At 40.5% G+C, this 144179-nt stretch overlaps 5 protein-coding genes, 2 long non-coding RNA genes and 5 pseudogenes across 8 annotated transcripts; 5 read left to right on the top strand and 7 right to left on the bottom strand.

The window, feature by feature from the left end:
- Window positions 1-25017: 25017 nt before the first annotated feature.
- Window positions 25018-25957, bottom strand: LOC114078775 (olfactory receptor 10A3-like; annotated as a pseudogene).
- An 8792-nt stretch (window positions 25958-34749) lies between these two features.
- Window positions 34750-35229, bottom strand: LOC114098163 (olfactory receptor 10A3-like). Its single transcript, XM_071617135.1, has one exon. The coding sequence runs from the start codon at window positions 35227-35229 to the stop codon at window positions 34750-34752; it is 480 nt and encodes a 159-aa protein (XP_071473236.1).
- A 12863-nt stretch (window positions 35230-48092) lies between these two features.
- LOC114098162 (olfactory receptor 10A3-like) lies at window positions 48093-49145 on the bottom strand. Its single transcript, XM_027942270.2, has one exon. It carries the CDS (start codon window positions 49143-49145, stop codon window positions 48093-48095), a length of 1053 nt encoding a protein of 350 aa, XP_027798071.2.
- Window positions 49146-53463: 4318 nt separating this feature from the next.
- On the top strand, window positions 53464-54005 carry LOC139701312 (cilia- and flagella-associated protein 97-like; annotated as a pseudogene).
- Window positions 54006-54024: 19 nt separating this feature from the next.
- Window positions 54025-54821, top strand: LOC114098161 (cilia- and flagella-associated protein 97 pseudogene; annotated as a pseudogene).
- A 10141-nt stretch (window positions 54822-64962) lies between these two features.
- On the top strand, window positions 64963-66695 carry LOC114098180 (serine/arginine-rich splicing factor 2 pseudogene; annotated as a pseudogene).
- A 3565-nt stretch (window positions 66696-70260) lies between these two features.
- Window positions 70261-71241, bottom strand: LOC114098266 (olfactory receptor 10A3). Its single transcript, XM_027942416.2, has one exon. The coding sequence runs from the start codon at window positions 71203-71205 to the stop codon at window positions 70261-70263; it is 945 nt and encodes a 314-aa protein (XP_027798217.2). The 5' UTR covers window positions 71206-71241.
- A 1494-nt stretch (window positions 71242-72735) lies between these two features.
- On the bottom strand, window positions 72736-120066 carry LOC114098174 (uncharacterized). The gene is made up of 2 exons (XR_011708562.1): window positions 119998-120066; window positions 72736-73028 (listed from the first exon to the last, which is right to left on the bottom strand). It is a non-coding gene; the product is annotated as an uncharacterized lncRNA (long non-coding RNA).
- Window positions 76285-77248, bottom strand: LOC114098159 (olfactory receptor 10A3-like; annotated as a pseudogene).
- On the bottom strand, window positions 94560-97986 carry Nlrp10 (NLR family pyrin domain containing 10). The gene is given in 3 exon segments (XM_071617134.1): window positions 94560-96374; window positions 96377-96556; window positions 97698-97986. Coding segments are annotated over 3 exon segments (2013 nt in total). The 3' UTR covers window positions 94560-94830.
- Window positions 105622-113122, top strand: Eif3f (eukaryotic translation initiation factor 3 subunit F). Its single transcript, XM_027942288.2, has 8 exons — window positions 105622-106017; window positions 108926-108996; window positions 109241-109320; window positions 109761-109898; window positions 111442-111533; window positions 111952-112088; window positions 112216-112329; window positions 112896-113122. The coding sequence occupies exons 1-8, from the start codon at window positions 105639-105641 to the stop codon at window positions 112971-112973; spliced, it is 1089 nt and encodes a 362-aa protein (XP_027798089.1). The 5' UTR covers window positions 105622-105638; the 3' UTR covers window positions 112974-113122.
- On the top strand, window positions 118407-122796 carry LOC114098173 (uncharacterized). Of its 2 annotated transcripts, XR_003583692.1 has the most exons (4): window positions 118407-118717; window positions 120573-120728; window positions 121587-121736; window positions 122675-122796. It is a non-coding gene; the product is annotated as an uncharacterized lncRNA (long non-coding RNA). The 2 variants fall into 2 exon arrangements; XR_003583691.1 differs by lacking the exon at window positions 122675-122796 and having other exon boundaries at window positions 121587-122012.
- Window positions 122797-144179: the final 21383 nt, after the last annotated feature.

Raw genomic sequence — 144179 nt, 5'->3', positions numbered from 1 at the left:
AGTCAAACAACAACAAGTGCTGGCGAGGATGTGGGGAAAAGGGTACACTTGTACATTGCTGGTGGGACTGCAAATTGGTGCGGCCAATTTGGAAAGCAGTATGGAGATTTCTTGGAAAGCTGGGAATGGAACCACCATTTGACCCAGCTATTCCCCTTCTCGAGGTCTATTCCCTAAAGACCTAAAAAGAGCATGCTACAGGGACATTGCTACATCGATGTTCATAGCACCACAATTCACAATAGCAAGACTGTGGAACCAACCTAGATGCCCTTCAATAGACGAATGGATAAAAAAAAAAAGTGGCATTTATACACAATGGAGTATTACTCTGCATTAAAAAATGACAAAATCATAGAATTTGCAGGGAAATGGATGGCATTAGAGCAGATTATGCTGAATGAAACTAGCCAATCCCTAAAAAACAAATGCCAAATGTCTTCTTTGATATAAGGAGAGTAACTAAGAACAGAGTAGGGACAAAGAGCATGAGAAGAAGATTAACATTAAACAGGGATGAGAGGTGGGAGGGAAAGGGAAAGAGAAGGGAAATTGCATGGAAATGGAAGGAGACCCTCAGGGTTATACAAAATTACATACAAGAGGAAGTGAGGGGAAAGGGAAAAAATACAAGGGGGAGAAATGAATTACAGTAGAGGGGGTAGAGAGAGAAGAGGGGAGGGGAGGGGAGGGGAGGGGAGGGGAGGGGAGGGGTGATAGTAGAGGATAGGAAAGGCATCAGAATACAACAGACACTAATATGGCAATATGTAAATCAATGGATGTGTAACTGATGTGATTCTGCAATCTGTATACGGGGTAAAAACGGGAGTTCATAACCCACTTGAATCAAAGTGTGAAATATGATATATCAAGAACTATGTAATGTTTTGAACAACCAACAATAAAAATTTAAAAAAAAAAGAAATATAAGGGTACACTTTAAAATCAATAAGGAAATCCTGTCATTTGTGACAAATGAATGAGGCCAAAGGACATTTTACTGGGGGAAATAAACCAGGCACAGGGCAACTATCACATGATCTCACCTACATGTGGAATCTATAAAAGTTGAACTCATAGAAACAGAGAGCAGAATGGTGACTGCCAGGGGCCCAAGAGTAGCTGGGCTGTGGATGGGGGAGATGCTGGTCACAGGAGACCAAATTGCACTTAGATGAGAGGGATGAGTTTAAGGGACCTATTGTGCAATATAATAACTACAGTCAATAATAACATACAACAGAATGAGTACAGTTGATAATGTTATATACACATGAAAATGACTCAGAGAGTAGACTTTAAGGGTTCTCACCACAAATAAGAATATGAAGTAATGTATATGTTAAATAGCTTGACTCAGACATTTTTCAATGTATACATATTTCAAAATATGTTGTATGCCATAAATATGTACAAATTATTATTATTGTTGTTATCATCATCATCATCAGGGATTGAACTTAGGGTTGCTTAACCATTGAGTCACATCCCAAGCCCATTTTATTTTTTATGTTGAGACAGAATTCTGTCATAAAGCCCACCATGGAAGTGAGGGTAACTGGGAAGATATTTAGTTGGGTAGATTGCTACCTCCTCCCTAAAACTGGAGTTCTGTTACAACAAAAAGCAAGAAGTGGAGCTAGGATAAGCAATGAGCACTGCCTACTTTTATTAGCACTGGGCCTGAAAGGAGGATAACCATCACCAAACGTCTCCCCATAAACCATATTACATGGTCTCTGTATTAGCTGCTTTCTGTTGCACTAACAAAATACACAAGAATGGGTACTTTATAAAGAGATGAGGTTGGGGGGGACCCAACATGGCTGCCGGCGAGGAGGCAGCTCTTTCAGTATCTCCACATTAACGGGATCAGAGGGACCCATTAATACGCCTCGATTCTACCTGCTGAGGAACTTCTAGCAAAATTCCGCTGAAAGGAGACCTGCCGGGAATTAGTAAGTTTATTAGAGGTGACAGTTTGTCCCAGACGAGTGAATCTCGGCCACGCGGCGCAGAGGTCCAGTCCCGCCGGCCGCCGCCGAACGGCCGCCGCCCACCCGTTGCCGCGAACGTTCGAACGGCCGCCGCCTGCCTGGCTCTGCAAACGGCCCCCGGCGGCCCGGCGCGGCGAAGGGCCCCCGCCCGGCCCAGTGAATGGCCCCGCCCTCCCGGCTCTGCGAACGGCCCCACCCGGCTCGGCAAACGGCCCCCGCCCGCCTGGCTCTGCGAACGGCCATGCCCGCATAGCGAACAGCCCCCGCCCGCCCGGCTCAGGAGGCGATGTGAAGGGACTCTAACCAAGCCTTTATGAAATAGCAAACTGGGCACTAAAACCAGAGATTGAGTCAGACCAGAGACAAGCCAGTCCCCCCCCTCCCTTTGGACACTCCAGCAAGGAGGCAGGGGCCCGCCATAGCAGAGAGGGGAAGTCACCAAAGTTCGGCCAACGAGATTCCTTCCCAGCAGAATCTACTTTAGCAGGTGTGTGGCTCCCACCCACATCAGATACAAACAACTGGGAAACTTCAAAAATCTCTCCGTGGGCGTGACCGTAAGGTCCAAGGGACTCCCGACCCCCAACTCCCCCTACCGCCAGTGACGTGGGCGTGACTGTAGGGGCGGAGGGAAGCAGAGAAGACTCCCCACCCCCAACTCCTCCTACCGCCAACTGAGAGGGTGTGACGGTAGGGGTGGAGGGAAACAGAGGACACTCCTGACCCCCAACTCCTCCTACCGCCAGCAGAGTGGTCGTGATTGTAGGAGCTGAGGGAAGCAGAGGGGATCCTCGACCCCCAACTCCCATTACCACCAGTGGCGACACCCAAGTTCTTAGCCACCAGCTTCCGAGGGCGTGCCCACCAAAGGGGTCCGGAAAAATTAAACTATTGACTCCCAGACCACAGCTCCATAGCACTGGGGCTTAGATGAATGACAGAGAGAGTGCTCAGTCGTTCGGGAAATAGGGCACACGGTGGGGCTGAAAGTGTAACCAGATCCTTGGCGAACCGCCTCCAGTGGGCAGGACTTGGCTGGCTGGCAGGAAGAAGGGGAGGAGGGGCCGTAGAAGTGAAACGGTTCTGGACGAACAGGATTGAGAGACTCCCAGGAGCCGCCTTACAGGGATTGCTGTCGACACATAGAGGGCAAGACTCAGCTTGGAGGGCACAGCTCTGCCTACTGGAAGAGAAGGAAATGGATCTCTAAGACCTAATTTTATTTCTTATTTTATTTTATTTTATTTTATCTCTCCCCTCTTCCTTCTTTCTTTCCCCTTTCAAGTTTTATTGTTCTTTCCATTCTCCTCTATTCTATCTATCTCCCTCTCCTTCTTTCTTTTCAAGATCACCTTCCTTCCCCTTCCCCCCAACTTTCATCCCATGCATTACGTCCTCCATTACGTGTAATTGTCTAAATGCAAATAGGTGAATGTTTTGAGGCCATCTATACGGCTCCTAAATACCTAGCTACTACCAACACCCTGATCCAATCGACGGTTAGTATTCCCCCTTCAGTAGAGCAACCTTATAAAGTAGCCAAGACATACTAAACCTTATACCTTCATAGCACCTAACCTAAAGTCCTAAGAACAAACAACAAATCACTATATGCATACAGAATCCGGAAGCCCTTTATAAATTGAATGAATCAGCTTTAAACTACAATAAAGCCCAACATCTCTAGGCATAATCTCCCACCACAAAGGAGAGACAACAGAGATATACAAAGCCAAAACAAATGTATGGGAGAAAGCAGTTACAAAGCAGTCAAAGAGAGCTGGAAAGTAACGTGAACAACATGAAAAAACAAGGGAAAAAAGGATTACAGACAATGCAGGACAACTTAAATCTACAGGAGGACCTAGACGCATCAGAAACATGGACAGGGAAAGAAATCAAGGCATACCTAACTCAGATGGAACAGAATATTAGAGAAGACATGAGACAGCAAGTCCAAGCATTGAAAGTATATTTTGAAAACGAACTAAACAAACAAATTCAAACTGCAAAGAACGAGCTTTACCAGGAGATAGAGATCTTAAAGAAAACCAAACAGTAATCCTAGAAATGCAAGAAACCATAAACCAGGTTAAAAACTCTAACGAGAATATTACAAATAGACTAGATCAAGTAGAAGTCAGAACATCAGATAATGAAGACAAAGTTTATCAACTTGAAAAGAATATAGTCAACACAGAAAAGATGCTTAAATCTCACGAGCAATCTATCCAAGAAATATGGGATCTCATAAAAAAACCAAATTTGAGAGTCATTGGGATAGAAGAAGGCACAGAGGTTCAAACCAAAGGAATGGACAACTTATTAAATGAAATAATCCTAGAAAACTTCCCAGAGATGAAAGATGGAATGGATTGCCCAATCCTGGAAGCCTACAGGACCCCAAACATCCAAAACCGTAATAGACCAACTCCAAGACATATAATTATGAAGATAGCCAACATACAGAACAAGGAGAGAATATTAAAAGCTACGAGACAAAGGAGGCAGATTACATTCAGGGGTAAACCAATTAGGTTAACGACTGATTTTTCATCACAGACTTTGAAAGCGAGAAGATCCTGGAACAATGTATTTCAAACGCTGAAAAATAATGGATTCCAACCAAGAATACTGTGTCCAGCAAAATTAAGCTTCAGATTTGACAATGAAATTAAAATCTTTCACGATAAACAAAAGCTAAAAGAATTCGCAGCCAGAAAACCAGCACTGCAAAGCATTTTGGGCAAAATACTACAAGAAGAGGAATGGAAAAATAGTGCCCAAAACTAACAGCGGGAGGTATCTCAGTAAAGGGGGAGGAAAATAACCAAAAAGTAAAAACTAGCCAAACTAAAATAAATAAATAAATAAACATGACTGGAAGTACAAATCATATTTCAATTGTAACCTTAAATGTTAATGGCCTCAACTCACCAATCAAGAGACATAAGCTAGTAACCTGGATCAAAAAAACAAATCCAACAATATGCTGCCTTCAGGAGACTCATATGATAGGAAAAGACATACACAGGCTGAAGGTGAAAGGTTGGGAAAAATCATACCACTCACCATGGCCCTCGGAAGCAAGCAGCAGTGGCCATACTCATATCGAATAAAATCAACTTCAAACCTAAGTTAATCAAAAGGGATAAAGAAGGACACTATATCCTGTTAAAAGGAACCATCCACCAACAAGACATAACAATTATCAATTTGTATGCACCAAACAATGGTGCGGCAACGTTCATAAAACAAATTCTCCTCAAGTTCAAGAGTCAAATAGACCACACAACACAATAATTATGGGTGACTTCAACACACCACTCTCGCCATTAGACAGATCCTCCAGACAAAAGCTGAATAAAGAAACTATAGAACTCAATAACACAATCAATAACCTAGACTTAACCGACATATATAGAATATATCAACCATCATCAAGTGGATACACTTTCTTCTCAGCAGCATATGGATCTTACTCAAAGATAGATCATATATTATGCCATAGGGCAACTCTTAGTAAATATAGAGGTGTGGAGATAATACCATGCACCATATCTGATCATAATGTGTTGAGAGCCACAGCCGAAGGGGCCCCAGCAAACTTTCAGACTGCCAGCTGATGATTTGCTCACAGTGGCCCCAGCAACATCTAGCTGATTGGCTCCTCTTCGGTGATGCTCATTGGGCTGTTTCCCTGCCCTTTCAGACCACGGAGCTGCTCATTGGGGGACTTTTTTGGCTCTGCCCACGCGACCCAGCCAATCGGCCTCAAGAGCAGGAGGATTGTGGGAGGTGAAGAGGCTTGTGTTTGAGGGAGAGGCTTCTGGGAAGCCGGTGGTGGCAGTTGGGCTCTGAAGGTTTTCCTGAGGAGCTTTTTTATTTGGCATGTGTGGTTCTAAAAATAAAGTTCGTTTGTTTTGACAAGTGGCTCCTGAATCGTGCCCAGCCAGACAGCGGCATTTGGTGGGCTGCACGGGGAACGACTGAGGGTAAGTGAGAAGGTAAACTGCTCGCTTCTGAGGGCAGGGCAAGAGGATGGGTAGCCATTTTAAGATTCTTCTTTTGTTATTTTGTTTCACTCTTGTTTTAAGTTGCCTGTCCCTGGAGATGTGTAAGATGGAAGAAAAACCGCTCACATCAGAGGAACAGATAGGGAGATCATAATGGAATGAAACTGGAAATCAATGATAAAAGAAGGAAGGAAAAATCCTGCATCACATGGAAAATAAACAATATGTTACTGAATGATCAGTGGGTTACAGAAGACGTAAAGGAGGAAATCAAAAAATTCTTAGAGATAAACGACAATTCAGACACAACATACCGGAATCTATGGGACACAATGAAAGCAGTTTTAAGAGGGAAATTCATTTCCTTGAGTTCATTCCTCAAAAAAAGAAAAAACCAACAAATAAATGAACTCACACTACATCTCAAAACCCTAGAAAAGGAAGAGCAAAACAACAGCAAATATAGCAGAAGACAAGAAATAATTAAAATCAGAGCAGAAATCAACGAAATTGAAACCAAAAAAACCATTGAAAAAATTGAGGAAACTAAAAGTTGGTTCTTTGAAAAAATAAATAAGATCGACAGACCCTTAGCCACGCTAACGAAGAGAAGAAGAGAGAAAACTCAAATTACTAACATACGGGATGAAAAAGGCAATATCACAACAGACACTACAGAAATACAGAAGATAATTAGAAAGTATTTTGAAACCCTATATTCTAATAAAATAGAAGACAGTGAAGATATCGATAAATTTCTTAAGTCATATGATCTGCCCAGATTGAGTTAGGAAGACACATACAATTTAAACAGAGCAATAACAAAGGAAGAAATTGAAAAAGCCATCAAAAGACTACCAACCAAGAAAAGCCCAGGACCGGATGGGTATACAGCAGAGTTTTACAAAACCTTCAAAGAAGAATTAATACCAATACTTTTCAAGCTATTTCAAGAAATAGAAAAAGAAGGAGCTCTTCCAAATTCATTCTATGAGGCCAACATCACCCTGAACCCAAAACCAGACAAAGACACTTCAAAGAAATAAAACTACAGGCCAATATCTCTAATGCACATAGATGCAAAACTTCTCAATGAAATCCTGGCGAATTGAATACAAAAGCATATCAAAAAAATTGTGCACCATGATCAAGTAGGATTCATCCCTGGGATGCAAGGTTGGTTCAATATACGGAAATCAATAAATGTTATTCACCACATCAATAGACTTAAAGATAAGAAACATATGATCGTCTCGATAGATGCAGAAAAAGCATTCGACAAAGTAGAGCATCCCTTTATATTCCAAACACTAGAAAAACTAGGGATAACAGGAACTTACCTCAACATTGTAAAAGCTATATATGCTAAGCCTCAGGCTAGCATCATTCTAAACGGAGAAAAACTGAAGGCATTCCCGCTAAAATCTAGAACAAGACAGGGATGCCCTCTCTCACCACTTCTATTTAATTTAGACCTTGAAATACTAGCCAGAGCAATTAGACAGACAAAAGAAATTAAAGGCATAAAAATAGGAAAAGAAGAACTAAAAATATCACTATTTGCGAAAGACATGATCCTATACCTAGAAGACCCAAAAGGGTCTACAAAGAAACTACTAGAACTAATAAATGAATTCAGCAAAGTGGCAGGATATAAAATCAACACGCATAAATCAAAGGCATTCCTGTATATCAGCAACAAAACTTCTGAATTGGAAATGAGGAAAACCACCCCATTCACAATATCCCCCCCAAAATAAAATATTGGGAATCAACCTAACAAAAGAGGTGAAAGATCTATACAATGAAAACTACAGAACCCTAAAGAGAGAGATAGAAGAAGATCTTAGAAGATGGAAAAAATGTACCCTGTTCATGGATAGGCAGAACCAACATCATCAAAATGGCGATATTACCAAAAGTTCTCTACAGGTTCAATGCAATGCCAATCAAAATCCCAACGGCATTTCTTGTAGAAATAGAGAAAGATATCATGAAATTCATATGGAAAAACAAAAGACCCAGAATAGCAAAAGCAATTCTAAGCAGGAAGTGTGAATCTGGAGGTATAGCGATACCAGATTTCAAACTGTACTACAGAGCAATAGTAACAAAAACAGCATGGTACTGGTACCAAAACGGGCAGGTGGACCAATGGTACAGAATAGAGGACACAGAGAACAATCCACAAAATTACAAATTTCCTATATTTGATAAAGGGGCTAAAAGCATGCAATGGAGAAAGGATAGCATCTTCAACAAATGGTGCTGGGAAAACTGGAAATCCATATGCAACAAAATGAAGCTGAAACCCTTTCTCTCGCCATGCACAAAAGTTAGTTGAAAATGGATCAAAGAGCTTGATATCAAATCAGAGACTCTGTGCCTGATAGAAGAAAAAGTTGGCTCCGATCTACATATTGTGTGGTCGGACTCCAAATTCCATAATAGGACGCCCATAGCCCAAGAGTTAAATACAAGTATAAACAAATGGGACTTACTTAAACTAAAAAGTTTTTTCTCAGCAAGAGAAACAATAAGAGAGGTAAATAGGGAACCTACATCCTGGGAACAAATTTTTACTCCTCACACTTCAGATAGAGCCCTAATATCCAGAATATACAAAGAACTCAACAAATTAAACAATAAGATAACAAATAACCCTATCAACAAATGGGCCAAGGACCTGAACAGACCCTTCTCAGAGGAGGACATATAATCAATCAATAAGTACATGAAAAAATGCTCACCATCTCTAGCAGTCAGAGAAATGCAAATCAAAACCACCCTAAGATACCATCTCACTCCTGTAAGATTGGCAGCCATTATGAAGTCAAACAACAATAAGTGCTGGCGAGGATGTGGGGAAAAGGGTACACTTGTACATTGCTGGTGGGACTGCAAATTGGTGTGGCCAATATGGAAAGCAGTATGGAGATTCCTGGGAAAGCTGGGAATGGAACCACCATTTAACCCAGCTATCCCCCTTCTCGGTCTATTCCCTGAGGACCTTAAAAGAGCATACTATAGGGATACTGCCACATCAATGATCATAGCAGCACAATTCACAATAGCTAGACTCTGGAATCAACCTAGATGCCCTTCAATAGATGAATGGATAAAAAAAATGTGGCATTTATACACAATGGAGTATTACGCAGCACTAAAAAACGACAAAATCATGGAATTTGCAGGGAAATGGATGGCATTAGCGCAGATTATGCTAAGTGAAGCTAGCCAATCCTTAAAAAACAAATGCCAAATGTCTACTTTGATATAAAGAGAGCAACTAAGAACAGAACAGGGAGGAAGAGCATGAGGAAAAAATTAACATTAAACAGAGATGAGTGGGGGGAGAGAAAGGGAGAGAGAAGGGAAACTGTATGGAAATGGAAGGAGACCCTCATTGTTACACAAAATTACATATAAGAGTTTGTGAGGGGAAAGGGGAAAAAAAACAAGGGAGAGAATTGAATAACAGCAGATGGGGTAGAGAGGGCAGATGGGAGGGAAGGGGAGGGGGATAGTAGGGGATAGGAAAGGTAGCAGAATACAACAGTCACTAATATGGCATTATGTAAAAATGTGGATGTGTAACCAATGTGATTCTGCAACTTGTATTTGGGGTAAAAATGGGAGTTCATAACCCACTTGAATCAAATGTATGAAAGATGATATGTCATGAGCTTTGTAATGTTTTGAACAACCAAAAAAAAAGAGATCAGGTTTATTTAACTCCAGAGTCCAACATTTGGCAGCCCCTGAGACTGACCTTTGGTGAGAGTGATCACAACATGGTGAATGGCATCATGGTGGGAGGACCTACAAGGGGTAGAGACTGAATGGCCAGAAACTGGGGAGGATGAGTCTTGTTCTTTTTATAACAACCCCCTCTCACAGGAAGTAATGGGGGCCCATGAGAAGTCCATTACTCCCTTCCAAGGGCCTCATCCCCAGTGGCCGAATTACCTCCCACTAGGCCCCAATTCTTGCAAGTTCTACCCCCTCAACACTGCCACACCAAGGACCTAGCCTCCAGTCTATGAACCTTTGGGAGACAAACTGCATCCCATCCCCACAAGCTCCAACAAAGCCACCAGTGTAAGAGCAGGATGTCCCAGTCTACAAGTGTGTATGTGAGGGCAGAGGAGGGTTGATATCAGAGAGCACTGGAAGCAGCCAGAGCCCCCATTCCGGAACCTCTCTGATGTCACACTTGTAGTCATGGTACTCTGGGTGCCAACCCAGGAGAAGGAGCGGTTGGCTCTCATTTGTTTGAGAGCAGGCAGCGAAGCATGACTGTATCAAACGACTTACTGTCCCCACCCCAACCCCCAGCCAGATCCTGGCTTTTCTCGAGCCCTTGGGCTTGTGTGATTGTGGCAGCCCTGGTGTCTCTGAGCACAGTATTCTTCACATTCACGTGAGTCTCTGAGTCAGCTGTCGGGTTTCTCATCAAGAGACAGATGAGAAATAGACAGTGAGAGTGCAGAGGCAGGGAGGAGGAGGGAGGCCAGGAGGGGAAGGAGGATATTTAGTGAGAAGCACAGAGATGTGGGGAGCCTGAGGCTTTGGGGGGGGGGGGACTGTGGGAGGATGGTAATGCTGGTGACACTTGGTGGAGGGAATGGGGTCTGTCTCCTTAAGCCTCATGGGGGCTCTGGGTTGCCCCCGACTAGAACTCAGTCTGGCCCTGGTTTCAGATGCCGAGCACTGGTGCAAAATGGAGAGTGGGTTTTTCCAGTGGCCTCAGGCCTTCTCTGCCTACTCAGTTTATATAGCCTCATTTCCATGAACATTTCAGACCCAGGCACCTTACACAGAGGTAAGGCCTCAGACCCCTGGGAGAGGGAGGTGGTACCCCAAGGGCTGGTGCCTACAGGGGCCATTTCTAAAGGGCTGGCCCTACCTGTGGCCTCAGGATCCCTTCTTACCCTGTTATCATTACTTGGGCCCTGGCACTTCATTTCCCAAGCCACTGAAGTGTGAACAAACAGAATCCTGGAGGTTTTCCAGTTGCTTTAGAAGGGAGGACCCGGCAAGAGAGTCAGCAGGCTCTTCCAACCATGCAGTTCACCCTTCCTCCTTCCCATTTCACACCCAACTCCAAGCACTGATCACTATCCCAAAGGGGGGAGCGCCACATAGAGCTCTTGTGGCTGGAAAGCCCTTCTCTCTGTTCCCCCATCTGAGTGGTCAGCTTGCTAAACAGGGACCGGGATTCCCCTGCCCTCGTCCTCCCCACCTTCTTGTTGCCCAGTGATGCTATGGGGCAGCCCGAGCATCAGAGTGATGCAAGGGCCCCCTCCACTGCCCAAACCTCTTCCCCTGCCAGGCGCCTTCGAGAAGGATACTGAGGCTCCATATATGGCACGAGTGAATGGCAGGTTATACCACATGCCGTGGTGTCCCATCTGTTATTTTCACCGCCTGCCTCGAACCTTCCACTGCAAAAGCTGTGACATCTGTGTGGAAGTGAGTGTTCCTCCTCCCTGTCCATTCACCAACCCGTCCCCGGGCACCTGGCCAGGACCAGGAACCTCACAACATGAGTGGGCCAGGGGTGGGTAGGAGACCATCTTCCCGAACTGCTTCTAGTGGCATATAGACGTCATCACTTTAGTGTCTGCTCCTGCCCAGGGAGGCTGACCTTGCTGGCACAGGTGCTGACATGCAAAGGGCATCCCCTCTGTGCTGAGCCTGGTGGAGTCAGGGGGAGGAAAAGCAGTGACTGTCCCCTCTCCTGGCTTGCTGATACTAGACCCCCAGCCCTTTAGGCTGACTGCTGCCCTGTCCTGGGAATCTTTGCCTGTATTGGTCTGGGTGTCCCAGTTGGAGGGTTTCCTGGGTTCTGAGTGCATTTCTCTGATGTGCCCACCCTGCTCGGGTTCACAAGTGCAGACAGCTGGTAGGGCAAGGGTGTTTATTTTCATCCTTATCCAGTATCTGAGCAAACAGAGGCCCAGAGTTGTTATATCCTGCTCCAAGTGACACCAGGCAGGTTTTGTCTCTAAAGACCTCACCCAGGACAGGTGACCTGATGAGCCATGGGGTCCTAACTGTGCTCTAACCATGGAAATGCCAGGTTCTCCCTGAGATGGGAACCCGTGTGTAGGGCCAAGAGCAGGTGGCCTAGACGGCTACGTTGGGATGGGGGGGTGATGGGCCTCAGGATTAGGGGGTGATGGAGGCCAGTCGGATCGGGACCCTGAGTCCTCATTCCTCTCTCCTAGGAGTTCGACCACCATTGCAGTTGGGTGAATAACTGTGTGGGGCACCGAAACATCCGGCTCTACCTGCTACTCCTCGTGACCCTGTGCCTCTATCTGGGTACTGTGCTGGCCACCTGGGTGCTTTTCATCATATGCAGGAAGCACATGGCATTTCTGGACCAAACCATGACGTATCCACAGGGTCCCAAGGACCCACACTGGGAAGAGCTGGTGTGGTGGGGAGGGAGGGGCAAACATCGGAAGACGGCGGGGTGATGGGGAAGGGGCTGACGTGGGCGGGGCTAGAGGGAGAAGTCACTTGGGAGGACCTGTGAAGGACATGTGGAAGGCCAGTGGGGTCAGGGACATGGGCGAGGTAGGATGCCCATGGAGTTAAGAATCTAGGGGGGCCACAGAGTAGGGTAATGAAAGTTGAAAAGGGAAAGGTGGGAGGACAGTGTGGTGGAGTGAGGTTTCCCTTGGGTGTACTGGACTAACTGTCCAGTCCAGGGAGGGAGAGCTGGTGGGTTGTGCTAGCTGGGGCAGGAGGGAGGGAGGGAGGAGTCGGGTTGAAAGGCGGGGCCAGGGAGGAGCTCTTCCATGGCTTCACTTCTTAGCCTGTGCACAGCATCCTAGTGGCTGTACCCGCTGGGGCCCTCCTGCTCCCTCCCATCCTGCAGTTGTTCATCAAGGCAGTGGCGGTGGGCACTGCCAGGCGACCCTATGAGGATCAGGTAAGTGCACTGAGTGCGTGTGCCCTTGGCTGTGTGGAGACATCTTGCACCTCTGGAATTAGGCACTTTGTGCGCTTTCTCCACTGCCCTTGGCCCTGATGGTGCCTCATGAGTTCTTCCAGACCCACCTCTAAAGATGCAGCTCAGATATCTCTATATGCTGGAGCTTGGTGGCCATTCTCCCTCCTGGGTGCATTGCATTGAAAGCCTACTGTGTGCTGGGTGTGCTAGGTGGCAGTTATTTAAGGGATGGGTGTAGAGGTGAGTAAGTACATCATGCACTTGTGTTGATAAGCAACCAGCAATCAGAATAACACCGGGAAACACCCAGGAACACTCTGAGCGAGGGGTCAGTCCTGAGTGGTGTAGCAGACTGGAAGAAACTGGGAGTTTGCTGAAGCCCACACTGCAGAGTAGAACATGCCACTCTCTGTGTCCTAGGTGTGCTTTTGGAGAGGCAGACAGGAGGGCATTGACTGTGAGAGGTACAATTTTGCAGAAAGGCACAGAAATCCAAAAGTAGGGTATTAACAGAATGATGGTGAAACAGATCTAGTTCAAGCACAAGTTGGCATGGGCAATGAGGTTGACTCCATAGGGGTCAAGATTACAAAGGCCCAGAAATCCAAGCATGGAATTTTGTTTTGAAGAAGTGGAAATCTGGGAACCATGGTAAAATTTTGTAAAAATGTCATTTATTGAGGGGTAATTACAAACAGTAAAATTCACCCTTTTTAGTCAATCGTTAGGGATTTTGACAAATGACATCATGTACTCTCCACCAAGATCAAGTTAACCAGTTTCATTACCCCAGAAAAATCCTTTTATCTCTTGTTGTCATTTTCTCTCCCTGAGTCCTTGTGGTTTTTCTTTTTCCAGAATCATGCATAAATGGCGTTGTGGGCTTTCTAGTCTGGTCTCATTCACTGAGCACGATACATTTGAGATTCATCTATGTAGTTGCTCATATCAGTAGTTTATTGTCTTTTGTTTCTGTGTAGTATTGTATTTCCCTACAGATTTTTTAAACATTCACCAATTGAAGGATTTTTACTTTGCATCTAGTTTTTGGCAGTATTTTTGTTGGTTTATTTTGTTTTGTTTTTGTACCAGGGATTGAACCCAGAGGTGCTTAATCACTGAGCAACAATCCCAGCCTCACCCCACTCCACCCAAAGCACCCTTATGTTTTCTTTTTGAAAAATTTTTTAAATTTTGAAAAAGGGTCTTACTAAGTTGCTTAAGGCCTTGCTAAGTTACTAAGTTACTGAGGCTTTGAACTTGCCACCCTCTTGCCTTAGCCTCCCAAGCCATGACAGGCATGGGGAACTGTGCCCAGCCAGTTTTGGGCAGTTATAAATAAAGCTGCTACAACAACCATTGGTGCATAGACATGTGGACATAAGTTTTCATTTCTGTTGGGTAAATTGTTAAGGGTGGCATTGCTGAGTCATAAGGTAAACATGTGGGACTTGTTAGGAAACAACTGTACCATTTCTACTTTCTACCAGTAATGAATGAGAATTCCAGTTGCTCCACATCCTCACTAGCTTTTGACACTGTCATTTGTTACTATTCTTTTTTTGTTTTCAAATTGTAGCCGTCTAATAAATGAGTTGTGGTATCTCATTAGGGCTCCAGTCTGTATTTTCTTAATGCCTAACGATGTTGAGCATATTTTCATGTTTTCTCAGCCTTGGGTATATTGTTGGTGAAGTGTTTGCTCCAATCTTTTGCCCATTTAAAAAAAAATGTGTTGTTTTCTTATTGAGTTCAGGACTTCTCTGTACTGGATTCAGATCTATGTTTTGCAAATCTTTTCTTGCAATTCATGGCTGGTCATTTCATTTTCTTCATAGCATCTTCCATAGAGCAGGAGTCCTTAGTGTTGCTGTTTTCCCAATCCTGGGGATTGAATCGGGTGCTCGACCACTGAGCTTTTTCCCCAGCATTGGTTGTTGTTCACTCTGAATGGACCTTATGTCCTGTGTGAGGAACAGTTTTATTGCTTTCCTTCCCATCTGTGTGTCTTTATTGCTTTTTCTTTGACCATCCACTAGGTATGATAGGAATGGGCATCTCTGCCATGGGATACCTTTAGTATGGCAATCACTTGACTAAGCTCTTCCAGGAAGACTGGTGGTCAGCATCAGTGAGGGAGGGGAAGCTACAGACCCCAAGACAGCTGAAAAGACAGAGGATCCTCTCTGCTCATCACCTCCCATCCTTTTGGTCAGCACCCCACCACTGCCATATGTGGTTCCCTCCCACCTGTGACTCCTGTGCTTGGCCCTTGTTCATCAGCCCTGTGGTCTGCCTGTCTTCTCTCTCCAGCTTCACTCCATCATTGAGTTTGCCTGGCAGCCTTTTCCCTTCCTCTATCCTGTGGTTTTCCAGCCCCAGGTCAGGCCATAGGCCATTGTTCTTCCTCCTCTGCTCAGAATGAGGCCCTCCAAGTCCAGGATCCCCAAGTCTCAAGGGACCTAAATGTGGTCTGCACTCTAAGATTCACCAGACAGGGCTCCTTTCTGTTATTGGAAGCACTAATTTCAGGCACAGATCCCATGCTCCAACTTTCATTCCCACCATACTCCATTCCCTGAATTCAGCTCCTCCTAGAGTTACTTGCTTGGTGGTTGGTGGCAAAGACTCTGGTGAAGACCACATAAGTTCAAATCACAGCTCTAGAACTGACCAGCAGGGAGACCCTTGGGTATGCTACTTAGCCTCTGGTCACTCAATTTCCCTATCTATAAAACAGGGAATTGTGGGTTAATTCATGTAAACCACATGGAACAGTGGTTGGTACCAGAAAGTGCCCTATGTGCTGCTGTTACCATTACTACCATTCCTTCCCGTGGTCATCTACACATGTTTGTGCCTCATCTTAAAAGCCATACAAGTCTCACCCTTAACATCCCAGGCCTCCACTCCACCTGTTGTACCTTCTGGGCCTTATTTCCTGAAAGAGTTGACCTTGTCCACTAGCTCACCCTTCACTTCCTGGGCCAGGTCAGCCCAGCCCTTGCTGTCAGGATGATGCTCTCATTAATGGCCAAAGCCAGCTGACATCTTCAGACTACTCTTTCTGAACTGGACACAGCCTCTGAAGCCAGAAGTAACTGTCTCAGCACTTAACTCTCTGGGCTTCTCCTCTGCATGAACCTGGGTGCTGTGATCTGGGTTGCCTACATGGTTAACATGATACCTCTCTCTGCTCTACCCTGGCCACTCCCCACGGTGCTCAGAGCCTTGTGTTGCAGCTGCCCTCACCACTTAAAGTAGGCTGGCCGTGCTGTTTGCAGGGTGCTTTCCATCCCCAGTGCAGTGACTCTTCTTTATTTTTTTGCTACTCGGTATTGAACCCAGGGGCACTTTACCACTGAGCTATATTCCCAGTCCCTGCTACTTTTCATTGTAAATCAGGGTCTCACTAAGTTGCTGAGGCTGGTCTCAAACCTGCCTCAGTGTCCCAAGTCACTGGGATTACAGGTGTGTGCCACTGTGCCTGGTTGGACAGAAGCGTTTTTGACACCCTAAAATATTTCTGGCTGAGGGTGATTCTCCGTGGTAGAGTGTGTGCTTAGCATGTGCAAGGCCCTGAATTCTTTAATCCCCAGCAACAGAGAAAAGAAATCTGAATGAATGAGTGAACCAACAAACAGAAGAATCAACATTTGGGGATAGAAGGAAAGAGAGAAAGGAACAGAGAGAAGCCTGGCGCCCTGATCCCCCAAGATAAGGGGAAGAAGGAGAGGCAGCAGGAAGTTGGGCAGAAGATGCCACTGGATTTTGTTCCTGTGGAGTGTGAGGGTGTTTGAGACACAGAATTGGAGCAGGAGCCCCAGGAGTGGAGCCAGTGAGAGAGGCTGGTCTGGGTGCCTCAGAGCTGTTGGATTCTAGTTATGTGTGATAGGGTTCCATGTGGGGGGAGGAAAGTATTCAAATTTACTGCTCAGTTCTTAGAAATTGATTAACTATCATTCCTTAAGCATTTTCTATACTTTATGTACAATCAGTATTTTCTATACATGATATAGATCTAATCAAACATTCTTTCTCTAAGTTGAAAAATTCTGTGATTTTTTAATACTCTGCCATTAATTAATTAATTTCTTCTGGTATTAGGGATTGAACCCAGGGGTGCTTTACCACCAAAGTTGCATCCCTCATCCTTGCTATATTTTGTTTTGAGATAGGGTGTCACTAAATTGTTGAGGGCCTTGCTAAGTTGTTGAGGCTGGCCTTGAACGTGCGATCCTCCAGCCTCAGAATCCCAAGTCCCTGGGATGCAAGGTGTGCCCCACTGCACCTGGTGGTATGCTCATTTCTTAAGTGCTGTGAACACCTTAAAGGAGGCAGAACCTCACAGAGGACAATGATTCACGTTGCTTTTTTGGACATATTCCAGTGCTGTTCTGATGTGGAATCGTCTTTCCTTCTGGTGGAGAAGAGTGTTTGAAGATGAAAGTCTTCATGTGTAGGCCATGGGAGAATTAGTGTGGATAGAAGTGCTGCTGGGCCACTTGCCATTATAACAGAGTATTTGCTACCTAAAGCTCATGAAGTTGGGGTGAAACTCAACCTGGTCTGGAAGGAGGAGGGGTTGATGCTGACAGATGGACTCAGGGGAAAGAGAAAGTAGAATAAGGGAGAGGAGAAGCCAGTCAGTGTCCAGGGAAGGACATGACCTTTGAGCTTGACCTTTCCTGCTTTGTGTACTGAAGGTCTTCAGCTCAGATTTTCCTGGAAAATCTGATTTTTGACTAGGGAAATATGTCTGGGCATCCCCTGCTGCCACTGGCCTCCCAGATAGTGAAATTCAATGAAGGTAGATTTTTAGAAAACATCGAGAGTTAAGAGAGTAAAGTGGTGACACCATCTTTGGATCAGTTGAGCAGAACAGCACTAGAAAGATCTTAAAAGGTACCTGGAAGGATGAGGTGAGAGGACAGGTGTGGCCAATAGAGACAGAGCAAGGATCCTGCAAAGGGAAGCACAAGGGGATGAGGAGCCCTGAGAAGGCAGCAGAGGTGGGTGCTGGGTCAGTACAATCCGGGGAGAGCTGCTCACAAGCGGGTTGAGGGAGGTCACTCTTCCTAGGAGCCTGGGAAGGCAGGAGCCCTGGATCACTCTTGGAGCCTTGCCTCGGGCCCAGGTTGAGCCCTGGCTTAACTGACCCACTTCGCAAGGGTCACTGGGAGATGGCCTTGCCCAGTCCTGCTGATTCTGAGCTCCTATTCCCTTCTTCATCTCCCTCCAGCACGATAACCCTTATAACCAGGGCTGCATAAGGAATTTCTACATCACGCTATGTGCATCCTTGGGACCCAAGTGAGTTGGTAAACCAAGGGCTCAAGTGGTGGACCCTGGGGCTGGTGGGGTGGGGTGAAGCTGGGTCTATTTCCCTGGTCTCTGTCCGCAGCTCCCAGGCCTTAACACTTCCTGTTCCTTTCCTTTCGGGTTTTCTCCAGGGCACTCTGGGAGTTTCTGGGAATTTCACTCTTCCTTGGTGTTTTAGGTTCTTGCCCCAAGAAATGTGGTAGAGGGTAATGGCAGCCTGGATAAGGCTCCTGGATGAGAGCCCTGGGCTCTGTGCTTTCCCAGCTGAGGGGTGAGTGTGGTCAGGGAGACCAGGCCAAGGTGGGTAGTGACTACTTGCATTTGGCCTGTTGCTTCCCAGGTACATGTCCGAGGCTGTTTGCCTTCAGATGGAGCAGGACACCAACTGGAGGCCAACCTGACATCATAAAGACCTCCTTGGGCCCAGGTCTGCAACTCAGGCCCCCCCAAGATAAGTCTGCACCTTTATAGAAGGTAAGGAGTAGCGGGTGAGCTTTGGAACATGAGGGTCTGTGGTTGCACAGAAGCCCCTGATGTTGGGCTGGCCCTGAAGCTAAAGCACTTGGAGCATAAGGAGTGAGATTATGGACCTGGAGGGAGCAGGGTCCAGGTCACAGGGCTTCAGAGCACACCCAGGTGTCCCTGGATAGAGAAAGAGAAAAGACTGCACTGCTAACTAGCTGGTAGGCCTTGGGACAGTCCCTTACCTTCCTCAGCCATTAATGAGGTCTGAGACTAGTCCAGTAGCTTATAATGTTTTAAAGGAGATTCTTTTTTTTTAATTGGAAATTTTTACTCAGTCCCATGTGAAACATGGAGTGCAGTGGGCTGGGTAACTCCCAGTGCCCCCCAAGGGCCCTTGCAATGACTTGTGGTGCCAACCCTCTCCTTTTTCCTGCCTCCAGGAGCTGAGGGACTTGACTGTGAGCAGTGGGGTGGAGGTTAGGGAGAGCCCCCAGGTACTGACTCTGTGTTTATCTTCCCATCAGCCCAGTGCTACAGCATCCCACCAGGTGATGCCAGGATGTGAACCCTACACGGAGGTCTCTCGGGCCTGAGCCCCCCCACTCAATCCCCTGTTGGGGGTGCCATGACCTCCACAGTTATCTAATCCTTATAAAATATATTTTTTGTTGCTTTTTATTGCTTCTCTGCCTGTTTATTCTATGTTCAGAGAAGCGTGTTTCTCTGTGGGTGTGGGGAGGCTATGAGGGCTGGGAGGCTGGGACAGAGCCCTCCTGGAAGGGGAGAAGATCCTTGCTCTCTGGAGACCCAAGCTCAGGAACCAATTCTGTCTGGCTTTTTGACCTTGGGCAAGACACTTAGCATTTCTCTCATCCTTAAAATATGGAAACAGTAATAATCACAGTGACTGACCTGGCTGGCTTCCTGGCAAGGGCTGGAGATGAGAGGAGAGAAAACTGACCAGCCTAGATAATACCAAGTGCACCTCAAACTACTCCACCAAATAGAAATGGAACTTATTTATTAGTAGTTCTAATTGTGTGTGCACGTGTGTATTCTGTAGGATTGTGTGTGTGTGTGTGTGTGTGTGTGTGTGTGTGTGTGAGAGAGAGAGAGAGAGAGAGAGAGAGAGAGAGAGAGAGAGAGAGAGAGAGATTGATCGTGTGTGGTACTGAGGATCAAATCAAACCCAGGGCTTTATGCATAGTAGGCAAGTGCTCCACCACTGAGTTACATCCCCAGCCCTTTTTTATTTTCAGACGTGCTCTCACTACATTGGCCAGGCTGGCCTCCAACTTGTGGTCCCCTGTCTCAGCCTCCACCATAGCCTCCCAAGTTACAGGAGTTAACTGCCATAACTATCTTAGGGATTTCTATATGCAAGATCTTTCCATCTGCAAGTAGATAGTTTTTCTTCTTTCTTTCTCACCTGGATATTAAATATTTTTCTTGCCTAAATTCTGTGGCTAAAACTTTTAATAAATATAAGATTTTTCATAAATGCCCTTCCTAAGGGTGAGGAAATTACCTTTTATCTCTGTGTGTGTCTCTTTTAAGTATGGAAAGGTATTAGATTTTGCCAAATGCTTTTTCTGCACCAAATGATCATGTATGATATTTTTCTTCCACTATTAATGTGGTGTACTACAAATTGACATTTTCTCCAAGTTTTGGTGTTTAATAATTAATAGCTTGACTGACCAGGTCCAAGACACAAAAAGATACACTATGTTCAAGAAACTGGGGGGAAATTACTCTATAAACTAACTACATAGTATGTGATAAGAATGGGCATTATAATATAAAACCTTTCAACACATAGTAGTTAGCTGCAGGAAACCATTTTTAGCTTAGGAAAATGGTATTCCAAATTTCAGTGTAAACTACTAGCAAACTTCAATTCCTTTGTATGGCAACTATCATTTCTGTTTTCAAACTCTTTCACCCCAGCCTGAGTTATAAGGTCTGGAGTGGTTTTTTTCCCAATCACAAGTGTGATTACCAATAGTGTCGATTCTTACAATGATCTGATGAGACATGGTCTGACATGTATCTTTCATTCATTGCAAGAGCACCACCAAGGTGATCCTGCATGATGCTGGAGTCAGTCTTGGCCATCTCCCCAGTTTCCAGTTTGGTAATGATGTCTCAGACTATCTCCTATAAAACATTTTTTTTTTTGGGGGGGGGGGGGGGAATGTACTAGGGATTTAACCAGGGGATGGTTTATCACTGAGATTTGTCCCCAGTCCTATTTATTTTTTATTGAGTCTCAGGGTCTCACTAAGTTCCTGAGGACCTGACTAAGTTGCTGAGCCTGGCCTCAAAATTATGGTCTTCCTGTCTCAGACTCCAGAGTTGCCGGAATTATAGACACGTGCCACCATGCCCAGCTATACTTTTAAATGTTGAATCATTTTTGCGTTTCTTGGATAAATCCCAGTGGCAATGATACATAATATTTTTAATATGCTGCTGAATTTAGGTTGTTAAGTTTTTTTAAATATTTATTTTTTAGTTGTAGTTGAACCCAATACCTTTATTACATTAATTTATTTTTATGTGATGCTGAGGATCGAACCTAAGGGCCTCGCACATGCTAGGCAAGCACTGTACCGCTGAGCCACAATTGCAGCCCCAGTTGTTAGGTTTTTTAAAAAAGATTTCTGTATTTAATACTTATAAAGGGTATTAGTCTTAGTTTTCCCCTGTGATGTCTTTGTTTGGCTTTGGTATCAGGGTAATATTGGTCCTGTAAAGTAAGTTGGGAATTGTTCCTTCCTCTTCTACTTCTTGGTAGAGTTTGAGAAGGAATAGTGTCTATTTAAAGTTTTGGTAGAATTTAGCAGGGAACCCATAGTTTTCTTTAGAAGGGCCTACTAGCTTGTCAGTCTTATTGATTTTCCCCCTTACTACATTTAGCTGTTTTAGACTATATTCTATTTAGTTATTGGTTTTTAAGAATTTAAGTGCAATTCTAGTATCAGTTCTATTGACATTATGAAATACTGCCTCTTGCAAGAATTTCACTTTGTAATATATTGTCATTGCAAAAATATTTTATGTTGCAGCTGAGATTGGTGGGAAAGGAAGATGCTAGTGTGTTATTGTTTTCCTTTGTTTCTTTGTTATTAATAATTTTGGGGTTTTTTTAGATTTACACTATAGTAGAGTGTATTTTGACATATTATACATACATGGAGTATAACTCCCCATTCTGGTAGTTGTACATGATGTGTAGTTTTACTGGTGGTGTGTTTATATATGAACATTGGAAAGTCATGTCCAATTCATTCCACAATCTTTCCTATTCCCATTATCCCTCTCTTCCCTTCATTATCCTTTGTGTGTTAGCACAAAGTGCAATGAACTTCTATTCTTCCCTCCCTTACCCCTCTTATTGTGTGTTAGCATCTGTATATAATAGGGAACATTCAGCCTTTGGTTTTCTGGGATTGGCTTATTGTACTTTTGCTTTAAAAAAAATTTATATTTTTAAATTGTAGATGGACACAATACCTTTATTTTATTTTTTTAATGAGGTACTGATGATCAAACCCAGTGCCTCACTCATACTAGGCAGTGCTCTGCCACTGAACCAGCCCCTTGCTTTGTTTTTCTGAGATGGGGTTTCACTGTACTGTTCTGGCTGGCCTCAAACTTGTGGTCTTCCTGCCTGAGCCACTGAGTAGCTGGGATTACAGGCCTATGCCACCATGCTTGGCTCAAGATGCCAGTTTTAAATGAAAGAAGATGTTTGAGTTCATAAGTAAATATTTTTGTGTTATGGTTTGTATGTGTGTGTGGGGGGGGGGGTGGTTTAATGTGGTACTGGGGATCCAACCCAGGTCCTGCCTCACATGTGCTAGGCAAGTGCTTTACCTCTTCATATGACACCAGTCCTTGTATGGGGTTTTGTTTACTACAAAACAACACAACTCTATGGATTCAGATGATAACAACCAAGAATTCAAAAAACTTTTTGTATTTGAAAACTATAAAAAAATTCAAAATACATGGTGCTAATATCAATAGATTAATGAAACAAAATGTCCACATACAGACTCTAGAGATCAACATGCAGGATGTTTACAGGGAATGATTTGGGGATAAACATCCCTGGTAGGAAGGGAAGGGGAGGAGAAGATGCAAGACTGAGCAGAGGGGAGTCACCTGAGGTAGGGGCCCAACAAAAGCTCAGCAAACCCAAAGGTCACGTGGCCCTTCAAAATTGTCCTGCTTTGGGGTACAGTGGCTGGGCCTGTATGCCTGTAGTGACCACTCCTTGGATACAATCTGTCCCTGGAAGAAGGGGAGGCAGCACCCAGATTTGGGGCTATCTCCCACCCACACTCCAGCAGCTGGGCGGGTAAGTTCTTCATTCTGGAGGGGAATCTGGGAGGCACCTCCCAGGGTCCACTCCGCAGATCTGAGTGTATATGAAGAACTCAGTGTCTGTTTAAGTTTTGGTCATGAATCCGGGAAATGAAATCTACTTGATAAGTGATGCTGGAAACATTGATTGTAACCATGGGGAACACACATGGATTAGACTGTTATCTCATCTTACCTGGCATTAATTTCAGATAGATTAAAGAATTCAAAGAAAAAAGAAACAATATACCTAATACTTATCCGCTTGAAGGAGAGGGAAATACAAGTAAACTTAGATGATGCCAATAAAATGATTAATAGATTTGATCACCTAAAACAAACATTTTGCATTCAAAATTTTACACAAAATTCAAAGGCAAACAACAAAACTGAGAACATGCTTGCAATAAACACATTGAAAACATTAACATGTATTCATTTATATTTGATTGATTCTTTGTTATCCTATCCTTTCCTCCCCCTTTCCTTTATTTTACTCCACCTTCTGCATTTGACATAAATAACTTGACCTTTGAATTTCTGAGTTTGGATTTTTTTCACTTAGCATGATATTCTCCATTACCATCCATTTACTGGCAAATGCCATCATTTTGTTCTTTTTAAAAAAGAAACCCTATACTTAGGTCAAAACTACAATGAACTACCACTTCACACCCACTAGGATGGCTATTATCAAACAACCAACCAACACCAGCACCACCAAACAAAAAGTGTTATCAAGTATGCGGAGAAATTGGATCCCTCATGCATAGTTGATGGGAATATGAAATATGGTACAGCTACCATGGAAAATACTATGGCAATTCCTCAAAGAATTAAGCAGGTAATTCCCATATGATCCAGGAATTCCACTCCTGCAGATAGATCTGAAAGCATTAAAAGCAATGACTTGAACAGGTATTTGCATATCAACATTCACAGCAACATTATGCCTATTTTCTACAGTCTTTGAATTTCCTGACTTACAGTGTGAACTTTTCAGAGAGAATAATTTCACAGGTGCAAATCTGGAACATTTCATACTTTGTCCTAATGATATATATATATATATATATATATGAGAGAGATATGCATTGTTGCATAAATATATAAATACCAAGAGAAATACAGTTTTGGATGATCCCAGTATGAGTCCATGAAGTAGAACTCATTTCATCCTGTAAACAATAATTCATTTTCTTACTGACTCGTTGAAAAGATTTTTCTCTCCAGAAAAAATAAAAATCACACCCACTATTTGTTGGTCTCTTGAGGTATAGCTATTAGTGAATTTCAGTGAGCCTCAGGTCAGTCAGAATTAGTTAAAAGCATTTAAAGAAGTAACTCTACAATAACAATTAAAATATATAAACAAGGGAAGGGTGTAGAGCACAGTGGTTGTACACATGCTTAGCATATGCAAGGCTTCCAGTTGGATCTCAACCAGCACACACACACGCACACACACACACACACACACACATATTTATGTGTAAATATCATTCATTCTATCAGAATGACCTTTGAGGAAATGATCATATCAAAATAAAAGCATCAATACATAGAAACCTATTGAACTAGATATTTATTGAAGCATAATCTTAATCACAATAGTCTGATAATAACCTGGATGCCCATAATAGGGAAATGCATGACTAGACTGTTGTATCATGTGCTAAGGAACTTAGTATCTCTTCAAAACAGATGATAACACTACAGTATTAAAAGAGAAGAATCTCCTGATACATTTCAAACTCAAGGAATACAACAATGTGAACTCATTAATATCAAGAAATGGAATCTGTTTTCATCATTTATTAAATTCAAACAGAGTTCTGTTGAGTAATAAGCAAATATATAGCTTCTTAACAAGTCAAACTGTGTGTAAAACCACCGCTTTCCACCATAATTTCACCAAAGCCCTTTTCATTTCATGGTTTCGCAGGCTGTAGATAAGGGGATTCTGCAGGGGTGTGAGCAATGTGTAAGCCAAAGACATCAGTTTCTTGGTTACTGGTGAGTAGCTGGATTTGGGCTGTAAATAAGTCATACTGGCTGTGCCATAGAAGAGGGTGACTGATGTGACATGTGAGGCACAGGTGGAAAAGGCCTTTTGCCTCCCAGTTGTTGATGGCATCTTCAGGATGGCAAAGAGAATTCTAAGACAAGAGTATCAACAAGAAAGGAAGCAATATAATCAAAATGGTGCCTGTGAAAGCATAGATTTCAAACAAGGAGATATCTGCACATACCAGTTCCAGCACTGCTGGGGTTTCACAAGATATATGATTAATTACATTGGGTCCACAAAAGGGAAAACTGAATACCCATGAGGTCTGCAGAGTAGCCACCATGATCCCTGAGACCCATGAGAACATTACTAATTTCAAAAACACCCTCTTGTTCATAATCATGGGGTAGGTCAGAGGATGGCAGATGGCAGCAAATCGGTCATAAGCCATTGCCCCTAGGAGAAAACATTCATTCACACCAAAAAGAAGAATGAAATACATCTGTGCAAAAAAGCCCACAAAAGAAATTGTAGTTTTCTCAATAGTCAGGACCACCAGCATTTCAGGCATGATGGATGCACTGAAACTCACTTCTACCACAGATAAGTTCTGCAGGAACAGGTACATGGGGATGTGGAGGGTCTGGTCCAGCAAGATGGCAGCTATGATGATGGCATTTCCCATCAGGGTCACCAGATAAATAACCAAGAAAACCCCAAAGATCTCGTCTTGAAGTTCAGGAAAATCAGAGAAGCCCAAGAGGATGAATTCAACCACAGAGCTTTGATTTTGTCTTTTCATTGCAGTACAGAAGCCCTATATTGTTTCTGCAGACATAATCAAAGAATAAAGTCACACTCCAAAGGCTGAGAATAGCAGCCTGAATTCTGTATAGAAATTCTAGCAGAGGATGAAATGAGGAAAACATCTTCCAAAAAACTGAGGTTGAAACATTTAGAGAAAGGCAAAATACTAACATTAATGACTATGTCTAATATAAAAGGAAACCTGAAGAATTCTTATTTAGAAATTTGATCTTAAAAGTGCAAAGTGCTATCAAGTTCTATTGCAACTTATACGCTATGTAGTTTTAAACTAAACATACCCTAAAGTAAATATAGATATTTTCTAACACTGGTTCTAATCCCATATTATTACCACAGGTATTTTTCATTTTATTCAATTTATGTATATATAAAAATGGAGAGTATAGAAAATATAGTATAATAAAGTAGATAAATGGAAAAAAGCTAATCCCAATATTTATAATAATTCAGTAATAGTGAATTTTATGTAAATTTATGTAAATATTCATTAGATTCAAAACCAATAAACTTTGTGTGACATTTAAAGGTGACAACATTCCACAAGAATGCTCAGGGAAGGTTGTATTCAAATGCATCTATCTCAGAAAACAACACTAGACTATGTGAATTGGCTATAGGCTTATTAATTTCTTATTGATTTCTGGCCAATTCTTTTTGGGATATACTGGGATATGAAATTTTTAGCCCCAAAGATTCAAGATTCTTCTTTGTGTCCATAATGATTTGAGGACAAACCCACTTTTTGGTCAATCTGGAGTTGCAATTTCAAAGTTTCCACTCTCTCCCACGCTCTCTCTTCTCTCACCCCAATCTCCTCATCAAGTGATTCATGGGCTCATTAATTATTCAACAAGCTCTGATGGACCTACCATTTTCTATACTCTGCATCATAAGCAGAAACCCAAACACACAAGCTAAAATAACTGTGACCCTCACCAGTAAGCTACAAAAAATAGTGTCCCAAAACTCTCTATCTTTACCCCTTATACAATGCTCTGTATTTTTCCATTTTTACCAAGTCACATTACATATACTTTTATACAAATCATTCCCACAGCAGTATAATCCCAGGGGCAAAGATTTTGTTTGATTCTTTGATATCTAAACAATGACCACAACAAACTCCAGTTTATTACACATTTTAAAACAATAATTTTAAACAAATAAATGGAATATATTAGGAAAATTAGACTCTAAAGAATAGTGTTAAAGCAAAGTGAAACCAGTACACAGCACAATTGAAAACCAATTGGCAAGTAATAATGGGGGATTTAGACAATTTAAATGAGGGAAAGATTACATGTGGATGGGGAAATGGAGATGACAACCACAGTCACAGGATGCCATGAGTGGAAGGGGCAGTAGGTGGGAGGAGGAAGGCACAGAGCAGGACACCTTGCTCATGGCAAAGGTCCTTGATGACAATACAACTAGAATAGAGCCTACTGTATCTTCTATGATGTTCTGAAAAACCAGATGGAATTCAGGAAGTAGCTGAAAGAGCCAGCAGGACAGAGGACCCCAGCGAGATGAAGATGAATGATATCCTAAGTGCAGATCTGTAGGGCATTAGCAACAGTAAAAGGCAAATGCTTTTTCCTGAGTTGGACCTTAGTCACATATTCAAATCAAATGCCTGTGCAAATCATGAAAATTTATATGTTTTTTTCAATAACAAAAAGCCTTTAAAAAATAGTAAAATATACTCAGGACCAGATAATCAAAACTCATTTTTAATGGCAGTAATAATAATAATAAGCAAAATGCAGACTTAGTTCCAAATATTTGAAGTGGATAGGTTTAAACATTTCCAAAATTTAGAGCATTTTTTAAAAAATTGGAAACCTTTGTAATACCAATTAAAAGTATCTTTTGAATAAAATATGTATAAAAATAGAGTAAGATAACTATGGTTCACAACAGCTAATTGCACAATTCAAAAATGTAGTAGGATTTAAAATGTGCCCACACAAAGAAATGATAAACATCTGAGGTTATAGAAATGCCAATTGAGTTTATTTGATCATTAAATATTGTGTGCATGCATTGGAATGGCACAGAATATATCATGAATATATGAAATTACTATGTGTCAATTACAAACAAGACATATACTTAAATAATAAAGAACAACAACAAAAAACCTATTCTGTGGTCACAAATGACCACAAATGCTACTCCCGCTTTTTATTTGCTCATTAGTTTATGCAATGTCTTCATGATCGAAATTATGATCTGCACTTTTCTGTTGAAAAAAAAAAAAGAAAAAGAAACTGAATAATTAAACCAATAAGTCTGCTTCAAACATTTCAGCTTTGCCTACTGAGCCCTAAGCACTGAAGTATGTCTTCAACAGCATCACCAGCCCTCACTGAGAACTCTCAATGAAAATAACCACTAACAGGCACACAAAAAGAAACTGCACTGTCTTACCCATTGACTCTGACTGTCATTTGCCTGCTACTTTAACAGCACTCTCACCACTGATCAAAAGACACCTGTTCATACATGCAATTTATTGATTCAGTGCACTGATTTTTGACTTCCTATGACATAGATTCATGTGTCCCAGAGAATCCCTTTGGAGAGAACTTGGAATGCTTCCCACAAACCTTCTCATATTTTGTATGAGAGTTACAGAGACTTGAACCTGGTCTCTCAGGGAAGAAAGCTCAAGAGAACACACATGGAGCGCCAGCCCTCCATGTGTCCACAGGGATTGAAGGCCTTGTACACATGAGACTCAACTATAATGCGACGTCTCCCAGTAGGAGTTTTGTGAAATCAGAGGGTGAATGAATGTTGTAAACAAGGAAAGAAGGGAGGAGTCCACGGAGGTGTGAGCAAAAGCAGGTGGCAGGTGGAGAATTCAACTGGACAGAATGCACAGTTTGGGCAATGGTGGGAATTAGTAAAGGCAAGAGGATTGAAGCCTCTGAGATTTAAGTCTGGATGCCCCTGAGCCCTGAACTTGCATATTTTCCAGAAGAAATACAAAGTCACTTACATTTTTGAGAAAAAGTGTCATTACATAATGTTGATTTCATGCATAGAACTTCTTGATTTGGAGTCAAAAGTTCTGGACTGGTTTATAGGACCTGGAGCACACCACTGAACTTCTCTGCTTCTATTACTTTCTATGTAAAAGAAAAGCATTATTATTAATCTCACAGGGTATATATGAGGATCCGGGATTCTTGGCTCAGTGTAAAGTGGCTAGAATAGTGAAGGGGACATGATATCAATTGCAGAGTTCTCTAGTCAGTACCTGAAATTCAGAGAAATTTGGCTATTTAATCAAGGATAGAGCTAGAGCTAGAAAAAATCTAAGGCCTTGATACATGGTATGAGGATGCTGGTTGGATGCCTACAAAGATTTTGTTTGCTAAGACTTCTCTGACCATTCTTATACTGCAACAGTAACCAACCTCTTACAATTAAGAGCAGGAAGACAATAGCATAGATGTGCCATCTGGTTTGGAGAGAAGTAGAAGGGTACCCCATTCATCTTATCACCTTTATGCCAGGCCTATAAAAAGGGGGTCCATCACAGCATTGCACAGCTAGGGAAACACTGAAGGGAACTAAACAACAAAGGAACTACACCCGTAAAGACCTGCAGGATCTGGTCAGCCTGTACCAATAAGGACAGGGGAAAAGTCATGGAACTGAATATGAGGGTATGGATGAGGAGGTTGGTAGTGCCACAAGATAAAGGAGAATTTACTGATTTGGTCCTGAAAAAAAGACAGAAAATCTGGCAGCCACAAGGCCTAGGGTTAAGACATACTGAGTGGATATAGAGTGTGAAGGTCCTGGCATCCCATGTTAACATTCAACCATGTAGTAAAGACTCAGTTATTGATTTTAACCAGCCTCTCTCAGCAGCTACTCCCTTGCTGGCATGCTGCCCATAAGAACTCTCTGTTTAAATACTTTGATGGATGTTTAGTGTCCACTCACACATTCACTAATCTCTTCTAATGAAAAGTCAGCTTTTAGTTTGAGTCACCGCAATCTGACCTGATGTTGTCAATTCCTACCTTCTTCTCCATCTGGAATGTTTGTCCCTTGATGTTTCAGCTGGATAATAGCAACAGCCATAGCAACAGAGAAGAAAGTTATCCTTTAGCCCAAACTACATGGTCACCATTTACCAAGACCTCTTCAATTTACTGTCTCGTCAGAAACACATTAGAAACCAAAAGTCAATTGCCCTTTTCTTATTAAAAAAGAAAGCATTTGATAAGCACAAACTCTGTCTCAGGCACTGTGTTAGGCAGGTGGGGCACAGTGGTAGACAGATTTTTTTTTTAGTCACTGTTATCACTACTTATCAAATGAAGCCTTCCAGCATTACACAGATCACATTTAAATGCTTGAGAAAGACTCAAGATATAAGTGTCCTACAAAGGCCAGGGGGAGTATTTTGATCTACAAACTGTACATGATATTAAAAAGGCAGCTGTAAATGTGGGACTACAGATCCCACATCAAAACTTACGTGCTGTTTCCTTCTTCTACTGTCTCTTCCACTTCCCACTGTTAAGCAAGAGTGGGGACAGGTAAAACTCTAGACATAAAGAAAATGGCCTGCAATCAGAATGAAGATTTAAAAAAAAAACAGATTTTGTGCCAAGAATACTAACTATATATTAATAGTAAATTTCAGGCTTATTCCTGAACTTTATCCTGCTCAGCTAATGGTGCCTGCACTATCCCTTCTTCCTTCTATCACATGGAAAATACCTCTGTTTATTGTCCTAGCAACCATTACAAGGTACATTTAGGGAAAAGGAAAGTGCATTCTGTTTCATAAAATAAAACTAAAATTAAATGGTATGGAGTAAGATCCAGGAGTTCAGAGAAAACATGAAATGGGTAGTTGAGAGGAGATCCAGGAAGGCCATCTTCAGCAGATGACATTTTAAGGAAATCTGAAGAAACAGCAAGAATTATCCAGCTGAAACATCAAGGGACAAACATTCCAGATGGAGAAGAAGGTATGAACTGACAACTTCAGGTCAGAATGAGGTGACTCAAACTAAAAGCTGACTTTTCATTAGAAGAGATTAATGAATGTGTGAGTGGACATTAAACACTTATCAAAGTATTTTTATAGATTTATGTTTTTAAAATTCACTTATTTCTTGTTTATGTTGATTGAGTTTGAAAATTTGGGGCCAACTTCAAAACCCACACAGCAGAATTTCCAGAATTGGTCTCACTAAAAGGCATGAGATTTAAGTTAATGTTGCCAGAATTACTGGTATTAAGAGTAGAAACTTAAAAAGAGTCCTTATCTCAATGCTACCGAAAATAAAAGACAGAGATAAGCCCAACCAACTTCAAACGACTCTCTGGTTAAATATTTTGTTTAGTAATGGGTGTTTAGTGTCCACTCACACAGATGATTCTTTTGTTTTTAATCTCTTCTAATTTTTGACACAATTGCCTAAAACCTATGTTGAAGAAACGATAAGCCTTTTTAACAAATGGTACTTGAAAAACTGGATATCCACATGTAAAAGGTTCAATCTGGATCCCTCTTTCTCTTTCTCACTCTACACAAATCAATTCAAATTGGATCAAAGACCTAGGAATAAGACCAGACGTCATACAACTGCTAGAAGAGGACATAGGAGAGACTCTAACCTATAGGTGCAGGCAACAACTTCCCCAGAGGACTCCTAGAGCTCAGGAAGTAACGCCAAGACTCAAGAAAAGGAATGACACCAAACAAAAAAGTTACACAGCAAAGGAAACAACAGCAGGAAGAGAAACCTTCAGAATGGGAGGAAAAAATCTTTGCCAACTCTCCTGACAAAGGATTATATATATAATCTAGAATATATAAATAACTCAAAAGCTCAACACCATACAAACAAGTAACCGATTCAGTAAATGAGCAAAGGAACTTAACAGACCCTCCTCCAGAGAAGTATAAATGGCAATTGTATGAAAAATGTTCAACATCTTTACACATAAGGGAAATGCAAACCAAAACTATGTTGAGATTCCATCTTAACTGAAATAACAATAAATTTTTGCAAAGGTGTGAGGAAAAATCCACTGTTGGTAGAAAAGTAAATTAGTACAGGCACTATGGAAATCAAAATGGAAGTTCTTCAAAAAACTAAACAGGGAACTACCATCATATCCTGCTATACCACTCCTTTGTATCTATTCAAAAGAATTACAGACAGCATATTTTAGATACATGCCTTCCCTTATGTTTATAGCAGCACAATTCACAATAGCCAAATTGTAGAATCAGTCTAGGTGTCTGTCAACAGGTAATGGATAAAGAAAATGGGGTATATGTACATAATGGAGTTTTATTCAACCACCAGAAAGGAAGAAATTATGTTATTTGAAAGAAAATGGATGGAATTGAAAAGAATTATGTTAAGAAAAATAATCCAGACTCAGAAAGAAAAGTGCTATATGCTTTCTCTCATATGTGGAAGCAAGAGAGGAAAAAGAAACAGGGAAGGACCTCATGAAACTAGAAGGGAGCTAAATAAGGTAGAGAAAGGGGTTCAGAGGAAGGGAGGAGGGGAGGGCAAGGGGAGGTACTGGGGAATTAAATTGATCAAATCATGTTATATACATTTACTAATATGCCACAATAAAAGTCACCATTTGGTATCATTAACATGCACCCCAAACAAATGACAGATACGTTATTATATTTCCCAAGATTGTTGAGATTAATTTTAAAATAAATAAATAAACAAAACAAATGGATCCTTTCGGACCAGCTGTTTGTTGTCAAAGTTATGACTAAATGGAGATTCAATATGTCTCTGGAATCCTCATGTATATGATTAAATCATTGGAGTTCAACTGCTATTTCTTACCAGGGACAGAGAAATACCTAATGGTTGACTTCAGTGACTGAAAGTCAAGAGATCTTCCAGTTAACTGTATTTTCCTCAAAGCATTGATTCACTCATAAAGTAAACATATTAACTCAGTATATGAGTGAAAAAAAATGGAAAAAGAATAAAGTTATGTATTTTAAGTTTTGCATTGTGCTTAGATTTTGGCATTTGAATATTTTATTCCCTCAAAGTCAGCATTTGATCAGTCTGTCTATATAAGCGGGAAACTTTAGGACACAAAATTGGCTGATGCCAATCAAATGCTCTGATGAAAAGAATATAAGACAATGTTCAAATAGGGTTCAAACTGGTGTCAATCTTCTGATGAAATTTCTTTTAGTGAAAATTTGATTCATTTTAAGCCTCTATTTTTCACTTTTGGCAGAACTACTGATAAACTTAAAAATGGGTTTCCCACACTGAATGATGACTTCAAATGAGAATAGTCTTTTACATTTTATTGCCATCCCTGGCACAGGAGTTAAGTAACACTATGTCAGTGTTAATCCAGGAGAATGATGAGGTAACTGTTTATCTGGTACTTTACTATTCTCCAGGAATAGTAAATAGGACAGTGAAATAGGACAAAGTATGAAATGTTCCAGATTTTGCACCAGTTAAATTATTCCCTCTAAAAAATTCACACTATAAGTAATGTGATGGAAGTAACACAGAAATTAGACATAATTCCCTAATCATATTGTGTTCCCACAATAAAAAATTTTAAAAATCATGTCTTGTTTATAAACACTTTGAGGACACTTTGACCTACAAAGAAAAATTCAAAGAGAGAATCTAAAATAGTGGTTATGAGTAAAATAATACTTAATATTGCCACATGAGAATCCAGAAAATGTATGCATCATTGCACAAGTCTATGTAAAAGATATGTGTAAAAAATACCAAGAGAGGGGCTAGGGTTACAACTCAGTGGTAGAGCACTTGCCTGGCATACATGCGGCACTAGGTATGATTCTCAGCACCACATATAAATAAAATAAAGATCCATCAAATATATATACATATATATATATATATATATATATATATATATATATATATATATATGTATATATGTATATATACAGTTTTAGATTATTCCTGTGTGGTAGAGATAATGAAGTAGAACCCATTTGAGCCTGAATACATACTTCATTTTCTTACAAACTCTTTAAAAAAATATCTTTAAAGAAATATAAATCACATACACTATTTGTTGGTCTCTTAAGGCTATAACGGTTAGTGAATCCCAGTGAGCCTTCAGGTCAGTCTGAACTAGTTACAGGCATTCAGGGAAGTAACTCTAAAATAGCAATTAAAATATATAAACAAGGGCAGGGTGTAGAGCACAATGATTGATTCCATGCTTAGCATATGCAAGGCCTTGGGTTGGATCTCAACCAACACACACACACACACACACACACATATATACATGTGTATGTGTATCATTCGTTCTATCAGAATGACATTGAGGAATTGATCACATCAAAATAAAAGCATCAATACATAGAAACCTATAGAATTAGATATTTATTGAAGTATCATCTTAATCACAATACTCTGATAATAACCTAAATGCCTATAATAGAGAAGGACAAGACTGTTGTATCAAGTGCTATGGAAACTTTATCTATGAAAAATAAATAACACCACCACAGTAGTAAAAGAGAAGAATCTCCTGATACATTTTTTAAACTCAAGGAATTCAACAATGTGAACTATTACAAAAAATGTAAGGTTATCAACATTTCCAAAATTCAAACGTAGTTCTTTTTAGTAATGAACAAATATCATATAGCTTCTGAACAAGTACGACTGTGTGTAAAACCACCACTCTCTGGCATAATTTCACCAAAGCCCTTTTCATCTCTTTGTTTCACAGGCTGTAGATAAGGGGATTCAGCAGGGGTATGAGCAACGCATAAGCCAATGATATCAGTTTCTTGGTTGCTGGTGAGTAGCTAGATTTGGGTTGTAAATAAGTCACACTGGCTGTGCCGTAGAGGAGGGTGACTGATGTGATATGAGAGGCACAGGTGGAAAAGGCCTTCTGCCTCCCAGTTGTTGATGGCATCTTCAGGATGGCAAAGAGAATTCGAAGGTAAGACAAGAGTATCAACAAGAAAGGAAGCAATATAATCAAAATGGTGCCTGTGAAGGCATAGATTTCAAACAAGGAGGTATCTGCACATACAAGTTCCAGCACTGGGGGAGTCTCACAGAACAGATGATTGATTTCATTGGGGCCACAAAAGGGAAAACTGAATACCCATGTGGTCTGCAGAGTAGCCACCATGATCCCAGAGACCCATGAGAACATTACTAATTTCACAAACACCCTCTTGTTCATAATCATGGGGTAGGTCAGAGGACAGCAGATGGCAGCAAATCAGTCATAAGCCATTGCCCCTAGGAGAAAACACTCGGTTCCACCAAAAAGAAGAATGAAATACATCTGTGCAAAACAGCCTGCAAAAGAAATTGTAGTTCTCTCAAAGGACAGGACCACCAGCATTTCAGGCATGATGGCTGCACTGAAACTCACTTCGACTACAGATAAATTCTGCAGGAACAGGTACATGGGGATATGAAGAGTCTGCTCCAGCAAGATGGCGCCTATGATGGTGGCATTTTCCATCAAGGTCACCAGATAAATAACCAAGAAAACCCCAAAGATCTCTTCTTGGAGTTCAGGAAAGTCAGAGAAGCCCAAGAGGATGAATTCAACCACAGAGCTTTGATTTTGTCTTTTCATTGCAGTACTGGAGCCCTATATTGTTTCTGCAGACATAATCAAAGAATAAAGTCATGGTCCAATAACTGAGAGAAACAATCTGCATTCACCATGGAAATTCTGGCATAGGATGAAAAGAGGAACCCATCTTCCAAAACTTACATTGAAACATTTGGTGAATGGGAAAATACAAAGATTAATAATATTAGTAAATCTTATCAAACATAAAAGTAAAAATAAAAAATTCTTAGTTAGATATTTGATCTTAAAAATGCAAAATTCTATCAAGTTTCTATTGTTAGTTGTACACTATGCAATTTTAAAGTAAACATACCCTAAAGAAATATAGGTATTTTCTAACACTGGTTCTAATCTCATATTACCACACGTATCTCATTTCCTCATTATTTGTAAATATAACAATGAAGACTACAGAAAATAAAGCAGATAAATGGAAAAAGCTAATGCCAACTTTTGATAATAATTCAGGAATAGTGAATTTTATGTAAATTTACTTAAATATTCTTTATATTCAAGACTACTAGAACTTTGTGTGACATTGAAGGGTGACAATGTTCCACAGGATACTCAGGGAGGGTTGTATTTTAAATGCACCTGTCTCAGGTAACACCTCTAGACTATGTGAATTGGTTTGGGGCTTATTAACTTCTTATTAATGTCTGGCTAATTCTGTTGGAATTTATTGGGATATAAAATTTTTAGTCCCAGAGATCCAAGACTCATCCTTGTGACCATGATGATTTAAGGACAAGCCCACTTTTTGGTCATTCTGGAGCTGCCATTTCCAAGTTTCCACTCTCTCCCACTCTTTCTTCTCTTTATTTCCCAGTCTCCTCATCAAGCACCTCATGGATTCAATAATTATTCAACAAGCTCTAATGGATCTACCATTTTCTAGACTCTGCAATATAAGGAATTTGGTACAGACACAATCTCAACAGAAACCTAAGCATACTACCTAAAATAACCTTGACCCTCATTAGTAAGCTACATAAAATAGAACCCATTATTCCCCCAACTCTCTAGCTCTACCCCTTACATATTGCTGTGTATTTTTCATTTTTATCAATTGACATTACATATACATTTATACAAATATCATTCCTACAACAGTACAATCCCTGAGGCAAAGATTTTGTTTGCATTTTAGTATCTATACAATGCCTCCAACAAACCCCAGCTCATTACTCATGTTAAATAAATAATTTTAAAGAAATAAATGGAATATATTAGGAAAATTAGACTCTAAAGAATAGTGTCAAAAGCGTAGTGAAGCCAGTACAGAGCAAAATTGGAAAACAAATTGCAAGTAATAACAAGGGCTTTAAACAATTTAAATGAGGGAAAGATTACATGTGGACGGGGAGCTGGAGAGGACAACCACAGTCACAGGATGCTGTGGGTGGAAGGGGCAGTGGGTGGGAAAAAGGCACAGGGCAGGGCACACTTGTTCAAGTCAGAGGTCCCTGATGGCAATGGGACTAGAATGGAGCCCACTGCATCTTCTGTGATGTTCTGAAAACCAGGGGATAGTCAGCAGGGAGATGAGGAAGCCAGCAGGACAGAGAATCCCAGCGAGCTGAAGGTATATGGTGTCTTCGGTGCAGATCTGTAGGGCATGAGCAACAGCAGAAGGCAAATTGCTTTATTCCTGATTTGGACCATAGTCATATTATCAAAAGTCTGTATAAACCATGACAGTTATTTGTTTTTTAATAGCAAAAACTCTCTTAAAATTAGTAAAATATACTGTGTAGGACCAAATAATCAAAACTCATTTCTAATGGCAAAATAAAAATACTACTAATAATCATCATCATAAGCAAAATGTGAACTCAGTTGCAAATATTAGAATTGGATGGGTTTTAAAATGTAAAAATTTAGAGTAGTATTTGAAAACAAAGGAAAATTTTGTAAACTGATTTAAATTATGTTTTAAATAAAAGTATATTTAAAAACATAGTAAAATAACTATGGGTAACAAAACCTAATTGCACAATTCAATACACTTAACTAGAGAGAATTTTAATGTTGCCACACAAAGAAATCATAAACCTCTGAGGTTATAGAAATGCCAATTATATTTAGCAGATGAATAAAAATTGTGTGGATGTATTGGTATTACATAGTATATATCATGAATATGTGGAATTACTACATGTCAATTACAAACAAAACATAAATAATAAAGAGCAGCAATAAAACTGTGATGTGGTCACAATTGACCACAAATGCTGCTCCCTCTTTTCATTTGCTCATTACTTTATACAAAGTTTTTATGACTGTAATTATGAGCTGCACTTTTCTCTTGAAACAAACAAAAAAGTAACTGAAGGATCAACCAGAAAGTTGCCTTCAAATATTTCAGCCATGCCCACTCATTCCTGAGCACTGAGACAGAAGTATCACCAGCCTTCATTGAGAACTCTCAATTAAAAAACCACTAACAGACACATGAGCAGAAGCTGCACTGTCTTACCTATTGACTCTGACTCTGTCACTTGCATGCTACTTTATCAGCACTCTCACCACTGGTAAAAAGACACCTGTTCATAAGTGCAATTTAGTGACTGAGTGCACTGTTTTTTTATCTCCCATGACATAGAATCATGTGCCCCAGAGAATCCCTCCAGAGAGAACTTGGAATGCTTCCCACAAACCTTCTCATATTTTGTAGGAGCGCTACAGAGACTTGAACCTGGTCCCTCAAGGAAGAAAGCTCAAGAGAATACACCTGGAGTGCCAGTCCTCCATATGTCCACAGGGATTGAAGGCCTTGTACACATGAGACTCAACTCCAATGTGACGTCTCCCAGTAGGAGTTTTGTGAAATCAGAGGGTGAATGAATGTTGTAAACAGGGAAAGAAGGGAGGAGAAGGGGAGGTGTAAGCAAAGGCAGGTGGCAGGTGAAGATTCAGCTGGCAGAATGCACAATTTGGGCAATTGTGGGAATTAAGTAAAGGCAAGAGGATTGAAGCCTCTGAGATTTAAGTCTGGATGCCCCTGAGCCCTGAACTTGCATATTTTCCAGAAGAAATATAGAGTCACTGACATTTTTGAGAAAAAGTGTCATTATAGTTTATTTCATATATAGAGCTTCTTAGAGTCAAAAGATCTGGACTTAGAGCACACCACTGAACTTCTCTGTTTCTATTACTTTCTATGAAAAAGAAAAGCATTATTATTAATCCCAAAGGGTATATATAAGGATCAGGGACTCTTGGCTCAATGTAAAGTGAACAGTGAAGGGGACATGATATCAATTGCAGAGTTCTCTAGTCAGTACCTGAAATTCAGAGAAAATTGACTATTTAATCAAGGATGGAGCTAGAGCTGGAAAAAATCTAAGGCCTTGATACATGGTATGGGGATGCTGGCTGGATGCCTACAAAGATTTTGTTTGCTAAGACATCTCTGACCATTCTGACACTGCAACAGTAACCAACCTCTTCCAATTAAGAGCAATAAGACAATACCATAGGTGTGGCATCAGGTTTGCAGAGAAGTAGAAGGGTACTGAATTCACCTTATCTCCTTTATACCAGGCCTATAAAAGAGGGTACATCACAGCATTGCACAGCTAGGGAAGCACTGAAGGGGACTAAAGAACAAAGGAACTACACCCGTAAAGACCTGCATGATCTGGTCAGCCTGTACCAAAAAGGACAGGAAGAAGTCATGGAACTGAATATGAGGGTGTGGATGTGAAGGTTGGTAATGCAACAAGATAATGGAGAGTTTACGGACTTGGTCCTGAAAGAAAAGACAGAAAATCTGGCAGCCACACGGCCTAGGGTTAAGACATACTGAGTGGATATAGAGTGTGAAGGTCCTGGCATCCCATGTTAACATTCAACCATGTAGTAGAGACTCAGTTATTGATTTTAACCAGCCTCTCTCAGCAGCTACTCCCTTGCTGTCATGCTGCCATAGAACAAAGTGGCCATAGCAGCAGAGAAGAAGATTATCCCTTGGCCCAAACTACATGGTCACCATTTACCAAGACCCCTTCAATTTACTATCTCTTCAAAAATACATCACAAACCATTGAGTAGGCAGTGTAGGACTACAGCCATACACACACTTAAAACCATGCTAGAATTAATGTGATCTCATTTCACTTTGTAATTTTTTAAACACAAATTTATCCAATTCTATATGAATGCAAATAACACCAATGCATAAATTAAATATTTATATCAATTTTATTATGTAATAAAGACTCAACAAAAATAAATTTGATCTAGGTTAACCGTCATAAACCCCAAAAACAGTGCACATAGTTCATGACTAGAAGCATGAATGATCTATCCCCAAAAAGAGACAAATATTCCACACATCCCTAATGAAGCAGAACATGTGTACCTAATCTTAAATAATATCACACAATTAATTTTATTCATATTAAGTTTAAAGTAGTCATGATAAACTGAATATTGAAGATTCCATATTAATTAAACTAAGATTATGTTGAGAGTTAATCAGAATTTTTCTTCACTAATTTCCCACTAGACATGATTGTTATATTCTTAATGGTTCAATGTTTCCTTTTTCCTCACAATTGTGATGCACAATAAAATGCAGCCAAGATATTAAGTGCTGAAAAACACATGATCCCCATTTTTCCAATAAACCACTTATGGGGCCATGCAATTTTCCTCCGAATTTAACCCCATAGCATCTTCTTTGAAGAGTAAGTGATATACAGTAATCAATAAACACACACACAGCTACCACCAAAATGCAAATGGCAACAGCCCAAACAATCGTACAAGCCAGATTGGGATGCACAATTGTATCATTAACAAAAGCTATCAAGTTATGAAAGCTGGAACAACAAATCAAGAAACAGAGAAAGAAATATGTATGTATATTTTTTTACACCAAAGTTGCTGCTCTTCTGAACTCACATGTGTGATTGCCTGTAAATTCAGGAGTCATCTAGAAACTATGAACAACAACCCAACTTCCAACTCTAAGAGAATTCTCAAGCTGCCCCTTCATCTCAAGCTGCCCCATCATCCATCATGGAAAGGTGAACTGGGCGACCTCAGGAATACAAGTTCCTCCCAAGAGGAGTTCAAGAAGTTTGAAAAAATTACTTGGTGAGTATATTACAAACATCAGAGGATCTCTAAAACCCAGAACTTGCTCTTAACTCTGAGATATGGAAACTCCATGATAAACACATCATTTTTCATATCACAAGAAATGGAATATCTCCTTTACTTGGCCACACCAGTGTCCCAAGAGATACCCTGTATCTTTGCATGTGACTGGTCAAACCTCTTGATGGAGACTTCCATGTCCAGAGGGCTGAATCAACACAGGGACACTCAGGAAGGCAGCTGAGGAAACAAACCCTGCCACCCACTAGCCCTCAGCTGTGAAGCACTGGAAGGGCTTCCTCCTGAGGACTGCTCTGCTACCAGTTCTCCTGGATTATTTCTGTGACTATGCCAGACCCTGCTCCAAGGGACCAAGACTTGAAGCTAACATCTTGACTCAGACTGCTCTCTTCTTATTCATGAAGAAAGTATTTGATACGTACAAACTCTCTCTCAGGCACTGTGTTAGGCAGGTGGGACACAGTGGTGGACAGATTCTTTTAGTCACTGTTATCAGTGACTTCACTGTCTACTTATCAAATGAAACTTCCAGCATTACACAGATCACATTTAAATGCTTGAGAAAGACTCAAGATATAAGTGTCCTACAAGGACCAGAGTGTCGCGACCCCTTGCCCGCAAGGAAGACGCAACTCAGGAATCTTCTTTCAGCAGTTTATTCAGGCCCTTGATATTTCTTCTTCTCTTTCCCGGATGCCCCTCCCAGCCTTAATAAAGCATCTCAAGCTCCAATGCAAAGCTGCCACGTGGAGCTTTCTCATAGGGTGATAAAGGATTACGTGCCAACTCTCCAAAAAAGGAGTTGTTTATCACAGGCCACAGTGGAAGCCGGCGCCATCTTCTAATGGCGGCCACGGTCTATAGGAACGGCTCACCACAGTTCCCCCTTCTGTTTTATAAAACAATGCAGGCGAAAGTAGAGGTCCTATCCCACTGTGCAGAAGTGGCTGCAATGTATGGTTCAGTCCTAAGGAGGCGCCTTCCCCAGACCTGATCCCATATCAGCCGACGCCTTTTTTCGTAGGGCGGGGCGTGGACGTCAAACCCGCATGCAATAGGACATGCTTTCCTTGAGGTCCGTTGAGGGATCACTCAAGTGCAGTGCCTTGCCTCGCATCCTGCATCGTGACGACGATGAGAAGTAGGATAACACAGGTAGCCTGGTAATGATGACAAAATTTAAGTTGGCAACACAATCCCTAAGCCCCAGAGGAAGGTAAAGAGTCTGTAGCCGAGAAGAAAGACCAGTCCTGAAACCCATCTGCATGCAATGGTAACAAGACCTGCAGAGTGCAAGGGCTATTCAGTACCGGGAGAGCATAAAGAAGAGGACATGCCAATCCCAGTGCAATGTGAAACTAACTTGGGGTGCAATGGCCATGCCCAGAAATCACTGTTTAAGATGTGCAAGCCAGATTTGTGGAGAAATGCCATTTTCTAAAGCTGCAAGAGCTTGTACAATCATAGCTTTCTCTTGCGCATGGCGAGCTTTAAGGCGACAGAGAAGCCACAAACAAAGTACAACACTGAAGCAACACATTGCACCAAAAATGCCTACCCCCACCCACTCTTTGAAGAAGGAAAAAGCAGAAGATATCCAATCGGTGAATTGACCCAAAGTCACGGGATCGACACGGGTATTATTCAAAACAGCAATCTGAGTTAGTTGAGACTGGATCAAGTCTTCCGCTGCCATGGACCAATTTCCGGCCAAATATTCGCCAATGATGCGGGAGGCATTCCTGGAATCATTAAATCTGACAGAGGTTATACATAAATGTGCACGTTGATCAATACAACCCAAATTTACTAGGTCAGACAGTTCCTCAACTTGAGCTTGAAGCAGATCTATCCTTTGATTAGCAGCCAGAATCCCAGATAAAATGTGTTGATTAATTTTACTTTGGGATTCAAGTATGGTGGATGTTTGTTGAATAACCTGATTAATAGTGGCAGCAGTTTGTACTTGGCTGGCCATGGCTACTCCAGCTGTAACTGCTGCAGCAGCAGATACCGCCACAGCTGTCACTATAGCTGCCGTAATTCCAAAATCTCTACAGGTTCTAATCAATTCAACAATAGGAAAGGATTCTGGATCTGCAGTAACCGGGATCGGGACAAAGGTTGGAATTTTCATAATCACTGCCGTAGTCCAGGAGCCATTCCAACACTCAGACAAGTAGCAAGTAACATTAGAACAATTAAGCATCCCCTGTAATGTAACATTAGCCAAAAGAAACAGGAACGGAGATTGGAGACAGACTGCTGCGGAGGGTAATGTAGCATTAGATAATTGTGAATTATTTGCAAAAATTTTAAGCCTCCTACCTCGCTCCGAGTCTTGGGTAATGCCAGAAACATTAAACAGCCAACTTTGGACTCCTAATATTTCCCTGGGGAAACACAAGCGCGGACTAGACTAGCCCAATCTGAGGGAGTCATACAAAATCTAGTAAGTCCCTCCACCTGAGTGAGAGTGAAAGCGGCATCTATGCCATAAGTGCGGACGGATTCTGCCAAGGTTTTAACTATCTTAAAGTCTAAAGGCTCATGATATCTTCCTCTATTATTGTCCTGAAACACCGGGTACACAAGTCCCATATCTGTATTAACTGTCCTCCAAACTTGCGCATGAAAAGATCTCCCGGAACCTTGGCTCCCCCCCACATACGGGGGTGGGGCAACAGGCATCATATCTTCTTCTAAATTTTCAACCTCCTCCTCCTCAGAATTCTGTTGACCAATATTAGATCCCTCCCCCTTCTTACAGTAGGCATGCGCGCCTTGTGTCTCCTTTTTCTTCTTTTTCATTTTTATCTTATGTAGTTGTTGCAACAATATATCAAGGTCCTCAGAACACTCTGAGCTGCTTGTGTCCTCAGATGTTTTGAATTCGGTCAAGTCTGGATAGAGCCTTCTCCTATTTTTATCTTCAGGCTCTTTTGCCTTCTCACTACTGTTACTTTTGATACTCTCTGCCACTTCACTATGTGATCCTTCAGATTTTTCCTCATGTAGTTGTTCAAGAACGGCCTGACCCTCACTCACAGCCTCTTGGCATTTACCATCTGTTATACATCCTCTAACTAACTTCCAAAGTGGTATAACACCACCCTCTAAGGTGCCTTGCTCACAAGCAAAGTCAAGATCTTTGCCTAATTTATCCCAACTAGGTACAGTAAGGCTGCCCGAAAATGCAAACCACGGTGCAGCGATATCTATCTTCTGTAAAAATCTCTGTAAAGTACTATGTTTCACTTCCAGGCCCTTGGAACGCAACAGGCCATCTAGGGCCAGGAGAAGCGGACTTGAAGATGCGGCACCCATGACACAACAACAAAGGAAGCACAAAAAACAAAAGCGAAATGACACAACAAAAGAAACACAGAAAACAAAAGCGAAAGTACACAGTGCAGCTGCAATAAAATGTAATGCTCTCTCTTTCTTTACAGAGGAGCTGCCCAGCTTTGGTCGCGGGTCCCACTTACTAGGGACTAACCCCGCTTTGGTCGCGGATCCCACTCACCTGGGACTAACCCCGCTTTGGTCGCGGATCCCACTTACCTGGGACTAACCAGTGCACCACCCCTGACTACTGAAAGTTCTGGTTCCCGGGTCTCGGCACCACTTGTCGCGACCCCTTGCCCGCAAGGAAGACGCAACTCAGGAATCTTCTTTCAGCAGTTTATTCAGGCCCTTGATATTTCTTCTTCTCTTTCCCGGATGCCCCTCCCAGCCTTAATAAAGCATCTCAAGCTCCAATGCAAAGCTGCCACGTGGAGCTTTCTCATAGGGTGATAAAGGATTACGTGCCAACTCTCCAAAAAAGGAGTTGTTTATCACAGGCCACAGTGGAAGCCGGCGCCATCTTCTAATGGCGGCCATGGTCTATAGGAATGGCTCACCACACCAGAGGGAGTGTTTTGATCTACAAACTGTACATGCTATTTAAAAAGGCACTTATAAATATAGGACTACAAATCCCACATCAAAACTTATGTGCTGTTTCTTTCTTCTACTGTTCTCCTCCATTTCCCACTGTTAAGGATGGGTGGGGACAGGTAAAACTCTAGATGTGAGGAAAATGGTCTGCAATCAGAATGAATTTTTTTTTTTAAAAAAAAAAAGCAGTTTTTTGTGCCATAAATACTAACTATATACTAATAGTAAATTCAGGCTTATACCTGCACTTTATCCTGCTCGGCTAATGGGGCCTTCACCTTCCCCACCTTCTATCACATGGAAACTACCTCTGTTTATTATCCCAGCAACAAGTACAAGGTACATTTAGGGAAAAGAAAAGTGCATTCTGCTTCATAAAATAAAATTAAGATAAAAGGGTATGGAGTAAGGTCCAGGTTTCAGAGATAACAGGAAATAGGTAGTTGAGAGCAGATCATGGAAGGCCACCTTCAGCAGATGACATTTTAAGGAGATCTGAAGAAACAGCAAGAATTATCCAGCTGAAACAGCAAGTTACAAACATACCAGATAGCGAAAAAGGCATGACTTGACAGCTCCAGGCCAGACGGAGGTGACTCAATTCAAAGCAGAATTTTCATCAGAAAACATAAGCAAGTGTATGAGTGGACACTAAACACCAATTTAAATATTTAAACGGATAGTTATTACACATTTACATTTTAAAGTTCACTTTCTTGTGTATGTCAACTTCAAAACCAGCAGAAAGTGATTTCAAGAATACATCTCACTAACTGGCATGAGATTCAAGTTAATGAAGGTTAGTTAACTAACCTTCACAATGGGAGGAAAATTAAAGTTAATGTTAAATTAATTAATGGTTGGTATTAAGAGTAGAAACATAAAATAAGTCCTTCTGTCAAATTTATATAGAAGAAGAGACAAGTAAGCCCATGTAGCTTCACTCATCGTATTCCTTTTTTTAAAAACTCATCTGATTCTTGACACAATTGCCCAAAACCTATGTTGAAGAAATGATAAGCCTTTATAACAAACGGTGCTTGAAAAACAATATCCACATGTAAAAGGTTCAATCTGGATCCCTCTTTCTCACCCTACATAAATCAATTCAAATTGGATCAAAGTCCTAGGAATAAGACCAGAAGTCATGCAACTGCTAGAAGAGGACATAGGAGAGACTCTTACCTATAGGTGCAGGCAACAAGGACTCCTAGAGCTCAGGAAGTAATGCCAAGATTCAAGAAAAGGAATGACACCAAACAAAAAAGTTACACAACAAAGGAAACAACAGCAGGAAGAGAAACCTTCAGAATGGGAGGGAAAAATCTTTGCCAACTCTCCTGACAAAGGATTTATATCCAGAATATATAAAGAACTCAAAAGACTCAACACCATTCAAACAAGTAACCAATTCAGTAAGTTGGCAAATGAACCTAACAGACGCTCCTCCAGAGAAGAATAAATGGCAATTGTGTGAGAAGTGTTCAATATCTTTACACATAAAGGAAATGCAAATCAAAACTATGCTGAGACTCCATCTCAACAGAAATAACAATGTTTGCAAAGATGTGAGAAAAAGGAACTGTTATCCACTGTTGGTGGGAAAAGTAAATTAGTACAGGCACTATGGAAATCAGTATGGAGGTTCCTCCAAAAACTAAACAGGTAACTACTGTAATATCCAGCTATACCACTTCTTGGTATCTATCCAAAAGAATTACAGACAGCATATTTTAGATACATGCTTTCCCATGTTTATAACAGCACAATTCACAATAGCCAAATTGTAGAACCAGTCTAGGTGTCTATCAATAGATAACAGATAAAGAAAATGGGGTATATGTACACAATGGAGTTTTCTTTAACCATCAGAAAGGAAGAAATTATCTCTTGACTGAAAGAGATCTTCCTGTTAACTGTATTTTCCTCAAACTATTGATTCACTCATAATATAAACATATTAATTCAGTATATGAGTGAAAAAATGAAAAAAAATAAAGATTAAAATAAAAATCATGTATTTTTAAGTGCATTGTACTCAGATTTGGGCATTTGAATATTTTATTTCCTCAAAGGCAGTATTTGATCACTCTCTCTATATAAACAATGAGGAAACTTTAGGTCACAAAAATACAATGAAAGAATTTGCTAATGCCAATCAAATGCCCTCATGAAAAGAACATTGGATGGCATTCAAATGCGATTCAAACTTGTGTTTATCTTCAGATGAAATTATTTTACTGCAAATCCAATTCATTTTATACCTCTAATTTTCACTTTTGGCAGAAGTACTGATAAACTTAAAAACGGTCTTTTAACAATGGAATAATCTTTTACACCTTTATTACCATTCCTGGAGCAGGAATTAAGTAACATTTCAGGGTAAAAGAATAATCTTAGAGAATAGTATGGTGTGTGTTAAAACACATGTGATACAGGTAAACAGGTACCTTACTATTCTCTGAGAATAGAAAAGCATCAAAGAATGAAACTTCCACATTTTACACCTGTGAAAATATTAACCCTGAAAAGTTCACACTGTAAGTCATGTGATGTAAGGGCCATAGAAAATAGGAATAATTCATTAATAATATTATTTTCCCAAAATAAATTGTAAAAAATCATTTATTGTTCACAGATAAATTTGAGGGCAATTTGACCTATGAAGGAAAATTCAAAGTACTCTGAAATAATGGTCATAATGAAAACAATACTTAATATTGCCACATGAGTATCCAGAAAATATATGCATCATTCTGTAAATATATGTAAAAAACACCAAGAAAAATACATTTTTGGTATATCCCACTGGGAGAAGTAGAGCTCATTTGTGCTTGAAAATAATAATTCATTTTCTGATTCATTGAAAAGGTTTTCTATCCAGAAAAAAAAATCACACACACTATTGATTGGTCTCTTGAGGCTATAGCTGTTACTGAATTTCAGTGAGCCTTCAGGTCAGTTTGAACTGGTTACAAGAATACAAGGAAGTAACTCTACAATAGCAATTAAAATATATTAAAAAGTGCAGGGCATGTGGCACAGTGATTGAGCACATGCTTAGCATATGCAAGGCCTTCAATAGGATTTCAACCAACACACACACACACACACACAAAAGTGTAAATAACATTCATTCTAACAGAATGACTTTGAGGAAATGACCACATCAAAATAAAAGCATCGATACATAGAAACCTATTGAACTAGATATTTATTGAAGCATCATCTTAATCACATTAGTCTGATAATGACCTGGATGCTGATAATAGGGAAATGCATGACTAGACTGTTGTATCATGTGGTAAGGAAACTTAGTATCCCTTAAAAACAATGACAACACCATATATTAAAAGAGAAGAATCTCCTGATACATTTCAAACTCAAGGAATTCAACACTGTGAACACATTAATATCAAGAAATGGAATCTGTTTTCATCATTTATTAAGTTCAAATAGAGTTTTCTTGAGGAATGAGCAAATCTCACGTGACTTCTCAACAAGTCAAACTGTAAAACCACCGCTCTCCGCCATAATTTCACCAAAGCCATTTTCATCCCATTGTTTCGCAGGCTGTAGATTAGTGGATTCAGCAGGGATGTGAGCAACTTGTAAACCAATGACATCACTTTTTTGGTTGCTGATGAGTAGCTGGATCTGGGCTGTAAATAAGTCATACTGGCTGTGCCATAGAAGAGGGTGACTAATGTGACATGAGAGGCACAGGTGGAAAAGGCCTTTTGCCTCCCAGTTGTTGATGGCATCTTCAGGATGGAAAAGAAAATTTGAAGGTAAGACAAGAGTATCAAAAAGAAAGGAACCAAAACAATCAAAATGGTGCCTGTGAAGGCATAGATTTCAAACAAGAAGGTATCTGCACATACCAGTTCCAGCACTGCTGGGGTTTCACAAGATATATGATTAATTTCATTGGGGCCACAAAAGGGAAAACTGAATACCCATGTGGTCTGCACAGTAGCCACCATGACCCCTGAGACCCATGAGAACATGACTAATTTCACAAACACCCTTTTGTTCATAATCATGGGGTAGGTCAGAGGATGGCAGATGGCAGCAAAACGGTCATAAGCCATTGCCCCCAGGAGAAAACACTCAGTCCCCCCAAAAAGAAGAATGAAATACATCTGTGCAAAACAACCCACAAAAGAAATTGTAGTTCTGTCCGTGGTCAAGACCACTAGCATTTCAGGCATGATGGCTGCACTGAAACTCACTTCCACCACAGATAAATTCTGCAGGAACAGGTACATGGGGATGTGGAGGGTCTGGTCCAGCAAGATGGCAGCTATGATGATGGCATTTACCATCAGGGTAACCAAATAAATTACCAAGAAAACACCAAAGATCTGCTCTTGGAGTTTAGGAGGATCAGAGAAGCCCAAGAGGATGAATTCAACCACAGAGCTTTGATTTTGTGTTTTCATTGCAGTACAAAAGCCCTATATTGTTTCTGTAGACATGATCAAAGAATAAAGTCACAGTCCAGAGGCTAGGAGTAGCAGACTGCATTCAGCATGGAAATTCTGGTAGAGGATGAAAAGAGGAACCCATGTTCCAAAAAACTTACATTGGAACACTTGGAGAAGGGCAAAATACTAAGATGAACAATATTAGTCAAACTGTCAAATATAAAGTAAAAGTGAACAATTCTTAAAAATCTGGTCTTAAAATTCAAAATGCTATCAAGTTTCTATCACAATTTGTATGCTATGTAGTTTTAAGGTAAACATACCCTTAAAGTATATAGATATTTTCTAACACAGGTTCTAATCCCATATTACCACAGATATCCTTCTCTTTATTCAATTGTTGTAAATATAACAATGAAGACTACAGAAAATAAAATGTGATAAAGTAGACAAATAGGAAAAAGCTAATCCAAATTTTTTACAGTAATTCAGTAATAGTGAATTTTATGTAAATCTACTTAAATATTCATTGGATTCAAGACAAATAGAACTTTGTGTGACATTGATGGTTTGACAATATTCCACAAGAATACTCAGGGAGGGTTGTATTTTAAATGCACCTGTCTCAGGTAACACCTCTAGACTATGAAAATTGGTTTTGAGCTTATTAACTTCTTATTAATGTCTGGCCAAATCTATTGGGATTTACTGGGATGTGAAATTTTTAGCCCCAAAGATCCAAGACTCATCCTTGTGACCATTATGATTTAAGGACAAGCCCACTTTTTGGTCATTCTGGGGCTACAATTTCAAAGTTTCCACTCTTTCCCACTCTTTCTCTCTCTTTCCTTCCCCAATCTCATAAAGCACCTCATGGACTCATTAATTATTCAACAAGCTCTGATGGACCTACCATTTTCTAAACTCTGCAATATAAGGAATTCAGTATAGACCAAATCGCAATAGAAACATAAGCACACTACCCAAAATAACTATGATCCTCGCCACTAAGCTACATAAAATAGTACCCCATTATGCCCCCAAACTCTCTAGCTCAACAACGCTCACATATTGCCATGTATTTTTTCATTTTTATCAATTGACATTATATACACATTTATACAAATATCATTCCCACAACAGTATAATCCTTGAGGCAAAGATTTTGTTTGCATTTTAGTATCTACACAATGCACCCAACAATCCCCAGCTCATTACACATGTTAAAATAATAACTTTAAAGAAATAAATGGAATATATTAGGAAACTTAAACTCTAAAAAATAGTGTCTAAAAGCGAAGGGAAGCCAGTACAGAGAACAATTGGAAAACAAATAGCAAGTAATAACAAGGGCTTTAGACAATTTAAATAAGAGAAAGATTACATGTGGACAGGGAGCTGGAGAGGACAACCACAGTCACTGGATGCTGTGGGTAGAAGGGCTGGTAAGTGGGAGGAAAAAGGCACAGGGCAGGACACACTTGCTCAAGTCAGAGGTCCCTGATGGCAATGGAACTAGATGGAGCCCACTGTGTCTTCTGTGATGTTCTGAAAATCAGGGGATATTCAGCAGGTAGATGAGGAAGCCAGCAGGACAGAGAATCCCAGCGAGCTGAAGGTATATGGTGTCTTCAGTGCAGATCTGTAGGGCATGAGCAACAGCAGAAGGCAAATTGCTTCATTCCTGAGTTGGACCATAGACATATTATCCAAAGCCTACATAAGCCATGATAATTATATGTTTTTTCAATAGCAAAACCTCTCCTAAAATTAAAAAATATACTTTGTAGGACAAAATACTCAAAACTCATTTCAAATGGCTATAATAATAAATAAATGAAATGTGTACTGAGTTCCACATGTTAGAAACTGGATAGGTTTTAAAATTTACAAAATTTGGAGTATTATTTTAAAATAGGAAACATTTATAATGCTGATTAAAAGCATGTTTTGAATAAAATTATGTTTAAAAACCCAGTATGATAACTATAGTTGACAACAGCTAACTGCACAATTCAAAAACTTGAAGAGGATTTTAAATGTTCCACACAAAGAAATGATAAACATCTGAAGTTATAGAAATGACAATTACATTTATCTGATCATTAAGATTGTGTGCATGCATCGGAATGGCACAGAATATATCATGAATATGTGCAATTACCATGTGTCAATTACAAACAAAACCTATACTTAAAGAACAAAACAAAACTATGATATGGTCACAATTGACCACAAATGCTGCTCCCTCTTTTCACTTGCTCATTATTATATCCAAATTCTTCATGATTGTAATTATGAGATGCACTTTTTCTGAACAAAATAAAAAGGAAACTGACAAACCATCAAACTAAAACATCTGATTCAAATATTTCAGTCATGCCTACTGATCCCTGAGCACTGAGGCATGTCTTCAACAGCATCACCAGTTCTTACTGAGAACACTCAATGAAAAAAAACACTAACGGTCACAGGAGCAGAAGCCGCACTATCTTACCTATTGACATTGACTGTGCGACGTTTACATGCTACTTTATCAGCACTCTCACCACTTATTAAAATACACCTGCTTGTAAATGCAATTTAGTGATTGAGTGCACTGATTTTTAACCTCCTATGAGATAGAATCATGTGCCCCAGAAAATCCCTCTGGAGAGAACTTTGAATGCTTCCCACAGAACTTATCACATTTTGTATGAGAGCTACAGAGACTTGAATCTGGTCCCTCAGGGAAGAACGCTCAAGAGAACACACATGAAAATATTATCTTACTGAGAAGGAAAATGAAAAACATGGAATGCCAGTTCTCAATATGTCCATGAAGACTGAAGGCCTTGTACACAGAGGCTCAACTCCAATGTGACATCTCCCAGTAGGAGTTTTGTGAAATCAAAGGGTGAATGAATGTTGTAAACAGGGAAAGAAGAGAGGAGTCAGGGAAGGTGTGAACAAAGGCAGGGGGCAGATGAAGAATTCAACTGGACAGAATGCACAGTTTGGGCAATGGTGGGAATTAAGTAAAGGCAAGAAGATTGAAGCCTCTGAGATTTAAGTCTGGATGCTCCTGAGCCCCGAACTTGCATATTTTCCAGAAGAAATATAGAGCCACTGATATTTTTGAGAGAAGGCATCATTACAGTTGACTTCATGCATAGAGCTTCTTGACTAGAGTAAAAAGATCTGGACTGGTTTATAGGACTTGGAGCACATCACTGAATTTCTCTGCCTTCTATTACTTTCTATGTAAAAGGAAAACATTGTTATTATTCTCCCAATGTATACATGAGGATCAGGGACTCTGGGCTTGGTATAAAGTGACTAGGGCATTGAAGAAAACCATGTGCTGTGTTTCAGAAGAAAACAGGGCTGGATGAACCTACAGACAATGTGCCTGGACCAATGTTCTCCTTTTCTATTTCTCCTCTCTGATTTCTAGGAGAAGCATCCCTCTCAAGACTGTTCTCTCCTCCTTGGAGCAATAAGGCTACCAATAACACTTACAGATACATTCTCTTTAATCTGTGTCCAGTAAGAAAAATAACACTAACCTAAGAGAAGGGGTTTTCATTTACAGAATCCAACCCAAGGACCCTTCCCAAGTCACTCACTACAGTCATTCTCCAGGAGAAGGGCCCGCTGTGTGTAGTGTGCTTTCCTTATTCACACCCCTACAATCCTACAGGGCCCCCTGATGGACCACCATGTTATATGTCCAGATGCCATTGACTGTATCACAGGTGTACACACTTTGTGAGAAGTCATAGTCATGTAGACAAACAATCATCATGTTTTTGCCTGTATTTTACATTTCCTTGAAAAGTGTGTGAATAAAATTTCAGACACATGTTGAGATAATAAAAAGTCATAATATTCATATTTATCTCTATTTCAAAGCTATTATATCATTGATACATAAGTAGTACAAATATAGAGACCATACCCCAGTATACTCAAAGTTTAAGAAAGTAAATACATAGCAAAGAAATATATATGGGAAGATTTAACTAATATTATTTTATTTAATAATGATAATGAGACTAAACATTGGATAAAAAACACATTTTATATCCTTCAGAGTACATTTCATCCCAAAAAATCTATGGAAACTTTACAAAATCTGACTTCTTTTTTCCAAAAGAAAATCTCAATAAATTTCAAAATCTTATTCATAGAAACAGCATTCCTTGCAATCAAACTGAAAAAGAATAAAAAAGAAATAATAAAAACTAATCTTTCCACACCGCAGCATGCTTGCAACCTTCCCTGCCATTGGGGCTCAGTTTCCCTCCCAAGAGACAGACAGCCATAAGCACTTGGGAGATATTTTACCATTATGGATTGCTTTAGAGATACATCAGAAGGTGACATAGACCATTCTTGCTTTGACAGTGACTTTGAAAAAGTAAAGAAATATGAAAGTAAGTTACTTTTGACAAGTAAAGTGATAACCCTGAAGAGAGAATAAATAAGGATATAGAAAAGAGAAATTTGAAATTTGGAGTACAAAAAAAGAGAGAATATTATCTTACTGAGAAGGAAAATGAAAAAAAAAAAGCAAAAATTTCTCCAGATGAACACCTTGTAGAGAATCGTATTATGCAAACCATTTCTTCAGGATCCAAAAAAACATTATGTATGCTACAATAGGAACTAAAACACACTTGCCCATTCCAAATAGAATTCCAAAAACTGTAAAAGAAGGTGAGGAGAATTACTATACAGATGAACAGGAAAACAGTGATGATGGACACAAACATCATAAGAGGTCCAAGTCAGCTAAACCATCTAATAACTCCAAATACAAACATGAGTAAAAAGAATGTCAAGGTTAGTTCCTCTCCCTCTTCTTCTTTGTCTTTGCCTTCCTCCTCTTGAAGTCCAGACTGTTCAGATGATGTCTCTGATAACTCCTTTATCAACTCCAGATATCAGCCCTGTTCCATCTTTTGAGTTGAATACACCAAATGACCAAAAAGTCAAAGCTAAAAGGCAAGAAAATGTGAGTCAAGAGGCAGATGAAGATGTTGAGGTTTTAAAAAATTATTCAAGGTATTTGAAAGCAGCCAAGAAAGTGAAAGAAAAACATGGGCCTGCTGTTGTCCCAAAGTCATCAGTGTTCAATTGTGATTTAGACCACAATGTCTTACATGTCACAATGAACCTGAATCATCTTTTAAAATCTTTTCTGCAATTAAATAAAAAGGGACCACAAAAACTTCATTTTGATCAACCCTCAGTAGTACCTAGGAAAAACTACTCTTTCACAAGAGAAGAGGTGAGACAGATTGATCAGGAAAATCAGAGACTTTTGAAAGAACTGTCAAGGCAGGCTGAAAAATCAGAAAGCAAAAGTACAATCCCCATTGATCATCCTTCTAAGTTATGTTATAGTGCTCTCAATGCCAGAAGCAGCAACAAAAGTTTGAAAGAGAAAATGTGGCTTTATTGAAAAACTTGAAATTATGAAGCCAGCAATGGGTATGAAATACTCAGAACAGCTAATGGACTACCATTGTAATATGGGATCATCTCCTCCTAAGGTCACCATCCTCCAGAAGACTAAGAACATGCACTTGGCCAATGCAGCCTATTAAGAGAAGAGAAGTTTCCAGGACATCCAGTGCTAACAGTGGTCTCAGTTGTAAGACTGAGCAATTAGTTTTTGACACACCCACAGGCCTATTGATATGACTTAACCCCCCCATGTCTGCACTGCTTAGTTATAAAACATTATTACTTTAAACATCATTCATCCAATTTTTTTCTTTTTCTTTTTTAAATTTGTCCATTTATTTTAATTAGTTATATATTATAGCACAATGCATTTTGATTCATTGTACACAATTGCAGCACAACTTTTCATTTCTCTGTACATGATGTAGCGTCGCACTCTATGTGCAGTCATACATGTATATAGGGTAATGATGTTCATCTCATTTCACCATCTTTCCTGCTCCCATACCCCTTCCCCTCCCCTCCCTATTCATCCAATTTTTATTGACATGTTTTTGTATATTACTATATTTCACTATGTTAATATCTAAAATACTTTTTTCCAGCAATTTAAAGTATATAACAGTGAGTTAATTTATTGTTTGTGATTCAATGAAAAATTGTTGTCAAAAGACAACAATTTAATGTAAAAACAGTATTTACTATGAGTGTGAATTTATATAAAATGTGTGTGGATTTATTAGAAAAATGGTAGTAATGCATGTTTATTTTCTCAGCATAGAAATTGATTCAGTTGTCATGTTGATAAAACAGTAGTGACAGTATCATTGCATGTTGGACCCAAGCTATTCACCATGTAGTTCTCATTTTATGTTATTTTCTTTTCTTACAAGCTTTAAACCATGAGCTTACCTCTTATTTGACTTTGTTTTCTATTTGCTTTAGAACTTATATAGTGAGTCACAACCTGATTTATGAGAGTTACACTTTGTTATGAAACATTCTGAAATTTGTTTTTATTGATGGAACTGATTTAGATTTGATGAGCAAATTGAAAGAAGCTTGTACTGGGGCAATCCTCACAATTTCACCAGAAGTACCTAGTACTTCTGTGTAAGTGCACTGTTAGGTCTTAAAAATTCTTTTAGCCATTCCAAATCCTCTCACACTGGGAATATTAGAGAGTTCAATGTAAAAGCTTGTCTTTTGTGTTTTCATTCATTCAGGTAAAGTAGTATTAATGATTCTGACAAGGGTGGTGGACTTTAGATTTACATCTACTTCCTTGAGACTAATTTGAGTGCAGACCAAATCAGTTGTATCATGAGCAAATACAAGGGTTTTTTTGTTTGTTTTTTTGTTTTGTTTTTGGATCAGTTAAATAGCTCCACCAGTTTGAAGAGCCAATAAGCAGGTTATAAGGTATTTCAGAACAGTGTGTTAAATGATGCTGTTAGTGTATTTTGCTGTGATTTAGTATTTATTAAGGGAGAAGAAAGAAAAGAGTAAAAAATGCTTTAGAAATTTCAGTTACTGATTGGCCTCTGCCTACCTGCATGGGATCCCAGGCCCAAGGTAGGCCCAGGTTCATCCTGCCACCAGCAAACCCCTGCCAGAACTCAGGCCCCGGCCCAGATCCACCTCCACCAACTAGAAGACACTGCTGGAGCTCGGCCCAGCTCAGGACTGCCTCTGCCAACTAGCAGACACCTGGAGGAGCTCAGGCCCAGATATGCCTCCTCTGACTTGCATGGAAGCCTATGCCCAGGGTAGGCTGGGTCCCCACCACCACCTGGGAGCCCGGGCCTAACCCACTTCCATCTTGGAACATTGCAGCCACTAACCTACCCCACACAGTAGCCTTTACCTTGGGACAACAGACAGGCACTAGAAGTATCTGCATCTAAGAGCAAGCATCCCAAAGCCAGTGTAAGGCCCACCCTTTCAGCCCCATCTCTGAAAGACCTTGCATCCATCTTGGGACACCTCCACTGCTATCTCAAGTTACCTCTGCTATTGCTGCCACCACCTTTAGTTGCAGTAGCATCCATCGTGGGACACCAGAGGGTCTAGAAGCCCAACACTAAGGTGAGACACAGATAAATCTGCACAGATACAACAAGATTACAGGGTAGAAACTGTAATTCCTCAGATCCACACTGCAAGAAAGGAAGACACATAGACAACATGAAAAAACAAGGGAGGAAAGTGCCCCATACAAACCAGGATACTACAATAACAGAACCCATGGACAGCGCAGTTGATGAAATGCCAAGGAAGAAGGTTAGAATGTTCATAATTAAAATGATCTGTGAATTAAAGAATGACCTAAATGAGCAAATACAGGCAAAAATTGATCACTCCAACAAAGAGGTAAGATAGCAACTACAGGCAACCATTGATGACACCAATAAAGAGATAAGGGAGCAAATCCAGGTAGCAAAAGATTACTTCAAGAGAGAGAGGGAGATTTTGAAAAAAAAAATCAGAAATCCTTGAAATGAAGAAAACAATAGACCAAATTAAAAAAACTCAATAGAAAGCATTACCAACAGACTAGATCACTTGGAAGACAGAACATCAGATAATGAAGACAAAGTATACAATCTGGAAAATAAAGTTGATCACACAGTGAAGATGGTAAGAAACCATGATCAGAACATCCAAGAATTATGGTATAGCGTCAAAAGATCAAATCTAAGAGTTATTGGGATAGAGGAAGGCACAGAGTATCAAACCAAAGGAATGCACAATCTCTTCAATGATTAATATCAGAAAATTTTCAAAACACGAAAAATGAATTGGAAAAATCAAGTACAAGAGGCTTATAGAACACCAAATGTGCAAAATTACAACAGATATACACCAAGGCACATTATAATGAAAATGCCTAGCATACAGAATAAGTATAGACTCTTAAAGGCCACAAGAGAGAGGAATCAGATATTGGGGAAGACTATTTCATATCTCAGCAGATTTTTCAATCCAAACCCTCAAAGCCAGGAGACCCTGGAACAACATATACCAAGCTCTGAAAGAAAATGGATGCCAACCAAGAATCTTATATCCAGCAAAATTAAGCTCTAGATTTGATGATGAAATAAAAACCTTCCATGAAAAACAAAAGTTAAAAGAATTTACAACTAGAAAGCTTGCACTACAGAACATCCTTGGCAAAATATTCCATGAAGAGGAAATGAAAAACAACAATGAAAATCAGCAGAGGGAAGTATTAAACTAAAGAAAAAAACGAATCAAAGGAGAAACCAAGTCAAGTTAAATACCAAAAATAAACAAAAATGGGTGGGAATACAAATCATGTCTCAATAATAACCCTGAATGTTAATGACCTAAACTCACCAATCAAAAGACATAGCTGGGGTGGGGTTGTGTCTCAATGGTGGAGCACTTGCCTAGCATGTGTGAGGCACTGGGTTTGATTATCAGCACCAAATAAAAATAAAAAAATAAAAGTCCATTGATAACTAAACAATAAAATTTAAATTTAAATTTTAAAAAAGACATAGGCTGGCAGATTGGATTTAAAAAGAAGATCTGGGGCTGGGGTTGTGGCTCAGAGGTAGAGTGCTTGCCTAGCATGCATGAGGCACTGGGTTCTATCCTCATCACCACGTAAAAATAAAATAAAGTTATTGTGTCGACCCATGACTAAAAAATAATTTTTTAAGAAAAGAAGACCCAAAAATATGCTGCCTCCAGGATACTCATCTCATAGGAAAAGATATTCACAGACTGAAGGTGAAAGGTTTGGAAAAATCATACAACTCACATTGACTGCAGAAGCAAGCAGGGGTTTCCATCCTCATATCAAACAAAGTAGACTTCAAGCCAAAGTTATCAAAAGGGATAAAGAAGGACACTTCACACTGCTCAAGAGAATCATATGCCAACAAGACATAATAATTATAAATATATATGCCCCAAACAATGGAACATCTGCATTCATCAAATAAACTCAAGTTCAAGAGTCAAATAGACCACAACACAAAAACTCTGGGGACTTTAACTCTTTCACCACTGGATAGATCTTCCAAACAAAAGCTGAACAAAGAAACTATAAAACTCAATAATATAATCAGTAACTTAAACTTACCTGATATATATATGGAATATTTCATCCTTCAACAAGTGAATACACTTTCTTCTCAGCAACACATGTATCATTCTCTAAAATAGATCATGTATTTTTTAAATATTTATTTTTTAGTTTTAGGTTGGCACAATGTCTTTATTTTATATTTATATGGTGCTGAAGATTGAACCCAGTGCCTCATGCATGCTAGGCCAGCACTCTACCACTGAGCCACAATCCCAGCCCCTAAAATAGATCATATATTATGCCACAAAGCAACTCTAAGCAAATACAAAAAAAGTAGAGATACTATCAGATCATAATGGAATGAAATTAGAAGTCAGTGATAAAATAAAAAATAAAAGCTACTCCAACACCTGGAGACTAAATAATATTCTAATCTATGAACAATGGGTTGCAAAAGATATCAAGGAGTAGATTAAAAAATTCTTAGAGGTGAATGAGAACACTAATCCAACACATCAAAATCTCTGGACACTATGAAAAAGTACTAATAAGAATGTTCATTCTTTAAAAGAAGAAAAAGTCAACAAATAAATGACCTAACAATACATCTCAAAGCCCTAAAAAAGAAGAACAAATCAACACCAAAAGCAGTAAAAGACAGGAAATAATTAAAATCAGAGCTGAAATCAATGAAATTGAAACAAAATAAATAACTGAAAAAATTGACAAATACAGTTGACTCTTTGAAAAAATAAATAAAATTGACAAATCCTTTGCCATGCTAATGAAGAGAAGGAGAGAGAAAACTCAAATTACTAACATGTGATTAAAAAGGAAATATCACAAGAGACACTACAGAAATACAGAAAAAAATTGTTTTGAAGACTTGTATTCCAACAAAATAGAAATTATGGAAGGCATCAACAAATTTCTAGAGTCATATAATTTGCCCAAATTGAATCAGGATGATATACACAATTTAAATAGATCAATTTCAAACAGTGAAATAGAGGATGCCATCAGAAGCCTACCAACCAAGAAAAGCCCAGGACTGATGAATATACAGCTGAGTTCTACAAGACCTCTAAAGAAGAACTAATACCAATATTCATCAAATTATTTTGTGAAATAAACTCATTCTATGAGGCCAATATCACCCCGATTCCAGAACCAAAGACACATCAGAGAAAGAAAACTTCAGATCAATATCTCTAATAACCATAGATGCAAAAATTCTCAATAAAATTCTGGCGGATAGAATACAAAAACATATTAAAAAATAGTGCACCACAATCGGGTGGGGTTCATCCCAGGGATCAATAAATGTAATTCATCTCATTAATAGACTTAAAGATAAGAATCATATGATTATCTCAATAGATACAGGAAAAGCATTTCAACAAAATACAGCACCCCTTCATGTTCAAAACACTAGGAAAATTATGGATAACAGGAACACATCTTAACATCACATCTTTCACCACTTCTATTTAACATAATTCTTGAAACATTGTCCAGAGCAATTACAAAGACGAAAGAAATTAAAAGGATACAGATAGGAAAAGAAGAACTCAAATGAGCACTATTTGCCGATGATAGGATTCTATATCTGGGAGACATAAAACTTCTAGAAATCGTAAATGAATTCAGCAGAGTAGCAGGAAATAAAATCAACACATATAAATCAAAGTCATTTCTGTACATCAGTGACAAATAGAAAGAGAAACTAGGAAAACCACCACATTTACAATAGCCTCAAAAAAATAAAATACTTGGGAATCAACTTAATGAAAGATGTGAAAGACCTCTACAATGAAAACTACAGAATGCTAAGGAAAGAAATCAAAGAAGACCTTAGGAAATAGAAAGATCTCCCTTGTTCTTGGATAGAAGAATTAACATTGTTAAAATGACCATACTATCAAAAGCACTATATAGATTTAATGCAATTCCAATCAAAATCTCAATGGTATTCCTCATAGAAATAGAAAAAGCTGTCATGAAATTCATCTGGAAAAGTAAGAGACCCAGAACAGCTAAAGTAATCCTTAGCAGGAAGAGTGAAGCAGTAGCATAACTATACCAGACCTTAAATTACACTACACAGCAATAGAAACAAAAACAGCATGGTATTGGCACCAAAATAGACCTACAGACCAATGGTACAGAGTAGAGGACACAGAAATAAACCCACATAATCACAGTTATCTCATATTAGACAAAGGTGCCAAACACATATATTGGAGAAAAGATAGCTTCTTCAACAAACAGTGCTAGGAAAATTGGAAATTCATATGCAACAAAATGAAATTAAACCCCTCTCTCTCACCATGCACAGAACTCAACTCAAAATGGATCAAGGACCTAGGAATTAAACCAGAGACACTGTGCCTATTAGAAGAAATAGTAGGACCAAATCTCCACCATGTTGGATTAGGCCTGACTTCCTTAATAAGACTCCTATAATGCAAGAATTAAAATCAAGAATCAATAAATGGGATGGATTCAAACTAAAAGCCTTCTTCTCAGCAAAAGAAACAAACAGTGAGGTGAATAGAGAGTGAACAGAATGGGAGCAAATTTGTACCACATGCATATCAGATAAAGCACTAATATCTAGGATATATAACAAACTCAAAAACACCAAAAAAACAAAAACTCAATCAATAAATGGGCAAAGGACCTGAACAGACACTTCTCAGAAAATGATATACAGTCAACAAATGTATGAAAAAAAATGTTCAGTATCTCTAGCAATTAGAGAAATGCAAATCAAAACTAGTCTAAGATTTCATCTCACTCCAGTCAGAATGGCAGCTATCAAGAATACAAATAACAGTAAGTGTTGGCGAGGATGTGGGGGGAAAGGCACACTCATATACTGCTGGTGGCACTGCAAATATGTGCAGCCAATGTGGAAACCAGTATGGAGATTCCTTGGAAAACTTGGAATGGAACCACCATTTGACCCAGCTATCCTACTCTCCTGTCTATACCCAAAGGATTAAAAACAGCATACTACAGGGACGTAGCCACATCAATGTTTATAGCAGCACAATTCACAACAGCTAAACTGTGGAATCAACCTAGATGCCCTTCAGTAGATGAATGAATAAAGAAAATGTGGTATTTATACACAATGGAACATTACTGAGCATTAAAGAGAATAAAATAGCATTTGCAGGTAAATGGATGGAGTTGGAGAATATAATGCTAAGTAAAGTTAGCCAATCCCAAAAACCGAAATGCCAATGTTTTCTATGATATGGGGATGCTAACTCATAATGGGGATGGTGGGTGGGGAACATGGGAGGAATACAGGAACTTCAGATAGGGCAAAGGGGAGGAAGGGGAAGGAAGAGGGCATGGAGGTAGGAAAGATGGTGGAATGAGATGGACATCCTTACCCTAAGTACATGTATGAAGACACAAATGGTGTGACTCTACTTTGTGTACAACCAGAGATATGAAAAATTGTGCTCTATAAGTGTAATATGAGTTGTAATTCATTCTGTTGTCATATATAACAAATTAAAATTTAAAAAAATAATTTTTTAAAAAATGCAAAAAAAATAAATTTCAGCTACTCTTTATGGGGTCTGAAAACAACTAAAATATAAACAAAAAAGAGAAATAAATTTTACCATTTGTTGAGGCTATTACCATAAATATTACCTAATTTTTCTGTTTTGCTTTGGTTTGGCTTATTTGACTGAATTCTTGAAATATTGTTGCCAGTCTCAGATTTAAAAGAGTACCTACTTTGATGGAATTGTTAGTGGCAATCGGGTATAATGTAGTTGACATTTGACATTTGAATATTTTTCTGTCAATCTATAAGCTCTTATTTCATACCAAATATGATATTTTACAGTTATCACTGTTTTTCATTACCAGCCTTTTCAGTATACCTTTACAATGTATAAGAAAGTTTTCATATTATATGACAAGTCTTTATTTACCATGAATTTTCTCTAGCCATGGCAATTTTTCTTTTTTAGTTTTCAGTGCTTAAGCTCTGTGACATGTGTGCTGCTCTTCCTTTTCTTAGAAGCTTTAGCAGTAAGGCAGATTACATCTTACTAACCATTAATTCATAATTTCTTGGCCTTACTTTATATTCATAGAGTTTGTTCAGGATATGGCACATACAGTGTGGGAACAATGGAATTTAAAAATTCTCAAGAACACAACCTGACTATAAGGATTTTCTGCTGCATCCTTTGGTTCACAATGTTCTTTGACATTATTTGATGCTTGGTTCTGGTGAACAAGATTTTATATCTGCTGTCTATATAAGCTTTAGCTGTACTAAACTAAGGTTTTGTTTTATTTGGTTTTTTAACTTATTGCACTTTTACTGTTTGTTTACAAACTTAACTTTAAGGATAAGATAATGCTGAATTTAAAACTCATCATTTGGACATTTACCCAAAGTACTGGGGATTTAACCCAGGGGCATTTTGCTACTAAGCCCTTTTGGCTTTTTATTTTGAGACAGGGTCTCACTCAGTTGCAGAGGGCTTCACTAAATCACTGAGGCTGGCCTCTAACTTGGCAATCCTCTTGTCTCAGTCTCTCAAGCTACTGGGATTACAGGTGTGCACCACCATGCCAAGCTAAATACTAACTTAATGACGTTTAGTGTTTATTACTTTGAAATAGAAAGTTTAAATATTGCTAATAACAAGGACTTGACTTAAAGTAAAAGTTTGGAAGAGCAATAATTCTTTTTAAACATAATTATGATTTTGTTGTCATGGTTGCACATACATGATGAATTGAATAAGAGTTGGAAAATTAGTATTCTCTGATTTAAGTCCCAGAACTTTGAAGTTGTGAGGGCTTACGGGGCATTTTTTAGTGAAAAACTCATGAGTACATTAGTCTCTTCATTTTCAAGAATATAGAGTAAAGGATGATCTGGCACTGTTTTGTATTTGGATGACTTGCACTTAGTATACATACTTTGAAGATTTAGATTTACATCTATAACTAGAAAGTATACCAGTCCAAGTTCTAGTTATGAGGTCAGATTCTTATTGAGAATTATTTTTATTTCTGTCAAATATTAAACTATTGTTGCCTCCTTTTTAATTAGATGCTGTGAAAGATTTTGAACTATTAAAAATGGATTTTTAAATGGTAGCACTCATCTCATATTTTCCCTATTTTCTTTTTCAACTTCCATAAAAAGCTTCCTTCTTGGCTTCTACTCTAACATTTTCTGATTTGCTTATTTAAAACAAAAAGGAAAACTAAAGTCTTAAAAGCAGAGAAAACAAGCTTAAAATAGAGTATAAACTCTTATTCTAATTTGAAATAACACACATGTATAGACATCACTGTTTTTACATCCATCAGAAATATCAGAAGGAATGTATATCACCAATTTAGAATAATTATTCCGTGGAATGGGACTGGGGATGAGAGTTACTTTTGAGAGAATTTGGGGAGATGAGAGTTTGAGAGTTTCGGAGAAAGCCTTTTGCAGTTTGTTTGTTTAATCATCTAGTTCTTGGATTTATTAAAGCTAGTTTTTTATTGGAAGTGAAGTTCGGGTTTTTAAATAACAAGTTAAAGATGTTGTCACTGTGCTCCAAGAAATTACCCCAAAAAACAATGAGACATTTGAATCTAAATGTCATATTTTTTAAAACAGCACATATCTTAACCTAAGTTATAACATGAGAGAGGAACAGTCAGATACAGTGAGAAAATAAGATGCATGTGATTCAAAAGGGATGCTACATGGGCAGTTCAGCCTCCTCCTCCAGAGCTGTGGTTCCAAAGTGTGAGCCCCAGGTCGGCAGCATCAGCACGCAACCAGACCCCACCACAGATCTGCTGCAAGACACACTTTGTATGGAGCCCAACCCTCTGGCTTAGCATCAGTCAGATTCTTGAAGGGGTTAAAATATACTGTTCTGATGTTCAGTATTTAAATTAAAGGCTCTTGAAAAACAGCAGGTGCAGAAGACCACACTGAACTTCACATTGATTCTGAAAAACAGAAGATAAAATTCCCATGTGGACGTGCAGCATCCTTACCCTCAAGGACGTTAGTCAAGACCAAAATAACTCCATACAACTATTGTTAAAATAACTCACGAGTTGCTGCTCAGGTGCTGCCAGTTGCGGAGCTAGCACGCCCGCCAGCCCGCCCCTCTTCCCGGCCTCTCCACGCGGAAAGCAGCTGCTAGGGCGCGGCGTCGCCCCCGGATCTGAGAAGACCGCTGCCTGCCTGCAGCGCGCGGGCCCGCCCAGGCCGTTAGAGTCTCGGCGCCAGTTCGCGGGGCCCCGGGCCGCCTCGGAGCCATGAGCTACGGCCGCCCGTCTCCCGATGTGGAGGGCATGACCTCCCTCAAGGTGGACAACCTGACCTACCGCACCTCGCCCGACACGCTGAGGCGCGTCTTCGAGAAGTACGGGTGCGTGGGCGACGTGTACATCCCGCGGGACCGCTACACCAAGGAGTCCCGCGGCTTCGCCTTCGTGCGCTTCCACGACAAGCGCGACGCCGAGGACGCCATGGACGCCATGGACAGCGCTGTGCTGGACGGGCGCGAGCTGCGGGTGCAGATGGCGCGCTACGGCCGCCCGCCCGACTCGCACCACAGCCGCCGCGGCCCGCCGCCCCGCAGGTACGGGGGCGGCGGCTACGGCCGGCGGAGCCGCAGCCCTCGCCGCCGCCGCCGATCGCGCTCCCGGAGTCGCAGCAGGTCCCGCTCCCGCAGCCGCTCGCGCTACAGCCGCTCCAAGTCGCGCTCCCGCACGCGCTCCCGCAGCCGCTCCACCTCCAAGTCCCGCTCGGCGCGCAGGTCCAAGTCCAAGTCGTCGTCGGTGTCCCGGTCCCGGTCCCGCTCCCGCTCGCGCTCCCAGTCCCGCTCCCGAAGTCCGCCGCCAGTGTCCAAGAGGGAGTCCAAGTCCCGCTCGCGGTCCAAGAGCCCGCCCAAGTCTCCGGAGGAGGAGGGCGCCGTATCCTCGTGAGCACATGATGTATCCGAAAGCAGCATAACAGAGGACTTGGGGAAAAAAGGACTACATACTCAGTCCATCGGTCCATCGAAGAGTCCTTGGAACAAGCAACTGGCTGTTGAAAAGGTTATTTTGTAACATTTGTCTAACTTTTTACTTGTTTTAATCTTTGCCTCAGGTGGCAAACTTCATTTTATGTGCCATTTTGTTGCTGTTATTCAAATTTCTTGTAATTTAGTGAGGTGAACGACTTCAGATTTCATTATTGGATTGGATATTTGAGGTAAAATTTCATTTTGTTTATATAGTGCTGACTTTTTTTGTTTGAAATTAAACAGATTGGTAACCTAATTTGTGGCCTCCTGACTTTTAAGGAAATGTGTGCAGCCATTACACACAGCCTAAAGCTATCAAGAGATTGACTCAACATTGCCTTCATTCCTTAAAATTAAAAACCTACAAAAGTTGGTGTAAATTTGTTTATATGTTATTTACCTTCAGACCTAAATGGTAATCTGAATCCAAATTTGTATAAAGACTTCAGGTGAAAAGACTTGATTTTTTTTTTAAAGGATTGTTTACCAAACACAATTCTAATCTCTTCTCTTATGTATTTTTGTGCACTAGGCGCAGTTGTGTAGCAGTTGAGTAATGCTGGTTAGCTGTTAAGGTGGCGTGTTGCAGTGCAGAGTGCTTGGCTGTTTCCTGTTTTCTCCTGATTGCTCCTGTGTAAAGATGCCTTGTCGTGCAGAAACAAATGGCTGTCCAGTTTATTAAAATGCCTGACAACTGCACTTCCAGTCACCCGGGCCTTGCATATAAATAAGGGAGCATACAGTGAGCACATCTAGATGATAAATACACCTTTATTCCCCTGCCCCCCCCCCACCCATGGTAAATCTGATCATCCTCATGTATGAACTTAAAATATGGAAAATGTTAAGGAAGCAAATGGTTTGTAACTTTGTAAGTACTTAAAAACATGGTGTATCATTTTGCTTATGAATACTCTGTACTATAACCATTGTTTCTGTAGTTTAATTAAAATGTTTTCTTGGTGTTAGCTTTTCTCAAAAAATAAAAAAAAATAACTCACATTTTAAGCCATACAGAATTCCTTGTAATAAAACTGAAAAGAATAAAAAATAATGTAACTGTTTCTTCAAAAGTTACCATGATTGCCCAATTCAATATATAACTAATCAACTTTGCTTCTCTGGTTATTCTTTGCTTTGTGAGAGTTTTCTGATATCTATTTCCAATCTATTTCCATCAGTTTAATGTTCAGATCCAGACAGAACACTATAAGTATGATGGTGTGTTTTTTCTGCTTCTACATTCTGAATGTACGCTAAATTTTGGAATCGTTGTAGTGACCATAATCGCTTGTTTAGAGATATGAGAACTGCTTAAGAAGGTTGGTAGTAAAGACTTCCCCAGACATGTTTTAAAACAGAGAGAAGCAGGTGGGCATGGATGACCAAAGGATCACATAGTCCTACTGTAGTTTTAGGAAGCTATCTTGCCAGTAAGGTAATATGGTACATGTGAATCCTAATCATCTGATGGCAGGGGAGCTGTGGAAGAAAAAATTAACTCATGGTTAGCATGAAGATTTACACTGCATTGTACAGCAAAGCTTCTCAAACTTTAAAGTGTGTCCATGTCACCTGGGGATCTAATTTAAAAGCAGGTTGGAATTCATGGAATCTGGCTCAAGATGGAGCTCCAAGTTTGTAAAGAATGTTTTGTGTTCTTCATGGGTAATTTATGCTGCCTTGAAACACAGCCTGTCCCCTTCTATAACCAAACACCTCACAGATAACTTGCTCAAGAAAGAACACAATCTTAGCAAACATGGGAGATGATTAAAAGGCCCCACATCACAGTAATACACAGAAACTGGAGAAGGAAAGGAGGGAAGGGACGAGAAAAGCAAACAACACAGAAAGAACATTCACTAACACAGCACAGAGCAGATGTAAATTGTCCCCAAAAATGTGTCTAAATATATTTAAAGCTCATAAAGTAACTGTCTCTATGGAAGGAAAGCATGAAATGAAAACTATGCCTGCTCAGAAGAATGCAGCAAAACAAAAGAAACTGGTAGCACCTTCATGGACAGATTTCAGGAAGGTGATAGTTTTAAAAATCTCAAATACAATGTTGATAGCAAAGATATTGATAAAGACAGAAGATACTGAAGTAAGGGCTAAAGACAGAAAAGAATTTTGAACAAAATAAAATGAAAATGAGTCATTAGAATAAAAACTGGCGATTGGGAAGCTAACAAAAAGATCCAGTACATACATAATTGATGTCCCTACAAAAGCAAAACACACTTAAAGTATTGACTTGAGGAATGGAGATTTGCATAGACTCCATCTTACAAAGTTTTGCAAAAATGAAATTATAGAGAAAGATAAAGCTCTTCAAACAGTGTCTATAATTAAAAAGCTAAAATTTGTGACAGATGTTTCTGATTTTGACTATTATGACAGCTAATATAATTATCTTTTTCTAATGTTTTTTAACTTATTTTTAAACACGGTCTTGCTATTTTGTGAAAGCTGACACCAAACACCTGGAGTCATGCAATACTTCTTCTTCAGCTTCTTACATAGCTGGGACTATGGGCATATGCCAGCACACCAGGCAACTAATTCTATTATGACTTATTCTTACAGTATCTTTAAATGGAAGGAATAATATTGTGATCAGCATCATTGATGCCATCATAATTATCACCCTTATACTATGCACAAAGAAGCTAATGTTTACAAAGTATTTGTAACCTGACAAACATATATATATATAAATAAACATATACAATCGGAGAAACATTATTTGAACCTCCATTATTTTATTCTTGCTGCATGTTCATTGCATTCCTATTAAGCCATACTGCTATGATATTTTATACATATTTAATTATAAATAATGAGAAATGTATACTTACTTTATAATTTCTAATTCATACAAACTTGCTCTTACCCACATAAGTTATTCCAACTTGCAAATAATTCTAGTACAAGTTGTTTTACCTTAACCACTAGAGTTGAAAACAAATCAGTATTAAGCAGCACTTATTTACATCTGGAAAAGCCTTGTGTGTAATTTCAAATGTGAACATTCCTTCTCCCAATTTGAGGCTTCCAAACACCAAATTTTTTAATACCATTGTAGCAGAGCTGGAGATATGCTCCTGAGATTCCTCTCTAAGAAAAGGTTTGCATAGTTACCAAGCATGTCTTTAGCTGACTGCTGTCATTTCCAGGTCAACCTCAGCTTTTGAGTCAAGGGCAAAAAATTTTTTTTCTTTAAGAAGAAATTCCTAAAGAGTCTCCAGTCAATGACTGGGCAAGGATCTAGCACTTCTGACCCATGTGGGATGCCCTAATGTATACTCCAGAGCTCCCCACTGGGCAAGAAGGAGGGCTGTTGGGAAGTAGGAGGACTCCTCCTGCCAATCCTGTCAGTTCTTTTCCTTCCCAGATGTTTGCACTCCTCACTGCATTTCAGAGTCAGTTTCCTAGAGATGCCAACAGCACAGAATATTCAATATAGTTGGGGGAATCATGCAGTAAATAGGGTTCAAGGACTGGAGGTGATCCAAGGACCGTATATAAAAGAATAATCAGTGAATTCCATTAGTTTCAACAGTAAACAACAAAAAAGAATCATTCATTTTTTAAAATAAAATGTTGGAGAGTATATTTTGGCCTACAGATGCAAATGCAACAAAAGTCTCTTAAACAGCACCTATAGGTGAAAACTATGATTATTCCTTCCAAGTGAGAGTTCAAGAAACTTCCCATATAGCTCTCTGGCAACCACCACTGCATAAATCTTTGAAAAAATACCAATATACAGCAGCTTGGTATTATAACATGTGTAACTCCATGAAGTGATCTAGTTTGGGCCTTTACAAAATAAATTCTTTTTTTTTTTCTTTTTTACTTATTCACTGAAGAGATTTGTACTACTGAATTAAAAATCACATCGGTATATTTGTAGGTCTCTTGAACTTAAAGCAATTGGTGAATCTCAGTGGGCTTTCAGGCCATTTGAAATAGTTACAAGCATTAGAAAAGTAATTCTGCTATAGCAATTAAATTATATAAACAGGGTGGAAGATATAGCACAGCGATTGTGTTCATGCTTAGCATATACAAAGCCATGGATTGGATTCCCAATTCCTATCTCTCTCTCTCTCTCTCTCTCTCCATAGACACATGTATGTGTACATATATACATATATTTATATATACATTTACAAAAAAAATTTATCTTCTCAGTCCACTTTGAGAAATCTAATCACACAAAAAATAAGAGCATCAATATATAACATATAGATAATTATTGAAGCATCATCTTAATAAAAATTGTCTAGTAATGACATGAATGTTCCTAATTGCAAAACTGATGACTAGGTTGTTTTACCATATGTTATAGAAATGTAAAAAAATAATAATGGTACAGTATTAAAAAATAGTATCTCCTAATATATTTTCAAACATGGGAAACTAAATAAATTAAGCATACTCCTACGAAGAAATATAATATATTTTCACTATTTATTAATTTAAATACATTTCAGTTGGGTAATTAATGAATATCACACAGATTCTCAACAAATCAGACTGTGTGTAAAACCACTGCTCTCCGCCATAATTTCACCAAAGCCCTTTTCATCTCATGGTTTCGCAGGCTGTAGATTAGTGGATTCAGCAGGGGTGTGAGCAATGTGTAAGCCAATGACATCAGTTTCTTGGTTACCGGTGAGTAGCTGGATTTGGGCTGTAAATAAGTCATACTGGCTGTGCCATAGAAGAGGGTGACTGATGTGACATGAGAGGCACAGGTGGAAAAGGCCTTTTGCCTCCCAGTCGTTGATGGCATCTTTAGGATGGCAAAAAGAATTTGAAGGTAAGACAAGACTATCAACAAGAAAGGAACCAAAACAATCAAAATGGTGCCTGTGAAAGCATAGATTTCAAACAAGAAGGTATCTTCACATACCAGTTCCAGCACTGGGGGAGTCTCACAGAATAGATGATTAATTTCATTGGGGCCACAAAAGGGAAAACTAAATACCCATGTGGTCTGCACCGTAGCCACCATGACCCCTGAGACCCATGAGAACATGACTAATTTCACAAACACCCTCTTGTTCATAATCATGGGATAGGTCAGAGGATGGCAGATGGCAGCAAATCGGTCATAAGCCATTGCCCCCAGGAGAAAACACTCAGTCCCACCAAAAAGAAGAATGAAATACATCTGTGCGAGACAGCCCTCAAAAGAAATTGTAGTTCTGTCCGTGGTCAAGACCACTAGCATTTCAGGCATGATGGCTGCACTGAAACTCACTTCCACCACAGATAAATTCTGCAGGAACAGGTACATGGGGATGTGGAGGGTCTGGTCCAGCAAGATGGCAGCTATGATGATAGCATTTCCCATCAGGGTAACCAAATAAATTACCAAGAAAACCCCAAAGATCTGCTCTTGAAATTTAGGTAAGTTAGAGAAACCCAAGAGAATGAATTCAACCACAGAGCTTTGATTTTGTCTTCTCATTGTAGTACTGGAGCCCTATTTTGTTTTTGCAGACATAATAAGCAAAAAAAAAAAAAAAAAAAATGAAGTCACTGTCCAATAGCTGAGAGCAACAGTCTGCATTTAAATCAGAAATTCTAGCAGAGAATGAAGAGAGGAATCCATCCTCACAAAAACTTATGCTGAAAATTTTGGAGAATATCAAAATACTAGGATTAGTAGATCAAATACAAAAGAAAACGTGAAGAATTCTTGTTTAGAAATCAAAATGCTATCAAAATTCTGTTACAGCTTGCACACTTTATAGTTTGTAAATAAATATAGCTTTAAAGTAAATACAAATATTTTATAACACTGGTTTCAATTCCATATCTTTGCTATCATCTATTTTAATCAATTTTATGTAAATATATATAAAGTCACACAAAAAATAGATGGAAAAAACTAACCTCAAAATTCTGACAGTAACCTAACAATCAGTAATAGTGAATTTTATGTAAATTTGCTGAAATAGTCACTAGATTCAAAAAATGAATAGAGTTTTATACGACATTAAAATGTGACAACATTTCATAGGAACATTTAGAGAGGGTGTATTTTAGACTCATTTACCTATGGTGACACCTGTAGACTACGTGAACTGGCTCCAGGCTTATTGATTTCTTTTTATTTCTGGACAATTCTATTGAGATTTCTGTGCATGTAAAATTTTTAGGGTCAGAGCTCCAAGGCCCATCCTTCCAACCATGATGATTTAAGGACAAGCCCACTTTTTAGTCATTCTGGAACTATAATTTCAAAATTTCCACTCTCTCCCACCACTCTCTTTTTTCCCTGTCCCCAATATCCTCATTAAGAAGTTCATGGAATCACTAATTATTCAATAAGATATGATTGACCACCTACCTACCTTTTTCCAAACTCTATGTAGTCAGGAACACTGTAGAGTCAAGCATTCAACAGAGACCTAAGCACACTACCTAAAATAACTATGACCCTCACCAGTAAGTTACAAAATATAACCCCTCAAACCTCAGGACTCTATATGAACCTCCTACACCTCACTATGTTTTTTTAATTTTTACATTGACATTATATATATGTATGTGTAAAAGTTTAACGACAGTATAATCCCTGAGAGTGGGAAGATTTTATTTCTGTGCTAACTACACAATATTACAACAATAGCTGGCTCATGACAGATGTTAAAACACCAAGTTTTTGCCATAGGAGGTGGCTCATGCCTGTAATCCCAATGATTTGAGAAGCTGGACAGGACGATCAAAAGTTTGAGGATAGCTTCAGCAACTCAACAATACCATGTCTCAAAACAAAACAAAAAATTTTAAAAAATGAAAAGGCCTGTGGACTTAGCTCAGTGGTAAAGCATCCCTGGGTTTAATTCCCAGTACTGGGTGGGGGGCGGGGGGGGACGACAGTATTTTTTTAAACAATTGAATAGAAGATATTAGGAAAATTAGACTCTATCTTTAAAGAATACAGTGTCTAAAAGAAAAGTAAAGCTAGTACATGACACAATAGGGAAACAACTGGCAAGTAAAAATAAGTGCTTTAGACAATTTAAATCAGGGAAAGATTACATGTGACGGGAGATGGGGACAACCATATTCACAGGATGCTGTGGGTGGAAGGGCCAGTGGGTGGGAGGAGGGAGGCACAGCACAGGATGCTCTTGCTTAAGTCCGAGGTCCTCGATGACAATAGGGCTAGAGCGGAGACACTGTTTCTTCTATGATGTTCTGAAAACCAGAGGAAATATAAGAGAGAGCCGAGGAAGCCAGAATCCCAGCCAGATGAAGGTATATGATGTCTTCAGTGCAGATCTGTAAGGGCATTAGCAACAGCAGAAGGCAAATTGCTTTATTCCTGAGTTGGACCATAGTCATATATTCAATTCAAGTTATTTACATATTTTTGATATGAAAAATCCTCCTAAATTTAGTAAAGCACACTCTACAGTACAAAATATTCAAGACATTTCTAATAGCAAAAAAAATGTACAACATGTAATCAATTCCAAATATTAGAAAAATGGACAGGTTTTGAAATTTATATAATTTAGATTATTATAAAATCTTAGGAAACTTTTATAGAACTGATTAAAAGCACATAACAGAATAAAATTATCTTTTTTTTAAGTAGTTACTGGTTGACAGTAACTAATTGCACAACTCAAAATACCTAGCAGAAATTATTTAGAATCTTACACACACACACAAAGAAAAAAAAAAAGTGGATTTTTGTTTTGGCTTGGTTTGTTGTTGTTTTTTTTTTTTTCTAATAGGTATTTTAAGTGATAGAAGTGCCACTTACTCTGATATGATCATTGCATACCTGTATACATGTTTTAAAATGTCACACTACATTATAAGTATGTATAATTAACATGTTCTGATTTATATATATATATATATATATATATATATATATATATATATATGTTTAAAAAAATAAATAACACCAAAAACAACAATAATAAGAAAACTATGAATAGTGGTAAAGAACAATTGATCATAAATGTTCCCTCTTTTCTCATATATTAAAAGACTAACAAGTAGGACTTAAGCAGTTTGCTTCTTTCCTTAGGTTTCAGCCTGCCAATCATATATAGTTAGTGTGGGACTTACTGACAAAGTTCCCTAGAATTTCATGATTAGTGCATGCAAAGTCCTTATGCATGTACTATGGTCTGCAGTTTTCTCTGAAAACAAACAAAAAAGAAACAGACAAGCATCAAACCAAAAAAATCTTCTGATTCAAATGTTTCAGCTGTGCCTACTGATCCCTGAGGCATGTCTTCAACAGTGTCACCAACCCTCAGCAAAAAAAAAAAAAAAACCTTTAACAGGCACACAAGAAGGAGCTGCACTGCCTTACCCATTGACTCTGACTCTCAGTTGCCTGCTACTTTAACAGCACTCTCACCACTGATCAAAAGACACACTTGTCCATATATGCAATTCAGTGATTCACTGCACTGATTTTTAACCTCCTATGACATAGAATCATGTGCCCCAGAGAATCCCTCCAGAGAGAACTTGGAATGCTTCCTACAGACCTTCTCATATTTTGTATAAGAGCTACAGAGAATTGAAGAATTCAGTTCTGGTCCTTCAGGGAAGAAAGCTCAAGAGAACACACATGGAGTGCCAGCCCTCCATGTGTCCACAGGGATTGAAGGCCTTGTACACATGAGACTCAACTCCAATGTGACTTCTCCCAGTAGGAGTTTTGTGAAATCAGAGAGTGAATGAATGTTGTAAACAGGGAAAGAAGGGAGGAGTTGGGGGAGGTGTGAGCGAAGTCAGGTAGCAGGTGGAGGATTCAACTGGACAGAATGCACAGTTTGGGCAATGGTGGGAATTAAGTAAAGCAAGAAGATTGACGCTTTAGTATGTTTCAGATGTCATCATGTATGTGAGTGCCAGTTCAAATTCCATTTCTTACCAAGAATAGAGAAATTCCTAAGTTTTAAATTCAGTGATCCAAAGTTGAGTGATCTTCCAATAAACTTGGAATTCCTCAAGGGCCAAGACTATTTCCCCAGGGACATTCACATTAATCCACTCCTAACAGAATTGATTTATGATAAACAAATTAAAAACTAAAAATTATAGTAAAGATGTATCTTTCATTTTATTTTTGTTTTACAGTGCTAGTGATCAAAGTCAGGGCCTCACACATGCCAGGCAAATGCTCTACAATTGAGCTACACCCAGCCCAAGATGTGTATTTTAAGTTGTACATTGTTCTTGGCTTTTTAGCTTTCAAAAAAATTTTTTATTTCTTAATAGACTCATTTCATTGATGTCTTTAAAAACAATGAGAAAATTTCAGGATACCAATGGACAGAATCCAAAAACCGAATTGGATAATAATGCTTACTGAAGTCTGTGATGGAAGGAATATACAACATTCAAATATTACTCAAACTGGTTTCAACTTTCTGATGAAATTGCTTTTAGTGAAAATCCAGTTCATGTTATACCTCCACTTTTAATTTTGGGCAGAAATACTTGTAAATAAAGATGGTTTTTCCCATAACTGAGTCAGAGCATGAAAAAGAATTGTGTTTTACTCCTTTGTTGCTATCCCTAAAGCAGAAATTAAGGGCAGTACAGCTGATTTGATAACAAAGTTGATAAACTGGTCCCTCTCTACTCTCTAAGAGCAACATTGAAACAGAAAGCAAGCATGAAATGTTGCAAATTTTGTAACCTTGAAATTATGCATTCTGAATATGTCACAAAATTAGTGATGTAATACAAGGGCCACAATTAATCAATTACATTTGTTTCCCACAATAAAACACACAAAAAAGAATTATTTTTTGTTATAAACAAAATATCTGAGGGCAATTGAAATGGTAATACAAAGAAAGTCTCTAAAACAGTATGTAAGTGAAAATGATACCAACACTGGCAGGTGAGAACTCAGGAAACTTCCCATGTAGTTCTCTAATCAACAACATTACACAAAAATTCATAAAAGCACCAAGAGAAATATAGTTTGAACCCCCCAAAATAAACATATTTTTAGTCTTTTCTGCAACCAATTTTGACTCCAGAAATAAAAATCACATCACCATGTTGGTCTCTTGAAGCTCTGTGAGGCTCAGTAGGCCCTCAAGTGAAACTGAAGTAGTGACAATCATTTTGAAAAGTAACCTATTACATTTCCTAGTACTCCTAAAATAATAGCTATTAAAATATATAAGCACCAAACTACTCATCCTATCAGTCCATCACACAAAAATAAAAGCATCAATACATAGAAACCTATTAAACTAGATATTTATTAAAGCATCATCTTAATCACAATACTCTGATAGTAACCTCGATGCCCATAATAGAGAAAGGCATGAATAGACTGTTGTATCATGTGTTGTGGAAACTTATGTATCTTTTAAGAACAAATGACAAGACTACAGTATTAAAAGAGAAGGATCTCTTGATATATTTTCAAACTCAACAAATTCAACAGTGTGAACACACAAATATCAAGAAATGGAATCTGTTTTATCATTTATTAAATTCAAATAGAGTTCACTTGGGGAATGAGAAAATCTCACATGGCTTCTCAACAAGTCAGACTGTGTGCTCTCCGCCATAACTTCACCAAAGCCCTTTTCATCTCATGGTTTCGCAGGCTGTAGATTAGTGGATTCAGCAGGGGTGTGAGCAACGTGTAAACCAATGACATCAGTTTGTTGGTTGCTGGTGAGTAGCTGGATTCGGGCTGTAAATAAGTCATACTGGCTGTGCCTCTCATGACTGATGTGACATGAGAGGCACAGGTGGAAAAGGCCTTTGGTCTCCCAGTTGTTGATGGCATCTTCAGGATGGCAAAGAAAATTCGAAGATAAGACAAGAGTATCAACAAGAAAGGAACCAAAACAATCAAAATGGTGCCTGTGAAAGCATAGATTTCAAACAAGAAGGTATCTGCACATACAAGTTCCAGCACTGGAGGAGTCTCACAGAACAGATGATTGATTTCATTGGGGCCACAAAAGGAAAAACTGATACCCATGTGGTCTGCACAGTAGCCACCATGATCCCTGATACCCATGAGAACATTGCTAATTTCACAAACACCCTTTTGTTCATAATCATGGGGTAGGTCCAAGGATGGCAGCAAATCTGTCATAAGCCATTGCCCCCAGCAGTAAACATTTGGTCACACCAAAAAATAGAATGAAATATATCTGTGCAAAACAGGCCACAAAAGAAATGATAGTTCTCTCAGTAGTCAGGACCACCAGCATTTCAGGCATGATGGCTGAACTGAATCTCACTTCCACCGCAGACAAATTCTGCAGGAACAGGTACATGGGGATGTAGAGGGTCTGGTCCAGAAAGATAGCAGCTATGATGATGACATTTCTCATCAGGGTCACCAGATAAATAACCAAGAAAACCCCAAAGATCTGCTTTTGGAGTTCAGGAAAGTTACAAAAGCCCAAGAGGATGAATTCAACCACAGAGCTTTGATTTTGTCTTCTCATTGTACTGCTAGAGCCCTATATTGTTTTTGCAGACATAGTAAATGAAAATTGACATCACAGTCCAGATGTTGAGAAATCAAGTCTGTTCTTTGTGTCAGAAGATATAATGACACACACATTTTGAGAGAACATCAGGTTGGCAGTTTTGAAGAATGGTCAAAAACTCATAACAGTGAATCTTTAAAATAAGAAGTGAAGAATTTTAGCTTGGAAATCTTATTTAAAATGTACAGAATAATAGCAGATATTCTCTGGCAACTTTTTTGCTTTGTAGCAAAAAATTAAATCTATTCTTAAAGCATGTATGAATGTTGTGTTATTTAGAATCCATTGTCCAGTACATTAATGTATGCATCTGTGTTTTTTTTAATTTTATCATCATATGTGCATTTTGAAATAAAATTTAAAATTATACAAATAGCAATAAATGCAGAAAAAATAAAATTAATGATAATCCCAATTTTGAACACTTTTTTGGTCAATATTTATTATAAATACCAAAGTTCAAAGGCATTTATATTATCTTATTAAACATGAAAAATAAAAATAATATACCCAGATATAAAAATGTTCAAAAGGAGTTGAATTGAAGATTCATTTTTCTTAGGTGAACATAAGTAAAATGGCTTTAAGGATATTGATTTTTAGTCAGTCTGGACTTGGCTAATAATATTGAAATTTGCCTCAGTGAGAAAGTTTAGAGGTCTGTTCTCTATAGCCTATCAATAATTATGTCATAAGGTGAGGTGACTTTTAGAGCTACAGAAAATCATTAAGATCATTCTGATCCTGTGGTTTAATCCCTCTCTTTCCTTCTCTCTCTTCCTTCCCCTCTCCACAGCCCCCCCCCCCATATATTAGGAAGCTCATTAATCATTACCTACTCAATGAACACTGATTTAGCATCTACTGCAGAGGGCCTCTGTACACTTACATATAAACTTGTGCCATAAACTGAATAGTGAGGCCTTCCATGACCACACTGTATGCAATAGCTGCTCTTAATTCTCATCTCCCTGGTTTATTTTTTCACCATAACACTCACCAGCAACTGAAATAAAACATATTTATTTGGGTTTTTATGTTAGTATCTAAATCCTCCTTCTAGAATGAAGTAAGCTCTAGGAGGATGAGAACTTCCTTCTAATCCTTGCTGCATTCACAATGCCTAGACCAGGTAGTAGATGACATAAATAGAGGCTAAGCCAATATTTATTGAATGCATGGAGAAATAAATATTAAAATTTGGAAAACCCACACTCTAGCTTTGAGGAACATAATACCTGAAAGAAATCAAAGGCATAATAAAAAGAGCTTACTTGTAATACCAGATTCTGTAGATGTTTGAGGGCTTTTGTGTGCTTGGAAATTCTACTGAGTTGAGAGCCAGTTCTGTCTTTGCCATGACCTCCAAGATGAGTCTCTCCCTCTCCCTCAGGCAGGTTTCCTATCTGCCTGACTGGAAGCAGCCAAATAACCCTAAACAGGCTTTCTGGTTCTAATATGAGTATTTCTGATTTGTTGCTTTAAAAAATATGCAGGCTTCAGGGTCTCTGCTGCATTTAAACAGGGGTCAGGCTGAAGGGAGGATGGAATGGCAGTGAATGGGCACTTAGGAGGCAAACATAATGCCTGAGTCATTTTTGAACCAGTCATTCCCACACTGAGCTCACCATTATTCTCCCAATCTACAGCTCTTCCAGAGCCCCCCTCTGGGGGTTGAAGATGGTAGAGCATTATCCTAGCATGCATGAGGTTTTATCCCCAGGATGCATAAAAGAAAAACCAGAGTGCCTTTCTCAATAAAGCTCTCCATTCTTCCTATCATCCAGATCAACTCTTCCTGTCCCCAGCCTTCTCTTCACCCACAGGGCCTCAGCAAGTCAAGCCCAATCTCCCTGTCTCCTTCCCTTTCCCTTCCCTTCCTCCCATCTTTTAAGGAAGCCCCAACTGACATAATTTCTATGTTTTGTACCTTCTCCTAAAATCCGTACCTCATAGCCCCATCAAAATAATCTCACTCTCCTTCCTGGAAACTTCAGGTCTCCCCTGATGGGTAGAGTTAAATGTCCACTTCTCAGGCTGGCATTTAAGGGAAACCAGAGTGATAATAACTGTTTTAGAAATTTAAATGAGGAAAAATTAATTCTGAATGGAAGACAAAGGCAAATAATCATCATCACAGGTTATCATGGAGAGAAGGTGAGTTAACTTTCCATCACTGTGACCAAAATAACTGACAAGAACAACTTAGAGGAGGAAAGAGTTATCTTGGCTCACAATTTCAGAGGATTCAGTCCATGGTTTGCCACCTTTAAGGCAGAAACATCTTGGCAGAAGGACATGATAGAGAAAAGCAGCTCAGCTCTTGGCAGCCAGGATGCAGAAAGAGAGGAAGGGGCTGAGGAGAAGATAAATCTTTCCAGGGTACACCCCTCAGAGACCTGCTTCCTCTAATGAGGTCTCACCTCCAGTGGTCTATTGAGCTATCAAGAATTAATCCACCAAATGGACTAATCTACTGATGAGGTCAGAGCCCCACGATTTGATCACTGCCTAAAAGCCACACCTCTGAATCTTGCTGCCTTGGGGACCAGGCTTTCCACATGAGCTTTAGAGGAGAGATTCCAGGTCTAAACCATAAAAGAAGAGCCAATAGGTAGAGAAGAAAGGTATAGGAAGGAAGACTGGCCACTTAAGTAGAAGGTATTTCATGATATCATGGAAGCCTACTGACCTTTTTGTGAGGCTTTGAAAACCTGAAGAAATACAGTGTGGGATATAAGAAGCCAGGGACCAATCAGCTGAAGACACGAAATGTCTTAAGTGTAGATTGTTAGGACATTAACAGAGTAAAAAACAGATTTATTTATTGAGTACAACCATGATGATACACTAAAATCAAATGTCTGTAATAATATAGTTGGGATGTCAAATAATTTCCTAAAATAAGCAAAATAAACTCTGTAGGAAAACAACCTTTAAGTCTGATTTCTAATAGACAAAAGGATACATTTAATTTCACACATATAAAAGTAAATAAGTTTGTAAAATAAGAAAATTTAGAGCATCCTACTATAATATACCATTATTTAGGGGACTGATAAGGTGAAATTATGAAACAAATCTAAATTAATGTCTTCAAGAGTGATTTAAAAAAAAAGCTGAACCTAAATGCTCCATCTTTTTCCTTTACCATGAAGGAAATGTTAATTTAGCTAATTCAATGACATGTTCCATGGGCTCTAGCATCAACTTTCTTTATAATCTTGGGCAAATAACTCCCTCCTCTAGGATTTATCTTTCTACATGATTTTCCTTGTGTCTTACCACTCTCGTCCTGAGTGGACGAGTTATATTCCACTATGAATTGATGATTTGTGCAAGCAAACTATCCTACAGCTCTAATTATTATCCAAACTTTTATGTGAATATGAAAGGTAGAGCAATTGACCTTCTTACCTGAACATTGAGTTATCACTTGATAAGTAACTCCAAGTATCAGTAAGAGGATCTATAAATGGTAAACCCACTAAAGGTAAACAAGCAGAATCTTGGTTCCTTACCTATTGATTTTTCATGATTTCATCCCATTTAACCAAATGTTTTACCTCTTTAGTTTAGAAATACTATCATAAATGCAATTTAGTGATTTTTTTGCATTGATGTTTTAACACTACATGGCACTGAATTGTATGCCCTGGGAAAAACTTTCCCTGGAGAATGTTATACTTCATTTATACAGACTTTCCTTTATGTGGTTAAGGAAGCTTGCTTGGGCTGCACAAACACGGAAACCACTCCTCCGGGTTTCTATAGGGAATAATAAACATGTCTTCACACAAGAAACCCAATTTCATCATGACTTCCCTCATTAAGAAAATGAAACTAGTGATTGAATGAACGTTAGTAAATAGGCACCATGGAGAAGGGAAAAGGGAGGAAGGGCTGTGGGTGGGAGCAAGGACATGGTGATCTAGACAGAGGATCCGATTGGTTGGGTGGACAGCTTATGCAATGATACCAAATGTGTTAAGCCCAGTAAACTGAAGTTACTTTGTGAAAAACCTAGGTGTCATCATCATCAAAATTTTTATAATTTCTGGTAAGAATATGTATGGAACAAAATTGGCGGGGGGGGGAGCGGTCCTTTCAGAGATTTTTTTAATAGGTGGAGCTTTTTAACTTGAAGTTAAAACATCAGGGCTAGCTTTATGATTGTGAGCAATTCATATAACTTCTCTGGCTCTATTTGGTGGGGGAGGGAAGTAAAATAAAGATAATGTTATTAACCTCATAGGTCTATATAAGAACCAGGGTACTCAGGATTCAGTCTCAACCCACTCAATCAATCAATGAGACCATTGGCTCAATCTCAGCAAAGTGTAGGTATAAACAGTCTGCAGGTGTGGCTTTATCCAAAGCTCAGGTAATGTGGCCAGGACCTGAGTTCCTTTTCTCTATTTCTAATCTTTGCTTTCCTAGAGTGGGTTCCATTCCAAAGATTTCTCCTAGTGGCAACAAGGCTGTCAACAAAACTTACGGATACATCCTCTTTAACCATGTCCAGTGGAAAATGTACAATTCATCCTGAGGGAAAAGGGTTTTCATTTACAAAAACTAATCCAAATATTCCTATTCTTCACTATGTTGGGATTATGTGCTCATCCATGAACCAGACACTGTGATTGTGAATGGGGTAGGACATACTGCCTAATTTGTCATTTACATAACTTCTACCCCATAACTGAGTGTGGCATCATTTCCAACTAGATGTAGCTGAAAATATTTAATGAAAAAACACCCCCAAGAGAAATGAAAGTACTATTCATAGAAGAGGAGGTCAATGAAAGATAGTGACTCAACACATTAATGACCTATGCAAAGAGAAAGTACATTGTATACTTTAAATTATTGTATGAATGCAGGAAGATAAGATAAAAGCTGAGGACCCATAAATCCACATTAGTATTTTTTTCAAGAGAGAATTGATCAGAAATGTTAGGTAGGAGATAGGGCCTGGGGAAGGAATAGAAAAAGAACACCCCTTAGGGCTCTCAGCTCCACCTAAAGGTCCTCAGTCCCATCTAACACACTGCCTTGAGATTCTTTCTGTGAGGGAAACTGAGTCCTCTTGCAGTTTAAGAGAGGAAGTTAACAGTCCACAAGGGGAATTCAAGCCCCTAAAAGCAAAGACCCCAGAAACTACCTTGAGGGGCTGACCTAAGTTAACTTGTTGCTAGTTAACATATCATTTAGCATTGTTGTTGATCCCCCTCTGTGTATTTTCCAGGGGAAAAAGAAATTTATCCAGGGGCAGTAGAAAAGAAATCATGTCAAATTCAGTTGTCGACCAAAGTGCTAATCAGTCCCAGATCCACCTAAAAGAGGAGATCTAGCACAGCTCAGTAAAAAATGAGCTCCACCATGTAGACAAGGCAGCTTGGCTCACTGTTCTCCTTGTGTTTTCTTTCACTTTCAATAAACCTCAGCCTGTCTGCCAACCTCTTGAGTCTCATTCAGTTCTTTGCTCAGGACCACAAAAACCTCAACCCTGGATACTCTTGCACTTAACACTGGTAACAGAAGTAGAAATAGGATGAAATGGATCCAGTGAAACAATAAATTTGCAGAAGAAGAATTGTACGTGGAAGATATGAATGTAGTAGGTTAAGAAGAGAGGGGTTCAAATGCTGGCAAAAGAGAAGGTGAAGAATAACTAGAGACAGGGACAAGGAAGTCTGTAAACAAATCACTTCAAAGGCTTTTCAACCCTTTGGAGTGATAGGGAAGCATCTTAAACAAAGACAAAGGGAAATAATTATATACTCCACGAATGAAGAAGTCTTTTTTGAGTTGACCTTCATTGAGCATGCTGAAAATCTGACGGTAGAAGGCATTTTTTATGAGCAATGTAGAGATGTTCCAGTCCCCTTCTTTCATAGTAAGAAATTCCATTGGGACTCTTGAAGTGGGCAATAGTAAGAGTAACACAGAGAAATTATCATCTTCCTTATGAGTCTCTTGTAAGCAAAGAAGGAAAGCATCAGGAGTTAGTCCCATCAGCAGGCAGCAAAGCGGCAATGCATGGGGGGGGGGGGGTGCATTTCTGTCAATGATCTAAAAAAAAAAAAGAGGATACCCAGATACCCACGTTTATAGCACAATTAATAATAGCCAAACTATAGAACCAGCCTAAGCGTCCACCAATGGATGAATGGATAAAGAAAATATAAAGTTTTATTAAGCCATAAAGAAGCATAAAGTTATGTAATTTGCAGGAAAATGGATGCAAATTGAGAGCACTATGTTAAGTGAAATAAGCTGAACTCAGAAAGTCAAGGGGTATATATTTCTCTCATAGGTGGAAGTTAAATAAAGGAAAAAGAAAGGTGGGTGGTGGAGATCGCATGAAAATAGAAAGGAGACCAGTAGAGTACAGGAAAGGGACCAGGGGGAAGGAAAGGGAAAACACTGGGGAATGATATCGAGCAAGTTATATTGTTATATCCTGTGCATTATACAAATATTTAATAACAAATCCTACTATTATGTATAATTATAATGCACCAATAAAAGAAATACAGGAAAAAATGAAAAGGAAATTCTAACTTGTTCAGAAAAAAAGTATTGTTCAGTAATGACTGTGACACAAACGGATATAGAAAATTTCTAGTGCAATTCCAGAGCAGTCTATAGATAAATCTCCCAAGATTTTACTAGAGTGTGGTAGATGTTCAAACTGACACCCATACCAAGCAACAAGAATTGAGTGTAAGAGGGATGCTAAATTTATATGCTAAAGCCTTTTCTTAGCAAGCTCTGATGAGCATTTAAGTGGTCAGAGAGCATCAGTAGATAAGGTGAAAAGTAAGAGAGAAGATGAAGAAGGAATTTATCAAAATAGATTAGAATGTGCAATTTAAAACCATTTTAAATATCTTCCTCTCCTGTGTCATATGAAATGATTTCCTGTCATGAAAATTTAAATGATCCAATTCTATTTGGATTTTAAAAGCAGTAATCAAGAGCACCAAGAATGCATATTAGGGAAGTTTGTCTCTTCAATGAAGGGTGATGGGAAAACAAGAAAATGAAATAGGTCCCCTATCTTACATCATACACAAAAATCAACAAAAAAAATGGATATGAGACTTGAATGTAAAAATCTGCAAACATAAAACTCCTAGAAGAAAATGGGGAAATCTCCTTGACATTAATAGTTGCAATGACTTTTTATATTGAATCAAAACCTTAAGCAACATAAGTTTAAAAGTTGACAAGTGAAATTTCATAAAACTGAAAAGCATCTACACCACAATGAAATGAACCAACCAATGAGGCAGCCTATTGATTGGGAGAAAATCCTTGCACACCATATATCTGAGAAGGGATTAACATCAAAAATACTCAAGGAATTCACATAAGTCAATAGCAAAAAACAAATAACTTGATTTTAAAATGGTCAAATAGCTAAATAGACACTTTCCCAAAGAACACAAGGTGGCTAACAGATATACAAAACAGTGTTGATCAATATCATCAGGGAAGTGTGACTCAAAACCACAATGAGATACCAACCACCTCGCACCTATTAGAATGGCCACTATTTAAAAGGTAGCCAGACAAGTGTCGGTGAGATGTGGAGAAAAAGGAACCCTTGTACGTTGTTGGGTGTGTGTGAATTATTACAGCCACTATGGGAAACAGCATGGAGGGTTCTTAAAAATAAAAATAGATATTTGCCTACAAGAGTATACAAATAGATTGATAGAAAAGAATAGCACATAATTTAAATGATCTAATTTAAATTAAAAGCAGACCCATGCTGTTCCCTCTGCAACTTATCTCACTGCCCCAGCACAGCTGGGATGTGGATGAGATGAAAGGTAAGTTCATGTTGAGTGTTCTCACCACCAAAAGAGAAGAAAGAAGGGACAAAAGGAAACTTTTAGTAATACTGCATACATCTCTTACCTGCTTTTGGTGATGGCTTCACAAGTGTGTATATGTCCAAATTCACCAATGTGTTCATGTACAGTTTATTGTATACCAGCTGTGCCTCAGTGTGGGAGACTGAGTAGCACGTGACTGGGTCCATCTCTCCTGCTGAGCTGTGTGGCATCCAGCGGCAGTCACACTGCTGGATAGCCGGATCTTCTAGGGTTCCAGCCTCTGTGTCTCATGCATGAGCGTGCCTTCCTACATCCCCATGGGTGGAGCTATGCTCACCTGTTTCTTTGTAAAATTACCTCTTGCCCTGTTTGGTATAGAATGTTCTATGGAAATGCCTTTTGTGTGTCCCCTTCTCTACTGTGCCCTTGGGTGTGGCCTTCCTAGATGTCAGTCAACCTGCTGATAGCAGACATCATGAAGCTAGACTCAGCCCCTTGAAACCTGACCCCTTCCCTCATTTGAATAGCTTCTCCTCAATAAAAGGGGTCCCCACTTGCTCTCTCTCTCTCTTTCTGCGGACCCTTAAGGTCAGAGGAGCCGTCACAGCTTTGATGTGTTCCTGGGAAGCTGTTTGAGCTCAAAGAAAAAAGTATTTCTGTCTCTTGTGTGGTTATTTCACGTGGCCCAGTTGGCCCAGTTCCCCTGGAGTGACCCCTGAGTGTTTTAGTTGCGAGCAACCCGGCACCTCAGTAAAGCTGTATTTTTTAAAAAGAATGTGCAGAAAGTTCCCATATACCTTCTCCACTATCATCATTTCTGCATTGGATTCCCCTGTTACATGTATCTTGCATTAGTGTGGCACGGCTGTTTAAGATTGATGAACGAATATCCATATACTATTATTAACTAAAGTCCTCACTTTACATTAGGGTACACATTTAATTGTACAGTTCTATGGGTTTTGACAAACGTGTGATGTGATGTATCTATCATTTTAGTATCATAGAGAATAGTTTCACTGCTCTCAAAGTGCCTGGATTGTCACATCGTCATCAATGCCCACTCCCTGAAAATCTCTGGCAACCACTGATGTTTCTACTGTCTCCAGAGTTTGACTTTTTCATGTCATATATCTGGAATTATACCATATATTGGCTTCCAGAATGGCTTCTTTACTTAATAATTGCATTTAAGGCCCCACCATGTCTTTTTATGCCTAAATAGCTCATTTCTTTTACTCACTGGATAATATCCCATTGCCCTGATATACCACATTGTGTCTATTCATTCACCTATTGAAGGACATTTTGGTTACTTCCAATTAAGAATAAAACTGCTACAAATGTTTGTATGCAATTTTTATTTGAACATGTTTCCAATTCATTTGTGTAAATATCTAGAGGCATGTTTGCTAGATCACATATATGGTAAGATTACATTTGGCTTTATAAGAAACTGCCAAACTGTCTTTGAAAGTGGTTACATTATTTTTCCTTCCCACCAGTAATTAGACTTCCTGTTTAGCCACATTCTCAGAGAATGTAGTATTTTCAGCCTTACATATTTTAGCCATCTTTAATTCATGTTGGGGAAAAGTAACATCTTTATTCCAGACTCTGAAAAGGGATAATGAATAGGGGCATAGATATCCTGTCCATCTGCTTCCTGCTGAAAGGGGTGACGTAGAGGGACCCCCCACCCCCCGCCGCCTTCAGAGTTCTAGGAGAGAATATGGAGATCCAGGGACTAAGGCTGAGGATGGGTGTATGTGGGAGGAGACTCAAAGTCATTGGAGGCAAAGTCCCCTTTTTGTGGTTTCAGGGAGACAGATTGTGAGCGCAGGAGGAGAATGGCTTTGATGTGTTCCTGGGAAGCTGTTTGAGCTCAACAGTTCAGCTTACTAAGAAGCTGTTTCTGTATAAAATTAAGAATACAGAGGAGGAAGGTTATTATGAAAAAGATTAAGATTAACTGGCTTGCTAGTGTGAGGGAAACATTTTTCCCAGTGACAAAACAGGATATGTTCTCCTAAAATGCCAGGAAACATACACCTAAAGTACATAGCAAGTAATCAAGAGTCATTATGCCCCACTCAGATTCAGGTTGCACTCTCTATGATCTCAGGAGGTTAGGTATTTTGAAGCATAGCAAGCATAATTAATTTAGGAACCATATTTTCCTGGTGGTTTAAACCTCACCATCCTGCTTAACAGACTATGTAAAACAAGAAAAGAAATAAAATTAACAGTACAGTTACACCTAGTACCCCAGCTGCATGTATAGAAAAGTATTTAAAATGTGTAAGGGAAAAAATCCCTTCAGCCAAACTTCCCCGAAACCATTTTATTATCAAAATAGGCGTTTTTGCAGCCAAGTGTGGTGTAATGCCAGCAGTTTAGGAGGCTGAGGAAGGAGGATCATGAGTTCAAAGCCAGCCTCAGCAACAGCGACCAACTCAGTGCAGTGAGACCCTGTCTCTAAATAAAATACAAATAGGGCTGGTGATGTGGCTCAGTGGTCGAGTGCCCCTGAATCCAATTACCAAAGGGAAAAAAAAAGTAGGTGCTTTTGCATTAGCCATGGCCAGGACCTGTAATTTTAACACATCCAAAGAAGCATTATGAAAAGGATCAAGCCCCATAGTAGGATTAATGGGCTGACCCATTTTTCTTAACTGCCCTTCAGTCATCTCTGTTGTTTTCTTGACCTGCCCCCATAGCATGAGTTGTGTCTTCCAGGTTCAAGGCATGGACATTTTTGTCTGAGAAACCAGATTCCCACTAAATCCAGTAACAGCTGTTTCACTTTTCCCATCCTCTCCTCTTCCATGATAATGTTCAATATTATGACCTAGAATCCAAACACAAGTATTTTCATGGTCAACACATGCCTACCTTGACCCATAGTTTTAGGACCTGGGATGCCTATCACTGCAAAAGAATCTCCCTCAGGACTATCAGAATCAGCTAGTTCTCATCTCCACTGTTCCAGGTGGTCCTGGAGCCATATAATCTTGTCTCTTACCATTCCTGATTGGTTTACATAGAAACAGAATTCCTCCTCAAACAGTTTTGCAGGATGACAGATGTCAGGGAGTCCAACTAATTTCGTAAAATCAGTACTAAGTCAGAAACCTGTTGGATGTCTTCATAACCTGTTTTGATAACTTTTTATAGTAAGAGAATAACTTGGAGGACTCTCCTACATCTGGCGTGTGCTGTTATTGGAGTGGAGAGGCTTTGGTTGTTTAGGTCAAATGTCAATTTGAAGAGTAAGGAAGATCAAGATACAGAGGCCAGTCCAATTTTTGGTAGGCAGGGGTAAATATAAGCCTCACAAAGAAAAAAAAAATGCTACAGAAATTGGGAGGCACCAGGGCTGTGGAGCTGACACAAGTGTACATCTTAAGTTCCATTAAAAGAACTATTGTCTCTTCTTTGAAATGTTCAGGTATGGCTGTATTTTGGTTATAACTATTTTTCTAGGTGTTCAAAACCAATCTCATCAAATTGACCTTGTTCTTATCTATTATTAAGAGTCAGCTGAGTTGCTCCCTAAATACTACAGCACAGGGAGAAAAGATGGAATGATCTCACATATACACGTTTTCTTTACTTTGATAATCTTTACCTAAGGATTTCAGAGCTCTCTCATTTTTCCAGTATCTGAACTGACTGTAATCTGAGCTGACTCTTAATAATAGATAATGCAGAAAATTATTCTCAACTTTGAATAACTATTTTAATTTCAGGGAGGACATTTGCCAGCTTGTTGTGCCTTAAAATTTCTTACATGTTCCCTTTATCCTTGGGGGTTCTCCTACTATCAGGACCATGATTTCATATTATGCTCCTTAATTTGAAGTGGGAAGCAAGCCTGCTAGTGCCCTGGATATCTTCACTTGAGAAAATAAATAATTTATATTCCTGAACTAGGACAGATGAGGGGTAGTTTTACTCTAATTAAGTGAGACAGATTTTCTGGTCTTCTTCTTGCCAGATGAGAGGAATCTGATACTAAAGTTAGAATAGCTCTATCTTGAAAATCTCTCATAAAGGGTCCCTGTTTAAGAGGCAGACAGTATGGACAGAATTGGGGCACAAGCGGTCAGAAAAAAAGGCAGATAGTTGATATTTGGTACCTCTGAGGGCTGTCAGGGTCAGACTCAGGACACGAGATCTTCATGTAGCACCAGGGAGTGGCCCTGGCCAGCTGCCTTCAGTTGTTCCAAACCTTTATCTGTCCAACACCAAATTTCTCCCACAGAAAAGAAACTGAAGCAAGTCAGGATCAACATTCCCAACAACTGGGTGACGGGGAATCCACCCCAACTTTTGGCTTTAAATTAAGAAGAGAGCTGGGGGTCGGAACCTTATCTAGGGGGCTAATGGAATGGGGAGTCAGTGAGAATTAATTGTAGAGCAGAGCAGGGCTGGCTTAATGAGCACTATGAGTGAAGGTAAGAGAAAGCTTGGAGGTAGGAAACCTCAGACCATTTGTCATTTCAATGGAGAAAATTGTCTAAATTTTGGAAAATTTTTGGATCAAAGTTCCCAAATTCTGAATTTGGACTATGGAATTAGGGGTCTAATTTATACTGTGGCCTGATCTAAGTACTAAAGTTAATGAAGCAGAGGTTCTTAAAATAATTTATGAAATAACCTAAGGGGGAGTCCCATGAAATGGGGGCTCCCAGGATGGAGAAATTTAATCAGGGTGGCAGTTGAGATCAAAGCATCCTTTGAAGTCTATCATCACTGGAGCAGTTCCACCAAAGAATGAGAGGGCATCCCCTGATACAATCTCTGTGGTATAGGGACCCCTGTGTCCAGACAAGCCAAAGGCAGAGGTCTTAGGCAGGATGCCTCTTTGAGAGCCTGCAAGAGATCTTACTTCTCTGAAGAATAGGAAGGCTGGTGTTGCATGCAGAAACAAAATGGCAAAAAGCAGTATCTGATCCAGAGGTTTTAAGTGCAAGGAAGAGGTCTAAGTACAGGGGGAACTGGAAAGGAGAGGATTAGAAGGAGGATGTCTCCAAATCCAATAAAGGACCCAATACAGATCCTTGCTCCCTTCACATAGCAATAAGGCAGTAAAAACATAGCCCAAAAATGGGGCCAGTTTCAGGTCATGTGCCAGCCACTGTTTAGTCAAAGTGGACTGCAGAGAGTGTGAAGGGTCTCCTATAAAAGCTGGGGGGAAGAGAGAGGTAGTCATTCTGGGAATTCAGCCATAGCTGCCCAAGCAGTGGCTAGGAGCTTCCCCAAACTAAGAGTATCATAGGAGTGCTGGATGATCACTAGTTATTTCTCAGGTCTCATCAGCCATTTAACATGACTGTTAGGGAAGAGGTTCCTTAGGACAGGAAGGGATAAAGGTCCCTTACTCCCATACCCGGTTTCAACACTATAATGATAGCAAAAATAACTGACACAGGGACAGACCTCGATGGACCGTTGATGCTTTATTAACTCCTGGAGGGGCACATTTTCAGGAGAGAAAATGTCAACTGGTTACAAGAGGGGTCTGATTTTTATAGGGTTTAAGGGAGACTTGAATCATAGCAGAATGCATCAGTTGGGCAGTCAGGGGAAGCAGTTGTGAAAGTTCAAAGCTCATTGTTGCTGGGAAATGGTGAAAGTGCAGAGCCCATTGTTTGCCTTCTCCTGTCCCCACTGCCCCAGACCCATTGTCCTTCTTTCTCTCTTGAGGTTGTTGTTCCCCTTTCTCCCTGGAGACTGTTGTTCCCTTTCTCCCTGGGGGTTGTTGTTTTCCATCCTTCAGGGAATAGAGAGGTAAAAGCTCTCGGGAACAATAAGAACCATGTGTGGTTTAGATATGAGGTGTCCCTACAAATCTCTTGTGTCAATGAAGAAACATTCAGAGGTAAAATGATTAGATGATGAGAACTGTAACCTAATCACTTCATCCTAGTTTCAATGGTCTTACTGGATGGTCACTATAGGCAAGTGAAACATAGAGGAATGAGGTGGGTCACTAGGGGCATGCCCTTAGAAAGGTTCATCTTCTCTGCTCCCTCTTCTGGCCACCAGGTCCTGAGCAACTTCCTTCCTCCACATCCTTCCCCCATGCTGTGCTACCTCACTCTGAGCCTAGAGCAATGGAGTCAGCCCACCACAGACTAAATCTCTGAAGCCATAAGCCAAAATGATTTTTTTCTTCTCTAAATTGTCCCTGCCCGGTATTTTGATCACAGCAACATAAAGCTGACTAACCATGGATGTCTTACTCCTCTGGCTCATAGTTGCTGCCTACTCTACTACTAAATCTCCTCCACTTAGGGATTGCCAGATGGAGCAAATAGAAATACAGGATGCCTAGATACATTTGATTTTGAAAGCTAGATAAACAACAAATCATTTTTATTGTTAAGTATGCCCCTGTTAAAATATATATGTTTTTTTCACTGTTTCTCTGAAATTCAAATTTAATTATATTTCATTTGGAAACCTTCTTTCACTCTGGAATCCCATTTTTTCATAAGAGAGTCCCACAGTTGTTCCCTAAGGACAGAGTTTCTTCCTTTTGATCATGGCCGCCTTTCTCCCTACCACCCAAAGGGAGTCTAAGCAAGGAATGGATGGGCCCAGCCTCTCTGCACCAGGAATCACTCCTCCTTTTTACCACCACATTCAGTAGCCTGGTTTGACCCATTTTCCAGACTTCTATACATAGGAATCCTTCTTACCCCTTCTGCCCAGCCTAGACCTCAGGGAACCCCAATCCCTTCCACACTTGTATCTATGTGACATGTATTTTGACTGCCCAGAATGCCTTCCTTTGATAAGCCATCCTTTCTCATTCAGCCCTCAGATTACGGCCATTTATCCAGAGGATATGATCATGCAACCTGAGCTAGGAGATCCAGTTCTTGCTGGTCAGGGAAGTGCATCTTCCAGGCCACAATGTTTGAGGCTTGGCTCCTACCCAGGGGCAGGTCAGACTCCTCCCCTAACTTCCCTGCTAGAGCCATTGTAAAGACTATTCTCTTCCTTTGGAATTGTTGGCTGTAAGGATGGTTTAAACTGAGCTCAGATGCCATTTTCTCTGATGCATAAAAGTGGCTGTCTGGAATGAGGATTAAATGCAACTATAAAAGCAACAGCAGAGAGACTAGTGTTGAGAAACTAATGTGACTCCATTTTTAAAAATAAATAAATAACAGCAGCTTCTACCTCAACGCCTGTCCTAAGGAAGGGGGCGTGACCCTTGTCCTTGGAAAAACCCACAGAGCACTCCTAAGCACATACCCACCCTGCTGAGCTGTTTATCTGTAAATAACAGGAGAGGTCTGAGGCGTCAGATGTCCCTGACTCAGTTAGGCTAGGTGAGGACCCATAGCAACCCCCCTAGCAGCCTCCAATCAGCATGAGACAGGGAAAATACCTGGAATGCCAGATGACCCCCAAGTAGTTTATGGTGGTTGATAACATGTTGGGAAACCATGTAGTTTAGCACGTACACCCCTCGTGGCCTAAACCAATCAGTTCAAACGAATCCCCCTATTGTACTAACCAATCACCCCTACCCAATTTTTTCCCGCCATTGAATGTGCTAATCAATGTTAAGAGTTGTTATTTGATTTTCCCACAGTATGGAATGATTTGCTGTGTGATGTTGTGACGCATAGAGTATCCCCCCCAAAACCTATAAAATCTCACTGAACAAAGGACCAGGACTCACTCCCTGGGACCGTTGGGTTGGGAACAGTTGTGAGTCCAGGCTCGAGCTTACAATAAAGACTCTTGTGCGATTGCATGGGATTCGGCTCCTGGAGGTCTATTGGGGTCCCACGAATCTGGCAAAACAGTGTAAGCCCTGATGACATTATTATAAGAACCAGCCAGTCACACCCCAAACCAGAAATCAGATGGCTGTTTGTTTAAAATTTTTTTTAGTTGTAGATAAACACAATCCCTTTATTTTGTTTATTTATTTTTATGTGGTGCTGAGGATCAAACCCAGGGCCTCATACATGCTAGGCAAGCGCTCTACCACTGAATAACAACCCCAGCCCTGTTTGTTTGTTTTTAGTGAAAGTTTGGGGTCATTTGATTTTTAATTTTAAATGAATATGAATCTTAAGTGAAATACTGCAACATGTCTAATCCCCAATTAGATGTTAGATTCATGTTTCTTTAAAAAAAAAAAAAAGCCCCCCTTGGCTCCAAGAAAAGCTCAGGATGTAGTTGAGCACTGTTTTATTACTCCCAACTTCTCCAAGACATTCAGGGACATTCAGAGGTTGATCTTCTGAGAACATCTGAGTCCTTTATAAGGCCACACAGCCTAGGTCAATGGGTGCTGATCTGCTGCTTTGGAAATCCAAAACAAACTGCTCTCTAAATAAGTATATGCAAACACACACACACACTGTTTTATAAGACATGTTTTATATCTACACGTGATCCATGTATTCAATGTGTCATTATATAATTATCAAATGTCAGGCCACCAAATTTCCTGTGTGAAGAATAAATAGTAATAATTAGTGTCCTAGGGTCTCAAATTGATTGACCACTGAGTTCCCTTGGAGTCAGATGTCTGGGCATGTCTGACAGATTGCTGGAGTCGAAACATGTGGAATCACATGTGGGAAGCCCTGACAGCAATAAAAATGTGATAAAAGAAAAAAGAGGAGCATCTGTAGCCTCACTGTAGGGCATGGGGGGACCCATCACAGCCACACTGGGGTCAGCAACAAACACCAGGATGGGGATAGGACTGGTGCCTGCACAGAGACTTTGAGACCTCTTTGAGACCAAGAAAAGCTCAGGATGTAGTTGAACACTGTTTTATTACTCCCAACTTCTCCAAGACATTCAGGGACATTCAGAGGTTGATCTTCTGAGAACACTATTAGCTGAGGTGTGGGAACCAATAGATCTCTCTGGGGAATGCTAGAAATGAATGGAGCTCTTGACTGTACCTTAGTTTCCTCATCCATGAAATGAGCATGGGGTGTTGATCATACCTCCACCTAGAATCTCTTACTCCTTCTTCTCTTATACAGAGGAACCCAAATCAGAAAAAGATACTATTAGTCAATTCATGGAACAGATGAATCTTTCCAAAAAGAAAAGTCAGTAATGACACAGCAGCAGATGACAGTGACATGTTATTGGTATTAAATTAAGTCACAGTAGAGCTTCCAAGATCAAAGTTGAGGTCTGTGAAAAGCAGTGGCTCATGTTCAACAAATGTAAATTTTCAAAGTTTATAAAAAGAACAAGAAGGCTGCTCTTTACTTAAGCAGGAGTTGACCACAAATACAGAGCCAGAGAGACATCCCATTATGCCACAGTATATTTCCCTTAAAGTGCAGACACAGATATGCTCCAAATTTGCCCGTGTCTTACAGAATGCACACAATTCACACTTTATTATTTTAAGTAGCTTATTTTATTTTTAAAAAGAATCAGATGCAGAATCAAAGCCTTGGTCACTGGCATTAACATATAAGAGAGCTACTGAAGGAGAACTCCACACTATAGAAGGTCATAAACAGCCCCTTGAGGGAGGGGTGCTAATCAGCTATCCATGGTAAAAGGTGATTGTTCCTAAGGACTCAATTGTTCCTAAAGATTCAGTCCACATGGCCTCTCCCCAGATGCTATGCCAAGCCTTCAGACCCTCAGCAATCTAATTCTCTATTTGTTTCTCTGTCCTTCACTCTTTCTGCTACCCCTTAGTCTCATCTCTCATTTCTCCATCTTTTCACTCTGCCCTTCCCCATCCTCCTGTTTCTCCATCCCATGATCCTTCTGACCCTTCATCTCCACTGCCCCCTTTTTCCTGCTTTCTATCCTGCTGCTCCTAACTTCTGAGTCTAGTTCCTCTGTCCCTCTGCATTCACCCTCAGGATTGCATTTTTGTTCCACTTTCTGTCCTTTATCCAATCTGGTTTTGACAGAAAACAGCTTCCCGGTAGGTAATTTCCTTTCATTAGAATGTGACAACTTGACTTGGATGTCATTCAACTGAACAACTTTTTTAAGATTCTTTATTTTCGTATTATACAGGGAGAATTCAAATTCCCAACTCCTCTTGTGCTTTATAGATTCCATTTGTTCTTTAAAATGCATAAGATCCTGCAAAATCGAGGGAGAAACTTCAAAGCAGAACTTAAGCTCCAAGGTCAAGAAGCTCTCTTTTTTCAATATGTCCAATAAAAACTGCGTACTGAGGGTCATCTCTTCATTCTTTTTCTGCTCCTTTGCTTCCACCAGTCTTTTCACTTCTCTGGAGGATGCTTCCCCCAGTTGACTCTGGCCTTCCTTTACCAGATAGGACATTGCATGAAAAAATTCCTGGAAACTAATGTGGCGGAAGCTGTAGTACTTCTTGATGTCAAGTTCCTCTTGGTAATTGCTGCTGCTCAGGAAAGCAACAAGTCTGGAGCCATCTAAATTGTGCTTCCTGAGCTCATCCTCTTTAAATAGGAACCTCTGATGCTCGATCCCCTCAGTGGCCAAGGAGCACAGACCCCTCAGGACCCTGTGCCTGGTAAGCTCAGAGCAGCCCCCACTGTCATCAGCGGGCAAGAAGGTGGATACGTAGGCAGTGAAGATGTCAGTGCTGTTCCTGGGTGTCTCTGAGATTGCCTGGCCTCTTTCCATCTGCTCCTTCAGCCAGGAGCAGACCACCCAGCAGATGCCTGGAACCTGACACGCTGTGTAGAGAACATCATTTCCTTGTACAAATTCAAAAGCATGTCTGGCTTGCTCTTCATCCTTAAAATAGAAGCTGAAATACTGCCTCCTCTCCTCCTCAGAGAAACCTAAAACATGAACATGGCGCCGTTGACCCAGCATGGGCTCCAGACTCCCCAAAGCAGGGGGCCGAGTGGTAAGGAGAAGGGAGCATGTGGGCAACAACCGTCTCCTAATCAAAAGGCGCAGCACATTCTCCATGGGACTCCCCACCCTCTTCCCCAGCTGTCCAGAGGGCCTCTGTAGCTCATCAAAGCCATCCAGGATGAACAGGAGCCGCTCTGGCTGTTTCAAAATCTCTGTGACAGGGGCTTGGTTATCCCCACAACACCAGGAGAGGAGCTGCTCCAGTTTGCACCCCTTCAGCTGGACCACTTCTCTGCAGCTCACTTAAAAAATACAATCAAACCGGCCTGGGTACAGGGTACCAGTGGCCCAGTCCAGCACCATTTTTCTCACCAGGGTTGTCTTTCCAGTACCAGCAGAGCCTTGTAGCACCACTAAGGATGGGGCAGGGGAGGGCTTTTCCCCGGATCAAATAAAGCCTACACTGTAACAGAATCCAGCTCTTGCTCCAGGTCTGGGCCGGGAGGTGATCCTGGGTCCCCTGAGCTGGGTGTGGCCACCAGGAGCAGTTGGTTGTAGCTACAGTTGACTCCCCACTCTTGGCTCTCCTCTAGGCCGCGCACGTGCTCTCGGTATATTTCTCTGTAATCTGAGTCAGACAAGAGAGGTTCCAGATGAGGAAACAGAAACTAAAAAGGGGAAATGGACCCTTTAAACTCTAACTCAGCTCTTCAGGAAGACAAGAGTTCTGGTTTCACAGGAGATGGACTACTGTACGTGTATGTATGTATGTGTGTGTGTGTGTATGTGTACATATCTGAGTGTGTTCTGTGGGTGAACATTTGTGGGGTCTGAGTGCACGCCTGTTTCCACATGTGTTCATGGGAATGTGCCGATGGAAGCTTCTGTATTGTGCAGGGAAGTCATGTCAATGTGCATCAGCAATAATGTACCTCCAAAAGTCTGTGTGACAGTGTGTGTGTATGTGTGTGTGTGCGCGCGCGTGCACGCATGCATGTGTGAGCGTTCATGGCAAATGTCCCCATGGGAAGAGGTGAGGGCAAAGAGAGGAAAGGGAAGGGAACTTGCCGTTGGTAAAGTAATCGGAGCATGATTTTAGTGGAGAATGGACCGGATGCTAAATGCAAAACAGTTTCTGAGATGGAGCCACGACTTTGGGTCCCCCTTCCCTCCCATTTCTATAAAGTAGAGGAGTTCTCAGCAGTGAAGGGAGCCTATGGGAGAGAACACAGGTACCAACGATCCTTCCCTCCCCCTAGCACCCCACCATCAGGAACAAGCCGCTATTTAGGCTACATGCCCACCTCACTCTCCGGGGGTGGCATCAGTCCACCAGCTTCTTGAACAGAGGGGCACAGAAAACTGTCCTCTGTGAGGAGCAGCCTAGCCCTCTACCCCAGGTCTGACCCCACACCTACGTCATTTGTTCTGCTTAGTAGAAAAACCTTCACCAACACTGCCTCTCCCATCTAAGCCCCTTTCTTCACTCCCTCTCCTTTTCTGGCACAGCGACGGGAGGTAAGAGGTAGGGTATCATGGTCATAAGATATGACAAATAAACAAATCCCTGATGTCCACTCAGGAGCTTCACCCAGCATTTGTGGGAGCCCTCAGCTGGTGACCACCTGGGACCCTGGGGCACAGGGGATTCCCAAGGACGGAGGGCAGGGTGAAAGGAGGCATGAATTACAGACTACGGGAGTCTGTGGAAGTACCCTGGAGGGGCAGTTCCGGCACCACATGACCTCCCTTTCCCCCACCACACTCACCATTCAGACAAATGTGGCTGAGCTGGTCTACGAGTTCCAACAAGTTCATGGCCTTCAAGCCCTTGAGCACCACTCTCACAGCCTCCTGTTCTCCACACTTTAAAATCAGTCGCGATGCCAGGTCTACCCGACTCAGGCCCTCCAATTCCCCTCGGGCCAAGAGGGGCTGGCCCTCAGCCAGGGTCACATCCCGCAAGTGGAACTTTAATATCTTGAAATTGTCCTCCTCAAGGTCACTCAAGGCCCAAAGCAATGCCTCCCGAGGGTTGCGGGCCAGGGCTGAGGCCATGGTGATGGGAGGTGAAGGTCAAGTTCAGACCAGCGACCTGGAGAAGGTGTGGAGAGGAGAGGTCCACCACTGGAGGAGAGCACCTGAAGGCCCCTCACGGCCTCACTTCCTGTGCGCTTGGCAAGCTGTGCAGCAGAGTCGCGGAAGAGAGGTGATACATGCAAATTTCCAAAAAAGGGGAGTGAGTGAGCTAGAAGGAAGAATCCATCTACTCCCCTGCCTCTAGGTCAGACAGTATGTGTGATCGTGTCTACTGGAAGGCAGGTAGGTGTGCGGAGATGTTTCTCCTGTGTCTCTCCCTCTCCCCTCCTTTCTTCCAGTCGCCACCTCTGCCTCTCTCCTGCCTCTCTCTCACATGTACTCTGTATTAGGCCTTGTGTGGGTCCTTGAACAGATGGGTTCAGAAAAAAAATGATTTTTAGATTTTTTAAGTTTTAAAAGTCAACCTATTCCTGACCGTGTGAATGTTCAAATGGTGCACATTTGCTGGGACGGCTGAGGGGCAGCAAGAAGGTAAGGAGTGTCCACCCATCATTCCACCAGCCCTCACACATCAGCCTCCTGGACTTGGTCACTCACAGGGTCCAAAGCTGGAGGTCTTCCAATTCAGACGAGGGGACAAGTCTAAATAATAAGAAGAGGAATGGGCACTATTGTGTGCCTAATTTGTGCCAAATAATTTACATGTATTATCCTTTTTGATTATCACAGAAATTGTCCCAGGTATTACTCCAGAGGAGAAATTTGGCAGTCAGAGAGAAATGATCTTTCAGAGTTTTCCAGAGGTAAACCATTGAGCAAAGAGACAGGATTTACACTGTGGTCTAGGACTGAGTAGAAGGAGACAGAGGAACTCAAAAGACATGGAAGGCAGACCCAGAAACAGAATTTAGGCTAAATACTACTAGAAACTAGAAAGACTTATAGATTCTCAAGTATCAGGGAAAGAAGAGTAGGATTTTTAGGAATGTTTAAAATATGGAACTAAAATGTAGGCAGGGTAGAGGTCTTTGAAAGAAGAGAAAGCAACAATTAACAAAAAAGCTTTTAGAATCCAGAATTATACCTGTTATCTAAGGCTAACGGGGAAATCCACCTCATGGTATGATGTCAGAGAATGCTCACAAGAGTATCTGGGAACAGTGAGGGCTACTGAGATTCAAATATCAGCTTTCTGACTACATTATCAATAGGAGACAGAAAATGTTAGGAATATGTTAAGATACAAGGGACATGGGCTACAGGTCATAGGCCAGTCTGGGAGAGCAGAAACTACTTACCACAAAGCCTCGGCCTGCATGAGAAGACTCAGGGTTCCTCTACAAAGCTCTAATATCAGCAAAGCTAATCCAGGAAAGAAGAGAAGGCAACACCAGAACGTGCCAAGAAGATTCCAGACCAGCCTGTTTACCTCAGCTCAGACTTGGGGAGCTGGAGGTGAAACAGGGATGACTCAGCTCCCTGGACAGAAGCCCAACAAACAAGGTGCTGAGGAGAATTGGAACAGACCCTTGATAGTAAACAGACAGCTCTACAGGCCAAGCCTGGGTCTTCTTGGCCAAAACCTACTAATCCACTGGTGGTATTCGTATTTAATACAGGTGTGACCACCCCAGCACCTACCCTTTGATACCTAACAGGCCTAGTGCATGTGGAGCTAGAAGAGATGAAGGACGTTGCTAAGGCTTTGTGAGGCAGAAACATCTGTCAGTGGCATGAGCAACTGCTCATCAGGGAGAAACTTGACCTCATTCCTCTCAACACTAAAGTTAAGAAACAAGGGAGGAGCTGAATGCATGAACCATTCTGTCTCCAGGAGAAAGAAAACCCACCAGATTCTCCATGTCCCTCCCTGAAACCCTTAGTCCTCTCTACAACTTGGCCCCAGTCCAGGCTGGAGAAGTTTGACTAGATGACAAAAGAACTGGATCATTGTCACCAACACACCGTCAGCCGTTGCGCCATTTCTTTAAGCTGGTGAAACTACTTCAGGATCTGCTTCATCAAAATGAAAAGGGAAGAAGGTGGGAACTCCATAAAACAGGAATCGAATTCTCTGGCCAGAGAACTGAGAATCCCCAATAGCCCTGGCAGAAAGAGAAACAGGTTTCTCCAGGAAGAATGTCTCCAAAACATAAAGAATAAAGACTTAGCAGTTTAGCTGATGCTAGGAGCCTTCTGAAAGAGCCTACAGAGAGACTAGCAGGAGGAAGAAAAACTAGCAGCAAGTCCCCCAGAGAAGTAAAATAAGGAATCATAAAAGAGAAACAAAAAAATCAGAAAACTTGATAGCAAACTATAACACTCATATGTGATAATGTTTACCTAGAAGTAATAATATAACCACCGAATACTGATCTAACTAAAATTTATGACCACATTGAAAGGAAAGATGGTGGTGAAAAGTACTAAAGTCAATAGGTAATCCCTATAATTGTGATCTTAAGGTAGCAGTGAACACATCCTACTTAGAAATGCAGAGATGTTAGAAGAAGTAGTTAGAAATCTAAAATAGTTGCCTGGGGGAAGAGGGATGAGGATAGTAGGAGGGGGGACTACTATTGGGGGGCATGAGATCTCAAATGCTAGTTGACCTTGCAAACCACAAGCATTTATTATTTTGATAAAATAAAACTTAATGCAGCCAAGAAGGAATAGGAAGTAACCTATCCACTAAAGAAGTGGAGTTAACCTGTATAGACAAATCCTTCAGGAAGCTTAACAACAGAAGGAATCAGAAGATAATGTGGGAAATGAAAAGTTGAGAAGAGCTCGGCTTCGTTTTCACATGGGAGGGAGGGGAGGAATATTAACATCCAACAGAGAGGTCAGGCTAGAAATTCAGGTGAAGGAGACACAAACCAGAGGAGGAAATTGAGAGTGAGGACTGGGATAGGATTCTAAGCAAAGACAGAGATTGGCCTTTGATGTGAGGTGGAGGGAACACCCTCCATCCACATCTGATGAAAGTGAGAGAGAAAGGCAGATGTGTGACCTGTGGTCAGAAGATGAGCCTGGGCATTTCTGGTGAACCCTATGTTCTGCACGAAGTAAGAGCATTGCCTAAGAGTGAGAAGACACCAATTAGCTGAAGAGAGGAGAGGCCATAAGGTGACTACTACCAACTTTCTCCATAATTTCTGTACATTTTCTTCTCCTCCAAGACCTCTCATCCCCAATGCTCAGTGAGTACTCCTAGAATCCAGGAAGACAGGCAGGAATGGGAACTGATCTTTCCCACAGCCTTAACCAACCTCAGGCTAGAGAGAAAAACAAGACAACCAAGCACCAAGACCAAAAAACCAAGATAGAAAATAAAGAATAAAACACAGTCACATAAATAAGGGGATAGAGAGCAGAGAAGCCACTTACTGCAAAGGCTCCAGGTTTTGAGATCACTGGAGCAGAGATTCTGAGTCACACCTAAGAAACTACAAATGAGCTTCTCAAGAACTGATTTTAATTGGATGGCGGAGGCAAGAGATAAAATCAGCCCTCTCTTTCTGCTAACCCTGTCCTGGCTGAAAGTAAACCTGGAAACTAGAGTAACTGAGTCCCAAAATAGAAGGGGTAGAAACAAAAGAATCAGAGACCAAAACACAGAAATCAAGTCAGGCAAAGTTAGAGAGAAAGGGAGCAGGGGTGGGGGAAGCTAGCTGGTGTGTATGGCTGTCTCTTTCAGTTATTGATATGGGATGGGTCCTGTAGGTTGCTCTTAATTATGACACCATCAGCAGAGATGACCCTGATCTTTTCAGGCAAAACTATCAAGCATGTTTCCCGGAACAACCAGAAACTTATGTGCAATGGTTAATTTTAGGTATCAACAAGGCCATGAGGTGGCCAGACATTTGGTCAAACATTATTCTGGGAGTGCCTGTGAGGTTGTGTTTTGGGATGACACTGATATTTGAATATGTAGACTGAGTAAAGAAGATTGCCCTCCCTAATGTGAATGAGCCTTACCCAATCTGTTGAGTGCCTGAACAGAACAAATGGGCCCACTTTCCTGCCCTCAAGAGGGACTCCCCTGATTCACTGATTTGAGATGGGTCGTAGGCTTTCTGACTCAAGCTGAAACTTTGGCTCTTCTTAGATCTTAAGCCTGATGGCTTTCTGACTGGAACTAGTACCTGCAGCTCTCCTCAGTCTCTCCTCTTGCTGACTGTAGCTCTGGGGAGTTCTCAGCTTCTACAATCACAAAGGCTAATTCCTGTAACTCAGAAGGTTCTTAATGATGTGCTGCCAACCTCCTGATAAGGGGTTCATCCTGCTACTCTCTCTTTTCCTCTTAATACTCTAGACACAGAATAACCTCCTCAAACACACAAGGCCTGCTCCTACCTTAAGGCCTTTACACTAGGTGTTTCCTCTACTTGAAGGGCTCCTCCCCCCAAAAGCCCCAAGTGATGACTACCTACTTGAACCCCCAAGTCTCCACTCAATTTCACATTCTCATTGTAACCCATCCTGACCCCTCAGAACTCCTGATTCCCCTTACCCTTTGCTGAAACCCCTTAGTAATTACCGTATATGGTAGCACCTTTTAATATAATATATAATTTACTCATTGTTTTGTTTATCACCACTAGAATGTAAACTTTTGCCTGTTTTGTTCACTTATATATTCTAAGCACCTAAAAGAGCATGTGGCACATATTAAGCACTCAAACTGTTGACTAAACCACCCTATATACACCTTATGACACTGTCAAGAACAAAGCCCGATTAGCACTCCAGCATGTCAGCACAGAAACCGACTTCCTTAACAAGACTCCTAAAGCACAAGAAATAAAATCAGAAATCAATAAGTGGGATGGCATCAAATTTAAAATGTCCTGTATAATTGCTGGTGGGACTGCAAATTGGTGCAGCCAATTTGGAAAGCAGTATGGAGATTTCTTGGAAAGCTGGGAATGGAGCCACCATTTGACCCAGCTATTCCCCTTCTCGGTCTATTCCCTAAAGACCTAAAAAGAGCATGCTACAGGGACACTGCTACATCGATGTTCATAGCAGCACAATTCACAATAGCTAGACTGTGGAACCAACCTAGATGCCCTTCAATGGATGAATGGATAAAAAAAATGTGGCATTTATACACAATGGAGTATTACTCTGCATTAAAAAATGACAAAATCATAGAATTTACAGGGAAATGGATGGCATTAGAGCAGATTATGCTAAGTGAAGCTAGCCAATCCCTAAAAAACAAATGCCAAATGTCTTCTTTGATATAAGGAGAGTAACTAAGAACAGAGTAGGGTCGAAGAGCATGAGAAGAAGATTAACATTAAACAGGGATGAGAGGTGGGAGGGGAAGGGAGAGAGAAGGGAAAAAGCATGGAAACGGAAGGAGACCCTCAGAGTTATACAAAAGTACATACAAGGGGAAGTGAGGGGAAGGGGAAAAATAATACAAGGGGGACAAACGAATGTCAGTAGAGGGGGCAGAGAGAGAAGAGGGGAGGGGAGGGGAGGGGAGGGGTGATAGTAGAGGATAGGAAAGGCAGCAGAATACAACAGACACTAGTATGGCAATATGTAAATCAATGGATGTGTAACTGATGTGATTCTGCAATCTGTATATGGGGTAAAAATGGGAGCTCATAACCCACTTGAATCAAATTGTGAAATATGATATATCAAGAACTATGTAATGTTTTGAACAGCCAACAATAAAAAATTAAAAAAAAAAAATAAAAAAAAAAAAAAATAAAGAACTGGGGGATATAGGTCAGTGGTAGAGCACCCCTGAGTTCAATCCCCAGTACTGGGGAAAAAAAAACAACTCAGGTTGAGACTTAGCCCTCAAGGAGTTATATGTTAACTGTATTTGGAAGTGAGGCCTTTGAGAGGTAGTTAAGATTAGATGAATTCCACCTATGTATGATATATCAAAGTATTATAAGTGCATTCTACTGTCATGTATAACTAATTAAAACAAATAAAATTTAAAATAACAAAAAAAAAAAAATGTCCTGTATAACAAAGGAAACAATTAAGAGCCTGAAGAGAGAGCCTACAGAATGGAAGAAGATCCTTGCCACCTGCTCCTCAGGGCATTAGTATCCAGAATATTCAAAGAACTGAAAAAAAAAAAAAAAAGAATCCAATTAATAAATGGGCAACAGAACTAAACAGACACTTCTCAAAAGAAGAAATACCGATGATCAACAAATATATGAAAAAATGTTGAACAATTAAGGAAATGCAAAACAAAACTACATTGAGATTCCATCTCACTCCAATCAGAACGGCAATTACCAAGGATACAAGCAACAACAAATGTTGGCAAGTATATAGAGGAAAAGGTACACTCATACATTTTTGGTGGGAGTGCAAATTAATTCAACCACTCTGGAAAGTAATATGGAGATTCCTCAAAAAATTAGGAATGGAACCATCATTTGACCCTCAATATATAGCCAAAGGATTTAAAATCAGCATACTACAGTGATGCATTGATACACTGATGTGTATAGCACCACAATTCACAATAGCCAAGCCATGGAACCAACATAGATGCCCATCAAGATGAATGGATAAAGAAAATGTGGTATATAAACACAGAAGAGTATTAGTCAACTATAAAGCAGAATGAAATTATGGTATTTGCCAATAAATGGATGGAACTGGAGACTATCATACTAAGTGAAATAAGCCAGTCCAAAAATGTCAAAGGTCGAATATTTTCTCTGATATGCAGAAGCTAATCCAAAATAAGCGGGGGATGGGGGGTGAATTTCATAAATATAGAGGGAAGATCAAAAGAGTAGATGAAGAGGATTGAGGGAGAGGGAGCAGGGAAGAGAAAAGGAAAGAACAGTGGAATGAATCTGACTGAACTTTCATATGTACATACATGAATATATCACCCAACATCAAGTATATTCACAAGACACTAATTTTTTAAAACTATAAATAAATTGCAGAAAGATCAGTAAAGGGAGAAGAGCAAGAGGAGGGAGGAGGGGGGCTGGGGTTGTAGCTCAAGTGGTAGCGCACTCGCCTGGCATGCATGCAGCCCGGGTTCGATCCGCAGCACCACATACAAAGATGTTGTGTCTGCCGAAAACTAAAAAAGCGCTCTCTCTCTCTCTCTCTCTCTCTCTCTCTCTCTCTCTCTCTCTCTCTCTCTCTCTCTCTCTTAAAAAAAAAAAAAAAAAAATAGGGAGGAGGAGGAGGGGAAGGGGGAAGTTCTAGGGACTGAATTAGACCAAATTATATTCCATGCTTTTATGACTATGTCAAAATGTACACTAATATTATATGTAACTAAAAAGAATCAAATATTTTTTTAGAGACACTTTGATCCCGTTTAAAACTAAACCAGGAATTGCTACCTTTGCGCTACTCTCTGGCTCCATCTAGCGGCAGCTATGCAGAATATGTTTCGTTGTTTCCTAACACGGTCCCAAGTTTATTAGGAACAATTTGACTTGGCTTTCACTGAGTGTGCATCGGACCTAAAACAAGAAGCACAAACTCCGGAAGACATTACAAACAGCCGGAAATTGTCGCGCCCCAAGAAGTGTCATTGGTAACCAATGGGCACCGACGCCTCGTTCACGTGGTACATACTCAGCCTATGGAGTTTCTAATACTCGCAAACTCACTCCCTTCCGCTCCAGGTTTCCTCTCTCAACAAGATGGCCACACCGGCGGTACCGGCAAGTACTCCTCCCGCCACTCCGGCCCCAACCCCAGCTCCGACCGTCGCTCCAGCCCCAGCCTCAGTCCCAACTCCCTCGCCAACGCCTGCTCCAGCGCCAGCTGCGACTGCAGCGCCGACTGCGGCTCCAGCTTCACCTTCCGACGCCGCGGCTACTCCCGCGGCACCAGGCCAGACCGCGTCCTCGGCGCAAGCCCCAGCGCAAACCCCCGCGCCCTCCCTGCCGGGTCCTGCTCTCCCAGGGCCCTTCCCCGGAGGCCGCGTGGTCAGGCTGCACCCGGTCATTCTGGCCTCCATCGTGGACAGCTACGAGCGACGCAACGACGGCGCTGCGCGTGTTATCGGAACTCTGCTGGGTGAGTGGTCAGATGTTATTCTGCACATCTCATGTTAACTGTTTCATCCCTCAATCCTCCTTCCAATCCACACTGATCTTTTTGTTACCTATTTCTCTGTCGCACTTTCCGGCTGCGATTTCTCTTCCCAGAGGGCTTGAACACTCCCCTCACGTGCCCGATCGATGTACTTCAAGCGACGAAAAATATAACAAGGAGTAGTTGTCATTTACTGAATAGCATCTGCCGAGTGACTTCCGTTTTTTTATGTGGTGCTGAGGATCGAACTCGGGTCCTGCCCGTGCTAGGCGAGCGCTCCACAGCCTAGCCACATCCCCGCCCCCGTTTTATTTTTTAATATTTCCAGCAGCATTTTATGGTAAGCCTCATTCTGCCAAAAATGAACTCAAAACTCCCAGTAGAAAGTAAAGTACCCTTGACTCCTTAAACCCAGTGACCATATCCCACCCCCCTCTTATCCAATGACTAAATGTCTTTGTTCTCCAGATGTTCACAAAGGTTTTTTTAACCATTTGGCAAAGGATTGGGAACAACTGTAAAAAGGTTACTCTCAACAAGTAAGCTGATTTGCCTGGAACTTATTTAGGATTTTGTAGTATTTTGTTTTCCTGAACTTAGCCTGATCCTCTGTCCCTCCATCTCCCGTAATATTAGTTCTTAATACAATAAGTACTGTTCAGCCCGGTGCCCTCTCTTATTTTACAATTAGATACAGTTTTATTATCTGTTTATAAATCTGTGTTTAGCCTTCAGATTGAAGACTATATCTTACCTGCCTGTGTTATAGATTTGGGAAACAAATATTTTCTGTTAAAGTGGTTTGTAAAACTGGAAAGACTAAAGAGGGATTGCTGATAATAAATGCCTTTCTCCAGAAGCTGCTAGTCCCATTAAATTCATTTCTATTCTCAGTGACTGCTTTCAAACCCCTTTGTAAGACTGCTCTACTTGAATGCATCTTTTTTTTTTTCTTATTCTTGACTTTGTAATAGGCCTTACACTGTAGAAGACAGTTGGTATATTGCAAATAAGACGAAGATATATAGATAGATTTCACCAAACAGTAGCCATGTGCCTTAAGGCAAACTGCTTAAAGTCTAATTCTTTCAGTGGCTGCTTCAACAGAGTTTTAGTGAGAACTCCATCATTACAGAAAGCATCTAACTGTGCTGATACACATCAGTTACAGGTGGTACATATCTACCACATCAGGCCCATGCTGTCCCAAGTGCTAGGGACTGAATTAGTCCCTAGTACATACATACATTCTCTGTCTCTGACCATGTAGCACTTTATAGAAACTTAAATTGATTCATTATCTTCTAAACATTATTTTTTCTCAAATCAAACCTTTATACTCTGCCACACATGCCTTCCTTGCTCTCCCTTATTTGTTTAAATTCCATCCTCAAGGTCCCTAGCAGAAATATTAACATTAATCTTCCATCCAATATACTCACCCTTACTCTATCCTTATCCTCCCACAATATGAAGATACTCTGTAAGTGCCCCATTGTAGACTTCTGCAGCAAATGATTTTTACATTACTAATATAGCATTTGACAGATACTTATCAAATTTTCCAAATTCACTGGAGCTATTTTAAGAGACAATCTTCTACCCAAAGTTTATGCTTAGTGCCCCAGTACTACAATGACACCCTAGTCAGATCAGCTAAATTTAGACCTTTAGATCCTTCTGAAAACTGAATCGTGGTACAGTGCTCTTGGTGTTAAGCATTTAAACTTTTATTAACAAAAACATTTTTAGGTCAGGGCCTGACCTAGAAAAGAAGCATAGAGTAAAAGATAGCAGAACTAAGATAGAACCCTGACAACTGGAGAAGTCCCTGGAAGAGCCAACAGAAATTTAGAAAGAGAAGGAAGAAAACTAGAGACTAGTGTCATATCCCAAAGAAAAGAAAGTATTTGTTGTTGATGATGATGAGGGGCTTTACCACTGAGCAACATCCCCAGCCCTTTTTATTTATTTATTTGGGGGGGGGGGGGCAGTGTCTCACTAAGTTGCTTAGGTCCTTTACTTGCTGAGGCTGACCTCAAACTTGCAATCCTCCTGGCTCAGCCTCCCAAGTGGTTGGGATTACAGATATGTACCACCATACCCAGCAAAAAGAAAGTTTTAAGATGAAGTCATCAAGTTTTTGAATGCTATTGAGACATCAGATATGATATCTATTTAGAGTTTAAGCACATAGTTTGAAAAAGAGAACAAAAATCAGTAAATTGCATTAGACAAACTCTAGTACCCACTAGCAACATTGAGGTCTCTGGTGGACAGGGAAGCAAAGCACTTGAGGCCTAGGGCAGGAGGTGCCAGTAGATTAGAAGAAAGTAGAAAAGTCAAAGAACTAGTTGCTCAGTGAGGTCAAGGAATTAGTGTAGTCGGATAGATGATATCAACTAGAAAAACAAAGTTTGTGGTAAAGGCTGACATATTTAAGGTTCACGAATAGAGGGTTTCTGCATGAGTTAAATAGAGGGTTTCTGATAGAGTTAAATTGTGCTGACAGTGTGAAATGAGGCTATATTATTGGCAGTAAAATCTTCTAGGTAGCTGTGCAGATTAAATTATCGGGCAAGAGTCTACAGGCTGAAAAATGAAGGCCAAAGAATAAAGGTCTAGGAAGGGCTGATAATAGAAAGTAAAAGAAAAAAAGGAAATCTTGTGAAGGAAGAATTAATCCTGTTTGGTGATAGAGGAAGGAGTTGATGATTCCAGAGTTTTAGTTATCTGGAGAATCCTGGTTCTGTTGATGCTGAACTTGAAGCCACTGAGTTGAATTACTGTTCACTGGCTTTGAAGGACCTTCTAAAGCATTTCAACAGTAGTCAGAGACTATTGGGAGCCCTAGAATTAAATAACGCATGGAGAATTCTCTTTTTCACAGGAACTGTTGACAAGCACTCAGTGGAGGTCACCAACTGCTTTTCAGTGCCACACAATGAATCAGAAGATGAAGTGAGTAGGAATTTGAACTGCCCCTCTGCAGTATGTTGCTGTGCATTTGTCAGGCTCCCCTCAGGGACCCTCCTGCACAATTTATTGTGCTTATAACTAGAGCTCCTACAGCCTAAGAGTTTCATTCCGTTGTATGTACTTCCCTGGTCTCTTCTGTCTATTGGGGCATGAAGATCTGTACTTTTTATTCAATTTTTCTATGAACTTCTAGCTTCTTAGCTTCCTTTCCTGCCTTCCCTCTTAGGTGGCTGTTGACATGGAATTTGCTAAGAACATGTATGAATTGCACAAAAAAGTCTCTCCAAATGAACTCATCCTGGGCTGGTAAGTTGGGGAAGGGCAGGGCTGGATGGAAAGTCTCTCAGTGATTGCCAGGCTCTTCTGCCATCAGAATAAAGCTTGTCTTCCCCTTTTAGAGACAAGAGTACTAAAATTGTCTGATCTCAAGAAGCTATGAATTGACTCAGGAGGCTGAGGCAGAAGGATCACAAGTTTGAGACCAGCCTCAACAACTTAGTGAGACCCTAAGCAATTTAGCAAGACCCTGTCTCAAAATAAAAAGCACTGGAGGTGTGGCTTAGTGGTTAAACACCCCTGGGTTCAATCTCTGGTCCTTTGAGATCAAAAATATTTATTTTGAATTTCAGTTTTGATTTGTAAGTCTTGTTCCATTAAGTATAACTACCATAGGGTTATTGAATACCCAGCCCACCATTGTGTTTGATGTTGATGCCATGAATCTACAACTATGTTCTATTTTCCAGGTATGCCACAGGCCATGACATCACAGAGCACTCTGTGCTGATCCATGAGTACTACAGCCGGGAGGCCCCTAACCCTATTCATCTCACCGTGGACACAAGTCTACAGAATGGTCGAATGAGCATTAAGGCCTATGTCAGGTGACCACAGAGTCTTGGGCCATAAGGGAATAAAAGGCTATCCAGCCCTCCCTAGATGACACCCCACCCTACCTCATGCAGGTTTAATTCCTTCACTGTGTATCTCACTGCTTCTTCAGGAAGCTCATTTCTTTCTCTTGGAAAGGAATTGGAAAGATTTCATTCTGAAGCAAAAACTGTCCCCATAATTTCATCTGCTAATCCTCCTGTACTCTAGATACCCCTTCCTCTTAACCAATTTTAAATGGCAACCCTTTAGATATTTGAGCAAGTTTTCACGTTTCATGTCATCTTGTCTAGAATAGGCAGTCCTCGCTTGATATTCTTGTGATTCATGTTCATTATTCTGGGTTACTCTTTAGTTGTCATTCCTAGGACTTACTATTTATGGATTAGTGGGTGACTGTCCTTATTTTTAACACATCTATTAGCCCGGGATTGTATGCAGTTTTGGTGACAGTAACATTACAGTGTTTACACATTGAATTTTCAGGCCATTAAAATGCCAGTTGATGGGGATTGTTGGGAAAGGCTCTAGTGGCTTACTGAAGACAGGTCTGCTATGAGAGTTAGAAGAATTGTACCTTGTGGTTAGTGAATGCCTTTGTTAGTGCATCTCATTTGCTGTTTCATTTTGTGATGTTTCTTTGGTGGGCAGGAGTCTGCAGAATGGCTACATGAGCATCAAGGCCTGTCATGTGATCATTGAGTCTTGGACCATAAGGGAATAAAAAGTCTGACACTCATGTAGCCAGTTAACTGTTGGGCAATAAGACAAAGATGGTGGGTGCCAACCCCTCATATACCAACTGATGTACCATTGAGCTCTAGCCACTGCCTAAATTCTAGTCTTTCCAGATAATTCATACTCCTCAAAATCCATTTGAACATATAGAGTCAACATAGTAAGGACATCACTTTTTTTTTTTTTAAGAGAGAGGGAGAGAGAGAGAATTTTTTTTTTTTTTTAATATTTATTTTTTAGTTTTTGGCGGACACAACAACTTTGTTTGTATGTGGTGCTAAGGATCGAACCCGGGCCGCACGCATGCCAGGAGAGCGCACTACCGCTTGAGCCACATCCCCAGCCCCAAAGACATCACTTTTAATAACTTTATTTGTAGCTTCCCAGTCTCATCCTGATGGACCAGAGTCTATTTGTTTTTTTCAGTGCTGATGAGAGGCTCCCAGAAAGACCTCTCTTGTCTCCATTTGCTGGGGGTGAGTGGGTGTCTCTGTAGCTGGCTCCACAGGGAAATTGAGAGTCCTATCCTTTCTTTGTTGACATTGCAATGTATGAAGTCATCCTCTAAAGGGACAGGCCAGTTCCAAAGGCTAAAGGTCCTTCTGGTGTATAGAATGAGCTAAGGGGAGAGATGAGTTTTGTTTCTTTGAGACCTCAGATTCAAGTGGTCCCTGCCATCTTGCCTCAGAAACTTGGAAGCAGTATTCTTGTTGTAAATGCTTTTCCACGCCAGGCTGGCTGTGGCAACCTTGCTGTCTAAACCATCTGTTTACCTTTTTCCTTCCCTTCCCTTCCCAGCACTTTAATGGGTGTCCCAGGGAGGACCATGGGAGTGATGTTCACACCTCTCACCGTGAAATATGCATATTACGATACTGAACGCATTGGAGGTGAGTAACCTTGCCATTCACTCCTTAAAGACTTAGGCCTTTTCAAGGGAGGGGGCTATTGCTCTCTAACAAGGTTGGAGTCCTTAAATGACTTGAAGAGATTGATTTAAGGTTTGTGATGGCTTGGATTTCAAGAATTTTTTGAGAAATCGTTAGAGGTGGGAAATTATCAACTAGAGACAACTTGACCATTTGTATGAGACCAAAAGCAATGATTAGCTTACTAGGTAGAGGAGCTGAGCTCCCTCCAAAGGAAAGAAAGCCAATAAGGACTGAGCAGGGAATTTGGAGAGCCAAACAAGTCCAGAAGGGGTTCAGGGAGGGTTATCAGATTAGTTAGAGACCATCTCCTTCCTAATGGCATGACTAAATTCCCTCTGTCTCTTATTGTCTACCCCTACCCAACCCACTCCCACAGTTGACCTGATCATGAAGACCTGTTTCAGCCCCAACCGAGTGATTGGACTCTCCAGTGACTTGCAACAAGTGGGAGGAGCATCAGCTCGCATCCAGGATGCCCTGAGCACAGTGTTGCAGTATGCAGAGGATGTGCTGGTAAGAGGGAAAAAGGAGAAACACGGGAGGGGACAGAGCTCCACCTTGAGATCACCGAAGGATCTGCTGATAAAATGACAGTGCCCAGTGGTGAATATTAACTATTCCTTTTTACTTTGGTGCTTAGTCTGGGAAGGTGTCAGCTGATAATACTGTGGGCCGCTTCTTGATGAGCTTGGTTAACCAAGTACCCAAAATAGTTCCTGACGACTTTGAGACCATGCTCAACAGCAACATCAATGTAAGTGCCAATCCTGGGCCTCTGGAAGCCTGCCTCTTCCTTCTACTTCAGCATAGACACAACTGTGAAAGGAGTTGGTGGGGTGGCTCAGAGTAGGATATAAGGATATAAGCTCCACCTTTGGCCACCTTGCAGACCAGGTTGGAGGGAAGGAAGGGGTAGTACACATGTTCAGAGGATCTCATCCTTCTGCTTCTTTGATTCCATTGTCTTGGGTACTGCTGATACTACTGTGACTTGTTGTAGATTTACTATAGAAAGAAATACTAAAATTCAAAGATAATGAAAATGCAGTTTCTTATTTTCCCCATTTTTGTTTATAGACCCCGCCCCCACTCCTCTCTCAGTCTTCCACTTGTGAATCTTACCTAAAGCACTGCTAGTCTGTAAGTGCATTGGTAGAGAAAGGAAAGTATCTCCAAGCATTTCCTTCCTGTCTTCCATGTTTGACTCCTGCTCAGTCACTCCCAGCTGTCATTTATCCAGGATTGTTCTCACACCCAGTGTCCACAATAGCTGGCCAGACCCGCCATTGTGCTCACTTATATTTATTCTTTGTCTTTTAGGACCTGCTGATGGTGACTTACCTGGCCAATCTCACACAGTCACAGATTGCCCTCAATGAGAAACTTGTAAACCTGTGAATGGGCCCCAAACAGAACTCCTGCCAGTCTGACTTTCTACCCTAGGACTCAGGATGAAGTGGAGGAGAAATGGTTTCTTTGTGGTCTTGAGTCACACTGAGTCAGTCAGCTGCTTGTGACTCTGAATAAACATAGCTTACCTTTTGTAATTGAGTTTCATCTGATGTGAGTTTATTGCTGGGTGGAAGGGAAGAAACTATTCTAAAGCTTACATTAAAAAGCACTGTAGGTAGAAGTTGGTTATGTTTGAATGACTCATCATCAGTAGTTGTACGCACTGCCCAAGTGCCATTTTAGCTTCTCGGCACACTAGTTTTACAGTGGCATTTTCTTATCACTCTTTTTTCTGTGGTCAGAATAGTGATGAGAGAGAATAGAATAGAAAAGGGGAAGAGACAGATTTCTAAAAATTTGAGAAATGAGCTTAGAAAAGAGAGTTGAAAGAAAATTAGATGGTAAAACAGTCCAAATGCATCAGTAGGCACAATAAATAAAAGGATTAAATTAGCCAGACGGGGGAATTTGAATAACAAAACAAACCCCCATATGCAGTTTACAGAGACATTTGAAACAAGAACACAGAAAGTTGTCCTGTGTGGTAAATAATAGTATGGATGGATCTTAATGTTGAGTAAAGAGCTAGTCTCGGAAGACAGTGCATAAAGTTCAAAAACAAGTGAAACTAAACTGTTATTTAGTAATATACATAAGGTCAGTTTTTGTTGCCTCTGAGGTTAGATTCCCTGCACAGTTCATAACATTTCCATCAACCAGTCAGTAAAACAACCTTGCTTCATGTGCATTTATGTTTTAAAGACCTCTCATTTTGAGATACACATATGCACTCTTTTGCCTCTTGCCATGTGATACTCTGTGCAGCCTGGGGACATTGTCAGCAAGAAGGCCATCACAGATTCAGCTCCTTACCTTGCACCTACAAGACCATGAGCCAAAATTCACTTGTTTTCTTTATAATGTTAAAAAAATTGATATAAACTCAGGGCCAGAAACTTGAATACTTGAATGAACCTTATCTCACATGTGTGTTTTCTCCAGAAGCCACATAACAACACTTTTGCACTAAGAATGCTAGACAACATGCTTGGAGGACATTTTAAGCAGCAAAATCAGCAGACAAAAATACAAACACATGCCAGGCCACAGTAGTGCATGTCTTTAATCCCAGTGGCTCAGGCCGCTGGGGCAAGAGGATCACGAGTTCAAAGCCAATCTAAGTAACTAGGTGGAGCCCTAAGCAACCCAGACCCTGTCTCTAAATAAAATATAAAGGGCTAGGAATGTGGCTTGATGGTTAAACATTCTGGGTTTAGACCCCAGTACCAAAAATAAATAAAGATATAAAGTAGACTGAAAAGAACACTTGTTTATGAGAGCTGAAATAGCTGATTTTCACCTGGAAAATCATGAGGCACCTCAGATTTTCTCCATTCTAAACATATTTATAAGTGAATGCAAAAGTGCTGATTAGAGCTATAAATCAATTTTAGCAAATGGTGAACTTTCAGATACAGAATCTGAACAGTGAAAATTGACTATGTAAAGTTATGCCACTTATATATGATGTATATGTGATAAAACTGAAAAGCAGAGAATGATGAAAAAATTTGCAACCAGGTGCGATGGCACACACCTATAACCCAGGGAGTTGGGAAGCTGAGGCAGGAGTACTAAGGGTTTGAAGCCAGCCTGGGCAACTTGTCAAGACCTTGTCTCAAAATGAAATTTTAAAAAAAGGATTGGGGATATAGCTTGCAAACAAAACCCTTGTATTAAAAAAATCATAGTAGTGAGTGTTCATCTTGGAGGGGAAAGAAAGCAAAAGGAGGCAGATAAGTAGTGTAAGTTATTGACAATGATCTAGTTTATTTATTTTTTGTTTTGAGGTGGTTTGTTGTTTTCTTTTGTTTAATTCAGCGGTGCTCTACCATTGAGCTACACCCCCAGTCCTTTTTAAAATTTTGTTTTGAAACAGGGTCTTGCCAGGTTAGCAAGGCTGGTCTTGAACTTGCAGTCCTCTTGCCTCAACCTCCAGAACAGCTGGGATTATGAGTATGTACTACTATGCCCAGCTATAATGATCTAGTTTGAGATTGGACAATAGGTTCATGGGTATAACTAGTCAAACAAACTAACAATGACAGTGTGGTGTATTTATCATTATTATTTAGCCTTGTTCTAGATTGATTATATTTAATCAAGAAAAACATTGATGTTAAAAATATAGTGAAAAAGAGGAGGATTTTTTTAATTATTATTGCCCAATTAATATTGTGGAAGAAAACTTGAAAATGCCAATAAGAAACATAAGAAGCAATCATTTGAAATGAAAAAAAAAATGGAAAGGGAAGAATCATTTGAAGGCTTATCACATTATTCAATAATATCAACATTGTTTTAAACTGTGTCAGTTTTCCCTAAGTTAAATTACCTATTTTTCATAATTCCAGTAAAGTACAAAGGTATCTTTTTTATTTGGGCAAGCTGTTTTTAAATGGGAAAATAAAATGCCCCTTTAATAATCCTTTCAACAAAGAAAAATTAGTCCTACCAGATAAAAAAAAAAAAAATATATATATATATATAACCAAACTACATAACTGAAGCAATATGGTACTGGTACATAAAAAGACAAACCAAATAGGCAAATAGATCCAAAATGCACATACAATGTTGATGAAAACAAAAGAAAAGGAAACTCTTGAACACTGTTGGTAAATTAGTACAATCATTATTAAAACAATATGAGTCCCTCAGAATATTAGTATGGTTACCATGCAATCCAGTAATTGCCCTACTGGTTATATGTCCAAAGAAATGGAATCAAGTGTCCATCAAGAAATGAAATGGATGAAGAAAATACAGTATATAAACCCAGTGTAATCTCACTTGTGACAGCATGGGTGAACTTAAAAGATGTGCTAAGTGAAATAAACCATGTAATACCACATGTTCTCACATGTGGAGCAAAGAACTTTGAATTCACAGAAGTAGAATAGAAGGTTGATTCCATAGGCTCAGGGAAAAGGTACATAGGGAGCTGTTTGTCAACACTCAGAGGAATAAGTTTTGGAGACCTATTGTACAGTGTGGTGACTACTTAATGTATGCTTAAAAGTTGCTAAGAGATTAGACCTTAAATCTTAAGTATGTGAGGTGATGGACATATTAAATAGTTTAATTTAATCCTTTCACAATATATACATGTTTCAAATATCACATTAGCCCCGGTGTAGTGGTACACATCTCTGGTTCCAACTACTCAGGAGGCTAAGGCAGAAAGATTGCTGGACAGCATAGAAACTGCCTCAAGAAACAAAAGTAATTATACACCATTAATATGTATCATCTTTGTCCATTTGAAAATGTATATGGGAACTTTAGAATATGATAAAGTTGCTTTTTCAAATAAGTAAAGATGGATTAGTTAAGTAAGTGGTCATTTGGAAACAATTGATTCCTGTTTTATGACTTGCACTAAAGTTATTCAAAATGGGCTAGAATGCTGTGGTTTGAATAAGGATTGTGTTGCCTTACCATGAGTCCAAGCAATGTACCAGTGGATCAGGGACTGAAACCATGAGCTAGAATAAACCTTTCCTCCTTTTTGAGTTGATTATCTCAGGTATTTTGTCACAGTGACAGAAAATAACACAATGGAATAAAAATTTTAAGTATGAAAAGAACATGTAAATATGAGGAAAAGAATAGAGGAAAATGTTTTATTTCCTACAAATTGAGAATCCCGGAGTATTTTTAAAAAGATTGGGGGGTTGGGGTTGTGGCTCAGTGGTAGAGTGCTCACCTAGTATGCTTGAGGCACTGAGTTTGATCCTCCACACCACATAAATGTAAAATAAAGATATTGTGTCCACTTAAAAAACTAAAAAATATTTTTTAAAAACCCAAAGATTGATAAAGTCAACATCTTTAAAAATCTTACTGACAAAATGCACATGTACATAAATAGTCTATACAAATATAGAACTGGGGAAAATCTCACTTTTAAAAATATAAAACTACCATAAGATGACAGTTTTATTTATCAAATTGAGAAAGGGGAAACAACCCAGGCATGCCTTGCTGATGGGAGTGTAGTCTTCTCTGGAGGCCATTTTGAATTTGTATTTGACAAAATTAAAATGTACCTACCCTTAAGCCAGAAATTTCACTTCTGCTTATATATTCTACAGATAAACTGGCTTGATTGTGACATAATATATAAATAATTGTTGCAGTATTTTGTTATAATAGCATAAAAATTGTGGTCAACCCAAATGACTACTACCTGAAGATAGAGTAAAACATATATGTCCGTAAAATATAATATTATGCAGCTGTTAAGAAGGAGACAATTCTCTATGCATTAATATGTATGGTATTCAAGATGTAGTAACTGAAAAAAAAGGCAGGAGAAAATGGTATCTATAATTTATTCTTATTACATGCAGGAAAATAAATGGTAGTAATGCCTAGAATATTTGTGAAAATATATTCAGGTAACTGCTGTCAGTGGCTGTGTTGGGAGAAGGTACTGGATAAAGCACAAGGAGTGGAGAGATTTTATTTTTTATACTTGTATACCAAGTTTATCTAATACTTTTCAAAATATAAAAATGTGAAAACAATACCTTTATGCAATAAAAAGGAAACATGCTAGTGAATGATCAAATCAAATTCAGGGTATTGACTTGGGGGAGCAAAGAAGGAAGAGGAGATGGTATTGGTTTCAGCTATATCTGTAATGGCTTTTCTTTTAAAAATTGGAAAACAAGAAGTAAATATAACACAATATTATATCTTTATAAAGCTATGCAGTGGATGCATAGGTACTTGTTATATTACTTTTCATAATTTTATGCAAGCGTATTTAATAATAAATGCTTGTTTAAATATTTTAGGACCAGCATGCAAAATTCAACCTTCCCCCCTTTCCTTAGAGGCTACTCAGAACTTGGTAGACGCTGATCCTTTTCTTTTTTTACTCAAGTCTGTAACTAACCCCCTCAACTTCCCAGAGAACTTGCTAGACTATTTCCCCAATTAGAACCTCAAACTAATAGGCTTTATTTTCCTAATTATAGGATGAAGAACTGGGACCCTTACTATCTCTCAGAGCATGTAACTTGTTCAAGCCAAAGGTGACCAAAAGCAGGATCTCTTCTAGAATTGAGACTGTAAACTGCTAGAGAAGTCACTGGGGAAGGTGAAATTCACTGGAGAGGTTAAATGAGCCCCTTAGAGTAGAGCTTAAAGGGTGGCCCAGAGATACACCTGGCAGTGACAGTAGGCTAAGCAGGGCAGAGATAGGCTGTGGCCTGTCCTGGTGAAGAAAATGATAAGGGAGTGTCTGCCAAGTACAGATAGGGATAGGATGGTCTGTGAAGCACAACAAGCCAGGCAGCTTACGAGGACCCCTAAAAGTTTTGAAGAGTGCCAGAGGTTCTTGTCAGGACAGTTGCACTAGTGGCCATCTGGAAAATGGATTTTAGTGGTCTAAATAAGCAGCAAAAGTGTCTTGAATTAGCAACAAGAAGCCCTGGAAATGGAGAAACATGAAGGCAAGACGAACTTGCCACTTGCTCTGCCTGATGGTTCTTCATACCTTCCTACTCCACATTGGCTGGAAAGTGGAAGCAGTGAGCGGTGAGAACAGTTAAGGCTAAGATGGAATGTCCACAGGCTGAGGGAGAAAATGGGACGATCCTTCAATACCTATATCTAAGGTACTGCTCCAGAGTCGGCTAACTCCCCTCCCCACCCTGCCTGTCCACACTATCATGCTAATTTCCCTCTTCAGGGCTCTTCAGCAGTTTTACCCAAATCTGTAACTAACCCCCTCAACTTTCCAAAGAACTCCCTAGCCAGTCATTTCCCCAGCTAGAACCTCACACTATAATAGGCTTTATTACTCAAATCATCCTCTGACCTGAGCTACCTAAATTAATGGATCCATTCAACCACTCCCACAACCATGCCAAACATCCAGCCCTTCCAAGTCTTGTACCCCCCTCTACTCCATTTCTTACTCTCTTCTCTACAGAAGTTGTTCAGCACCAGTTAACCAGTGTCTATGAATTTGATTTGATAGTTGCTGTTATGGAGAACAATAGCTTCATAGGCATAAAAAGTATATTCCTGTACCTTCCCCAGTGGGCTCTGATTTACAGCAGATCACAAGAGTGGGAATCCTTATCCAATGGATGGGCTGACAAAGTGATCTCATAGAACTCTGACCTCATGGGCATCTTGACTGGCATGTGAGCAAGGCTCTGCTGGTGTCCCCAAAACATCAGGGCTTTGCTCCTAAGAGACCAGAAAAATCATGAAAAGCCAAAACAGAGGAATCTCTAACAAGGACCAGAAAGCTATAAACTTTGTGAAGAATGTAGTACACAGAGTTCTGTGGACCCTAAAGGGGAAGCAAGTGTAGGGTTGTACTGGATTCTTGCTCTGGTCAAGGATTGAATAAGTAAGTTGAGTGTTCCCTGCCATGAGGCAGGAGAACAGGAAACAAGGAAATGGAGAAACCATTTCCTTCCAACACCTACACAACTGCCAACAACAGCACCAACAAACCTCATTAGTCCTTCTTGGAGTATAAAGGAATCACTTCTTAACTGCAAATTTATTTGACACAGCATCTATAACATTAGGTTCTTGACATATCTAATGACGAAATTAGCATTTCTCTCACTAGCCATTATTAGCTATTCCAGTAGTGTTCAAACAGGCCCCAAGTTGTTTAGGATAGGAATCCAGTTGCTTGTAACTGCCTTGCTTCTTAATGTGTAGGAATTCATGTACACTCAGTAACACAGGGCTAACAAAATTCCATTCATCCCCTCCCCCTTTCCCCAGTGATACCTCCCAGGAGGCAGTGAATTCTGTCTCCTATGGCAATGAATTATATCTGTCTCATGATGGTGAGTCCAATCTATCTTGGTCTGTCAGTCTTAAGATGGCATTTTTAAATATCATTGGAGTATCTTAGCTCTGTACTTACCATTTTGTTCCAAGATGATAGTTACCACTTTTATCATGTTCACTCTGTTTCATGGTGTTGATCCTTCTGTCCTCTATAATGGGCTAACAGTCCTATAAGAAGCATCATTATGTGGCTGAGGTTTTCTCAGTTATTACCACTAGAGGGAACCCTTATGTCACATATAAGCCTCTGAATGCCACTTTCTTATTTTCTAGGGGCCTGAGCACTTTTTGTTGTTGTTGTTTTTAACTTTTTAAAAAAATTTTATTTATTTATTTATTTGTTTGTTTGTTTATTTTTATGTGGTGCTAAGGATCGAACCCAGGGCCTCACACATGCTAGGCAAGTGCTCTACTGCTAAGCCACAACCCCAGCCCCGCCTGAGCAGTTTTCTAAGGGCCTGCCTACAATAAGTACCTTTACCTTTGGAGACCCTGGAAGAGTGCAAAATGAGTGACCAAAGCTTCTGGAGATATTTCCCCTGGCCACCATTGAGCCACAGAATGATGAAGCCAAAGTATCTTCTTCTATCCCCACCCCAAAGTCACTCCAAACAAGCGTGTATTCTAATTCTAAACTTGGTTTGGAAACAGTGTTGAGTAAGTCTCCTAGGATCCACTCCCCTTCCAATCTGACTGAAACCTACAAGGCCCTCTGAAGCTGCAACTTCCCAGGAGCAATCCTGCCCAGGATCTGACTGTCAAAATGAGGTTTCTGGAGATTTCCATTCAAGAAAAGGATGGTGTGGAGTAAGTACATGGCCTTGGGGCCCTTATAAAACAACTTGGCCTTTCCAAGTGGTACTAGAGTTTGGGGCAGGTAATTGAGAACCTCTTACCAAATTCTGGTGATTGGCCAAGTGAGAGGTACAAGATAGGATCAGACCCAGCAGTCCGAGTAAAATTGTGAAATTGGGAATGCAAGAGATGGACTGAAGTAAGGTTAACTGAGAATAGAAGTCCAGGTTTAAATATAAATTTAACTGTATGGGAACACACTTAGTTTGGGTCCCCTGAAAGCAGCACATGTAACAAGAACTGGGGGCAGAGGGGCAGGGGAATAGTGTATGTGCAAGGTGATCTGCATTCAATTCTGTGGCAGCCAAAATAAGTACCACAAACTTGATGGCTTAATACAACAGAAATTTCCTTTCTCATAGTTTTGGAGACTAGAAATCTGAAATTTAAGTATTTGCAGAGCTCTATTGTCTCCAAGGCCTTCTGGAAGAAGATCCTTTCCTACCCCTTCCAGTTTCTGGTAGCTTCAGGCATTCCCTGGCCTGTAGCTGTAGAACTTGTACCTCAACCTCTATTATCACATGGTGCTCTCCTTGTGTGCCTGTGTGCAAATGTCCTTCTTGTAAGGTCTTTAGGATAGGAATAAGTCATATTGTATTAGAGCCCATCCTAATGAGCCCTTATTACTGTGATTGCATCTGCAAAGACGCTATTTCCAAATTAGGTCACATTCACAGGCATCAGGGGTTAGGATTTCAACATATCTTTTGGGGAGACACAATTGATCTAAGAAGCAAAAGTGAATGGAGACAAGGGCAAGAGAAACCTAATGCAACTTAAAATATTAAGCTGTTATCTCTGCTGCAACAGGGACTCAGTTCCACTGAGGAACCTCCAAGGAGCCATGTGAAATACCCTTCAGAATTCTCCCACTGAAGTCCTGGAAGGCATTTAGCCAGTCCCTCGCTGGTTGAAGATTTCTGAAGAATGTTAACTTTCTCAGACAGGCTGCATCTGCAGGTGGGCTGGATCCTTACCTAGCTAATTAAGGGAGCCTGCTATGGGATGTGAGCAATGTGCATGGACTATCCTTCACCACTGCTGCACTTAGGTCAGAAAGGGATCACAAGTGTCTGCAAAGTACACCCCTCACATTGCTCAGGTCTATAAATGCCCCCCAGTAAATCTAATCTCTCACCGACTCTTAAAGGCTCTGGTCAGCTGCAAGCTCTTGAAAAAAAATTTCAACAGAAATAAACTGTAGTCTCCTGGAGCAACTAGTCTTCAGTCACAATACTCATCAGCTTTCTTTCCCTCCACCTATTCTAGATTTCTCTCAGTCCTGGTCAACACTAAAGCTGGTCTGGATTGCTCATCCTGATAGTCTGAGTTCTTGTTTAGCCATTGTCATGCTTTGTTGACAGTGATTTCATATTCACTGTTATCACCAGACCTGAAAGGACCAAGAGATGGTCCAGCACCAGTTTCAGAATAATCCTCCCTAGCCCATTATGCAATAACATCCTTAGCTCTAGACAACCGGGATTAATTGCCCTCTTCGATATGGTAACTCTTTTTTTACCTAATAGTCCATTGACATTGGGAGCCCAACCAAAGTGTCCCAGCAGGAGATTCAGCTTCCTAAGCAAACCAGTGTAAGACTGTGTACTGGGAACCAAGGTTTTTAATCCAGCAGAATCAGTTACAGAAATGGGAAGCACAATTTCTGCAAGGAGCTGGCTGAAGTGACAATGAAAACACACAATCCTACTTCCATCCCTTGGTTACTCTGGCCCTGTATATTCTAGGGAGGAACACAGCACTATATGTTGTCTGATCATTTAATGCATACATTTCATCCCAGAGGACGGAGACCAGTCATCTACTGTGTCATCTCAAAGCTGGTTCCTCAGCTGAGCTTTAATCAGCCATTCCCAATTTCTACCTTTTGCTTCCAGGTGATGCAGGATATGGGAAGACCCGTTGTTTTAGAAGACCATTGTCACAACCCATTAACCATAAAATAGGCTCCTGAGCTAAGACTTTATTATGCAGATCTATTAACCATTGGGGAGGCATTCTGAACTTGGAAAGTGGAAGATAAACCTATATTAAGAAAAAGTTTCAGTAAAGATAAATTTCTTCCCTCTCCATTGTGAAAGGATTCTGATGTAATTAACTTACTACCAAGTGTGAAAGCAGTCTTTGCACAGAATGGCACCATAAAGAGGATGAGCAGGCACACTCTGCTCCTGTAGGCTGAGCATTCAGCAGCAGCAGCAGGTAGGTCAGCCCTGGTGAGAAGAGTTCTGTTGTTGGGCCCAGGTAAAGTTTTATTCCTGCCACATTCCCACTTCACTTGTGAGTCCAAAAATTTAGTTGGTTAAGAACAGAAACTGACTGAGATCTACTAGATAAGTCATTGCATATACCCTGTCACTAAGTGCCTCCTCCACAGCAGATGCTTTCTGATGGGCATTGACATGAGACACAAAGATCTACACAATCTGATACCATTCCTACTAGTTCATCCATATGTCTCCTCCCCAGACTTCTTTATCCAATATTTCAATCTTTATGCAGGCCTCTGACCAACCAATCAGGTATATGAGTATTCTGACCTCAGATCATGCCTCCCTTCCTACAAAGTTGACAGCCAAGGGTACTACCTATGTGGAAGATGTTTCTCACCACTTACCTTAAGGTTTTGTCTCATCAGAGCCAATTGTAGTTGGGTATGGAGTATAGTTGCAATTCATTTTTTATTCATATCACTGTATCAAGACAACCCATCCATATGCTATGTCCAAATATTTTTCTTCCTACAGCAATGGTGGTAGAGAACTCTGCTACATGCATGAAGTCATAAATATCAGCTGAGGAAATAGGTTGGTGTGACAGGGGTATACATCATGGAGCCTCAATCGCCTCTACATGAAATTTACTCATGCCCTCTGTACCTGTTTGGATCCAGTTCTAAATGTACCACTGTCATTTTACAATGAATTGCTAGCTTGTAACTGATGAAGTGGTAAACATAAATCACCCAGTTATGGCAGGGTAAATGTTCAACTGGTGTCCCAGATTACAATGAGTAATTTTAGTACTATAGTGTCTTGATGTACCACTGGCAGGTACCCACACTCCACTGGGGCCCAGTGTCTCATTATGAGCTCCTTTTTCAAAATGAGTAGTTATTTGTCACAAGGCATGGCCTAGCTCCTAAATTTGGAAGTCTACACTGCTTCCCAGAGACTCCACACGGTGCTGCTCTCTAACACAGATAACCTAATACTGTTGAATTGTCAGGTCATAGAACCATGGAGCTGCAGCCACCTCTTGAGCCTCTTGACAATGCCTTTCTTGCTTCAGTCCACATTTAGAAATTAAATAGGTAGTGGGTTCTCTGCTGTCATATAGTAAATTTATTCTATCCACTTCCCTGAGTCTTAAGGCCCTCAATAAACTACCAAGATACTTCCTTTCTCAGGTTAGGTTTTCCAGAAGCAGACTCTGAAATGAATACTCATATACAATGGATTTTTAAAGGAAGCACCCCAGTGGTATGATGGTAAATGGTTGACAATTGGATATCTGGAAAGAAAAATAAACCTTAATTTATAGCATTTTTCCATTTTCTGTGAATACTCCATGGTGAATTCTCCCACCATGACAAATTTAAATCTAGCAACATGTTGTCTCTGAACATGGAATTTGGGAAGAGTTGCTAAGGATCAATCAGTTCTTGGTACTAGCCGGCTCTAAAATCACTGAAATGCTATTGAGGAGACAAGTAAAGGCCTGAGTGCAAGAGAACAGAAATAGGAGGAAGTCATGTTTAAGGGAATGATCTCAGGAAAAGTTCCACAGAAGTTAGGGTCAAGATGTTCCTACAGGGAACCCCTGGAGTACTTTAGCGTGGTCCCACCCACCAAGGCAAGGATGCTGCCCTTTCTTGCTCCTGAACATGCAGGTATTAGGCAAGGGACATCCCTGCATGGAAGTAATTCCTAAGTACCTATTGCTCTTTGTATAGTTAAGCAAAGTGGCTCCAGAAGTCCTCTGTAGAAGAGGTGCGAGTGCTGGGTTTTCTGGGCCCTGAGAATATCCTACATGATAAGAGTGGTTTTGTATACCTGAGGCTTTGGAACATGCTATACTATACCAGTTTGACCACATAAATGTATCCTTACAAAATGTTTTATGATGAACTCTGGTTTTTGCTCTGGGCGGTGGCAATCTACTATGGTGGCTGAGGTCAGTCATGCAGGCATTGTGTGTCCACATGACTGTATCTTCATTAAGACTCCATGTCTTGAGGGAGCTTTCCTGACTGGCAACACCTCACATGTGTTGTCACATGTTGTTGCAGGGGGAATTGAGTCTTCATACTAATCCACTGGGGGGAGTCACCTGGACATTTGTGTGATTTCTCCCACAAGCCCTTTGAAAACAAACCCTTTTCTGACTTTAATCTCTATCTTTTCAGTATAATAAATCATAACCATGAATATAACAGCTTAAGCACTATGAATCCTCCTTGTGAATCATCAAATGAGGAGTGATTTCAGAGACCCCTGATACTCCCTTCTTTTACCAAACTTCTAAGAAAGGATTTTCTGTATCAATTTGATACCTAGGGAAAGTATCTGACCCAGAATCATCTTCTCCATAAGAACTGGCTTGTCCCATCTGTTCCTTGTCATTTCCTGTCACCTCCATTCAAACATTACCTCTCAGGGCACCAGGCCCATGTACTTTTGCATCCTCCTCACCCAGACATCAAAGTCCATTTGGGCCTACCACTCCTCCTAGCCATCTCATCTCACAGGGAGTCCAGAACTTTCCATGGTATTTTCTGGCACCAAGCCAAGGAAATGAAATTCTGTGAAGTTCTTGCCTTTAGAACCTTTAGCCCTTGTTGATTTCTCCAACATCTGGCACCATGCTGAAAGCAGGGCACCCATAGGATTCCACAAACTTTACTGAAGTTTCTATTTTCCCAGATCTTCCTATTGTTCTGAATTTTATTATTTACATCTAAATATTTGCAGTTCAGACAGAAAATATAGTGCTTTCCAAAGTTATCTAAGTAATTATTTTAATATTTGAATTAACCACTCATCTATTTTCAGATTAAACTTTTCAAAATTTTTAAATAATAGTTACATTAAATTAAGAACTTTCACAATCGTCATAAATATTGCAGCATATGGTCATGCAATTATAAATATATGTGGTAGCATTTCAACCTAGAAAGCATATGAAGTGATTTTTCCCTCCAAGTTCTACCTAGAATGTTTGCCTGTATTTGAAGATGAGTATTTAGATAGTAATATAATAGCATATATAAATCCATATATATAGTAATATATATAGTATATGATAGTAATATTAATATATATTATATATAATAGTAATATAAATCCAAACATCACACCTGTTCATACTATGGCTATTATACACAGATTAGTGGTGATGGTAGCCCACATGATCAAGTGGCTATTGATCATTTACAATTTCCAGGATGCCAGAAATGGCACTTAGTGACCTGAACTTTCAACAATGCTGAAGCCAAACTGTAGTCTGTAGATAGTTTCTGTCTCTGTTCCATAAAGTAGGAAGAAAAAACAGTAATAACAGAATAAAAAGGCATATAACAAGAATTTTCTCCTATTTTTAAAAAATTTTTCTTAGTTGTAGTTGGACACAATACCTTTATTTCATTTATTTTTATGTGATGCTGAGGATTGAACCCATTGCCTCACATGTACTTGACTGCTTAGCCACAACCCCAGCCCTTATCTCTTATTTTTTTAAGAAATGCAGAACCTTAACTCCTCATCCTTAAGCCTCTTCACTGTGTAAGCAGTCCTATCCCTGCACTTGCTCTAAAAATGCTTGGTTTTAAAAATTATTGCCTCTATCATGAATTTTAAGATCTCCCCTCTTCTCCTGTGAACTAAAGGCTGACCTTGATAGTGTCTCCTATCTTCGCTCATTCAGCTGCCAGCCTGGCCTGGCCCTTTGCTGAGGCTTCCCCAGCAGGCATTGTCCCCACTCCCTGACAGCTCTAGCTATCATGTGTGGAGCTACTTCCCTGGGGAGATCTGAAGTACTGCTCCTGCTGCCTCAGAGAGAAGAGTTAGGTGTGTCAAGGAAAAGTGCCTAACAGTCTGTGTGGACCCCTCAGATACCTATCTCGACCCCTTTCTAGCCTTGCAGAAAGTCCTCCTCCGAGGACTTGGAGGAGGGGAACAGGGTGCTCTGTGTGAAGAACCTCTTGCTACTGTGTATATTTTGGGTAGAAACAATGAGAGTGGGGGTTGGCTTAGTCCATTGGAGCTGCCATAAAAAAAAACTTAAGCCGGATGGATTGTTTCTCATAGTTCTGGAGACTGAGATGCTCAAGATCCAGACACTAGCAGATTCAGCATATGATGAGCACTTTCTGGTTCACATATGTCTTCTTGCTGTGTCCTCACATAGAGGGATGGGCTAGGGAACTTTCTCAGGACTCTTTTATAAAGACATTAATTTCATTCATGAGGGCACCACCCTCATGACCTAATCATCTCCCCAAAGGCACCTCTTCTTAATTTGATCACTTTGGGAGTTGGGTTTCAACAAATGGATTTGGGGTTGGGGGTGGGGAAGGGACACAAGTATTCAGTCCACAGCAAGGAGATTACAATGTGGGTGTGCACTTGGGCCTATGGCAGTGAAACTCACTCCTTTGAGTGTGGGACTGGGAATGGCCTATCAATTGGTTGAAGTGCTACCTGGAGACAAAGTCAACCTCTCAGAGCAGAAATGGGCATCTTCATCTACTGACCTTGGGCATGCCACATGTCAGGATGTTTAAGGAAGAAGTCCTATAGAAAAGTCCATTTGAAGATGGCCAGAGGAATGATGCAGTGTCCTGAATTCTGCATTTATGTATTTTATGAAGTGGTTGTATTTGTTTTTCCTGTTGTCTTTCCTCTAGAATTAATGAAGTTTTTAAATCCTAGTTGCACCAGGGGAACACAGGATTGTATATGCCAGGGCCAGAGTGATAAAGGGGGAATAACTTCTCTTAGGGGTAAAACACAGTATAGCAGTGTGAACAGAAACTCAAGGGAAAGAGTGAATCTTAGAGAAATGTAGAATGTTCTGAGCAGTAGTATTTTTTTCCAGTGATGCTGTGATGCTGAGTTTTACTCTGGAGAGTATGGACCTTGTTTTAGTATAGGAAGTTATTTCCCTTTATAGTTCCTCATCTCTGTTGCACCAGAGGATTATTCCTTCCAGGTTTTATTCCATGGGACATAAACTCCCAGGTACTGTTCCTCCTTTTGCCATGGTGGACCCTTGACCTGGTTTTGAATTTCTCCATTGCTTGTCTGCTGTCCCCAAAACATGCTGGACAGCTTGGCCTTGGTAAGGCTGAGAAATTCCACCTTATTGTAGGGTGGCCAGGCTCCTGGTTCCAGGACTACCAGTCACACATCTTAACAGATAGGCCTTCCATCCTTCAAAGATTACATTTTCCTTTAAAATCCTAATAGACTCTAGCCTGCCTCCTTTTATTTGGGAAAGTCTAGTACTCAAGGATTTTCAAGAAAGGCTAAGCTCTCCTGGCCTCCTTTGCCTTTATGTTCCTGCTCCTAACTTAATTCTCAATCTCCAACAAGCCAATAAGTTTCCTTCTACTTTACCTTGCCCCACATGTGGACAGTATCCCACTTTTCACATTCCCCAAATCATCATTCATAGGAGGTGACTATTACTGAAGGTTTGGAGATAACAAAGCAGCACCAATAAGCAAGAGCCAACTTAAAATAGAATGTTAGACATGTTCATTCTTTGATTTCCTTGGCTATCCCTGCCCAGCTATTTTCCATCTTGGATTCTAGCCTTCACCAGTTCTACTCAAGTCTTTCTCATGCTTTTTTCTATTCTCTAAACAGACAACTTATAAATTCCTATTGCTTTACTTTGCATAGCAATCCAGTTTTCTTGTTGCAGGTCTCCTACACAGACTAATAGGGACCCTTCCTGTCCTAACCAGAAGGCTCATTAAGCATCTTTCAAGGAAAAAGGATCAGTTCCTCTAAGATGAATTCTGTCTACCTGGCTCTCTATGGCATAAAAACAACTGCATTTTCATAATGATCACACATTCTATAGGTCAGGGAAGGGCAGGATGCCTTGGAGCAAAGATGACTTGTCAATCCTCTATGTCGTCTGGGGTTCAGCTGAGAAGACTCAAACATCTGGGGATGATTGGAAGGACTAGGGGCTGTAAACATCTGAAGATGTCTTCATTCATATGCCTGGTGCCTGGTTGTAGTGACTTGAAAGCCAGGCTCAGCTGGGACTGTCAACTGAAGCACTTACCTGTCTGTCAGTCTCACAGTAGTCATGGTGGCTTAGGGCTCCAGTTGACAAGGGGACATCTGGGAACTTTGATACTTGACTAGAAGTTGCACCACATCCAAGTTTAAGGAGTGGTAACATGAATCTAACTTCTCAATGAGGGTAACATCCAAGAATTTGTAGCCATATTTTAAAACTGCTATATGTCCTCTCCCACAGAATGCTGGTACACAGCTGGCACTGATAAAGGTCAAAGGTCCTTTCTCTGAGGCTTTGTAAGGCTCTTAATCTGCCTAGTTCAGAGTTCTTCTTGCAATGTCTAGGAAGTAGCCTTTCCACAACTTCCAGCTCTGGCTCAGGACACCTAACCTTGAGCTTGTTTCTACTCCTGTACTATCAGAATATGAAGGTAGAGGTCTGGGAGCTCAGTACACCTGATACTAGCTCTTATAGAATGATTATCTTGTGCCAACTAACAGATTTCCTGGGAAGGCTACCTCCAGTGGCCTTACCCAGGACCACTGCAAGGGGCCTAGGAATCAGTGCTTAATGTCAGTTTCAGGAGACCTCTGTGATTGCAGATTATGAGATAGTGTGGGTTGGAGTAGGATGATGCCAGAGAGCAGGATATCTCTTCTGGAAGGAGTTCCTTCCCAGGTCCTATTACCTTTCTACCAGCCCTGTGGAAAAGGACTTCCTTGGGGCTTTCCTTAAAATACATGAGTCAGGAGCAATGGCTTCTTCTGCAGGTTCTGTGGGAGACCTTGCACACTTCAGATAAAGAAGCTCCCCTTTCACCCCTTCTCGAACAATGAAATAAGATACCACACAGTGACAACAATTTGGTTCTAGAGTCTCAATCCACTTCTCCTGAAGTCATAGGTATGTCAAAAATTTCACCAAGATGTGATTCGGAAACCACGGTTCTGTGTGGGAGCCATGGCTGCAGGTCAGTCTGTAAGCTCCACAAAGGGCAGTAACAGCAACTTCTTGGTATACGCAGCATTTTGCAAAGTACCTGGTTTAGGGCAACTCTGAAGGTCAGTAGAGAAAATTCAATGGTTACAGAGGTGATTGCATTGTGCAATAGAGGCAAATTCAAAAGCATTAGGGACCAAGTAAATTATGTGTGAGAAAAACTGGCCTGGTGGGTTCTAAGGCCAATAAAAGGAACTGCTCCCTCCCTGTCAGAATAATAGCCACTGCCTGCCCTATACCTGCCATTCTGAAGGCAGCCCCAGAGTTGCCAGATTTTCTTAGAATCCAAGAGAGGGTGGAAAGCTGGATCTGTTAAATCTCCTTAGTTTCGAGTGTTGTCAATTTATTCAATGAAAAAACACTGCAGGAACCTGACACCCTGGTGCATGCTTGTAATTCCAGGGACATGGGAGGTTAAGGCAGAAAGATCACAAGTTTGAACCCAACCTCAGCAACTTAGGAGGCCCTAAGCAACTTCATGAAACCCTGTCTCAAAATTAAAAAGGGTTGGGGATGTAGCTTAGTGGTAATGCATACCTTTGGTATTGGTATCCCCAATACCAACCAAACAAACAAAAAACCACATTGCAGGACAAATACATTTACATATTTGAGGGTTGCAATGTCAGCAGCAACTTCTATAACTCATAAGACTCCCTGGAGCTTGGCAGGATCCTCAGATTAGCGCAGCTCAAACCCTACCTCCCTGCACTGCACCTCCAGTGTGCGTTGGCACCCCCACCCTGACCCTGACCCTGAGGAGAAGTTAGCATAGCCTTTCCACAACAGCTGCCCCAAAGGTCCTTCTTAGGCTTCTGTGACCTCTGCAAGAAGATTATACCTCTAAATCCCTGCGGCCAGCAGTCCAAGGTGGGGGAAGGGAAGGGAAGGGAGAGGGACCTGGCAGACAAGAATGCCCCAGCAACTTCTCCCCGCTGCACCTGACCCGCCCACGCGGCTCCTCCCTTAACTTTTCCTGGGTCCTCGTCAGCCAGGTCTAGACAAAGAAGACACTCTCCCTTGGGCCAAGACAACTGGATATTTTCCAAAGGATTTTTAGTAGTAATGAGGAGATAGCACAAAGGGACATAAACAGAACGAGATGGCCTAGAAATGGAAGTGTTTACAGAGCCTTGATATTTGGAACCCAAGAGGGCCACGGTATGCTAGGTAGCGGTGCCCAGGGAATCCAGTGGGGAGAGAGTGGATTTCACTTCTGGCAAAGACGAGGGCAACGTGAAGAGAGGAGGGGGCGGTGGTGAAAGAATGACTTCGCCTTTGGGAAAAAGGGGCGAGGAGATGGTAGAATCTAAAAAATTAGGGGATATATTCCCATTCGCGGGGAGGTAACTTGTCGGTGGCAGGTGAGACGGAACAACGATGAAGACTCCCACGCCAGAAAGGAGGGATCTCTGTGCAGAGGGGGGCTTGAGTAGAGAGAGCGTATCCGGGATTTCCACTCCAGCAGAAAGAACCGCCTCTTAGCAGTCCCCGTCCCGGGAAGGTTTGAAAGCAGCGGTGTCCTAGTGACGCCAGAAAAGATGGAGCGGTTGCCATGGAGACAAGCAGCACACATCGGAAATAAATAAATAAGCAGTCAGGCTGCCGCAGCCGCGCCCCCGCGGGACCCGCGCGCAGGGGAGGGGTTCCCACGGGCCCGGGTCCCCGCAGCCCGCGCGCTCTTGCCATTGGCAGAGCCGGAGGGGGTCACCCCCCGGGGGGCGAATGGTACAGTCCTCCGCCCGCGCCCCGGACCGTAGCGAGAGAAAGCTGAGCCCCGCGCAGCCGCTACCACCGCCCGGGAAGCCACAAGCCGAGTCCGGAGGCGACGATGGAGGGAGTCAGCAGCCACCGGACCCTTTCCTACAGCCGCTGGAGCTACGATAGGTAGGGCGCGCGCCGGAGGATGGGTTCCGCCGGGCCCCTCCGGTGGCGCCGCGTGGGCGATGCTGACGCTCGCGTTCCCGCGGGAGCAGCCGACATCCGGGGGTGAGAGCGGGCTTGAGCTCTCAGACCCGCTAGGGTAGGCTCGGGCGCTCGGACCCCCAGGCTGCCTTCCAGGACGCCGGGTCCCCAGGGCCTCGGATATCCGGAGCGGGAGCTCCGGAGAGGGTGTCCTCACATCTATAGGGCGACCTGATAAGGAGTGTAAGCGGACACTGCGCCCTGGTTGCCGCCGCCCCCGCCCCCACCCCCACTCCCACTGCCCCGCGGGCGTCGGTGGGCGTCCGAACCGCGCAGATAGGTGTGGTGGGGCTGCGGGGCAAGGTGGGGCTGCGTAGCGCGCCGGGAAGGGCGCCCCTAGATCCAGGCCGTTCCCCGCCCGGCACTGCCACGGGTCTGCGCCCCTCTGGCCCTCGAGGGGACAGAGGCTGGTCCCTGCCAAGTGCCGGGCTCGCCGCCCCACACCTGCGAGTCTCAGTCTCTTGGGCCGGGTGGGACGGCAGCCCAAGGCAGGCTGTCTGGGCGCAGAAGGGGCGCCCGGAGCCTCAGGGTTGCTGGGCTCCCGCCCGCCCCAAGGGAAAGCTGCTGCCGGCGTGGGCGGTTTGGAGCGGCTCTCCCCACGCACTTGTCCTGGAGGATGGAATCATCTTCCGTGGCGACATGAGAAAAATAAGGACAACCGAATGAGTTGGTGACAAATGGAGATTTATTCCAAGATTAGTCCATTTTTTTTTTTTTGGTGTGTTAAATGCTGCCCCTTTATTTACACTAAAACCATGTCGATAGTAGGTAGTAGTTATTAAAAAAAAAAAAAATTCACAACCCCAGGACTATCTCCAGAATTCTGGAGCTAAATTTTTTGATCCTTGGCCCTAAATGGTGGAGGCCAGAAGAGAAAATTCATTAACTGGACTACTTTTTCTTGCCTAAAGTGTGGCTTCCTGATGCTCTCCTTCCCTTCACTCTAAGAAAAAAACTCGCTGAATCTCTGGCAGCCCTTGTTTTCCTGAATTCAAAGGAAGTTTCCCTCCTTCTCAAGGCTAATTTCCCTAGGACCCCCTTTTCACCTTCCCTAGGGCTGCCTCCCACTGATGCCAACTTCCCCTCGAGTGATGATCTCTCAACCTGTAAAGCAGTCCAGTTTATCCTGTCTCCCTTCTCAAGATAGGGGCACCTGGGCCACCTCTTTCTTTTCATTCATTATCTCTTTGGGGGAAAAATATTGTCAGAATTGGCTGATCCCCCCACCCCCCATCAGCCCTTAATGAATGCACAACTCTGGTAATCTGCTCTTCACAATTCCAGTGAATTTGCTCATTTGAAAAGCAGTGTTCTCTATAGAGCACTCTAAAATTATTGGAAGATTAAACTTAACAAAACCTACTAGCTTGTATTTCAGATCACAAATCACACCTTCAGGTACTTAGTCAACAAATATATATCGAATACAAACGATGTGCTGGGCACTGGACATAAGGAGATAAAAGATGTAATTCCTTCCCTGTTATGAAGTCAGGATCTAGTGTCTGTTAGAAATATAAATAGTGTCAGTTTAGTCATCTGTAAAATGGGAAAATATATGTGCATTAAATGAGGTCATAAAGGGCTTAGCATACTCCTGGGACACAGGTACCATGCAATTAGTGGTATGCTACTGCTCTTTTTTTGTCTGGGGCGGAGGGAAGGTGTACCCAGGATTGAACTCAGGGGCATTGGACTACTGAACCACATCCCCAGCCCCATTTTGTATTTTATTTACAGATGGGGTCTCACTGAGTTGCTTAGCACCTTGCCATTGCTGAGGCTGGCTTTGAACTGGATCCCACTGTCTCAGCCTCCAAAGCCTCTGGAATTATAAGTGTCTGCCAACCTGCCAGGCTCTTTTCTTAATATGTATTACAGATGTCTCTGAGAACCCTAGTATTCAGAAGCTTAGTTTAAAAATCTTTGTTCTCCTTTTTGGACCCCAAAATAAAAACATTTCCTGGGGTCTGTCTTCAGAACTCTTTTTTCTCACATTGACAACTTCAACACCTGGGAAGCTATGTGGAAAAAAAAAAAAAAAAACAAACAGCTTCTTTGCCCCTTGTTCAAACTTACTTAATCAGAATATTTAAGGCTTTGACTCTCAACTCAATATTTGTGTATAACTTCCCAGGTGATTGTAATACAGCTGGTTAGACTGTTCTCTGGAAATACTGGTCTATATTGCTCATTTCCATTTTCTAATTAGTACTTGGTTTTTAAAAATTCTAATTTGTTATATATGACAGCAAGAACGCATTACATCAGAATGAGATGGACGTCATTACCCTAAGTACTTGGTTTTTAATACATGAATATTGATTTATTCAAAAAATTATATAATTCTTAATAAAGTTGTTAAAAATATTACACAAACAACACAAGTATAAGGTACAGAAATATTAAAAGTAAAACTTTGTGATTCTGCTATCTCTTTCCCAAACCCCAACCCTAAAAGTAACCACTGTAGTTAAAACACATTTTCCAACTCTGTTCTGTGGCTTCTGCCTTTCCATCTTTGAACCTGAAAACCACTCTTCAAGTCCCTGTCCAATTTGACTTCCCTTCAGTGTGTTTATTTAAGCTGCTTTCCCCTTGCTTCTGGAGCCAAATGTGTATGGGTTATCTACTGCTGTGTAACAAAACACTCTTACAAACTTAGTGGCTGCTGACACCTGTTTTAGTTAGCTCAAGCCATGGATCTGAAATTTGGCCTGAGCTCAGTGATAGTTTTTATGGTCTGGTTCAGGCTCAGCTTCGCTGGGCTAGGCTTGCTTACATATCTGGTGCCTCAGGTGGGAAGGTCAGAACAGCCAGGGCCTCTCTCCATGTGCTCTCTCATCTTCCAGCAGCCTTTCTGTGTTCAGTGGTGGAAGGGTTCCCAGTGACAGATCAGAAGGTATAAGGCTTCTTGAGGCCTTGGTTTGGAACTCACACTGTGTCATCTTGTATTGGTCAAAATAAGTTATAAAGCCATCCGTATTTAAAGGTTAAGAAAATAAGCCTCACCTCTGGGAGGGCTGCAAATAATATAAGACCGTTTTACAGCCCACTGTAATATGCTTCCTGCATTTTTAAATAGCTGACTCCTTTTGGTTCCCATTGTCCAGATGAGAACACATGGCAGAGTTCTCCCCTCTTCCATTCTATTCTCAGTCTTGTCTCAGTTTTCACCTTCATGCTTTTAACAAAGAAATCCATATCTTCAACCCCAAACTTTGTGCTGAGCCTTAGATCTCTAAGCACCTGTACATATCTCCATCTAGATATTCCACCAACACCCCAACTCAGCCTGTTCAAAATCAGACCTTTTGCAGATCACTTGCTATTCTCTCTTCAGTATCCTCATAATCCAAGATCTCCTCAACACTTTGACCTAGGTGGTGAGCTCTCCAAGTCTAGTCATTTTGTCTATCTGTTCTTATCTATATCACTGATTATTATGAAGATAAAATGAAACAATGTATATAAAATGACTGACATAAAGTAGGCATTAACTCCTTGGGTTTTCAGCAGCTTGGCATTAGTGAATCATTTTGTCTTCACTCAACTCCGGGCATTTTTCTTCAGTGCCCATGTCAATGACCAAACTTCTTCACTTGCAATTTCTGGACCATCCCATTCTAGAGACTTTGCTCCAGTTATTCACATGATAAATTCCTAGATGTTGACACCTGGAATCGCTTCACTTCTGACCTCACATAATGTGATATCCCATTCTCTGGCCTCAGGCACTGCCCTGTGGCATTACTCTTGCCACAGCATAGGGCTTTCTAGTGCCTTCGTCTCTGTATTTACTCCTGGTCTGCTGGCCTTTTCCTGGTCTCTCTTCTTCTCCTGACTTGGACCACACAGTAGTTTATTTGAATTACTCATCTAGCAGTTTATGTTTTCTTGCATATGCTCAGTACAACTCCAGCCCTGCATGGATCAGTGTTCTTATCCTGGCACCATAACACTACCATAAAAATGACACAGCCGTCCATGTTGTCACCACTTCCATAATCTTCATCTTTAGTGGGCTACCTGCACCATCTTAGTCTTTTCTACTTCTTGGTAAGCTTCACTCCCCTTGCCCACAAAAGCTCTTCCAAACCTTCATCATTCTCAAGACCCCTTCCTGTGTGACCCTGCCACAGACTCTAAGAAAATGGCCTTGCGTCCTGCTCTTTAGAAAAATTGAACCATTGGACTTGATCTTCTGTCACTTCCTGACTCAACATCACTTCCCCTCCACTTCAGTCACTCCCTTGGGGGGATTTTTTGTCATATTCAATTCTTTGCTATTATAAACAGTTCTATCATGAACATGATTGCATATGTAATATTTTCCTCCTTCCATCTGATTATTTAATTAGAACAAACTCTTCAAAAGGAGGTTGTTAATTTCAAATTTTGGCTGTTATCTGATTGTCTTCTAGAGGAACAAATTTGATTTCTGTTCCCATAGGCAGTCATTGTAACTGTCTCATTTTATAATAATCTGTTCATCAGTTTGGTCTCTCAGACTCAGAGATGAAGCAGCATAATTGCTCAGAACTTTGATTTTATAGTCAGAGTGATCAGACTCTACCAGTTAGGTGACTTTAGACAAGTGACTTAACCACCATCTATAAAGAGTTAATAAAAGTATCTGCCTCTAAGTGAGGGGAAGGGGAAAAATAATACAAGGGGGACAAACGAATGTCAGTAAAGGGGGCAGAGAGAGAAGAGGGGAGGGGAGGGGAGGGGAGGGGAGGGGGGATAGTAGAGGATAGGAAAGACAGCAGAATACAACAGACACTAGTATGGCAATATGTAAATCAATTGATGTGTAACTGATGTGATTCTGCAATCTGTATATGGGGTAAAAATGGGAGCTCATAACCCACTTGAATCAAATTGTGAAATATGATATATCAAGAACTATGTAATGTTTTGAACAGCCAACAATAAAAAATTTAAAAAAAAAAAAAAGTATCTGCCTCTTAAGGTGATCTGTTCATTCAGAATATCAATTTTGAGCCCTTCCTAAATGCCAGGCAATGTTTTAAATACTGGAGAAAAAGCAGTAAACTAGATAGTTGCTGGTCTCATAGTTCTTACTGTTCAGTGAGGGGAGATAGATTTAGACGATTATATATATTACATGATATTATATAATATATATTATATATGATTATCTAAAATGTATCAGTGCTAAGTGACTTGTATAATAAATGCAGAAAACAAAGCAGAGTAAGAAAGAGTTGACCTGCAATGGGGGATAGTAATGGTGGCAAATTTCTCTGAAATATAGTGTGGTCAGGAAAACTTCTGATAAGGTGGTATTTCAGCAGAGATGTGAAAAAAGTGAGAGAACGAATCAGGTGGCTAATGGAGAAGAATGTTTCATGGAGGGGGAGCAGCAAGTAAAAATGTCCTGAAGTAGGAGTGTGCCTAAAATTTTGAGAACACCAAGCAGGCCAGTGTGCCCTTGCAGGCCAATGTGTCCTTCCTACTCAACTCCCAACTCCCACATCCTGGGCCAGATCCTCAGAGAATCACTGACTGATTCATTTGCATTTCCTAAAATTTTATATAAATGGAATCATGCAGTATATACCCTTCTTTTGATATTCTTTCTTGTTGCATGAACCAGTAGATCATTTTTTTTATTGCTGAGTACTATTTTATTATTGGGCTATACCACAGTTCATTTATCCATTCATCTGTTGGTAGACATTTGTGTTGTTTCCAATTTGGGTCTGTTACAAATCGAGCTTTTGTGATATTTAAGTACAGATCTATGTGTGAATATATGTTTTTATTTCTCTTGAGCAAATACTTGGCAAGGGGAAGGACCGGATCATAAAAGTATACATTAACCTTTTTTAAGAAACTGAACAACTTTTCCAAAGTGGGTGTACGAACTGCTGTACATTCTCATGAGCAATGTATGAGATTTCCAGTTCTCCACATCCTTGGATGAACTATTACAGTCAGTCCTTTTAACCTTATCCATCCTAAGAGGTAGATATGGAACATCATTGTGATTTTTATTTCCCTAATGACTAATTATGGTGTCTTTTCATCTGTTTGTTTTCCACCCATTTGTCTTTTTATTTGGAGGAAGATATCTGTTAAAATATTTTCCCTTTTTTCAAATTGAGTTTTGAGACTTCTTTATATATTCTGGATATATGTCCTCTATGTATCAGATATGTAACTTGCAGTATTTTCTCCCAATTTGTTGCTTTCTTTTTATTCTCTTATGTGTTTTCAAGTGTAGAAGGTTTTAATTTTCATGAAATGTAGTTTATCAATTTGTTCTTTTATGGAGTGTCCTTTTGGTTTTATGTCTAAGAAATCACTGCCTAATTCAAAGTGACAAAGATTTTCTCCCTAAGAATTTTCTAATTTTATACTTAGGTCTGTGCTACATTTCAAAGTAACTTTTTGTATATAGTAGTTTCATTAAAAAATAATATCCAATCTTTTCAGCACCATTTGTTGAAAAGACTACTTTTTCTACTTTGAACCTTTATTGAAAATCAAAACTTGGCATGTTGCCACAAGCCAGTAGTTCCAGCTACTTGGGAGGCTGAGGCAGGAGGAAAGCTTGAGCCCAGGAGTTGATACAAGCAGAGGAAGAGGAGCCAGAGGGGTAGGGGGAAGGGGAAGGGGAAGGGGAAGAGGAGATCAGTTGTACTTATTTTCATTTATGTCTACACTCTCTAGTCTGTTCTATTCTGTTTGTCTTTAAAATGCCAATAGCACACTGTCTTAATTACTCTAATATTTAATAAGTCTTGAAATCAGGTAGTTTAGAACCTTACTTTATTCTTTTTCAAATTTGTTTTGACTGTTTTAAAAATTTTTCAATTTCACATTAACTCAACAGTAAGTTTTTTGCATGTACAAAAATAAAAAAGCCTGCTTGGATTTTTATGGAGATTTTGTTGAATATATAGAGCAATTTAGGAGGAGATGGCTTCTTAATAATATTCGGCCTTCTAACGCTTGAACATGGTATTAACTCTATTTAATAGATAGAGTTAGATATTAATTTCTCAGCATATTTTGTGGTTTTCAGTGTATAAGCCTTACCTCTTTTTAAAGATTTATTCATAAATATTGCATATTTCTTGATACTATTATTATTTTTAAAAGGTTTTTAGTTGTAAACAGACACAGTACCTTTATTCTATTTATTTATTTTTATGTGATGCTGAGACTTGAACCCAGTGCCTCACACATGCTGGACAAGCACTTTACTACTTAGCTACAACCATAGCCCCTATTTCTTGATTATAAATGAAATTTTAATATTCTAATATTCCAGTTGTTTATTGCTAGTGTATAGTAGCGCGTCTGGGGTGTTTTAATGGTGGTAAAGTAAATATAACATAAAATGAACAATTTCAGTGCTTCCTAAGTGTACAATACAGTGACATTAGTTACATTCATAATGTTGTATAAGCCATCACCACTACCTATTTTCAAAACCTTTTCATCCTGAACAGAAACTCTACCTATTAAGGAATAACTCCTCATTCACCCTTCTCCGTATCCCCTGGTAATCTCTAATCTACTTTTCTGTTTTTATGAATCTTCCTATTCTAGATATTTCACATAAGTGGAACAATATAATATTTTCCCTCTTGTTTCTTATTTCTGGTTTCTTTCACTTAGCATAATATTTTCAAGGTTTTTCCATGTTGTAACCAATATGAATGAACCTCACTTCTTTTTGGACTGGAATAATATTCCATTATACACACATGTATACCACATTTTATTTATCCATTCATCTGTGGATGAATGCTTGAGTAGTTTCCACCTTTTGGCTATTGTGAAAATGCTGTAATGAATATTGTTGTACAAATATTTGTGTCTCTGTTTCAGTTCTTTGGGGTATTTATCTAGGAATGTAGTTGCTGGATCATATGGGAGTGCTGTGTTTAGCTTTTTGGATAAACCATGAAATTGTTTCCTACTGAGGCTCTACTATCTTATATACTACAGCAATGTGCAGGGGTTTCAGTTTCTCTATAGCCTCCAAATACCTTTTAATTTCCATGTTATTACTCTAAAGTGGATCCCTCTTGTGGTTTTGATTTGCATTTCCCTAATGTAAAATAATGTTAGGTATTTTTTCTTGTGCTTATTGGCCATTTGTATCTTTGTGAAATGTCTGTTCAACTCCTTTACCCATTGTTTTATTTTGCTTTGTTCTGCTTTGGTACCACATTGAACCCAGGGTCATTTAATCACTGAGCACATCTCCTGCTCTTTTTATGTTTTATTTTGAGACAGTTTCTTGCTAAGTTGCTTAGTGTCTTGCTAAGTTGCTAAGGCTGGCCTCAAACTTGTGATCCTTCTGCCTCAGCCTCCAGAGTGGCTGGTGTCATAGACATATGCCACTATGTTTAGCACCTTTACCTACATTTAAATCAGGTTGTTTGTCTTTTTGTTATTGAGTTGCAGGATTAATTATATATTCTGGATATTAAACTCATAAGATGCATGATTTGTAAATATTTTCTTCCATCAGTAGATTTTCTTCTTACTTTCTTGATAAGTTCATTTGAACACTTTTGAATTTTGATGACAACCAGTTTATTTTCTTTTTTAGTTGCTTATGCTTTTTGTTGTCATATGTAAGAATCCATTGCCAAATCCAAGGTCATGAAGATTTACCTTTCTTCTGTTTTGTGATTTAAGAGCTGTCTTTAGGCCAGTGGTCTATTTTTAGTTAATTTTTGTGTGTGGCATGAGGTGGGGGTCCAATTTCATTCTTTTGTGTGAAGATCCAGTCATCCCAGCACTATTTGTTAAAGAGACTATCTTTCTCTGAATGGACTTGGCACACTTGTCAAAGATCAACTGGCCATTGATATGTAGGTTTATTTCTGGAATCTCAATTCTGTTAATTGGTCTTTATACCTATCCTTACTCTACTACCTCACTGTTTTGATTACTGTAGTTTTGTAGTTAAGTTTTGAATAAGAAAGCAATCTACTTTCTGTTTTTATGAACATGACATGACACATGTCTAGGGAAGGCTGAGACTGCTGAGAAAGTGGACCCCTGAGATGGCACAAAGGGACACTAGAACCTGAATCTAGGTATTAGATCTGTACACATCTCAGCTACACCTCTTATTAGCTGAGTAAATGTGGGACAGTAAGAGACAATCTCATTACTTTGTTGATTTAAAAAATCATTTTTCACTTGTGAAAAGAAAAGAAACAAAGGTCAAACAATTTAGAAGTATATCAAATAGTTCATCTATAGTCTCAGTTTCCCCACCTATAAAATGGGGGTGATGATGTTACTTAAAATGAAAGGCCGCTGTGAGAATTGAATGAAATACTGCTTGTGGACCTTTTCAGGTGGGCTGTGAATTAGCAGAAAGTGACCACACACAGCCACTACAGGATTAGGTGAAGTAAAGCTTGAGATTTAATTAGCCTGGAGCTTATTGGTGACAAGGGAATCACACTGACCTACAACATACCTTGGTATAGCTTTCCTTGGCCTCTTGGTTTTTCAAATAGGGTGCACAGTTGATGGTGCACTCCTTGTGCAGGCCAGTTTCTTTCAAGTTGAGGAAGTAGACAAATTCTGATGGTAAAAGTTGCCCTTTTGTACTAAGGCTGAGTTTACCATCTTGGGAGAAATGAGCACTAACAAAATATGTGCTCCTGTTCTCTAAAAATGGGTTCACCAGGTTCTTGAACCTGGTTTGGCACCAGCAAGGCCACATACTTTTGGCCAGAGGTAGGGCTGTGGTAGGAGGAGTTGGTGGAGTTCAGAGATGTTGTAACAGTGGTTCTGCGTCTGCTTTCTAGTGTTCCAGAAAGTTGTTCCTTCACAGTGTTCAGGTCATTGCACAGAGCATGTGCGACCTTGGAAAAGCTGCTTAACTGCTGTAAGCCTCCATTTCCTCATCTTTAAAATGGAGATGATGTGTCTCACAGCATGTTTTAAGGATTAGATGAGTGACCAGGTGCAAAGCTTAATAAATGCAGAGTACTTAAGACAGTGTCTGGCACATAATGAGTGTTATTTGATTGGTAGCTATTGTCATTATTACCTGGCACATGACAGGGTATACCCACTAATACCAGGACTTTTCCGGTTAAATCTGAAAGTTAGGCTGTTTTTAGATACAGAGAGAGGGGTGGTGATTCAGGCAGGCCTTTCCCCAAGGAAATTCTGTGTGGAGCGTGGGCAGGAAGGGGAGAAGGCTGAGAATATGGGGACTACATTTTGGAAAGTGGTCCAGGGTTTGAAAATGCATGAGAACATGTTGAGATGGGTGAGAGGAGCACAATAGTAGGGCCCCCAGGCCAGGGATGAGAAGCAGGGTCAGATGGAGACCCAGGGTTTGGGAACCTTGCCAATGCCTGAGGTATGGATGACAAGGCTCAACTCCTTAGTGAGGGACAGGGAGAGAGCTGTAGATCAGGACACTGAAACAGACCCTCTGTTCATAAGACTTGGACCCATACATAGCTATTGAGAGACCACCACAGAAAGACATAAGGATGAGCCCAGCTCCCTCTCATTGCTGGAGAGTCAGTATCAGCAGAGGAGCCTGAGGGGACTGTAAAGCAGCAGAACAAGCCTGGGAGCACTTTGGCACTTGGGCTCACAAGCAGCTTATTTGGAGATGAAGTGATGAGGCTTTTACGTGCACTTGGTTTAATGAAGCAGGAAGATATCTTGGAAGGAGAACTGACTAGTAAGGGAGTCAGGAGTCTAGCATTTGATTCTGGCTCTGAGCAAGTCTTTGGTTTTGAGGGAGCCTGTTTCCTCTGAAGTTGAATAGGCTAGACAAATTGACGAAGTACATTGTTTGTTCTGATGTTCTCTGAGTACATGACCTGTGGCCTCACTATGTGTTCTGTGATTGGAAAGGCCAAAGAGGAGGGACAAAGATAGGACAGGCTGGGCTCGAAGATCCTTGCCATTACAGTGCTAGCTCAGAGGTTACCGGCAGGAGAGGCCCCCAGAGGTGGCTAGAGGCCCTGTGGTACTTCAGAGCCTTTGGAGTACAGGTGCTTCTCTTCAGATGGATTTTTAGGACCAAGACCATGGGACTGGGTGGGCAAATGGGAGTGGTGGTACATTGGTTCAATGAGGCTTAATTTTAAAGGGCAGTGAGCAGGAGGTACGGATCTGTCTCCTTTGCTGTTTATCCTGAGCAGTTTTGACTCTCATAAAAATACAGCAGTTAAATTTTGGGATTTAGGAGTGTGTTCCCAATCAGCCTCCCTGGTCAGCTTTGGGCAGGTATCCTGGTCTTCTTATTGGAGATGAACAAAGAAAACTCTAAGGGTGGTGTGTTAGATTTTACTCGGAAATCAGCTGACTTTAGGGAACAGCCTGTTCATGCTATTGCCCCAACAGACAGATTTCTGCAGGTAAATAATGCAAGAAAATGGGAATTTAAGTGTCAGAATGAGGGGCACAGAGCTCAGGTCAGGGGGATGAGATCCCATTGTCTGGGGAGTCTCTGGAGTCAGGGAGGACTGGCACCAGGGTAATGGTGACCCAAGATTATCTCTTTACAAAGTCACATTCAGCAGACTGGATCCCAACCTAGCTACTCCTCCATGCCCCCTCTGGCACTGCAGATCAACTGAACACCATGCCAGAAATGTCACAATTTATCAAGGGGGCACCTGCCCCCTCCGTGCACAGCCTGACATTCTGAGTGTATTCCCCCTCTATCTCCAGTTGTCAGAAGGCAGTCACAGTGAGAAGTTGGGCTCCTCAGGGAAAGGCTTTTATGAGTATTTACATCTGTGTGTGCATCTGAGTGTGTGTACCGGGAAAGGTACATCTGAGGTGTGTGTACTCTGAGTACACTGAGTTTGATGAGTTTGTGGACCTTTGGGATGAGGCTGTGTGTGCCACCCGGAGTGACCATGTGAATGTGTGCTATTGGTGTATTTCTAAGTGGAAGCAGGTGTGTAGGGAGAATTGAGAGTGTATGTAGTGAGAGACTGGCCAGCTCCCTCCCTCTTTTGCCCCTGCATTAAGTGGGGGAGAGGGTGGGATTGGAAAGTGGGGGATGGATACACTGCCCTTCCCTGCCCAAGGCTAGATATGATGAGGGACAGGAGCTTGCTTGAACAGTCAACTTTTCTTCTACTGCTGGTGTTCTCTAAAAGTGCTGGTCGG

The sequence above is a fragment of the Marmota flaviventris genome, chromosome 9 (genome assembly GCF_047511675.1).
Source record: "Marmota flaviventris isolate mMarFla1 chromosome 9, mMarFla1.hap1, whole genome shotgun sequence".
In the NCBI taxonomy this organism is placed as follows: Eukaryota; Metazoa; Chordata; class Mammalia; order Rodentia; family Sciuridae; genus Marmota; species Marmota flaviventris.
The sequence above is the reverse complement of the archived record's forward strand: the minus strand, read 5'-3'. Positions and strand labels throughout refer to the sequence as shown.

Coding starts and splice junctions, on each gene's coding strand:
- Eif3f (XM_027942288.2), top strand. CDS start 105,639: ATGGCCACACCGGCGGTACCGGCAAGTACTCCTCCCGCCACTCCGGCC. Junction 109,321..109,760: donor AATGAACTCATCCTGGGCTG/GTAAGTTGGGGA, acceptor TCTATTTTCCAG/GTATGCCACAGGCCATGACA. Junction 112,089..112,215: donor AGTATGCAGAGGATGTGCTG/GTAAGAGGGAAA, acceptor TTTGGTGCTTAG/TCTGGGAAGGTGTCAGCTGA.
- LOC114098266 (XM_027942416.2), bottom strand. CDS start 71,205: ATGAGAAGACAAAATCAAAGCTCTGTGGTTGAATTCATTCTCTTGGGT.
- LOC114098163 (XM_071617135.1), bottom strand. CDS start 35,229: ATGATTATGAACAAGAGGGTGTTTGTGAAATTAGTAATGTTCTCATGG.
- LOC114098162 (XM_027942270.2), bottom strand. CDS start 49,145: ATGAAAACACAAAATCAAAGCTCTGTGGTTGAATTCATCCTCTTGGGC.